The 144,179-nt window shown below is 41.3% G+C and overlaps 1 protein-coding gene and 1 pseudogene across 2 annotated transcripts; both read left to right on the forward strand.

The window, feature by feature from the left end:
* The first annotated feature begins 17,929 nt into the window (after positions 1-17,929).
* On the forward strand, positions 17,930-113,469 carry CDH17 (cadherin 17). 2 transcript variants are annotated; one of them, XM_003268315.4, is made up of 18 exons: positions 17,930-18,035; positions 40,890-40,960; positions 46,323-46,421; positions 61,021-61,155; positions 62,063-62,201; positions 64,846-65,004; positions 65,110-65,309; positions 68,104-68,235; positions 68,538-68,688; positions 73,169-73,384; positions 76,976-77,052; positions 78,982-79,173; positions 86,891-87,135; positions 90,137-90,267; positions 92,759-92,998; positions 108,569-108,685; positions 108,822-108,935; positions 112,301-113,469. In XM_003268315.4, the coding sequence occupies exons 2-18, from the start codon at positions 40,910-40,912 to the stop codon at positions 112,399-112,401; spliced, it is 2,499 nt and encodes an 832-aa protein (XP_003268363.1). In that variant the 5' UTR covers positions 17,930-18,035; positions 40,890-40,909; the 3' UTR covers positions 112,402-113,469. The 2 variants fall into 2 exon arrangements, with proteins under 2 accessions (XP_003268363.1, XP_003268361.1); XM_003268313.4 differs by lacking the exon at positions 17,930-18,035 and adding an exon at positions 27,082-27,153.
* LOC100599937 lies at positions 32,603-33,762 on the forward strand (annotated as a pseudogene).
* Positions 113,470-144,179: the final 30,710 nt, after the last annotated feature.

The raw sequence follows: 144,179 nt of genomic DNA on the forward strand, positions 1-144,179 counted from the left end.
ATGGGTGGATGGAGCTCACGCCTACTCTCTGTGGCCCCCTTATCTCATCACAACCCCGCGAGGCAAGCAGTAGAGTCTCCCTTCTACCAAGAGGCTGGGAGAGGTTCAATAACTTAGCCCAGGACACTCAGTGAAAGGACAGGATTCTAACTCCACCCCTTCTGGATTCCAAGCCAGGGATTCCCAACTACACCCCCCGGGCCCCTCTCCCTCCCCTCCTGTGATTTTCCAGACTTGGAGGGCTGGAAGTAGGGCTGGCAGTTCACTGGATGTGAGGGAACCCAGGCGGTCCCTTAAGGTAGGTGGGTGGCTGTAAGTGGGGTCCTCATTGCCTGCTGAAAGCTGGCCCCGCAGGCCCTGGTCTTTATCCTGCAAGCAGCCGTGCTAAGCTCAGCCTCAGCTATTAGCAACAGGAAGTGTGTGGGAAGCGCAGAAGCTCCGAGGCGACCTTTTAAGGTAGCCGGCAGCTCAGGCACAGGCCTGGGAGGAGTAAAAGAGCGCCCCGAGATGAAGCTGGAAGCGCCGGGTTGCGGGGGTGACCCCAGTCCTGAGCCCCAGGAGAGGTGGCTCTGACAACTGCGAGGTCACCCCCCAGTGACAGACAGCAGTGAATGAAGGTCACGGCCTCCACAGAGATGGTGCGAGATGGTGTGAGGCAGCATCTCTGAGTCACCGCGGGAGACGCTCACAGTCATGCCCCGGAACCCAGGGACTCGGCCCGCGCTGTCTCCACATCGCCCTCCCATAAAACACAGGATTCATTGTCATAAAAGCTCCTCACCCACGGGAGGCTGCACACTGGCTTTGCCCTCCGCGCGAGGGAAAGGCGCTTCACTTTCCACTAATTCTCATCTGACCTGCCCGAGTCCTCGGGGATGGGCTCCCCCCTGCTGGGAGGGGAAATTCTCTGCCAGGGATGTAGGGAGAGGGAGGCGCAGCTCGGGATTCCTCCAGACTCTGAAGCGCCAGAGGGCGGATGGGGGAGCTGTGCGAAATACTCAAGACAAAGCCCGAGCAGATGGGGAAGAAATGGGCTTAAGTGTCCGCTTTCCCACCTGCGGGCGACCTGGGGAGGTATAATGAAGCCTGTTCTCTTGGAATTTGAAAGAGAAATCAAGCGGCAGTTGTTTTTGTTTTTGTCTTTTCTCCTCAAGAAACACAATTTTTATTTTATTTTATTTTTATTTTTTTGGACACAGAGTCTTGTTCTGTCGCCCAGGTTGGAGTGCAATGGCGCGATCTCGGCTTACTATACCGTTCGCCTCCCGGGTTCAAGCAATTCTCCTGCCTCAGCCTCCCAAATAGCTGGGATGACAGACATGGGACATCACGCCTGGCCAATTTTTTTTTTTAATTTTTATATTTATTTATTTATTTATTTATTTATTTTAGTAGAGACGGGTGTTTCACCATGTTGGTCAGGCTGGTCTTGAACTCCTGACCTCAGGTGATCCACCCGCCTCCACCTCCCAAAGTGTTGGGATTACAGGCGTGAGCCACCTCGCCCGGCCACAATTTTTTTAGGGGGGAAATTCCCAGGGTACACACATGACTTTGACTCTGTGTCCGCAGAGAGAGAGGGGTGGAAACAGGAGCTGTGGTGCAGGCTCTTCTAGGTTCAGATGCTCCCTGTGACCCCGAGCGTGTCTTGGTTTTCCCTACTGTACCACGTGAGGGGCAGCAAACACGTGTGTGTGTGTGTGTGTATGTGTGTATGAGTGTTTGTATGTGTGTGTGTGAGCGTGTGGTGTGTGTGTATGAGTGTGTGGTATGTATGTGAGTGTGTGGTGTGTGTGGAAGTGTGTGGTGAGTGTATGTGTGTGGTGTGTGTATGTTAGAGTGTGTGTGTACGTGCGTGTGTGTGTGTGTGGCTTGCTCTGCGCTTTGGAGCAGAGCACAAACTCTGGGGAGGAGGAATTGGGCGACTGCAGTAAGTCATTCGACCCCAGGCTGCTTCTCAGCTCCTGATGGAGGACCATTCCCGCCAGGTGGGGGAAGGACGTTGTGAGCACAGGAGCTGACACACTGGCTTCTGTGGAAAACAGTGGAGGGGAAATTAAGGAAGCCAATAGGAGTGCTCATTGGAGTGAAAAGTCTCAGGCGGCTGATTGGGATGGGAGAATCTGGATCTGAGGATTTGGGATCACTTTATTCACGCTTCAGATACGAATTTGGAAGGCTCCACATTCATGTACAACATTTATTTTTCTTTGTTGACAATTTCTTCCTTTATTTTTCCTGTTATTCCCTGCCCCGCCCCTCCGCGCTATTAACTAGTGCAGTGAGGGCCTGGGAGTTTGGAGTTTCGGGAAAAAACATTCAGAACTCTGATGAGCTCATTAGATCTACTCAGAGAGCTTGAGTCAGGCACACCTGGTTCCACCACTTCCCGGGTGAGTCATCCCGGGGAGGTTACTTAACCTCTCCAATCCTTGGATTTCTCACTTATAAAATGAGGGTGATAAATCTCTCCCTGTCAGGGTGGGCATGAGGATTGGATGCAAGGGTCTGCTGCAGGTGTGTTTCTAGCCCTCCAGCCTGACAGTGTCACAGTTTTCTTTAATATCCCAACAGACTCACCCAAGGCCCATCCACATGCTCTGGCTTGTTCAATCTCCCCTCCCTCACTGCTCTGGGAATTCTGTGGGGGATTTGCTTTCCTTCCTGATGACCTCCCACTCTGGTTTCCTGCCTCTGTGGAGCTATGAAGCCCCCTCTGCATCTTTCCTGCCACAACTTCCCTCCTGTATTCCCTCCTCCTCCCCTCCCACTATGCACCAGGAAAGGCGTCATTCACCAGGGTTGTGTGTTTATGGAAGATTTGGGCCTCGTTGGGGTGGTTTAAGGGGATTTACAGCCCAGATCAGATAACAACTTAAAACTGAGTGCTAGACATTACCCTCTCATGTCTCTCCACCTTCTCACTGGCCATTTAGCTAATTCGACATAACTATCCTCAAATCATCCCTAAACTCAGTGATCACAATCCTTTGTATTTGCAATTTAGGATCAGCTGGGCGGCTCTTCCAATTTCTGCTGGATTTTCATATGGGTCTTCAATGAACTGTGGGTCCATTTGCTAATCTTGCTGGGACCCTCTCACATGTCCGGAGGCTTGGCTGGGACACTTGGGCTCTGGTTCATGTGGTCTGTCAACTTGAAGCAGATGAGCTTTAGGCTTGTTTGTGGACATGGTGAGTGAGTGTGATGTAAGGTTTCCAAGACCTGGGCTTGAACTGGGACTCCACTGCATTCTGCTGGTCAAAGCAAGTCACAGGGTCAGCCCATATTCAAGGGGAGGGGAAATAGACACCACGTTTGAATGGGAGAAGCTCCAAAGCCGTATTGCAAAGGGCACGGACACAGAAGGAGTGAAGTATTGTATTGACTTTTTGCAACCTTCCATGGCGTCTTCCCCCTCAGGGTCTCACCTATTGTCCTGTTGTTGGATCTTCAGTGTCTCCACCTGGACTAGATCTCTTTCCCAATATTATCTTCTCCCTATTCTATGGGCCCCAACTCTTCTTTCTTTTTGAAGAAGTCTCCAAATTATTGTATAATATTTATTTTTCTTTGTTGACAATTTTTTTCTTTCCAATCATGTTCACAACTGAAAAATATCCTAAGTGTGTTTGAATGAAGTAAACCAGTGGTTCTCAACATGCTGGGCACAAGAGTGATCTGCAAAGTTTAAAAAATTTACTGATATCTGGCTTCCACACCCAGGTCTGGGGTAGGTTTTAGATATTGCTATTGCTTAGAAGGTCCCCAGGTTGTTCTAAAGTGTAGCTAGGGTTGAAAACTACTGGAATACATTAAACACCGTGTACCTCTGAGATGAATTTCTCACCTAAAATATGGACATCTACAAGCTGTTTTTATTTTTTGTTTTTCTTTACACAAACAGTTTCCTTTTTCCTGTTCCATTGATAAAGCATCCAGTGCATTGCAGGTGCTCACTACATATAAGCTATCATCATTGTTACTCTTGCTATCATAGGCAGTATAATGTGGTGAAGAAGGATTCTGAAGATGGGTCACCTCACATCTCTCTGCCTCAGTTCCCTCATCTGAAAATGAGGATAATTAAAATTCCTACTTCATAAATAGCTACCTACATCATAGGATTGTTGTGAGGATTAAATGTCTACATGGTTGTACTTAGATGCACAGTAAGTGTTCGGTAAGCAGTGGCTAGTGTGTAATTACTGTTTTATTCATTCAGCATCCCATGGTTTACTAAGCTTATCCTCGGTTTGCTTTACTCTCTGGTCCAGTTTCCAAGCAAATGTGATGACAATGGGTAGAGAGGTGGTGCTGCCATTATTCTGCGCTGGGGCATGCTAGTGTTGGAAGAATGCAAAAGAGACACTTCCACTGCTTGGGGGAATGCTTAGCTCAGCCAACTGTAGATTATTAAGAACATTAAGAAATTCTTTGTCAAACTCGTGTTTCCCCTTTCTTTTCCAAGTTGAGTTTTCTTCAGCCCAGCGTTCGTTTTGTGTGCCTCACACTTGTGCAAGTGCTTGAGTAGTGTGTAATGGGTATACTTAGCTCAGTGCAGATGTCTTGGAGATAGTAGATGTGGGCAAAGATGTGAAAATCTGCTAATAGGAGCCTGGGCCAGGTCTGAGTGCCAGCCCAGGGCGGGGAGTCAGCAGCACACTGGGTAGGGGCAGGGAGACAGAGGACATCATGGAATTACAGGGAGTCTGAGTCAGCAGGACCCTTTGACATTTAAATACACATACAAGGAAACTGAATCTAGAAGAGTTAAGCACATTCGAAGTCAGGGAGCTGGTGATTGGTAGAGCTCTGACTAGTGAAATCGTGGAAATTGCAGCTGTTATTCTTTGCATCCTTGTGTCAGGGGTTGTGTTAGGTCTTTTTTGTTTGTGATAAGGTCTCACTCTGGCACCCAGGCTGGAGTGCAATGGCGTGATCATGGCTCACTGCAGCCTCAACCTCCTGGGCTCAGGTGATCCTCCCACCTCAGCCTCCCAAGTAGCCAGGACTGCAGGTGCATGCCACCACGCCTGTCTTACATTTTTTTGTATTTTTTATAGAGATAGAGTTTGACCATGTTGCCCAGCTGGTCTTGAACTCCTGGACTCAAGTGATCTACCTGACTTGACCTCCCAGCGTGCTGGTATTACAGGCATGAGCCGCCGTGCCTGGCCGTCTTTAGTATTTTAGTAACATCGTACTAAACCCAAGAAGTAGATATTACTGGCTCAATTTTGTAGTTGAGAAAACTGAGGCTTAAAGATGTTATGACAGGCTGGGCGCAGTGGCTCATGCCTGTAATCCCAGCATTTGGGAGGCCGAGGCAGGTGGTTCACCTGAGGTCAGGAGTTCGAGACCAGCCTGACCAACATGGTGAAATCCTGTCTTTACTAAAAATACAAAAATTATTCCGGTGTGGTGGCAGGCGCCTGTAATCCCAGCTACTCGGGAGGCTGAGGCAGGACAATCGCTTGAACCCAGGAGGCGGAGGTTTCAGTGAGCCGAGATTGTGCCGTTGCACTTCAGCCTGGGGGACAAGAGTAAGACTTCATCTCAAAAAAAAAAAAAGTTATGTCACAGCAACCGTGTGAAGAGTCAGGTCACAGTACTGCCTATAACACTATGAGGACTGTTTAAGGCATTGGAATGACATCTTTTAAAACCCTATACAATTTCTTTTCATCTTGAAACAGATTGCTCACCTACCTATAGACCCTGAATGAGATTATCTCCATGGTATGACTTCAGGAAGACCCCGTGTTAAAAAAAAATCTCTCCCCAAAAGTGAAAACCAGAAAACCCAAATCTCACTTCAGTTTCCTTTCATCTCATTCACTGAGATGTGAAAATGAATTAGTACTTAATTTCAGGTCTTAATTTCCAACAAAATAGAAACAGTCTTGAAAGAAACTAAACCTTAATGTGACCTAAAAGAAGCAACATGGTGTAAGGGAAGGAGTACCCACATCCCTTGTGAGTATGTGATCTCATATTTTCAGCAGCCTCCTTGGCCCAGTAAAAGCCATGTATGGGAAAATTATGGAGAAATGGCACAGATAAGATCTTATTTAGTGGGAAAAATATTTAAATTATAAAATATTTGGAAAACATTCTTTTTTTTTTTTTTTTAATAAATGGGGTCTTTCTCTGTTGCCCAGGCTGGAGTATAGTGGCACCATCCTAGCTCCCTGCAGCCTCAAACTCCTGGGCTCCAGCAATCTTCCCACCTCAGCCTCCCAAGTAGCTGGGACTACAGGTGTGCACCACCGTGCCCAGCTTTTTAAAAATTTTTTTAGTAGAGACAGGGTCTTGGTTTGTTGCCTGGGCTGGACTACAGGTGCACACCACTGTGCCCAGCTATTTTTTTCTTTTTTAATTTTTAGTAGAGATGGGTCTCGCCTTGTTGCCCAGGCTGGACTTGAACTCCTTGCTTCAAGCGATTCTCCTACCTCAGCCTCCCAAAGCACTGAGATTACAGGAGTGAGCCACTATGCCTGGCCAGAAGACATACAATTTTATTATAGTCTTTATTATAAACCAATGGATGTGATACTATTATGCAAAATAAGATGGAGGAATTAAAAAATTGATAAATCCCAACAGACAACAGGCCTGACAATGCCTCATAAGCACAAAAACATTATACAATCAGAATGTAGTATAATAGAGTGGTTACATTTTTAGACTTGGGAATCAGACTTCCTGGCTTCAAATCCTGGTGGTACCAATTCACTAGCTGAGTTACTTTGTGGAAGTTTACTTAAGCTCCCTGGGTCAGAGTTTCCTCACTAGAAAATAGTGATAATAATAGTAAGTACATCATAGCTAATGCTTTCAGATCGGAATGAGTTAATGTTATCTTTTTCCTGGTGCAGGACCCTCTGTACAGGAATCTTGTCATGGTTATCACCTTGTTGCTAGTAATGTGGTTTTTGAATTAAAGCAACCGTTTTCCTGGTTTCTGATCATTATCTTTGTACTAAACAGCGTGGGATTACCCCTCTGCAACTATAATTTAGGACGTGCACATAGCTGCCTTGACTTAGATGGACTGATCTTGCATTGGTTTTCAGCTTGGCTCTGCCATTCAGAACTTTGGCAAATGTGCACCAGCCAAGCGTTTGCAGCGAGAGGCACTGCAGAGGGGAAGGCAGGCCCTCCTGTGTCACTTTCACTAGGAGGTGGCCGTGGCAGAACTAGCTTCCTCTGAAGTCCCAGGTGGGTGACATGCCATGGACTGGGGTGCAATTCTTAATCATGTCTGCATCTAGAATACCTGTGGTACTACCACACACTTGGCCTCTTCCCCATTTCCCAGGCCTCTGCTCCTACTGAAGTTCAGATAATGAACTAAGGCAGGAATAGAATTCTTTTTGCCATTTGATGTACAAAGTTGTGGGGAGGGCCGGAAGAGGGCACAGGAGAAAGAAAGAAGGGAGACCATGTTCCCAGAACTAATCCCAACTCAAACTTTAAAAGCACACAGCACAAGTGCTTCTATAACAACCACCTTCCCCATGTTTCCACCCTCTGAACATCCAGCCATGAATAAGGGCAGTTCTTTTTTTTCCTTTTTTTTGAGATGGAGTCTTGCTCTGTCACCCAGGCTGGAGTGCAGTGGTGTGATATCGGCTCACTGCAACCTCCGCCTCCCGGGTTCAAGTGATTCTCCTGCCTCAGCCTCCTGAGTAGCTGGAATTACAGTCACACGCCACCACGCCTGGCTAGAACAAGGGCAGTGCTAAGCATGATCCAAGGACATGGTTTCCCAAGGGGAGCCCTGGAGTGGGTCGCTCAGGCTGCTGTGCGGGGCCAGCTAGAGACAAAAGAGCAGCCTTGTCATCAGCTGCCTGCATCTCAGTAGTTCTTTGGAATAGCTCTGCCACCAGCTACAAGCAACCGTTAGCCTAAGCTTGGCAGTTGGCCGACATCAGAGGCCTGGCAGATGGCCCATGCGGGAGCCTTTCCAGGGCCTCAGCTGGAATCTCCAACAGATGATGTTTGCCTAGAGAGTGTGGTAGGTTGGGCAATTCTTGCTCCCATAAGCATCTACAAATCTCTTTAGAAGGAGAGGTTCTGGTTTGCAGGCCATGGGCTTGGATGTATATCTATCTGTGAGTGCTGCTTCCCACACATCCCCTAACCAGAGATGGAATCCTGGAACAAAGTGTACTACTCCACACTTAACATCGCAGGTTTCTTCTGTTAGAGACATTTGCTGACATTCTTGTTTTCCTTACCTGTGGGGCAGCATGGAGAGAAATCACAAGAGATATTTGAGGACCCGTGTTGAAATTTAGATTCTTCCATCTTTTAGCAATGGATGCTGGGGCGAGTCACTTAACCGAAAAGAGTTTCTTTGTCCGTGAGGTGGGGATAGAACAATATTTACCTGAGAAGTTTTAAAAATGGCATCGTAGGTAGATAATGAATGCTGTTTTTCAGAATCAATGAATTATTTTTTTCATGAAAGAAGAGATGAAGTCCTACTTGGAATTGACACAATTATGCTCAGTGCTCCTCTCCTCAGGTATGGCTTTCTCGGAGGGTCCCAAGATAGCCTTGCTGGTTGGCATCACACCTTGATGCTTCCTTCCTCACTTTGTTTGTTTTTTGAGATGGAGTCTCACTCTGTTGCCCAGGCTGGAGTGCAATGGTGTGATCTCAGCTCACTGCAATCTCCGCCTCCCGGGTTCAAGCGATTCTCCTGCCTCAGCTCCCGAGTAGCTGAGACTACAGGCATGTGCCACCACGCCCGGCTAATTTTTGTATTTTTAGTAGAGATGGGGTTTTGCTATGTTGGCCAGGCTGGTCTCAAACTCCTGACCTCAGGTGATCCGCCCACCTTGGCCTCCTACAGTGCTGGGATTACAGGCGTGAGCCACTGCACCCAGCATTTCTTCCTTACTTTGTGATAAACTTTTCTCGTGTGTGTGTGTGTGTGTGTGTGTGAGAGAGAGAGAGAGAGAGAGAGAGATGGAGACAGAGACAGAGGGAAAGAGGGAGAGATTAGAGATTATGATGGTTAATTTTCTGTATCAACTTGGCTGGGCCATGGTGTCCAGGTATGCAGTCAAACACGTTACTGGATATTTCTGTGAGGGTGTTTTGGATGAAATTACCTTTCTAATCTGTGCACCGTGAGTAAAGCAGGTTGCCCTCCATAGTACCGGTGGGCCTCATCTGATCTGTCAAAGGCCTGAAAAGAACAAAAGACTGACCTCCCCCAACAAAACGGAATTCTGCAGCAGACAGCTGGCCTTCGGACTCCAGCCACAACGTTGGCTTTTCCTGGGTCTTCGGCCATCAGCCAACCAGCCCACCCTGCGGATTTTAGATTTGCCAGCCTGTAACTGCATGGGCCAATTTCTTAAAAGAAATCTTTCTGTATAGAGATACATATCCTATTGGCTCTGTTTCTCTGGAGAGTACTGACTCAGAGAGAGACGGAGAGACAATGAGAACATTGGCATTCTGTCTCCCTCTCTTTTTTTCCCTGAGACAGGGTCTCACTCTGTCACCCAGGCTGGCATGCAGTGGCACGATCTTGACTCCATTTCCCAGGCTCAAACGATTCTCCAATCTCAGCCTCCCGAGTAGCTGGGACTACAGGCACATGGTGGCCACACCCCGCTAATTTTTGTAATTTTTGTAGGGATGCAGTTTTGCCATGTTGCCCAAACTGGTCTCAAACTCCTGAGCTCAAAGCAATTTGCCTGCCTTGGCCTCCCAAGCTGGAATGACAGGCGTGAGCCACTGCACCCCACCGACATTGGCATTCTCTGCTGCCTTCTCTGGACTGAGGAACTTCACTCAACAACTGGGCTCACAGCCCTTTTTCCACAGAGATTTTGTGGAAAATAGCCTTTTTGTCTCATGCCTGCTTTTCATTTATTTGCTTGTTTGAGATAAATTAAAAGCAGAAAATGAAGGAATAGTTTGGTGATTATTAGATTGCACTATGTTTAAGTGAACCTTAACTCAAAGCAAGACCAAAGACACATGCCTATTCCTCTTTTGAAGATAAAAGACAACACAAGCCAGTTTCTACCATCCTGGTTCTATTATAAGTACCTATAACACAAGCATCATGATTTAATAATTATAATATGATAATAATAACAATAGCTGCCACTTAGGAGCCCTTGCCAGTTATTGGGCATACACAGGCCCTTTACATATGTTATTTCTTAAACATAATTGACGCCAGAGACCTCACTCAATGCACCGAGGCATCACTGCAGGCTCGCAAATTATAGTGCTTAATTTCTTCTTAGAAATGATCTATTATGAAATAACTGTCTCCACACATTTTTCTGTCATATACTTTCCAGTTCAGCTCTAAGTCTGTCCTCTCCACAATCTTCAAGTGATGCAGTAAATATGTATGCTGCAGAGGGTCATGTTTGTCTAGACCCAATGGTAGAAAAGCCAGCGTGGTCTGAGAATGTGTTCTTCTGGCTAATCAGGTATTCTGGTTCTATGGATTTCACATGACCATTTGTGGCTGAACAGTGTCAGATTAACTTAATTCAATAAAATACATTTAGTGCTTGGCCTCTTTGGAATATAATTGTGTCTTGATGATGAGTCATAAACTTCTTTAGGATATCTGGCCGCGTTTGAGTCATGTTTGTGGTCATCAGTTCTCATTGTATTGTATCACTGCTTTCTAATCAATAGGATGCTAAATAAATTAGCTTTTATTGCATTACTTGCCACAGGGGAAAAGGGGCTGCATTTGTCTAAAATATCCTTCATGAGCTATTTAAAACTGATATAAGATAATGGGAAAAGGAGCTGGGAAATACACGTTCTTATTTTTTGTTTTTCACCAGCACCTGCCAGGCTTTCTGAACACTTTTACATTTGCTGCCAAGATAAATGACTGAGGCATGATCTGTCTTCAGAACTCACTGGCTTTCCCGAATGTGCTGTTGTCTTTCTTGCAAGGATTAGAATTTTTACCCAGGAAATGCTCTGTGTATGACCCCTGCAGCGACACCAACCACTGGTGTCCATAAAGTGCTGCTCCACGGCAAGCGAAACGCAGACAGTGGGGAAAGAGTTTTGCAGGCAGACTGCCTAGGTTAGAGGACAAGCTATACCACTCACCAGCTGTGTGACCTTGAATAAGTTACTCAATTTCCCTGGACCTTCTTCTTTTCTGTCAAAATGCGGTGATAATATCTATGTCATGGTGGTTGGGGCAAGAGAGTTATAAAGGTTCAACGAGGCAATTAATGTAAACTGCTTAGTACATCGTCTGGAATGATAATTTACGAATGGCACGTAGTATAATTGTTTATAACCTTGTCATCAGCTCAGATTTCCCTGGCCACTGGAGATTCAGACAAAACTCTCTAGAACTTTAAATTATGCTGCAATGATCCTCACAATTCCTGCAGATTCCGGAGGCTTAGTCTCAAGTGGACAATCTTCCCATTTTCCCTCCATCCCCCCTCACTCCCAGGCCACTGGCTTTGTGCCTGCATGTGCTATTTCTGTTTCACTTTGCACCCACCTGGACGTGAATCCCAGCTCAGGGGAGAGATTTTACACTATTCAGATGCTGACAAGGTAGAACAGTTCTCATGTTTCAATACTCATTTTAGTACTTCGACTTCCAAATTTTTCCTTCTAATTCAGAAATGTTCACTCAAATCTTCTGTAAGGCCAGATCAAGAATGTGAAATTAAGAGAATTCAGCACATGGTACTATGATTGAGTAGTCTCTTCTTGGGCAGCTTTCCAATGAGTACATATTCCTTATTATCCTTAAGGAGGTAAATGCCTTGATTATTTTATAAAAATCACCATTCACCCAATTATTGACCCAGACCATCTGTTCAAAAACAAGAGCAGGATGTGTGTGTGTGTGTGTGTGTGTGTGTGTGGTTTTTCTCATTTTGATAGTTTTTAATAGAAAATTTAAAACATAAGCAAAAGTAGAGAGAATAATGTAATGAGTTAATGAACCCCTGTATGCCATCGCCCAGCATGGGGAGGAATCAGCTCATGCCCTATCTTGTTTCATCTCTGCTTCCCAGCACCACACTAGCCACCCCGCTCTACCCAAATGGATTCTTTTGAGGCAGATCCAAGGCAGCAAACCATTTCATCCATAATGATGTCCATATGTATTGGTAAATGATAATAACTCTTTTTAAAAACTAGAACCACATAACCATTATCATACTTGAAAATAGACGACATTCAAATTTCTCTAATTGTATTATTTTTTCCTTTTTTATTTTTTAAGAGTTGGTTTGTTTCAACATTCTTTTAATTTTTTTTAATGTATAGGTTTCATCTCTCCTTTTTTTTCAGCTTATATATGGAAGAAACAGAGGCATTGTCCTGCAGTTTCTCACATTTTGTATTTTGCTGATTGCAACCCTGAAGTGCATTTCATCTGCAACCATTTTTTCTGACCAGCGTTTCCTATAAATACTAGACTCTAGAGTTGGAAGTTTGATCTGATTCAATTCCAACTTATTTGCCAAGAATCCTCCATTAGAAGTATTGCATACTTCTTTTAGGAGACGCATACGGACCAGTTGTCTCTGTGATGCAGCAGCTGCTGATGATCTTTGTTTACATCCATTATTTCAGTAGCGGTTGCAAAATGGTAATATTTTAATTCCATCATTCCTTCATTTATTAGTTGAAAGACTTACATAAAGAGAAACTTTACCTTGAAAAATTACCCTGATATACTGTTTATACAGCAAGGACAGGCAAAACCCTTGATTCCTGCCCTGTATTTTCATGTTTATAATGTGGTTCCCTGGCATCCACTAAAGGTGGTCAGTGAGTATTTGCTGTCAAGTGTAATTATGATCTCATGGATTTTAACACATTTGATTTGTTTAAATTCATCAAAGTCATTGTTCTTACTTGTTCTCAATTTTTTCCATACTTTCCTAGTGATAGCCACTTCTTTTGGCTTCTAAATGCTTCGAAACAATCACAGTTTTTAGTAAATTCCTTGCTGTCTGGTATGACAAATGTGCTAGGCACATGTACTTTTCCTGTCCCAGAACTGTGGTCAGCAATTTCTCCAAGGAGGCTTGATTCCTTTAAATATCATTTTCCAATGATTTTTAAAATTATAGGGCCAGGCCCACCATTTTGGGAGGCTGAGGCAGGCGGATCATGAGGTCAGGAGTTTGAGGCTAGCCTCACCAACATGGTGAAACCCCTTCTTTACTAAAAATACAAAAATTAGCTGGGTGTGGTGGCGCATGCCTGTAATCCCAGCTACTTGGGAGGCTGAGGCAGGAGAATCACTTGAACCTGGGAGGCAGAGGTTGTGGTGAGCTGAGATTGTGCCACTGCACCCCAGCCTGGGCAACAAGAGTGAAACTCTGTCTCAAGAAAAAAAAAAAAAAATTATCAGCTGGCTTTCAGGCTGCCCATTGCTTAAGAGTTGGTCGTTGTTCCCAGCCTTTTTCAGTGGACAGAATTGAAAACACTACTTTAAAGAAAATGCATCATGAGTTCATACTAATATTTTGAACTTGAATTTAGTATCACAGGGTTTTTTAAAATTTAGCTCCTTTGATTTTATATTTATATATCTTCTGTCTTCTACCTAAAATCTTGGTTGCAGACAAATATTAACATAATTACTTACTTGCCTTACTATATATATTTTAGAATAATTGATATCATTGCTAAAAGTATGATTTCTGAAAACAGTGTAAGATTTCTTTTTGTTTTTGTTTCTGTTTTTTGAGACAAAGTCTCACTGTGTGGTCAGACTGGAGTGCAGTGGCACAATCTCGGCTCACTGCAACCTCCGCCTCCCAGGTTCAAGCCGTCATCCTGCCTCAGCCTCCCAAGTAGCTAGGACTATAGGCGCGCACCACCACGCCCAGCTAATTTTTTATATTATTAGTAGAGACAAGGTTTCACCATGTTGGCCAGGATGGTCTCAATCTCTTGACTTCGTAATCTGCCCGCCTCAGCCTCCCAAACTGCTGGGATTACAGGCATGAGCCACCACGCTTGGACAACAGTCTAAGATTTTTCAAGGTAAATTTTGGTATCTGACTATGTGTACTCTTCTAGGTCTCTTAGGCTATTCTGGAATCAAATTGATTACCGGAAAGCTATGTCCTGGATGGACCTCATTAACTAACACTGCTATGGAAAGTCTTTACTGAGTTGCCCTTTAATGTTCCATCCTTTGCTTTCATCAAGGGTGGACATAGACAAATGCCAATACAGAGAATGTCTCCATATCTTCTACACAATCACAGCAAAGAGATTTCCTCTTATATTGTCAACCTGAATGACAGAGAAATGCTTTCTAAAAGAAAATATTTATTTGGGTATAGATCATTGCAATGGGAATAGGCCTGCCATAGTAGACTATGCATGGATTCAGGGAGGTAAAGAAAGACAAAGGTTTTTAAGGGAAAAACTGAGGAGGATTACATAATTATTTTGAAATGATTATTCTTGGCCATAAAGATTAATAACAAGGGTGATCCCAATGCAGTTGAACAGGCAGTTGCTGGGCAGATGTCCTTGTAGAAGTATTTTTTTGTGTAAGGTTGCAGTGGCCGTTGTGCAAGATTGTGGTTTTTGAGGCTTTTGTGATAGTTTCGTTGTTAGGCATACAAGCATGAGAACCTGTCTTCATGGTCTTCCACAGGTCTATTTGTCAGGGTTTGTTTTGATTTTTAACATTGGCAACTCCATTTTGATTCTGGCAATTTCACAATTGTTAGGTGAATCTAGAATTGGTTTGATCTGATCCAGATACAATGCTTTAGGAAAGAATCCTTCCTAAGTAGCATTTCATATCTAGGAGGAGGCACACAATGACCAGCTGTCTCTCTTTCTGTGAGGTAGCAGCCATGGATGACCCTTGCCTAGACTTACTTCCATAGAGGTTTGTGAAATGATAATATTCTAATTCTATTGCCCTCTCTTCGTTTATTAGCTGGAGGATTTCTAGAAGAGAAACTTTTCCTCATGATCCACAGCCCATGGCAAACATGATTGAAGCCTGGAAAAGCTAAGGAAAGTGATCACCAGTTGCCTTCCCCAATCTCAGGAGAAACTTAGTGACTCCAGGCAGCGTCTGAAATGGAGACCAATGTATTTAGACAGTGCCGTCTGCGGGAATTTATGTAAATATATCGCAGAGGGATAAGAGCATAAGAGTTAATAGGGCTGGTTTAACATTGCCTACTTGAACATTAGAGTTTGCCCAAAGCAATGATTTTAGTTTTGGCATAAATTCTTCCAATTCTTTTTTAGACTATTGTAAAACAGAGTCAGTTACCTACGAAGGCCTCTTCTGGTTGGTAGCAGTAAAGCCACCACAAGGGCAAGTGATGAGAGAAGGGCATGGCCAGGGTGTTGGGGTAGAGGTGGTGACTAGGACATCACATAGATTAGGAACAGCCTTCACAGTGGCAACGGTTGTGAGTCAGCATGCCTGATTCAAATCCTGGCTTTGTCATCTGCCAGCTATGTGAACTTGAGCAAGATATTTGACTTCCCTGAGCCTCAGATTCCTCAACTGTAAATGGGGATTGGCGACTTGACTTGCCTTTCAGATTTGTGCACATTAGAGATAACATAAGCCAAGCACTTTGCCCAGTGCCTGGCACAGAACAGACGTTAGCTAACTAGAGGTCAGCAAAGTAACTGTTTAATTAAATAGTTAAGTGAAAATTGAGCCCACCCCTAAATCCAATACCTGAACATTTCTGGTGGCAAAATAACCTGTGAGTCTTTAAACTAACTTTAGATAGACTCTATGCAATTTGGCTATAAGTGTGCAAGTTTCCCACTGCGAAGAGTTCTAGACTTCACAAAATATGAAGACATTGCTGCAGGATTATAAAGTCAGGGCAATGATTTAGTGGTTACCTACAGGAGTCAGGGTTCCCACCATGCTTCCCAAAGCCATTTGCTGAGAAATATTAATAGTAAGACAAAATCGTGTTCACTGTGCTGTCTAGTGACCCATCTTAAGGTCTCTCACTGAAGCTTGCTATATTTTATTTTTTAAAATAGAAACTTGTAAGAGGATCTGAATTTGACTTTCTGTGGCTTTCTCTGTATTTGGTCTGGTATGTTAATGACACCAGGTTTTAATTTTAGCTTCCTAACGGCCTAGGTAATAGCACGAGATAGGGTGATCGGCCACCGGTTGCTTAGGCTTGTGACAGATAAGGCTAACTGCTATCAGTTTCTGGTCTGAGTGTGGCTGGAAGATGAATGAAAAATACTTTTAAGTCAGGGCAAGTAGAGCTGAAAGGCTCTTTAGAAAAGTGATTTTTAGAAAATGTTGGGATCTCCTCTTTACACCTTCAACATGTACTGAAATAACTTGGTACAATTTTTAGACAAACAAGGTTCAGATCTCCCTAACAAAGACCTGTAATCCACCTTAGTTTTTACTTCCTTGGTTGGGCCATTATATTTATGAGCCCAAACAGACAGAGGAGGGGTGTGATATCGAGGGTCCGCGTTAGAATTCCCAAACCCATATTGGTGAAGAATATCAAGGCAAAAGAATAGCCTTGGAATTGGGATTCAGTCCCAATTTGCCAGTCTCTAAATTTTTGGTCTTAAATAGCATTATGCCCAACCCCTATTAACTCTTAACAGGGATTCAGGGTTCGAAAACCTCTGGCACAAGATTCAAGAGGCTGAAGAAGAGCCTCAGAGCCAGCAAATGAGACATGGGATTTTACTGGGGGCTCACATGCAGGGGGACAGGGTCCAGCAGCAGTGGGCTGTACAGGAGAAGTGCAACTACTTGCAAAAAGCATCAGTTTATACAGCATTTTCACTTAACACCCTCCCCCTAACAACCTCCATCTGGCAACCTTCATTAAACCCAAAACAAGGAGCCTCCATCCCCAGTATGGCCCATATTCCATGGGATGGGGGCGGAGGGTGGAAGGTGCAGTGGGAGATGCTCAGATGTTCCTCATAGACAAGGAACCAATCTCCACGTTGACCACTCCTGGATTCCCGAGCTCAGAACACACATTCAGGTGCATCTGCCCTACAGGAGCATGCTCAGATTATGCTTAAGTTATTGCTGTCAGGTGTGTCTACCATAAAACCAATATGCCTTAAAGAATACCAGTCTAATTATTAGGGAGCTGAATCAAGATTGGGAGAAATAAGTTCTCATTGCCCATGTCAAGCTCAGGAAATATGCCATTGACACATTGACACTGAGTCCCATGGGACTGGGTCCCTGGTAATTCTTTGTTTTTATTTTTATTTTGATTTTTTTTACTTTTACTTTTGGTAATTCTTTCTGTACTTCTTTGCTTTTGTGACCAAAAAAGAAAAGGAACCTGCGATATAAAAAAATGATTTCAAAAAGTCCAAAGTCCTTACAGACCATGTTAAATTCCAGAACAAAGTTCAGCAGGTCAGCCTTGCTGTATTGGGAGCCACTTTCTACCCTGTTCCTGAAGAGGATTTTCAATATTGAGGAAGGGTACATTTTAGAAAGTCCACTGAATCAAGATAATTCAGTTATTGCTGGGGGCAAGGTGCTCCTGGCATTATGCACAACTCTGAATAGTACCGGTTGGCTATGCCTGGCTTGTCTGAGTTGAGCTGAGCTACACTGAAGTTAACCACTTCCTCATTAGCTGTGGGAGAGGATGCCTGCCTCCTGGCCAGCTGAAAGAGAGCAGCTGCACTCGAGGGGGTCAGGTGATGCTATTGCTCTGTAACAAGGGAGATGGGGAGGAAATATAAGGGGACATCAGTTGGAGCAGAGGTGTGGAGGGAAACGCTCTAGGGGATAAAGTGGTGGGTATTACTGGTTCATGAAAATGCTACCTAAGCAGGGTTTTCAGCTAAGGCAGGATTCCCAACGATATAATGCTCAGAAAGATCAAGTGGGAGGGGCGACTGGGGAGCATGTAATCAGGGTGGAAGTATGATATTTCGGCTGTGGATCTGAGTTGATCAATCTGCTTAGTGGACTTGAGTCCCCCCACCGCCCCTTGTCTGATTGCGGCTCCTGGGAGGTAAGTAGAGCTGGGCAGGAGGCTCACTCAGCCGCTGCTACGGGAGCTTCGCCGAGTGTAGCACCTCAGGCTTTATTATTATTATTTTTTGAATCAGATCTGGATTCAAATCTGAGAGAATCGATTTGTATCTTCTTTGCTCCTTTATTTATTTATTTGTAAAGTAGTAAAAATACCTTCCAGTGTTGCTGTGAAGTTTAAATGAGATTTAGAGCAAAATCGCTTGGTAGAGGGTAGACACCAAGCCAGCAGTTCTCAACCTTGGCTGCACGTTGGAACCAAGGGAAACTTTAAGAATGACCGCTGCCAGGCTTCACCAAAGACGAATCAAGTCACAATCCCCTTGGCTCCATGCGGCCAGGGTTGAGAACCCCTGTACTAAAAACTTATTTGTACTGAGAAAAACCTCTCTTTAGAGATAAAGAAGAGGAGTGGAGTTTGGATAACTTCAAGTATTGTGTAGTTAACTACCATTGATTTTCTTTTGTATAAAGTGGTAACTTAGAAAAAGTACAGCTACCTCTGTCTTGTAAATCCCTTTAGATATAGTCCTGGTTCTAGGCAATTCCCTTTGTTTCTCATACTTAGGAGAGCAGACTTGGGAAGTTCTGGGAATTAAAAAAAAAAAAAAACCCTCTGGAGCCCTCCATTTTTTGAGAAGCTGGTCTAGCTAATCAGGTTTAAAGCAGGAGCATGTGGGCTAAGTGGACTCCAGCAAGGAAGTGAGGGTCCTCCGCCGGCCTCCTCCCAGGCCTCATTAGAAGGGATCTGACGCTGGCTGAGGCTCACTGATAGAGCCAGATGGTCTCTCCCAAGCAGGGCTTCTGTTCTCCCCTCGTCCTCCCCTGCACTGTGGGCTGCTCCTGTGGACCACCCGAGGCAAGGGAATTACACAGATTGCAGATGTGAGCTTTCATTTCCTGTGTTTCCTCCTGTAGCTATTGGAAAATTCTAGTTTGAAGATAACATGGCTTTTCCAGAAACTCCTGGATTGTTCCTGAGACCAGGCCCAATGTAATCCTGAGTGGGAAAACCAAAGGGAGGAGAATTTGGCCTCCTTGTCTCCTGAGTTACTAGGTTTAGTCATGTAGAAAGAAAATAGTCTTCGTTCAGGCAGGCAGTCGAGTCAAGTTTATCTAGGGCTGAACTGCCTGAGCTGAGACACTATTAGAGGGGCTGAAGGGCCATTGTGCCCACATTGTCATTTTCTACTTTATCCAGGGCAAAGATAATCTTTGTGTACTGAAATGTTCTTATTCACATTTTAAAAACATAAAAAACAAAAGAGGTCAAATAATAGGTAAAATTAGTTAGAAAAAAAAACAAACCTCATATACTTAAAGGAAAATAAATGATTTTGAAAACCGTAAGACATTTCCAATAATAGAACAAAATGATCTGAAGTGCCTAGACCGAGGTGACTGAAAATGTTTAGCCTATGTTTTGTATATTTATGTCAGTTCAATTTCATTATTTTGCAGTGAATATGCATTAGTTGCAGGGAATATTTCTTTTTTTAAGAACAGCTTTATCGAGATATAATTGACATACCATACAGCTTACCAACTTAAAGTGCACAATTCAGTAGTTTTTAGTGTATTCTCAGAGTTGTGCAACCACCACCATAATAAATCTTAGAAAATGTTCATCACTCTCAAAAGAAGCCCCATATCTTTTAGCTCTCAGCTCCAAATTCCCCCTCTGACCCCCAACTGCAGGCAACTCCGAAATCTTCTTTCTGTGTCTATGGACTTGCCTATTCCAGACATTTCATGTGAATGGAATCATATAATATTAGGCTTTTTTTGTCTGACTTTTTTCACTAAGCATAATGTTTTCAAGGTTTAGTCTTGTAGTATCAGTATTTCATATCTTTTCATGGCTGACAAATAGTCTATCATATGGATACCACATTTTATCCATCAGCTGATGAATATTTGGGTTTCTATCTCTTGGCTATTATGAATAATGCTGCTGTATTTGTGTACAAGTTTTTGTGTGATGTTTTTATTTCTCTTGGCTATATACCTAGGAGTGAAATTGCTGAGTCAAATGGTAACTCTATATTTAAGTTTTTGTTAAAACTCCCAGACTGTTTTCCAAAGTGGTTGTGTTATTTTACATTCCCACCAGAAGCATATGAGGATTCTAATTTCTCCACATCATCTTCAACACTTGGTATTATCTCTTTTTTATTATAACTGTCCTGGTGTGTATGAAACACCCTGGTGGATATGAAATGCCATCTTATTGTGGTTTTGATTTGCATTTTGCTTATGCCTAAGGATGAGCATCTTTTCATGTGCTTTTTAGCTATTTGTATATCTTTTTAAAAATTTCTATTCAGATCCTTTGTCTATTTTATTTTTTTTTTGAGACAGAATCTCGCCCAGGCCGGAGTGCAGTGGTGCTATCTCGGCTCACGGCAAGCTCCGCCTCCCGGGTTCATGCCATTTTCCTGCCTCAGCCTCCTGAGTAGCTGGGACTACAGGTGCCCGCCACCGCGCCTGGCTAATTTTTTGTATCTTTTTAGTAGAGACGGGGTTTCACCATGTTAGCCAGGATGGTCTCGATCTCCTGACCTCGTGATCCGCCCACCTCGGCCTCCCAAAGTGCTGGGATTACAGGCGTGAGCCACCACGCCCGGTCCCTTTGTCTATTTTTTGATTGGGTTGTTGAGTTGTAAGAGTTGTTTATATCTTCTAGATACAGTTCATTTGCCAGATACGTGATTTACAAATATTTTCTTTCCTTCTATGAATTGTCTTTCACTTTCTTAACAGTGTTTTTTGAATCGCAAAAGTTCTTAATTTTGATTAAGTCCAGTCCAATTTTTTTTCTACTGTTATTTGTGCTTTTGGTGTCATAGCTAAGACATCATTTCCAAATCCAAGGCCATAAAGATTTACCTCTGCTTTCTTCTTAGAATTTTATAGTTTCAGCCCTTATAATTTGTCTTTGATATATTTTAATTTTTCTGAATGGTGTGAGGTCAGGGTCCAGTTTCATTATTTTGCATGTGAAGATCAATTTCACCATTTACTAAAAAGAGTATTCTTTCCCAGGAAATACTTCTCTTAAGGGCAGAATTTCAGAGGCAATCTTGTTTTGGTGTCTAATGAGAGACCCACAGGCAGAGAAGGGGGACCATTTAATAAGCCTTAGTGTCCAAGTCTGAGTCCTTCCAAGCAAAGCTCACGTGCACGCTGGTCTCCTACTTGACCCCATGACAGGACTTCCTAGGCTGTCACTGCACACTGGCTAAGTGGTGATGACCACCAGGGCTAACATGAAGGGGTAGTGTTCTAGGAGGTGTATGTTTTGGAGAATTAAAACAGTACAGTTCACTATGGCTGTGTGGAGTTTGTTGTGCACATGGGACACCTTGGGGAAGTTGTGGAATAGTCAGTTGGATATAGAAAATCAGAGCTTTGACCAGAGGAGAGATCTGGTCTAGAGAGAGACTTGAGATGTTGGCAAGTAGATGGGAGCAGAGTTGACCTCCACAGAGTGAGTGACAGGACAAGATAACCTGGGATTGGGCCCAAGGAGTTGGATGAGTCACAAGTAGGACTGCAAGGGACTGGCTCAAGAGGTGGAAGGAAAATCAGAGTATTGGCAAGGAAGCCGGGGTAAAGGGAAATTTGAGGAGAGCTCGCCATGGTGTTGAAAGTTGTGAGAGGTCAGGTGAGGTGCAGACTGAAGAGCGTTCATCTGATTATCATGAGTAGGTTGTTGGCAACCTTGGTGAGGGTGGTTTCAGTGGAGCAGTGAAGATGGAAGCCAGACGCTGTGATCTGAGCATGAGCTGGATGGGAGCAAAAGCTTGTTAGCTGAAATCTGATAAGAGACAGAGATAGGTCTCAGAAAACCAATAAGATGATGGTCATTTCTTGGAATTTAAAGAAAATCCAAGATCAAATAAAAAGCTTAGCTGTCTGAGAAAAAAATGTCTGAGGGAAGATGAGCATGCTCATGTTTACCAGATCCAGCTTGCATGTTCAACATCAGACCGACTGCATCATTATCTCAGACATTCCTGCAGAAATGGGTTCTACATGGTGGGGTAATTAATCTCAATTCAGAATAGGCTTTGCTAAAGAATATTTACTGGAGGATAAAGCAATGACTCCTTAAGCTAGTGTTTCTCAGAAGTGTTTATGTAATCACCTGCATCAGAAATCCAGAGTGCCAGCCAGGCACGGTGGCTCACATCTGTAATACCAGCACTTTGGGAGACCGAGGCAGGAGAATCACTTGAGCTCAGGAGTTCAAGACCAGCCTGAGCAACATAGAACCTACCTCTACAAAAAAATTTAAAATTAGCTGGTGTGGTGGCACTTGCCTGTAGTCCTAGCTACTTTGGAGGCTGAGGCAGGAGGATTACTTATGTCCAGGAAGTGGAGGCTGCAGTGAGCCATGATTGCATGCTACAGTCTAGCTTGGGCAACAGAGCAAGGGACCCAGGGACATACCCTGAACCAGGATTTCATAGTATAAGCCCCAGTTTTAGTGAACTCTAGTTTGGAAAGACCTGGAAGGCATTTGTCCAATGTACGACTGATGATGTGAATACTTATTAGCCATCCCATTCACGAGATTCTCCAGCAATTTCATGGCACGGGTAGCTGGAGCGAGATTAAGGGCCCTGACTACTGGGCAGTTGCTTGGAGCCAGCATCTATAGATGAAGTTAAAAATCTTCCTGGAATAAACAAAGTACAAAGTGGGTCCACTTCTGTCAGAGTAGATAGTGGGGAAGAAAATCTTTACTAGCCTCAAACTATCTTCCTTAAATATTTTTCAGAATATCGCGAGGTGGCTGTCAGCTAAGATTTTTAAACAACATTATGTATGATTAAGTGTTTCTTACTTCGAACTAGTGATTCATTTTGTTATCTAAGTTTTAAATCTTGTAATAATTCTCTCAAGTTTTCTGGTTTGGAAAACTGCCAAAAACAAAACTCAACAACAGAGAAGCCTCCAAACAAAAACCCCAAACCCAAACTCAGAAGTAAGTATAGGCCGGGCGCAGTGCCTTATGCTTGTATTTCCAGCACTTTAAGAGGCTGAGGTGGGCAGATCTTAGACCCCAGGAGTTGGAGTCCAGCCTGGATGGATGAAACCCCATCTCTACAAAAAAAATGGGATATGGTGGTGTGTGCCTGTAGTCCCAGCTGCTTGGGAGGCTTAAGTGGGAGGATGGCTTGAGCCTGAGGGGCCAAGGCTGCGGTGAGCCAAGATCGCATCACGGCACACCAGCCTGTCAGCCTGTGACAGGGCGAGACCCTGTCTCCAAAAAAGAGCTACATGAAAGTAAGACCTGTTTTGCTTAAATTTATCAGAAAATGGACTCTGTCCTGGCCAGCAAAAGTAGTTAAGAAAGATTCTGCTTCAGCCTAAAACAATGACTAGCAGAAAATTAGTTTCACTTCATTCCACTAACTAAATGTGGAACAAAAACTGTGAACTCTAGGTTTCAGGGGGTTCAAAATTATTTGCTTTTCTGGGTTCCTATTGGCCTTTGTTGAGCCTGCAGGCAATCATGACTATTTAGAATTATTGAATTAAATAACTGAATGGAGTTGAGTCCTAAGAAGTACTTATTGAGTACTAATTGAAGACAAAGTTTCTGCCATCATCAAGTTAACAGAGCAAGACAGATATTAAGTAATTAAAATATTATTTTACACTTCTATTAGGTGAGGGTTGTGAGTTGATGGACTCATGATAAAATATTCTGAATGTGTAGTGTGTAACACATAAAGAACATGAAATGCAAGTACCTGAAAAATTGAGAAATTTAGCACTTATAGATTTCATTTTGAGTTTTAAAGAATAAAAATAGGCCAAGTGCAGTGGCTCATGCCTGTAATCCCAGCACTTTGGGAGGCCAAGGCAGGCGGATCACCTGAGGTCAGGAGTTCAAGACCAGACTGGCCAATGTGGTGAAACCCCGTCTCTACTAAAAGTACAAAAAATTAGCTGGGGGTGGTGGTGGGCACCTGTAATCCCAGCTACTTGGGAGGCTGAGGCAGGCAGATTACCTGAGGTCAGGAGTTTGAGACCAGCCTGTCCAACATGGTGAAACCTCATCTCTACTAAAAATGCAAAAATTAGCCAGGTGTGGTGGCAGGTACCTGTAATCCCAGCTACTCAGGAGACTGACTCAGGAGAATCATTTGAACCTGGGAGGTGGAGGTTGCAGTGAGCAGAGATTGTGCCATTGCACTCCAGCCTTGGGGACATCAAGACTCCATCTCAAAAAATAAAATAAAATAAAAAAGAATATAAGTATTAGAAGTGTAACATGCTTTGACTTTTAGGAATAATTCCAAGTTTTCATAGCTTTTTTGTCTGGGAGGCTATCTAGACTTTCTTACTAATAAATGTCCGTAAATTAATTACTTATGTATTTTCTAGGGATAATATTGGAGGAATGCTTAAAACATTATAGACAAAAGTGTTGAAAAATTTTCACCATCATGAAGTTGTGAGTTGAAAGCATTAGCCGAAGTCCTTTCACTTGTTCAGTTTTGTTTTCTTTTTCTTTTTTTTTTTTTTTTTTTTTCTTTTTGAGATGCAGTCTTGCTCTGTCACCTAGGCTGGAGTGCAGTGGCACAATCTCTGCTCACTGCAACCTCCACCTCCCAGGTTCAGATGATTCTCCTGAGTCAGCCTCCTGAGTAGCTGGGATTACAGGTACCTGCCACCACACCTGGCTAATTTTTGCATTTTTAGTAGAGATGAGGTTTCACCATGTTGGACAGGCTGGTCTCAAACTCCTGACCTCAGGTAATCTGCCTGCCTCAGCCTCCCAAATTGCTGGGATTACAGGTGTGAGCCATTGTGCCTGGCCTTCGGTTGTTTTCATCCTATAAATCATACCTCCTTTGCTTTGGAAAATTAAATCACTAATATTTATCAATTACATTTTCCTTATTCCTATTATTAGCAAGTCTATTGAACCAGCAATGTCTCACTTTTCATGAAAATGGGTTCCTAAAATGCAGTGGTGGCTATCCTGAAACATTCACGTTCTTAACATTTGGATTTAATCTGGAAGGATGTACAAACCATGTAAGGAATATATGAACAGCTGTCAGAATCTTGTTAACCTGGTATCCCAGAGTACAGAAATAGCCTCTGTAATTCAGAGATGCAATCACCTGTTAATTTCTCTGATGGGTGGTTTAGGCGTTTTCAGTGTTTAATCAACCTAATTCTTTGATCTGGAAGCTGGGGGCTAGAGATAGCATATGATGTACAGGGGAACCCCATGTTGGAACTTGGCCATCTTCTAACAGGAATGGGCTCATACAGGGATTTCTGCCCTTGGACTTTTTTTTTTTTTTTAATTACTCGCATAAAGCTGGAAGGAAAAAAATCCGGCAGAGTCTATAGCTGTAGTGAATAGGATGGGATTTGAATCAGACAGACCAGGGTTGGAGTCCTGATTCTGTAGTCAAAGGCTGTGTGACTTAGACAAGAAATAAAACCTCTCTGTGTCTCCATTTTCTGTCTATAAACTGGAATCTACTTTTACATGCTAAATGAGGAAACAATTTTAACTGATATACCAACATGTCATGAACATTGTTATTGTTGCTGAAAAACAATGACTATAAATGATACATATGCACTTTATTTTTGAAAAAAAACTCATAAATTTAAAAGCCCTTTATTATTTTAATATTTTCAAAGAAGACTCAAACTTCTTTCTGAACAATGCTGTGTGATGAGATGCTTGCCCTTGATTCCAGGAACTGAAACATGTGGTGAGTGGAAGCGATTTGATTTTGTAGAACAAGCACACTTTATTCAGCTAATGGGAGGGCAGAGGTGTGAAGAATGTGGGAAGTGCTTAGCCTCAATAACCTCATTCTTCTAAATGAGTGATGCTGGCTGTGGAACAAAGCAAGAAGGGCCCTTGCTGAACCCACTGGTCCACCAAGGATGTTAACAGCTGGCATGCAACTAGATGGTTTCACTTGCAGGGTCCTGGGGATAAATGAGGTCTATTCCCACAGGGGCTTAGAGCAGTGGCTTAGAGCACTCATGAAACCTTCTCATGAAATCTGGAAAGGTGGGAGCCCTTCTAGAGAGTGGGCTGGGCTCTCGTGCTTTCCCTGTGTCAGATACACACCTGGAGAGGAATGGAAAACACAACCCCAGCTCAGGAGAAGCCAAGAAATGAACATGAGAAGGTCCACAGAAACAGGGCCAAGTGTGACACACCGGACACAGACATGACATTGATACTCACCTTCAGTGTGGATTCCCAGAGTGAGCAAAGTGTGGAAATCAGGAATTGGTCTAAAAGAAGCCTTGACTTGAGAAATCTGGGGGCATTGGCTTTTATTGGTTAATCAAAAACCTCATTTTGATTGGGGAAAAATAAGTTGTTCCTAGGTAAATCCATTCCCTGAATCGTGGAGGGGGGAAAAAAGGACTTGGTTTGTGTTTGGGGGAAAATTTGCTATTGGTTGTTTCTTGCAGACTTTGGAAGGGACCCTTGGATTTCAAAAGCAGGCACAGCCAGATTGTGTCTTTCCTCATGTCTTCTAAGTCATTTACAATGTCTCATGTGGCTGGTTATCAATGAACTGTGTCATTGCTTAGACATGGCGCCCCTGCTCCGCCTTTTGTGTTTGAGATGGAATCTACATAAATATTTGCTGATCAAGTCTCCTGTGCTAAGTGTTGGGGGTATAAATTATGAACAAAAGTCTTTGATGTCATGAACCTCACACTCTAGAGATAGTTGGATACACAAAAACTTTTCCACTCTAACTTCTTGTCTTTTTATTGACTCATCTACATCGAAAAATGTAGCAACCTGTTTTGAGATGGATTAGATGTAAATTAAACTTCTTTTGGTACAAAGTCATGTCTTTCCTGGAGTAAATGTAATGACACTTTTTATGATACCCAGTGGCTCTCGAAGAGCAATAAACAATGTTAATGGTTAATGTTTGACTGAAGCTGAAGGGAGAGGCTGGGAGGCAAAGCAGGGAAGAGGGAGTGTTCCCGGGGGAGATACTCCTGTTGTAGCAGGAGTCTCAACCACTGAATGGAAGAAAAGGACTTTTAACCACCATTTTGTGACTTACAGAAAGGTAAGGGCTGACATGTCTCAACTGTGTCAGTAACATATTTATTCCATAAGGACAAAGTAGATGGAGGGGGAGGGCACTTAAAAAGTTGCTTGACAAATTTGTTCCTTGAGGCGGGCTATGTAGATGTGGAGAAGGGAAATTTGTTGCTGGCGTGACAAGTTTTGCTTGTGGAGCACAATTTTTTTTTTTTTTTTTGTAGTTTCTTTTCATTGGTCTATATTTTCTAAATTCATTTGATGAAGTGGCTGCAGTGAAATCAAGCTTGGCAGTGGAATTAAAGGGGAAATTGAGTTCTCTGATGTTTAAACAAGTATCACACCCATTCTTTGTGATGAGCGTATAAAAGTCCCTGGTCTTAAGATGCTCTAGGGCTCTTGTATTCTAGAAATTGGTGTTGGAATCGCATTCTCAAAAAGCATGTCATTCTATCTACTTCTCAGAGAATGAGATTCAATTTGGGATTCTTAGAATTGTCTAGGACACAGCAAGGGAGGGAACATGCAGAGAAGAAGAAAAGCCTTTTTGTAAAAGTACTAGAATAAGAATTGAAGACAGACAGACAGATCTGCCTTCACAAGCGAGAGAAGAGGCTGATGTGCGTGTTACTCAGCTTCCTGGGCTGCTTTTGGCCTTGGTGGTGGAGGTACCGCCTGCTAATATGCGGTTATTTTTATGTTAAGTCACGCACAGCTTATTGGTATCTTCAATGGTCTGATCTTTGCCTCTGTCTTGGTCTTTTCTTTATGACAGGTGACTTTATGGGGACAGATGCCCTCTGTGGTAGGGGATGCTGAGCAGCAGATTGTAAGGACAGTGCCTTCTCTAATGTTTTCTTGTCTTTATTTTTCTTCAAAAACTTAAATAGCAAATGAGGCATTATTTGAAAGAAGAAGAAAAACACATGTTTAGAGGAAAGGAAGATGGATGCTATTCAGCTCTCACCAGGAAACAAAGCGAGTCCTTTACTGAGAGAGGGTTTCTAGTGAGTTACAGGGCCATATGAGTCTTCAGGGTTGGCCAGATGGGTTAGGCCAGCTTTATCATTTTCCAACCTGTGGGCACAGAACAGAGAGCTGCCACTGGAGACTTGCCTAACCAGGTAGTTGTGAGAAGTAAATTAGATAAGTAGGTAAAGAGCTTACTATGTTGCTTGGTGCATGGTACGCATCCAGTGAATGTTAGCTCTCTGTTCCATGAGAAAGTTCAAGTAGGTGACTCAGGACGAATTGAGAAATTGCTGTTTCATTCTTTAGAAAAATAAGAAAAAAAATCAGTAATGCCATAAAAATAGCATCTACCATTATGCAAGAGAAGAGCTAATTCTATGTTCAGGAAGTGGGATTCAAAAATATGAGAATAATAATCTCATGGTTCCCATATAAGTCTTTGGGTGAGGTGCAGGTGTGGCATCCTTTGAAACTCACCCAGATGACTCCTGAAAAAAGTCATCACTGTTCAAGGTGAAGGTTACATTTCCGGTACCTCCTCCTTTCTCATACAAAAGGCAAAATATGGCTGGGTGTGGTGGGTCATTCCTGTAATTCCAGTACTTTGAGAAGCTGAGGAGGGAGAATCACTTGTGCTGGAGTTCAAGACCAGCCTGGGGGGTCTGAACATAGGGAGACCTTGCCTGTACAAGAAAATTAAAAATTAGCCAGGCATGATGGCACTTAACCTGTAGTCCTAGCGACTTGGGAGGCTGAGGTGAGAGGATTCCTTAAGCCCAGGAGTTTGAGACTGCAGTGAGCCATGATTGTGCCACTGCACTCCAGCCTGGGTGACAGAGTGAGAAACTGTCTCAAAAAAAAAAAGCTGGATGGTGTGCAAAATATATCCTGGCCGAAACTCTACTTCTCGTTCCATTGTCAAAAAAAAATGTCTAGAAGGATGTGTCCCTCATTTTTCTTCCACATTAACAGCAACAACTCTGAGGAGGAAAGCTGGGCATTGTCATGCTCCTTGCTCTGGAGGCCGACAAACAGTGCTTGAACAGAAGCTGGTTCACATGGGTAGAGATGTATAGATTTGACATAAAATTGCATTGATTCAGAAATCCCTGGTGTCAGATTTAGAATGGGGCTAGTTGTTCTGTAACTGCTCGTTGATTATCCAAAGAAAGACATGCTGAATTTTAAGGGAATATCTATCTACTTATTTGTTACTTGTGAGAACAGACAGGAAGAAGAAGGAATGTTTACTTAGGTACAAGAATGTTTACTTAGGTACAAGAAATATTAACTTAATAAAAGCACATATTCCACTAGTGGCTGAGGTATTAACTACACTAAAGTTGAATTTTGTTTTTTTTTCACTTAAGCAATACGTAACAAGCTAAGCTGTACTTGATTGTTGTGTATGTGGTACAAAGAAAATTTCTCTTCAAATATTCTGTAAGACTGACATGGAATTCTCTCATTCATATTTCTGAGTTATTCGTTTTTGACCATATACTTATTACTTAAAAATATTAGGACTTGTTCTTAAGTGAGGGACAAAGAGAATGGAAATGGTAGATTTATTCCCTTAACATCTAAGCTAAAGATGAGCTCTCTTCCTCACCGAGAGGCCATCTAGCAGAGTGGCTTGGTGCTTGGCCCCTGCATTCACACCACTTCCTCAAGCGCTCTAAGCTCAGTTTCCTGCTCTGTGGGATAACAACAGGACCCACATTATATGATTGTGTTGTTCAAGTAAGTTATCCAAAGTGTTTAACTTAGCTTGCATTTGTTGAGCATTTGCTATTTTTTAAAACAGTTCCAATGATTTTAAAAAAAACAATTCAAGAATGAGATTTCATTGTGGTCTGGCATCTTTTATTAAGCAGAATTAAATTTATTTTCCCTTCCTCTCCTACCCATCCCAGTTGTCAGTTATGATTTAATTACAGAAATCGGAAAGTGAACCTGCCATACTTAAGCATGACTGCACATTCTTGGCATTAAAATTCCTGCCTTGGGTCACCTTGCAAATGAACTGGTATTAGAGTAAGTATTTTTCTTTCTTTTCTCTTCTCTCTTCTCTTCTCTTCTCTTTTCTTTCTTTCTTTCGATCCCTCACTGTCTAAATCCTATGGGATGGAACCTAATTTAGATTTACTTCCTACTGAATTTCTAAGGCCAGGATGTGTTGCTTTATTATCTTGACAAAATGCTCATCCATAAACTTTATATTACATAAAGAAATGTTGTGTAATACATAAAGAAACACTTTGTCAAAAAAAAAAAGTCAAGCCACCTTTTATGAGAAATAGTGATTCCAGTCTTCCTCCTTAGTCCAGGGAAGATGCTTGTGATATTGTTCTGCTAGATATGGGGGAGAAGGGGTCTCCTCCTGCCACCTTCTAGGGTTTTTGCGGGTATGTAGCTGCACACATGAGGGAAGTCAATGCCAAAATTCTTCCTGGCTACCTGCTTAAAACCCATTTATGCCTAGTGTTCCATTATTGGAACACTAAGCATGTGGGAGTTATTTATATCCTACTGCACAAGGTCATCGTCAAGGTCTGATTGCAAAAATTCAAAAAATTGCAACCTCAGGTATAAATGGGTTACGACATCAGGCAAGTGCCCTGGTGGGACAGTCACTGTTGTCCCTAGGTCAATGGCTCCCTTTCCTGTGACTACTCTGGCCCCCCTTCCATTCAATGCTGGGATGTTTTTGGAGACTTGGAGGAGAGGCCTCTTCTCCCCAGCTGACCCTTCCCTTGCTCTGTCTTGGGGAGCAGTGGGGGAACAAAAGCCAACCAAGAACAAGCATGATATCTCTCTCAAATATTTCTTGGAACTTGTTATTCTTTTCTTTAATAATTATGCTAGTAATTCCATTACTGGGTGTATACCCAAAGGATTATAAATCATTCTACTATAAAGACACATGTACACGTATGTTTATTGCAGCAGTATTTACAATAGCAAAGACTTGGAGCCCACCCAAATGCCCATCAATGATAGACTGGATTAAGAAAATGTGGCACATATATACCATGGAATACTATGCAGTCATAAAAAAGAATGATTTCATGTCCTTTGCAGGGACATGGATGAAGCTGAGAACCATCATTCTCAGCAAACTAACACAGGAACAGAAAACCAAACACTGCATGTTCTCGCTCATAAGGGGGAGTTAACAATGAGGACATGTGACACAGGGGAACATCACATATCGGGGCCTGTCCTGGGGTGGGAGGCAAGGGGAGGGAGAGTATTAGGACAAATCCCTAATGCATGCGGGGCTAAAACCTAAATGCCGGGTTGATGGGTGCTGCAAACCACCATGGCATGTGTATACCTACGTAACAAACCTGCACGTTCTGCACATGTATCCCAGAACTTAAATTTTTTGAAAAAGACAAACATTTTTTTAAAAAAGAATAATTATGCTAGTAATGTGTATTATAATTGATTGTATGAATCTAAACCATTTTAAGTTCTCCAGGGGACCATTTAGCCTCCCGTGAGCCCATCTTCCCTATCATGAACCTATTGGTAGAACAAATCATCACCTCCAATTTTGCATGTGTGTAAATCCAGATTGTCATATACTGAAAGATTGGCATATCTATATTATAGAGTTTAGTGACAGAAAGCTGGGCTTATGTTTATGCATGTATGTTCATCCCTCCCCCTTTCCTTTCCTTCCTTCTTCCCTGTCTTCCTTTCTGCTCTAAAAACAAATCATCCAGCTGCCCATTCCCTCCCCATGTGGAGTAATCTGTTTGAAGTGTGAGGCAGGAGCCCAGATTTATACCTGTCTTCTTGTTTCTAGCTTATTAATGGCCACTTTAATTGGGTCCTTAATTTGTCAAAAGTGCAAATTGGTCAGATGCTTCTGCAGTTCTCTAAACCTTGAGTGATGCAAGAGCTGTTGCACCACTCGAGGTTCTCTAAACCTTGAGAGATCTGTGAGCCAGACCAAAAAGATGGGCCTGACAGATCTGAACATTAATCGATGAATAATGGTTTGAGCGAGATTTTCATCTAGTTTTTATATCTATCTGGACTTGCCTTATAATTTATGCCGCTCTTAGCAATATACAGTGAGGAGGAAAAATAAATGGCTCACAGGATATTTGGCACTGTTTGGTCCTGGTGGTGTTATGAATTCCAGTCACATCCCTTCTTGCCCACACTACCTTAAGATATTTGAAAACAAATTCTGTAGCTCTCTCCTTCTGCAACTTCTTTGTTCTTTGAAGCTTCATGGCTCAGCCTTAGTGCTAGGTGAATTATTTTAATTCAAAGCCCTTCATGCTTTTTTAAAAAAAATAAATAAGAGATGACTGACTCTAAGATTTGTCTATCACTTAGTTTTTTTCATGGGGGGGACAAAAATCAATGCTTATGTGTTGACTTGTAAATTTGGAGATCTGGGACATAGAAACTCCCTGTCCTTACTCAAATAAATGGGTAAACGACAAGAGTGTCTAAACATCACCTTCCCATCTTGCAAGATGGTGGGTGAAAAAGTTGAGAAGCCAGATACTAAGGAGAAGAAACCTGAAGCTAACAAGGCTTTACCAGTGGCAAGGTGAAAAAGGGGAACCTCAGAGCTAAAAAGCCCAAGAAGGGGAAGCCTTGCAGCAGCCCAAATCCTGTCCTCACTGGAAGAATTGGCAGACATTCCCGAACTGCTATGTATTCCAGAAAGGCCATGTACGAGAGGAAGTACTTAGCTGCTAAACCCAAGATTGAAAAGAAGAATCTCGCAACTGTTACAAACCCAGTTGAGGTGACAAGAATGGTGATGCCTGGGTGGTTAAACTTCACAGGATGCCTTGATATTATCCTACTAGAGATGTGCCTCAAAAGCTGTCCAGCCATGACAAGAAACTCTGCAGTCAGCATGTGAGAAAACTTCAAGCCAGCCCGGCCCTCGAGACCATTCTGCTTATCCTCCCTGGGTGCCACCAAGTCAGGAGGGTGGTTTTCCTGGAGCAGCTGGGCAGTAGCTTGTTACTTGTGGCTGGACCTCTGGTCTTCCATGGAGTTCCTCTATGAAGGACACACCAGAAATTTGTCATCACCACCTCCATAAAAATTGATATCAAGACTGGGCGCGGTGGCTCAAACCTATAATCCCAGCACTTTGGGAGGCCAAGGTGGGTGGATCACCTGAGGCCAGGAGTTCGAGACCAGCCTGGCCAACATGGCGAAACCCCTGTCTCCATTAAAAATACAAAAATTAGCCGGGTATGGTGGCGCACACCTGTAATCCCAGCTACTTGAGAAGCTAAGGCATGAGAATCGCTTGAACCTGGGAGGTGGAGATTTCAGTGAGCTGAGATAGCGTCATTGCACTCCAGCCTGGGCATCAGAGCAAGACTGTCTCAAAAAAAAAAAAAAAAAAATCGATATCAGCAATGTGAGAACCCCAAAACATCTTACTGATGCCTACTTTAAGAAGCAGTTGCGGAAGTCTAGTCAGTAGGAGGGTGAGATCTTCGACACAGAAAAAGAGAAATATAAGACTACAAAGCAGCACAAGGCTGATCAGAAAGCCATGGACTGGCAAATTTTACCAGGACTCCAAGCTATTCCTCAGCTCCAGGGCTATCTGCAATCTGTGTGTGCCCTGCCGAATGGAATTTATCCTCACAAATTGGTGTTCTAAATTTCTTCAGAAGAACCTAATCGTGTAACTGAAAAAAAAATACATGAATGCCATTAATCCTCTTGGGAGCTTGGAGCCCGGTGGGAGAATCAATGAAGATTTGGGTGGGCTGGCGGGATACGGGGGAGCAGGGGGGGCCCTGGGTGTCTAATTACTGAGCAGAGCCCCCTGTGAGGCCACCTCTGTCCTGGGACGGCAGCACAGGCTAAATGAAAGTTCCATGGGGTCTTCATTTGTTAGGGCTGCCTTAACAAAATACCACAGAACGGGAGGCTTAAACAGCAGATATTTATTGTCTCAGTTCTGGTGACCAGAAGTCCAAAATCAAAATGGCAGTAGGGTTCGTTCCTCCTGAGAGCTGTGAAGGAAGGATCTTCTCCGCACCTCTCTCCTTGGCTTGTAGGTGGCTGTCTGTACATTCATACGGTGTTCTTTCTTTGTGGATGAACCTGTCTCCAAATCTCTTCTTAGAAAGACATCAGTCATTGTGGATTAGAGCCCACTCTAACAACCTCATTTTAACTTTATTACCTCTGTAAAGACTCCAAATAAAGTCACATTCTGAGGTGCTTGGAAGTTAGGACTCCAACATATGCTTTTTGAGGGGGAGGGAAACACAATTCTACCCACAGCATTTGCATTGATTTTAAAAAGGGAAGATTCCTAAGGTGAAGCACAGAAATGAGGAGAAATAGTGAGACACAGAAATAGATTTGCAGTAGAAACAAAACTTCCCAGACCAAGGCAGCCTTTCCCTCCAGGCAGGTCGGGGCGGGTCATGTCAGTGTCCGAAAAAAAGAGCAGCTACAGAGTAGGGGGAAAAAACCTTTTCAACGTTTTGGAAAGATCTGTAATGGATTAAATGATACTTGGTGTCTCATCATCAGGATATTTGTGTTTCAGAGGGAGTGAAAATTAGCCTGGCAGTGTGACCTTGGGCAAATCTCTTAATTTCTGTGGTTTTCACCATTTGATTTTCCATCTTTAAGAGGTAGATTATAGTAGCATCTGCTCCATAGAGTTGTTCTGAGAAATCAGCAAGATAATTATTCACCACCAAGTCTTATTGGTGCATTCAGCAAATTGTTTTCAGTCAATGTTTGCTGCCTTTGTCGTTATCCGGGCTGGATGCAGATTCAGGCTGCGGCTGGATTCCCATGTCTTCTATTGTGTGGTGGATTAAATGAGGCACTGTTCTGCAGAGCAAGCCCAGCAGCCCTGGTTCCCATCTGCAAGCAGATGCCCTGGTCTACTGTTGAGCAAGTGGTGGTGGTGGTGGTGCCCACTGGGTGAGGGGCAGCCACAGTTTGGGAACCAAGGCCTTCTTTTCAAAACTCCTTTTTTTGTAAAAAAAAAAAAAAAAAAAAAATAATAATAATAATAACCCTCTGATCTATGTTGCAAAGGGTGTGCTTGGTCTCTCAAATAATTGCCATAGAAACTGTCTGAATTTAGCCCTTGTATCTGAGGGAAATCCTGACAAATGGCAAAAATTCCACGCAGGTGGTTGGACCAACTATTACAGATAGTTCAGATAAAATGCCACAGAATCCTCTGGAAATCTATTTCAATTCTTTTCCAAGTAGTGTTTGTGAGGAAACCTATGTGTCTGGCTTGGTGGTTTCAGGCAATTTCAGTGATGAAGGATGGCTTCCCATCAGCACCATTGCCACCCAGGGTACCCCATTCATGAATGGTATTGTGTCCATGGAAGGAGGAAGTGTAGGTGGGACCTGTTTGAGAGACCAAAGTCCTCTTTGACATAATCCTAGCATTAGTGTAGTTTGCCTTGAATCATTCGGGTAAAGGCTTTGCCTTGCTGCCTCATTTGGCCGTGCGGATGTTCCTGCGTAGGCTGTTTTTAGAATATTTTCATTAGCAGGCCACCAAAAGTTGGGAATTGTGAAGAGAAATGTCCTGTTGGACAATGTTTACAGTTTTGACTAAGCAAACGTGGGTGGCAAAATGAATTTTTGACCAACAGCGTTCCAAATATCAACTTGCTGAATCTCTTAACTCTCGAAGGTAGGTATTATTATTATTATTATCCCTGCTTTATAGATGAGTAGACAGGGCCATGAGTCAGCCGGTGGAGGAGTTAAGACTCAAGCCAGCCAGTCTAACTCCTGGGTCTGTGCTCCTAACAGCCGCATGGTGTGGTAGATTTGTCTTCAAATAAATCATGGCACCCTACGTGTGGCAATGGAAAGCAGTGACTTCTGCTTCCCACTGGAAACCCTTGGTGAGGGGCAGGCCTAAATGTAAATGACAAAATAAAGGATAAGTACACTTCTCCTTGTACTTCCTAGGTTCCATTCAAACATCCCAGACAGTGATCTCTTTGAGCATCTGACCAAAATAAGGCATTCCTTTTATTTTTATTTGCTTTTCTATCATTCAACTTGTGTTTTTCTGGAAGACTAAAAGTGTTAAAAAAAAAAAATCAGTTCAAAAAGAGATGATCTGGTTCGACCAGTTCTGGGTTATTTACTGAGCAGAAATCTGTTAGTGTATTCAAAGGGGGAAACGAATCTTTTCATCAACAATAAAAATGTATTACAAAATAAAGCTTTGCATGTTGAATGAGTTTCCTTTAATATATCATGTTTATTGAAAGCTCTTACAAGTGAGAACAAATTAATAAGATATCCATGTTAGGTAATCATAAATGTTTTAGAATTTACCCAACATCTGATGAGGGCTTGATATATGCAAGGGATAGTATGAAGAGCCCTGAGAAGTTAAAAATAACAATTTAAAAATAAGGCCTCTGCCCTTAAGGATTTTATTTAATAGTGGCAGTAATGCTAACAGATAAATGATACAAAAAGATATATATATATCAGAACTGGCTTTGAGAGGAAGAGACTGGATGGAAATCAAGGAAGATTTCATGAAGGAAGTAGGGTTTAGGTCCTAGCTCCATGAAGGTAGACCCTATACCCCTTTTTTTGGTACCCCAGTTCTTAGCACGGTATCTGGGACATACTAGAAGTGGTGTAGTTCATTGCTATTTAAATAATTAAGTGGAACTTAGATGGTAAGATATGAGAAGCAGAAATGAGGAAACATCTCCATCCAACCTCATTAAGCAAATATCCATTGTCCATTTTCTCCGGGCCAGGCCTTGTGCCAGGCGGGGAGAGCAGCAGGGGTGAGAGCTTGGCTGCCGGAGATCTCAGGGTACAAAGTCCATCTGGGTGGAGGCATTACTGGGTGTGGGAAGGGAGTGGCAGATAAGGCTGGAAGAGTTGGGAGCAGCATTTGAAAGATCTTGAATGCTAAGGAGTTTAAGGAGAAAGATTTCCCAATGTGTCATTATTGCCTGTATTTTTACTTGTATTAAGCAAATACAGGTTGATAGCTGACCATGTGCATTTTGCTAATATTACAGAAAAGTAGTTTGTTAGACTTAATGTCAATTTATTCATTTATGGTCGATAATATCATCTTGCAATATGCTAGAACCTAAGGTTGTTACTTGTTTCTATGTATTTTCAAACCAAATAAGTAGTCTAAAGCAGTAATGTCTCATTTAACTCTGAGTTAATTCTAAAATGATGTTTAGATATGTCAACCAAATTAATTATGTTGCAAAAGCTAATTTTTAAACATTCAAGGAATTTATGAATCTAGGAGTCCTGAAGGGTTTTAATCCTAGCTTTTCCTTAAAATAGTTGTGGAATTTCAGGGCAAGTTGTTTAATTTATATAGCATGTATAAATATATATATACATATATGATATTTGTATATCTCCACAGCTCTATCTCTGTCCATGCTCTATATCACACATCTACATCTAGGTAGCTATCAAACTATATAAAGCACAGTAGCAAGAGTTGAAATTCCAGAGTTTAAACTCTGGAATTGATAATCTGGTTGGAGGCAAGGTAATGTCACTTCCTAGCTGTATGTCTTTAGGCAAATTGCTTGACTTTTAACCTCAATTTTCTCACAAAATGAGAAGAACAATTCCCAGATCATTATATCTGAGAAAATCATAGGAGCACAAACTTTTTTTATTTTTATTTTTTTAGGCAGTCTTGTTTTGTCACCCAGGCTGGAGTACAATGGCCCAGTCTCAGCTCACTGCAACCTCTGTCTTCCAGGTTCAAGCAATTCTCCTGCCTCAGCCTCCCAAGTAGCTGGGACTACAGGTGCCCACCACCACGTCTGGCTAATTTTTGTATTTTTAGTAGAGACGGGGTTTCACTATGTTGGCCAGGCTTGTCTGGAACTGCTGACCTCGTGATCTGCCTGCCTCAGCCTCCCAAAATGCCGGGATTACAGGCCTGAGCCACCGTGCCTGGCCAAGAGGACAAACTGATTATTTGAGCAATGGCTATGTGTTTTCCATGTGAGGAGACTAAGGCACCGAAAGATGAAGTAGTATATCCATAGCCACATAGCTATAGAGGCCAGCTTTCTGACTCCAAGCCTACCTGCTATACCACTCTGTTACTGTTCTTATTTTTAATTTTTATTTATTATTTATTTTTATTTTTTGAGACAGGGTCTCGCTCTGTCACCCAGGCTGCAGTGCAGTGGCACAATCACGGCTGGCTGCAACCTCTGCCTCCTGGGCTCAAGTGATCCTCCCACCTCAGCCTCCCAAGTGAAGTGGCATCATTGTCTGGGGTAAATACCTGAGGTCATCAACTCAGGGCAGGGAAATAGAAAACTCGGACAAACAAGAAGTGAGTTTAAGAGCAGAGGTTTAATAAGCGAAAGAAAGAGAAAGGAGATTAGCTCCGTCTCCTGCAGAGAGAGGGGGGTGCCTGAGTGGGTCTTCTGGTTTCGTGGTGAAATGGCACGGGGTTTTATATATGAGCTTGAGGAGGCGGTATCTGATTTACACAGGGCTGGAGAGATTGGTTGGACCAGGTGTGATGTTTGCGTAGTGCGTGAAGAACCTGGCCTAATCTTTTATTATGCAGATGGGTTCTCTACCTGGCTAGCACCATATTGTCTGTCCCTTACTGTACACGTGGTTACAAAGAAAAGGGAAGATGGAGCCGCCATGTTGAACATGCCTGGCCCCCAGGTAGCCTTTTCCTATTGGCTGAGCTGCTGGCATTCACCTGTGCAAACTTCCAGCTTGCTTATCTATGTCTGCAGCTCGATTCTACAGGCTGCTTTTTGTTAAAAGGAAACCTTACTGAGGACTCTCTTACCCTTACTATCTGCCTAAATAATTTCTTTCCAGCTCCTGTATCACAAGTAGCTGGGACTACAGGTAATGAGTCACCACACCTGGCTAATTTTTGTGTTTTTAGTAGAGATGGGGCCAGGCTGGTCTCGCCATGTTGGCCGGGCTGGTCTCAAACTCGTGAGCTCAAGCGATCCACCTGCCTCGGCCTCCCAAAGTGCTGGGCTTCTAGGTGTGAACCACTGTTTCCAGCCTGTCACTGTTTTTAAAGACCTCTCCACAAATCTACATCCTGGGTGATGCTTAATAAAGGATTGTTTCTTTATCTCTCAGAACATTGGTGAGGCTAAAATGAAATAGCATTTTTACCCTTTAAAGTTCAAATATAAGTTATGCAAATGTAGGACATGTAAAATTTCAGGATCTAAATTTTTAGAGTGGTTAAAATGTTAGTGAATTTTTTTCCATGCTGGTGATATTAGTGATATGTGTTCAATGTAGAAAAACTTTAAAGAATAAGATGATGAAGTAAACCAAGATTATTCCTAATCTTTAGAGATAATAAAGTGATTGGAATTTTAGTGAAATAAATACACTGAAAAAATTTTCTTGACTCGGCCAGGCGTGGTGGCTCACGCCTGTAATACCAACACTTTGGGAGGCTGAGGTGGGCAGATCACGAGGTCAGGAGATTGAGACCATCGTGGCTAACACGGCGAAACCCCATCCCTACTAAAAATACAAAAAATTCGCCGGGCGTGGTGGCTGGCGCCTGCAGTCCCAGCTACTCGGGAGGCTGAGGCAGGAGAATGGTGTGAACCCGGGAGGCAGAGCTTGCAATAAGCTGAGATCGCGCCACTGCACTCCAGCCTGGGTGACAGAGCAAGACTCTGTCTCCAAAAAAAAAAAAAAAAAAAAAAAAATTTCCTTGACCGTCTTTTGGGGAGGGGGCAGACCAAACTTATGGCACGTAACAATACTGTTTTCCAGGCCATGTGGAAAATTTATCTCACATCTTAAAATCAATTAGTTATGACATGTCTCATAGTGAAAGTTATAATCTCTGTGAAATGGGAAGCCTTAAGGAGGAAGGCAAAATTAATATTGGACAGGGGAAAATAAGGACAGAGTTCAGATTTTTGTTTGATCTCTTTTGGAATAGTAAGAAGTAAATTGTTTCTTAGGTTTATTGTGTAGATAATGACAATATCTAGAAGACCAAAGAGGCAGCTGGTGACATCTTTGAATGAAGAATTGTGAGCATTCTTGAGTTCTTTCCACTTGCGGAATCTCATATGTTTGTGGCTTTGAATAAAAATGTTTAGTTATCCTGGCATTTGCCAAAATACATCTGTATAACAGGAGTGAAAGGAATACTCATTGCTTGCTGGGCACAGTGGCTCACACCTGTAATCCCAGCACTTTGGGAGGCCGACTCAGGCAGATCACCTGAAGTCAGGAGTTCGAAACTAGCCTGGTCACCATGGTGAAGTCCTGTCTCTACTAAAAATAAAAAAAATTAGCCAGGCACGGTGACAGACATTTGTAATCCCAGCTACTTGGGGGCTAAGATGGGAGAATTGCTTGAACCCAGGAGGTGGAGGTTGCAGTGAGATGAGATTGCACCACTGCACTCCAGCCTGGATGACAAAGTGAGACTGTGTTTCAAAAAACCCCAAAACAAACACTCATTGCCTATCATTTAAGATGCTGAAATGAAGAAGATCATAACAAAGCAAAGCAGTTAGATAAATGGAATTACCGTGAGCATGTTTTGCGATGTTGGCTTGCATATTACTATGGATGATGTGCATGAAGCTTCTGGAAGACTGGGCTGCTCCATATAGAGGAGAGGCTGGCCTTTTGGGATACCATTTTACTAGGTTTATAACTGGATATCATCCATTGATTCTTACTGATTGGAAAGACATGATTTTAACAGACTGGTAACCATTTTTATCTCTGTTTCCTTCACAGGAATTTGAATAAAGAAAACTATGATACTTCAGACCCATCTTCACTCCCTGTGTCTTCTTATGCTTTATTTGGTAAGAGAAGAGGCTGTTTTTCTCTATTTGTTTACTAGAATATTTTCTGCTATCTTTCTACCCCACACCAGGGAAAGAATGGCTATTATTACTTAAAAAAAGATGACCTATCAAAATTAAGTTGTTGTATAGAATGGAAACATAGCTTGTTCCACGGCGATATTTTCAATGAAATGGCTACAAATCACACGTCTGCCCTCAACTAGGGAATGTATTTTCTTTCCAGCTCTTAAAAGCCAACACCAGTTATGGGTAATGTTGAAAACAAATCTATCTATGTGTAGCTCAGGGAATCTGGAATGACATTGCACTGATACATGAATTAGTCTATGTCCCTTAATCTTGACTTTCTTTTTTAAACTTTGCATGTGAAACTTACCACCAAAACATCAAGAAAAGCATTTTCTCTATTTTCAGCCCTGCTCTGCTCTATACTTTTCTTCTCATCAACGGTTTGGAATTTTCTGGTTGTCTTTAACCATTTGTTGGGTTAACCCTATTGACTGACAGGCTTCTAGAGCTTGGAGCTGGATAGAAACTGGGGAGTCCTCACCCTTGACCTTGGGGTAAACAGTAGATGCCTTTTTTTAAAATCTATATGACTTCTGAGGTTCATAAAGGTTGCCCCCAAAATTGCTGTATTATGAAATGAGATTATAAGATTTAGAGGAAGCATTTGTTCTTTTTTTTTAAAGAAAGAAGCTTCTAGATCCTCATACCTCAAATCTTACCTTCTTTCTTCTGGGATCCATAAATAATACATCAAATTTCAAGTCCCAAAAAATACCCTAGAGCTCACATAGTGACAGCGTGAAATTGAATGAAACTTGAAAAACTATCAGAGCCTTCCTCCCAGGGGAAATCTGCAGTTCAAGCTTTATGAGAAGCCTGAGTCCTCACAGCCTGCAGGCTCAAAGCCTGTCCCCAGGATTGTTGAAGGGCTGGATCAAACATCCCCACTTGACCTCTCTCCTCATGCTACCCCCTCAAATGCCCTTTGTCACCTATGTTATCCCAGGGTAGTGACAAAGTCAGACATGGATTCAAATTCGGTGCCTCCACTACCAGTGATAAGAATTTGGTGAGTTACCTAAGCTTTGAACCTCAGTTTTCTGCCCTGTGAAATGGATCTAATAATAGTACTTGTCTTATGGGATTTTGTGGCAATTCAATGAGATACTGCATTTACAAAGCTCTTGGATCAGTGACTGGCAGTTAAACACACAATAAACATTAGCTACTATAATTACTACAGCATTTTAAGTATTCAGTGTCTACGTCCATATGGACCCTGACCTCCATGAAAAATGGACTGTGTTTTTATCATCTTTGCAGATTCAGCACTGAGCACACTGCTAAATTATTTAATAATAATATCAAATTATTAGGCCTCATTTGCTTCTTGTCTGAGAAGGGAACATGCATTTTTATTCCTGGATGAAAGGTGAAAATAAGGTTTCCTTCTCTCTACTCTCAGCCCAGTGGGATTTCTATCTAGAGTGAAAATACTGCCCAACCACTGCTGGCAGCAGTGCCTTGCCCAGGTGAGAGCCACAAGCACAGCTGTCTCTGGGTGAAGTCAGGGAGTGGGATTTCAGGGGTATTGGGAGGGAGCCACTTCTCTCTCCTACCTCCTCCCAAGGCCTCTTCTATGAAGACAGGAAGTTTGCTTGAAGAATCTTGCCTTCTGCATAGGGCTTTATTCAACAGAGGCACTAATTTACTCCAGACTACGAATAGATCTTCTGTTCTCTTCCAAGAGATAGATTTATCAGAGGGTTAGAAAGACAAATACAGCATTGATGTACTTCAAGAGCACCAAAGAGAGAATAAATAAGTGATCCAGGGTTTCGGAAACGGTACTGAACAGGGAATCGGAGGAAACCAAGGCAAAGCCATCTGTTTTGGAGTTATGCCTGGGCCTTCCAGAAGGAAGATGAGTTTGGTACAAATACTACATAGTCACTGCACTGAGCTCTTGATAGAGCTACCAGGTAGGTGAACCTGGCAATTGCCATGTCCTTTGACCTGGAAGGCAGTAACAATGTGGTTAAGAGTTGGGGCTTGGTGGTCCAATGGCGCTGGGTCCGGTCTGGAGGTAGCTCTATCTCTGAATGCTTTGCTTCTACTGTGGGACTTCTCTGGAGATACTTTCTTGATAGCACTGGTCAGAAGAAATGATATCATGTGGTGATCTAGTCCCATTACTGCCACATAAAAGATGCTAAAAATGACTTTAAGATGGCAGTTCCATTCTCTTCCTTTCACCTCCTTGTGCAAGATGGAAAATGCTATTCCCTCCAACTCCTGCATAAAGCCACCCTCTTGTCCTTTCACAAGTTTCCACCACACCATCTTTCCCACTTCTAGGGAATGCGGCTTGATGATTCACAGTGTGCACATGCACTTTGAAATCTTTATAGCCCCAATAGTCATGTTTATTGGCAGGAAGAGAGATTTGTTGCCCCGATACGAGCACGCAATTTTGAACCCTGGAACCAAGACTTGATTCTCATTTTCTGATGGGTGAGCCAGCTCGTCCTTGTTGGAAAAGTGCAGGCTTGTTTGTGCGTGGCTAATGTAGTTTTCACTGGTGTGACTAACTGAAAGACTGCTTGCTGACATGAATGCAAAGCTGATAATGATAGTTGGCTGTTAAGCAGCAGCTCCACAGAAAGCACTGACCTCACTTAACCAGCCATGGTGGTACCTGGACATATATCCTGCACACCCCGTTCTTATGCCCTGCCTTCTAGAGGAGTTGATGGAACAGGAAAAGATGTGGAAAAGGAGTGAAAGGGAAGAAGAGCTCCCAAAGGAAGATAAACTTAGAAAGAAGGAGATGGGCTAGAGGTCCGGCAAAATTACTTTGTGAGTTAAGAATGCATTTTCTTGGCCGGGCGTGGCAGCTCATGCCTGTAATCCCAGCATTTGGGGAGGCTGAGGCGGGTGGATCACCTGAGGTCAGGAGTTCAAGACCAGCCTGGCCAACATGGTGAAACCCCATCTCTACTAAAAATATAAAAAATTAGCCAGGTGTGGTGGTGGGTGCCTGTAATGCCAGCTACTCAGGAGGCTGAGGCAGGAGAATCGCTTGAACCTGGGAGGCAGATGTTGCAGGGAGCCGAGATCATGCCACTGCACTCCAGCCTTGGCAACAAAAGCAAAACTCTGTCTCAAAAAAAAAAAAAAAAAGCATTTTCTTGCAAGTAACAGGAAATTTGACTTATTTGACTTTAGAGCATTTTAAATAAATAGGAGTTTATTTTCCTCAGATAGCAAGAAGTCTGAAGTAGACAATCCAGGGCAGGTTTAGCAATTCCATGATGTTGCAGAGACTTGGGCTACTTTCTCTTTGCTACACCATTTTTTGAGCTGGTTTGTCCTATCAGGGTTCATCACGGCTGCCCCAACTGCAGACACAAGGTCCATTGTCTCAGCAAGAGCCACAGGAAAGGGCAATGGCAGCCACAACTACTCTTTTTTTAAAATCAGGAAAATGGAAGCTTGACCACCCTCAGTAGACTTCCCCTCTCATTTCATGAACCAGAACTGGGCCACTTGGCCACCTTCCTAGCTGCAAGTGAGCCTGGGAAAGCGAACACTCGGTTTACCAGCCTCTGTGGTGGGAGGCAGCAAAGGAGAGGGTTTGGCAGTGGCCCAGGGGCAGCAAATCTAAGGCCCTACCACAAATCTGAGAACAGAAGACCAAACTTCAAAGCCCCTGTGTTCTCATTCATTATTGCTCTTTTGCCAGACATCCAGCATCCAACTTAGTCAAGATGCCCTAAACTGAGGGATCTAGCATAAGACCTTTCTCTGATCACTGGCATATTGATGGCTTTTGGGTATTCCCAGCAGGGAGCAGTTTCCATGGCAAGAGTGTGCTTGCTCTCCCTAAATAACTGGAAAATAAATGGTTTTCCCCCAACCTAGTGGCACCTGGACATCTGTCCTGCATACCCAGTTCAGGGAGTGAGAAGATTTTTTACTCTTTTATTTTTATTGTCTAGCTCCAAAAACCATTGGCTTGCCACATCATGCTTCTGATTTCAATCTCTTTCACCCCTGATTTCCACCACAAATGGGAGACTCAAAGACCTGCCCGGGAAGGAGAGAAGGCCAGCGTGGGGATGAGGCACTAAATCCCTGGTCCTAGCGGGTGCTCCAACGTGGGTGCATGACTGGCTGTCCCTTCCCGTGGGTGCCCACTCCATCTGCCTTCAGAGGTGCTGTTGTGGTGAGGGCTACAGTGATGCTCCCCATGTTTTGAGACTGGGAATGGTGGGAGTCACACGCTCGTGCACATCTTCAGTGCAGCCTGCCGGTTTTCCCTCCAGGTTGTCTTGGCTGTTTCACCTGCTCTGGTGGGTGCTGGTGCATAGAGGCTGAGAGGGCCGGTTCCAGAGTTGCAGGTTCAAATCTTGCTTCCAGCCACTACCTGGGCAAATAATTTAACCTCTTTGGGTCTTAGTGTCATCACCTGTTAAACAAGAGTAACAATAGTAACTTTCTCCCAGAGGGTTGTTGTCAGGATTAAATGTGCTTAGGACAGAGCTCCACATGTACTAACTTAGCAAGTGTGAGCCACTCTTCTTACCATCCCAGCCACATTCACTACTACTCCAGTTGAATTGGGTGTCTGCAGAGCCTGCTTAGCTTTCAGGTTTAGGGTCTTTGGATTTTAGAACCATTGTGGGGCTACTGCTTAAAGTAAACATTTTGTGCTTTTATTGTTTTTTTCTAAATGAATGTAAAGAGCTAATCAAATGTTAAAATAGTAAGCTTTGCTTAAAGTTATAGTTCAAATTCAGATTCAGATTTGGCTAAAACTTACCGTGTAACTGTGCCAAGCAAACTTTTTACTAAATACATCTATATTTTCTTTCTCCCCCTTATAAATTCAAAACTCTAGAGTGCTGGCAATCTGCTGTAAATGTCTTTATAAAATAAAAAGAGTGGAGGGAGGTGTTTTATGAAGCTGGAGTAAAAACATACAGAATTTAGAAGACAGTGTGGGATTGTGGAAGACCATGGGCTTTTGTTCAGTTAGGCCTGAGCACGTGTGCTGTGTTAACCTTTTTAAGCTTCATTGTAATTTGGGGATGTTAACATTCTTCTCATACATGATTCTTCTCATCTCACATTCTTCTCAGATGTTTAAGAAAAGCAATGTAAAGGTTTGTAACAAGCTACTTTGACATGGTAGAGCTTCAACAGCTATTAAACTCTTTCCTGTTTTGATCAGATTTCGGCCATAATAGAATCCTATGTTTCGTATATTGGTGCTGGAAGCCCTAATAAAATCAATGAGTGACACAGACACATTCATACAAGATGCTAATTTTCTCTTTTTTAACAGGCAACTGGATATGGCCAAGAGGGGAAGTTTAGTGGACCCCTGAAACCCATGACATTTTCTATTTATGAAGGCCAAGAACCGAGTCAAATTATATTCCAGGTAAAAGCTACCCTTGATCACTCTCCTCTTGATTTTGTATGTTCTCTTGGTGGACTTTTACTCCCTTATCTATTGTACAGCAGGAAATAAAATAAAGGCATGGCATTCTCATTATCAAGAATGATTTCAGAAGCTAAGTTAAACAGAGAGATGAGTGGCCTCAGTATCATAAGAATTGTACCTGACATTCTATTTGGACTTCCTCAATCATCTCTGGGGCGAGTGTTCCCAGCCCTCTGCAGGGAGCTTGGTGCCTGCAGGCTCTGCCTCTCCCCTAGAGTAGAAAGGGAACCTGTCTCTGGAGAGGGGAATGACCATCCACCCTCGAGGCTGTCTGATCAATGAGCTTGCTGCTTCAAATACTGGAAGACATGGCTTCTCTGGAGTCAGTGCTAGAATGAGCTTTTTGGCCAGAGGCCTGCCTTTTCCTTACCACCTTCTCTGAGCCCCCACCTGGGCCATTGTCAAGGTGCGCTGGGAGGTGAATGTTTTATTTAGGTAGATAACCATGAACAGTATCAGATGGATGAGGCAGTCTGCAGGTGGGAGTAAGGGAAGGGATCTAAGTCCCATCTTAAGTGCTATTAAAGACACAGAAATAATCCTAGAAATGTAGTGGAGAAGGTGAAAACACTACTGTATTTACCAGACATCCCCTGAGAAAGTCACTTGGCCCTGAAGTGATTGGAGGATGCTGATGAGCCTCTTGGGGGTGCCTGTGACCCCTCCCCATCCCATGAACCAGGGAAGTGGCAGAGGTTGCTGAGCTACCTTCTAAGGCAAGTGCCTTCCATTAACTGCCAAAAATTTACAGACGGCCCTCTGTATCTGTGGGTTCACGCATCAGCAAATTCAACCAACAGAGAATCAAATATATTTGGGAAAAACAACAAAAATAATACAAATTTAAAAATACAGTATAACAATCATTTACATAGCATTTACATTGTATCAGGTATTATAAATAATCTAGAGATGGGAGAATGCAAGTAGTTTCCATGACCATAATACACCACTTTATATAAGGGCCTTCAGCATCTGTGGATTTTGGTATCTGCGTGGGTCCAGGAATGAGCCCCCACCAATGCCAAGGAACAACTGTATTGTGCTGGACAGTTCCCCTCCACAGAGGAGAGGCTGAAAGCTGTCTCTCTTCCCCTTTCTTTCATTGGTACCAGCTTAGGGCAAAGGGCCCCAGAGTAACAGCTGGCAGGGTCATGCTTGCATGTCTATGCAGCCTGGTTAGGTAGGGTGTTATAAGGGGCCTCAACCTCTCCAGGCAGGGAAGTCAGGGCCTGAGGAAGCAGTGAATGTGTTGAGAGCTGGAGGTTGACAGGAATTAACTTGGTGAGGAAGGGAGAGAAGAGAGCTTAGAAAAGGCCCGGCAGGGATGGCTGCCCTCTGCCAGGAGAGGGCAGGAGACATATTGAGGACTGGCAGAAGGCCATGCAGGTAGGGAGGATGGAGCCAGGAGGAGCAGGTGGGAGAGGAGGCCACAGAGACAGGGAGGACCCTGACTCCTAAGGATCTTGAGTTTTTCTCAAAAGCAATGGGTCTGAATCAAGACTCTGTTGAGAAAAGGTCACTCTGGCTACAAACTAGAGGAGGAAAGAGAGGATTCAGGGAACTGGCTTAGGAGACTCTGGCAGGGGCTCACACAGAGTTGAATTACTTACTTTCTTTCACAGACTTTCTTTTATTAACCATGTATGGAGTGACTACTGCATATACCAGGTGCTCTGCTGGGTAATGTAGATATGAGATGACCCCGACTCCATCCCTGCCCCGGTGAGCTTACCAGCTAGTAAGAGAAAACTAACAAGGAAACAGACACATGCACTGAAGGTTCTCATGGGAGGCTGGTGGGATGTGGAGGGGGGGCAGAGGGTAAGCTAAGAAAGAGTGACTGATTTTTATTTGTTTATGTTTTTTAATGGACAAAATTGCACATATTGTGTACAATGTGTTTTGAAATATAGAGAGAAATGACAAAATCAAGCTAATTAACATATGCATTATCTCGCTTATCTCTTTTTTGTGGTGAGAACACTTAAAATCTAAGAATGATCAATTTCAAATAAAGATGGTAGTGAGTGAACAGAAGAGGTTTCATTGACTCCTAAACTGAGTACTCAAAAATGAGCAGGTGCTCACAGTCAGGAAGCAGGTACTGAGTACAGGATGGGAAAAAGCCTGGGGGTGTGCGCTTGTCAAGAAAGTGACAGTTGGCATGTGGGCCAGAGTCTAGAGTGGGAGACCGGATGCAGTCAAGGTCTGCATGCCTGCTGAGGTCAGCACGGGCTGGACTGGCCCTTCGTCCTATAGTAGGCTGCAGGGTGCTGCTGGAGGGTTTCAACGAGGAAAACCATAACTAGATTTGTGCTGTAGAAGCTTACTATGTGATCACTCAGAGCATGAGCTGAAAGGGGGTGAGCCTAGAGGTTAAACGGATTTTAGAAAACTATTTTCAATAGTTCAACTACTGAACTATTGAGGGAAGTGAGGGAGGCCTGGTTTGAGTAACTATAGAGGTCTGAATGTTGGTGTCCCCACAAAGTTCATATGTTGAAGCCTAATCTCCAATGTAATAATATCAAGAGTTAGGGTCTTTGGTGGGTGATTAGATCATGAGGGCTCTGCCTCTATGAATAGGATTAGTGCCCTTATAAAAGAGGCTTGGGGGTTCCTGTTTGCCTCTTCTGCTATGTAAGGACACATGGAAGGTGCAACCTGTGAGGAGTGGGCCCTCACCAGACACTGAATCTGCTGGTTGGATTTCTCAGCCTTCAGAACTATGAGCGATGAACTTCTGTTGTTTATAAGTTACTGAATGAGCACGGGGGTGAGGGAACAGAAAGAGGGATAACTCTTAGGTCTCTGGCTTGCTTGACTGGGTAGTTAGTGGTGTCACCGAGTGAGAGAGAGAGAGAGAGTACAGCAAAAGATTTAGAGAAAAGTGAATGAGTTTTAGGCTTATTGATTTTAAGGTTATCTGTGGGACAGCCAGGTGGAGAGGCCTAAGACAGTGTTAATAGGGGTCAGGAGATTCAGACTGGGGAGCCTTCCTCATATAGGTGCCAATAGAGTGCTTGGGTGTGACATAGATACCTGTCTGTGGTGAGTTATCTCAACTACCCTTAGGGGCTAGCTGAGTGATAAATGAAGCCATCTGGAAAAAAGAAAAACAACAGCCAAACAACAACAAAAAACAGATATGAGAAAAAATCCCAACTGCACAAATATGAAATCAAAAGCTTTCTCATACTTGTCTTTAGTATTTGGGACAAGAGGGAGTAGTGGGGACTGTGGCAAACTGAAAGTAAGTCAAAAGGGGATAGGCTTAATTTAGCTCCAGACAATTTTCACAAGTTAGAATTTGGGTACTACTGCACTAGATTTTATAATTTTCCTAGAAAAGCCATAAAATGTTATGTTTATATAAAATTCACGGATGTAAAAATATTGGCATAGTTTTAATTACAAGCTAAACAAAACATATTTGTGAAACAAAGTTTGTGGCTACTTCTGAGATTCCTGTATGAAAAGACTCAAGGTCAAAATAGAGTAGGTGTTCTGTGAGTACAGGTCCACACTCCATTGAAGAGAATCAGGATTGTACATAGATGCAATCTTCAACTTACAAGCTTTACAACTGACAAACATCCAGACCTAGAAACTGTTCAGTAGGATCATTCCAGAGTCTCTGGGGATACTAGCCAGTAAAAATCATTCCTTGGGCTGCTCCACGTTTTTGTTTGTTTGTTTTTGTTTTTCTGTTAGCCATGCTGCAAAGTTATCCCTTCTTGGCATGAAATGATAGCCTGGTTATCATGGTTCAATGTTTCTTCTTTATAGGGGTGTGCGTGTGTGTGCGTGTGTGTGTGTGTGTATGTATGTATGTTGGGGTAGGGTGTGGGGTTGGGATGACAGAGTAGTGAGAAGATGATGGAGGGGATTTTCTTTTTAGAATCACAGAAGTTTCATGCTAGAAAAGACACTGGGGAGTTTTGGTACAACTGCTTGTTTTAAAAATGGGGAAACTGAGGCTTAAGTTAGTTAATGGCAGAGCCAATAATAGAACACAGGTCTCCTGAATTCTAGTCAAGCACATTCTGCTCTCTCCGTCTTTGTATGTGGAAAGAATGCAGCAAACCCAGCCTTGGTAAGATGTGCTCGGAGCTCTTTGCTTCAGTGGTGGGGAGGAGGTAGGTGTACAGATCTTCTCATCCAGCACCTGGACCTACGGAGGCATGAAGAACACTCATTGCCCCATGAGGTTGGTTCTTGGGTTTTTAATATATCCTCAAAAATAAAATGAACTGAACCACCATACACTTCTTTCATTGTGGATTTTCAACTAGTGCCAGCTCTGTACTCACCAGGGGCTTCCAGATTATTAGACAGTGTGATATAAATCTGAGAGAGGTCTATTTTTCTCATTTTAAATGAGATGTAGCCCTAAAAATTCATGCCTCTAAAATTCAGTAGCTTTTAGTATCTAAAAAGACATGCAAATATCACTGCTATCTAATTCCAGAACATTTCCATCAGCCTCCAGAGAAATCCTATGCCTATTAATAGTCACTCTCCAGCCTCTACTCCCCTCAGCCTTGGGCAACCACTAATCTACTCTTGATCTCTATAGATTTGCCTGTTCTAGACATTTCATGTAAATGGAATCATACAACATGTGGCCTTTTATGTATGACTTCTTTTATGTACCATAGTGTTTTAAACATTCATCCATGTTGGTAACATGTACCAGAACTCCATTCCTTTTTATGACTGAGTGATACTCCATCATCTGGATATATCACATTTTGGATATCCATGTGTCAATTGATGGACATTTTTTTTTCATTTATGGCTATAATGAATAATGCTGCTATGGCTATTCATGTACAACTTTTTATGAGGACGTGTTTTCGATTCTCTTGGACACACACACACACACACACACATACACTCAGTAGCAGGACTGCTGGGTCAAAGTCAATTCTGTTTAAACTTTTGAGAAACCACAAACTGTTCTCCAAAGCAGCTGAACCATTTTACATTTTCACCAGCAATGTATGAGTTCCAATTTCTCCATATCCTTAGCACTTGTTATTATCTGTCTTTTTTTTTTATTATAGCTATCCTAGTGGTTGTGAAGTGGTATTTCTTTGTGGTTTTGGTTTATATTTCCTTAATGACTGATGTTGAGTATCTTTTCATGCGTCAATTGACTATTCATATATCTTCTTGGGAGAAATGTCTATTCAAATCCTTTGCCTACTTTTAATCAGGTTATTTGTCTTTTTATTGTTGTAAGAATTATTTACATATTCCGTATACAAGTTCTCTCCCTTATCAGATATGATTTGCAGCAAGTATTTTCTCACATTCTATAAGTTATCTTTTCACTTTCTTGGTAGTGTCCTTTGAAGCACAAATGCTTTGAATTTCGATGAAGTCCAATTTATAGTTATTGTTATTTGTACTTTTGATGTCATATCTAAGAAACCATTTCCTCATTCAGGGTCATAAAGATTTGTGTCTATGCTTTCTTCTCAGAGTTTTATAGTTTTAGTTTTTCTGTTTAGGTCTTTGATCCATTTTGAGATAATTTTGTGTATGGTATGGAGTAAGGGTCCAACTTCATTCTTTTGCATGTGGATATCCAGTTGTTCTAGCACCATTTATTGAAAACACGATTCTTTCCCCCACTGAATTTAGTATCCTCATCAGAAATCAGTTGAATTGTTTCTGGACTCCCACTTTGATTCCATTGATCTATGTATGTTTATGCCAGTACTGCATTATCTGGAACTACACCTTTGTAGTAAATTTTGAAATTAGAGAATGTTAAGTCTTCCCACTTTGTTGTTGGCTATTCTGAGTCCCCTGTATTTCCATATGAATTTTAGGATCAGCCTGTAAATTCTACAAACAAGGCAGCTGTAATTTTGATAGGGATTGTATTGAATCAGTAGATAAACTTGGGAAGTATTGCCATCTTAACAGCATTAGATTTTTAAATCTGTAAACACGAGGTGTCTTTCCATTTATTTAGAACTTGTTTAATTTCTTTCAACAGTGTTTTGTAGTTTCCATTTTATAAGCTTCATATTTCTTTGCTTAAGTTTATTCTGAGATATGTTATTCTTTTTGTTGTGGTTGTAAATGGAATTTTAAAATATCATTTTTGGGTTGCTCTTTGCTAATGGTTAGATTGATTTTTATTTATTGATCTTTTATCCTGAAACCTTATAATACTTGTTTATTAGCTGTAATAGTTTTTTTTAGGTTCCTTAGAATTTTCCCTATATAAAATCATGGCATCTGTGAATATAGTTTTACTTTTTTATTTCCAATCTTTATGCCTTTTATTTCTCGTTCTTGCCTAATTCCCCTTGCTAGAATCTCTAGTGCAATGTTAAATAGAAGTGGCAAGATTGAGTATCCTTGTCTTGTTTCTGATCTTATGGGAAAAGCTTTCAGTCTTTCACCATTAAGTACAATGTTAGCTGTGGGGCTTACTTTGGTGTCCTTATTAGCCTGAGAAGTCACCTTCTATTCCTGGTGTGTTGAGGGTTTTTATCATGAAAGGATGATGGATTTTGTCAAATGATTTTCTGCCTCTATTGAAATATGTGGTTTTTGTCCTTAATTCCATCAATGTGGGGTACTACCTTAATTGGCCTTCATAGATTGAACCAGCTTTGTATTCTGGGATAATTTCCACTTGGTAATGGTATATAATACTTTTCATATGTTGCTGGATTCAGTTTGCTAGTATTTCATTGAAAAATTTTGTGTCTATATTCAAAAGAGACATTAGTCTGAAGTTTTCTTGCATTGACTTTTTTTCTGGTTTGGGCATCAGGATACTGGCCTCATAGAATGAATTGAATAAGTGTTCCTTACCCTTCTAGTTTTGGAAGAATTTCTGAAGGTTTGATGTTAATTCTTCTTCACATGTTAGGTGCAATTCACTAGTGAAGCCATCTGGTTCTGGGCTTTTTTGTGTGTGGAAATTTTTTGACTACTAATACAATCCCTTGTTATAGTTCTATTCAGATTTTCTATGTGTTCTTGAATCAGTTTTAGTAGTTTTTGTCTGTCTAGAAATTTGTCCATTTGATCTAGGTTGTCTAATTTGTGGGAAAACAATTGCTCACAATATTCTCTTTAATACTTTTTGTTTCTATAAGGTTGGTAGTAGTCCTCTTATATTCCCAATTCTAGTTATTTGAATCTTACCTCATTTTTCTTGGTCAGTCCAGCCAAAAATTTGTCACTTTTGTGGATCTTTTCAAATAATCAGCTCTGATTTTGTTGACTTTTCTCCTGTGCTCTTATATTCTCCATTTCATTAATTTCCACTCTGATCTTTATTTTCTTCTGCTTGCTTTGCTATTCTTCTTTTTCTTGTTTTTCTTTTCTTTTCTTTTTAAGTAGAAGATTAGGTTATTTGGGATATTTCATCTTTTTAAAGTATAAACATTTACAGTGATAGATTTTCCTCTAAGTACTGCTTTATCTGCATACCATAAGATTTGGCATGCTGTGTTTCATTTTCATTTACATCAAAGTATTCTCTAATTTCCCTTTTGATTTCTTCTTTGACCTTTGGTTTTTAGAGTATATTGTTATTTTACATATTAGTGATTTTCCCCAATTTCCTTATATTGTTTTTAATTGTATTCAATTGTCGAATACTTTGTATAACTTCAATCCCTTTAAATTTATTGAGACTTGCTTATGGTCTAACATATAACCTGTCCTGGAGAATGTTCTATGTGACTGGCTTTTGTTGGATGGAGTGTTGGGTGTTAGCTTCTAATTGGTTTATAGTATTGTTCAAGTCTTCTGTTTCCTTATTGATTTTCTATTCTACTACTATTTAAAGTCTTGAAATCTTCAATTATTACTGTTGAATTATTTAATTTCCTTTCCATTCTGTCAGCTTTTCTTTCATGTGTTTTGAGGTCCATTGTTAGGTGCATATATGTTTATAATTGCTATGGTTTCTTAATGGATTGACCCTTATATCATTATAGAATATCCCTTTTTGTCTCTGAAAATTTTGTTTTAAAGTCTGTTTTGTCTGATAGTAGTATAGGTTAATTTTATTCTCATTTTTAAGGGTAGTTTTGTTGGATTTACAGTTCTTACTTGGCCACTCTTTTTCTTTCAGCACTGTTTTTTTGTTTTTGTTTTTGTTTGTTTGTTTGCTTGTTTTTGTTCGAGACAGAGTCTCACTCTGTCCTCCAGGCTGGAGTGCAGTGGCACCATCTCAGCTCACTGCAAGCTCCGCCTCCTGGGTTCACACTATTCTCCTGCCTCAGCCTCCCAAGTAGCTGGGACTACAGACGCCCACCACCATGCCCGGCTAATTTTTTGTATTTTTAGTAGAGATGGGGTTTCACCATGTTAGCCAGGATGGTCTTGATCTCCTGACCTTGTGACCACCCACCTCGGCCTCCCAAAGTGCTGGGATTACAGGCGTGAGCCACCGCGCCCAGCCTCTTTCAGCACTTTGAATGTGTCATTCCACTGCCTTCTGATCTCCATGGAAAATCAGCTGTTAATTTTATTGAGGATCCTTTACATGTGATGAGTCTATGCACTTTTAAGATTCTCTGTCTTTCAAATGTTTATGATGTGACTAGGTTTGGATTTCTTTGAGTTTATTCTATTTGGAGTTCATAGTGATTGTTGGATATATGGATACATGTCTTTCTTAAATTTGTGAAGTTTTGGGTCATTCTGTCTCCAAATAATCTTTTTTCCTCCTTTTTCCTTTCCTTCTGGAACTTTCGTTATGTATGTGTTTGTCTGCTTGATGGTGTTTCACTGGTCTCTGGGAATCTATTCATTTTTGTTCATTTTTTTTCTTTCAGTAATCTCTATTAATCTATTTTCAAGTTCACAAATTCTTTCTTCTGCTAGCTCAGATCTGCTTTTGAACACCCTCTTATGAATTTTTCCTTTCAGTTATTGTCCTTGTCAACTGTAGAATTTGTATGTTAAAAATTTCTATTTTTTTTTTATTATTATACTTTAGGTTTTAGGGTACATGTGCACAATGTGCAGGTTTGTTACATATGTATCCAGGTGCCACGTTGGTTTGCTGCACCCATTAACTCGTCATTTAGCATTAGGTATATCTCCTAATGCTGTCCCTCCCCCCTCCCCCACCCCACAACAGTCCCCGGAGTGTGATGTTCCCCTTCCTGTGTCCATGAGTTCTCATTGTTCAATTCCCACCTATGAGTGAGAACATGCAGTGTTTGGTTTTTTGTCCTTGCGATAGTTTACTGAGAATGATGTTTTCCAGTTTCATCCATGTCCCTACAAAGGACATGAACTCATCATTTTTTATGGCTGCATAGTATTCCATGGTGTATATGTGCCACATTTTCTTAATCCAGTCTATCGTTGTTGGACATTTGGGTTGGTTCCAAGTCTTTGCTATTGTGAATAGTGCCACAATAAACATACGTGTGCATGTGTCTTTATAGCAGCATGATTTATAGTCCTTTGGGTATATACCCAGTAATGGGATGGCTGGGTCAAATGGTATTTCTAGTTCTAGATCCCTGAGGAATGGCCACACTGACTTCCACAATGGTTGAACTAATTTACAGTCCCACCAACAGTGTAAAAGTGTTCCTATTTCTCCACATCCTCTCCAGCACCTGTTGTTGCCTGACTTTTTAATGATGGCCATTCTAACTGGTGTGAGATGGTATCTCATTGTGGTTTTGATTTGCATTTCTCTGATGGCCAGTGATGATGAGCATTTTTGCATGTGTTTTTTGGCTGCATAAATGTCTTCTTTTGAGAAGTGTCTGTTCGTGTCCTTTGCCCACTTTTTGATGGGGTTGTTTGTTTTTTTCTTGTAAATTTGTTTGAGTTCATTGTAGATTCTGGATATTAGCCCTTTGTCAGATGAGTAGGTTGCAAAAATTTTCTCCCATTCTGTAGGTTGCCTGTTCACTCTGATGGTGTTTCTTTTGCTGTGCAGAAGCTCTTTAGTTTAATTAGATCCCATTTGTCAATTTTGGCTTTCGCTGCCATTGCTTTTGGTGTTTTAGACATGAAGTCCTTGCCCATGCCTATGTCCTGAATGGTATTGCCTAGGTTTTCTTCTAGGGTTTTTATGGTTTTAGGTCTAACATGTAAGTCTTTAATCCATCTTGAATTAATTTTTGTATAAGGTGTAAGGAAGGGATCCAGTTTCAGCTTTCTACATATGGCTAGCCAGTTTTCCCAGCACCGTTTATTAAATAGGGAATCCTTTCCCCGTTCCTTGTTTTTGTCAGGTTTGTCAAAGATCAGATAGTTGTAGATATGCAGCATTATTTCTGAGGGCTCTGTTCTGTTCCATTGATCTATGTCTCTGTTGTGGTACCAGTACCATGCTGTTTTGGTTACTGTAGCCTTGTAGTATAGTTTGAAGTCAGGTAGCGTGATGCCTCCAGCTTTGTTCTTTTGGCTTAGGATTGACTTGGCGATGCAGGCTCGTTTTTGGTTCCATATGAACTTTAAAGTAGTTTTTTCCAATTCTGTGAAGAAAGTCATTGGTAGCTTGATGGGGATGGCATTGAATCTATAAATTACCTTGGGCAGTATGGCCATTTTCATGATATTGATTCTTCCAACCCATGAGCATGGAATGTTCTTCCATTTGTTTGTATCCTCTTTTATTTCATTGAGCAGTGGTTTGCAGTTCTCCTTGAAGAGGTCCCTCACATCCCTTGTAAGTTGGATTCCTAGGTATTTTATTCTCTTTGAAGCAATTGTGAATGGGAGTTCACTCGTGATTTGGCCCTCTGTTTGTCTGTGATTGGTGTACAAGAATGCTTGTGATTTTTGTACATTGATTTTGTATCCTGAGACTTTGCTGAAGTTGCTAATCAGCTTAAGGAGATTTTGGGCTGAGACAATGGGGTTTTCTAGATATACAGTCATGTCATCTGCGAACAGGGACAATTTGACTTCCTCTTTTCCTAATTGAATACCCTTTATTTCCTTCTCCTGCCTGACTGCCCTGGCCAGAACTTCCAGCACTATGTTGAATAGGAGTGGTGAGAGAGGGCATCCCTGTCTTGTGCCAGTTTTCAAAGGGAATGCTTCCAGTTTTTGCCCATTCAGTATGATATTGGCTGTGGGTTTGTCATAGATAGCTCTTATTATTTTGAGATACGTCCCATCAATACCTAATTTATTGAGAGTTTTTAGCATGAAGGGTTGTTGAATTTTGTCAAAGGCCTTTTCTGCATCTATTGAGATAATCATGTGGTTTTTGTCTTTGGTTCTGTTTATGTGCTGGATTACATTTATTGATTTGTGTATGTTGAACCAGCCTTGCATCCCAGGGATGAAACCCACTTGATCATGGTGTATAAGCTTTTTGATGTGCTGCTGGATTCGGTTTGCCAGTATTTTATTGAGGATTTTTGGAGAAATAAAATACAGACAAGCAAATGCTGAGTGATTTTGTCACCACCAGGCCTGCCCTAAAAGAGCTCCTGAAGGAAGCACTAAACATGGAGAGGAACAACCAGTACCAGCCACTGCAAAAACATGCCAAATTGTAAAGACCATTGAGGCTAGGAAGAAACTGCATCAACTAACGAGCAAAATAACCAACTAACATCATAATGACAAGATCAAATTCACACATAACAATATTAACTTTAAATGTAAATAGGCTAAATGCTCCAATTAAAAGACACAGACTGGCAAACTGGATAAGGAGTCAATACCCATCAGTGTGCTGTATTCAGGAAACCCATCTCACGTGCAGAGACACACATAGACTCAAAATAAAGGGATGGAGGAAGATCTATCAAGCAAATGGAAAACAAAAATAGGCAGGGGTTGCAATCCTAGTCTCTGATAAAATAGACTTTAAACCAACAAAGATCAAAAGAGACAAAGAAGGCCATTACATAATGGTAAAGGGATCAATTCAACAAGAAGAGCTAACTATCCTAAATATATATGCACCCAACACAGGAGCACTCAGATTCATAAAGCAAGTCCTGAGTGACCTACAAAGGGACTTAAACTCCCACACAATAATAATGGGAGATTTTAACACCCCACTGTCAACATTAGACAGATCAACGAGACAGAAAGTTAACAAGGATATCCAGGAATTGAACTCAGCTCTGCACAAAGTGGACCTAATAGACATCTACAAAAATTTCTATTTTTAATCAATATTCTATATCTGATGAGACATTGTTTTCAAACTTTAATTCTTTAGAGATGATTTCCTTTAGTTTTTGAATCTATCTAAAATAGATTTTTAAAAATCTTTAGTAAATCCGACATCTGGGCTTCCTCAGGGACAGTTTCTATTGACTTTTTAATATTTTTGTACATTTCATAATTTGTTGAAAACTGAACATTTTAAATAATGTGATGTGGCAACTCTAGAAATCATATATCTTTCTTTTCCTGGAGTTGGTTGTTGATGCTGTTTGTTTGCTTAGTGACTTTCCGTAATGAATTCTGTAAAGTCTGTATTCTTTGTCATGTCTGGCCACTGAAGTCTCTGCTCAGTTAGCTTAGTGTTCAGCTAATGACTAGATAGAGATTTCCTTAAATGCCTTAAGCCAGCAAGTCTCCTGGTGTTTACGAAGGGGCACTGTGTGTATTTTGGGACACAACCTTCAACTATGTGGCAGGCAGTTTACAACTCTGCCTTCACCTTCACTTTCTGCTTATGCAGAGACTCCAAGTCAGCCAGAGGTGAGGGATTAGGGCCTTCTCAGGTCTTTCCCAGGCACGCACACAGCCCTGCTCATGATAGTGGCCTTGTAGATTGCCAGGAATATATTAGAGATTTTCAAAGCCCCTTATGGGCATCTCACTTCCCAGCTTTCCCTTTTAAGTGTTTTGGTCAGCTACTTTGCTTCAACTGTTATCACAGCCTCAGGCAGCTGCAATGTCGAACAATTGCTAATGGTTGTTTTCAACAAATGCCCCAGGGGAAAAATCGTGTGTAGTGTGTGAATTCTGAGTCCGGTCAAATGAAGATAAGTGTTGTAAGTAGATGTTCCCAGGGAAATGCCAACAGGATAGATAATGATAGTTCTCTGGTGATGGAGCTTTTGGGAAGCTACAAATGCTTCTCACCCTCTCCATGGTACTGTGGTGTGAGGCTGTTGCTTTCAAGGCTACTTCAGATCTTAGGAAAGGACCATGGGATTAGGGTGCATTAAAACACCACAAAGCTTAGTTTTTTTTGTTTTTTTTTGTTTTTTTTTTTTAAATAAACATTCCTTGGATTGTGCAAGCATCTGGTTAATTTCCCATATTCTGAAAAAGAGGATATTTACAATTTTTGCCAGTGTTCTCATTGCTTTTATGGAGGAGCAGTTTTCTGCAGGCCCTTACTCCACCTTTCTCACTGATGTCCGGATCTTTTTCTTAAAACACAAAATAGCAACATGTTCATTTATTATATAAACAATATAATATCAACAAGCAAACATGCACAAAAACTTTTTAACTTATAATCTTACCCATTTAACACATCAACTGTTCTTGTATTTTAAATTCCATTTCTTACCTACTGACATGAATTCTTTTGGTACTATAACAGTCTAGATTTACTCTCAAATTTACTTCTGTTACTTTACATCATTGTTTCTTATGTTTCTTCATAATTTGTAGAATGAACATTTTAATGATTAATATTCTGTCAAGTTCACGTGCCATAATAATTTCACTGTCCTTTTTTTTTGACCATTTAGGAGTTTTCAACCTTACTGGTATTATAAATAAAGTTACTTTCACTACAAGCACGTACTTGTTTGAAAAAATATTTCCTTAGGGTAAATTCTGTTTAGTAATGTTTGCTATCAAAGGGTACAAACATTTTGTGCCTCAAGTTATTTCCAAAAGGATTATAGGAATTTATATTTCCATCAACAATGTTTCTTTATATCCATACTAACTTTGATATTGTTTTTAATTTAATAAAAATATATAAAATTATACAAAACTTAAGGTTGAACAACTTTTATGTTTTCTTAGTTATATGTGAATTTTCTGCTGTTGTGGTCTTAAAAGTGATATAGCCATATCTATGAATATGGTGGTCGGTATTTTCTTCACTTCTGAAAAAGTAATAGATTATCATATAGCATTTGCATTAAGTTAAAGCCACTTATAAATTGTTTTCCTTAACATTAACGTGTCTATTAATCTTTGTCACAATTTTTAGAAGTGCTAAATGACATATTTTATCCTAGCGAGAAATCTACCCTTTTAATGCTTCTTAGAAGCTAGTAATGTCATAGATTTCAGATATTACCAAAAAGTCTCTTTTAACCCCAGCTATAATTTAAAGCATCAATGACTTTTGTCAATGTATTGAATAATAGTATACAGTTTCTTGAGGAAAATGTATGTTAAATGTTACACAGTTATTGTGCAAACAAACTTTTAGAAGGTACCACTTTAAAAGTTGAGGATTTCTTATTTAGTAATTGAACCAACGAAAATTTTACCTGAAATTGGTGACTTTCTACAAATTCCATAACATTGTTTTTTCCCTTACAACCTAATCTGTTTTTTCCTTTTTCCCCAGTTTAAGGCCAATCCTCCTGCTGTGACTTTTGAACTAACTGGGGAGACAGACAACATATTTATGATAGAACGGGAGGGACTTCTGTATTACACCAGAGCCTTGGACAGGGAAACAAGATCTACTCACAATCTCCAGGTAAATTGATACCAGGTGAAGGGATCTAACTCCAGCCTCTCTGAGCACCCTTTGTTCTGGAAGTATGGCTGGCACCTTCCTTCCTTGCATAGAATCCAGTTACAGCTTTCCTTACATTAATGGCATGCTTTGCAATCCTCATATGTCCATTTCTTACCAATTACAGAGGGGCGTGGCAAACATATCCTTTTCCTTAGGCTTTTTAACCAGAGTAACCCCACTTACATTGCCAGGACCCTCTGATGGCATTACTTATCCAAGTAAGACCACGCTTAGGTACTTGGATCTAAAGTCAGCACATCTCTGATACTTCAATGGTATCTGCCTGTGGCTGTTGCACTGGCTTGGGACCCATGAAGAAGGCTGCATCGGTGCTGGGATGGAGCTCCTTTGGGCGTTGAAAGAAGCAGAGGGAACCATTAGCCAGAAGCTGACTAAAAAGACCCTTCTCCCTCTCTTTCTCCTTTAGTTTTCACCGTTGGTATCTGAATACCTAGGAAAGGCAGAGAGCTTACTATGGAAAAAAGAGTGAGATAAAAGCATTCTGTCTGGTACTTCTGCTGCAGGCCTTGCAGGCTGACCGCCATAATGGCTCTGGACGAGAACACAACACTTTCATATTCTCAGGGGTCACAGTGCTCTTGTTTCATGGACTCCAGCCATCCAGAACAGATGCATATTCAGTGTCCAGAACACCCTGCTGATAGAAAGTCACCATCATGATTAGCCAGGCTTAACTGATACAACCCCTATTTTAGCATTTCCCAATTTGGGCTTTTGTGAGTTCTTTCTCATCTACAGTCACCAGGCCATTGGTTCTTTGAGTTCTAATTTCCTTCAAGTGATTTTTGGGCATGTGACATGAAGTTCAGTCTCATCAATGTGGTTTCCTTTTCCTCAACATCAGGTTGCAGCCCTGGACGCTAATGGAACTATAGTGGAGGGTCCAGTCCCCATCACCATAGAAGTGAAGGACATCAACGACAATCGACCCACGTTTCTCCAGTCAAAGTACGAAGGCTCAGTAAGGCAGAACTCTCGCCCAGGTAACAGGCAGGGGCCGGAGATATTTATGGAAAGATGGAAGGGTGTCAGGTGGAAGGGGCAGACTTGTGTGGCTAATAGCTGCAGCTATCACGCAATAAGCACTATCTTACCTACATTTCACACTGATTTGGGAGTTGTTTCATTATCTCTATTGCTCCAGAGCATGGTCTCTCAACGCAGCACTACATATTGACATCTTGGGTCTGATAATTCTTTTTTTGGTCAGAGGCTATTCTGTGCCTTGTAGGATGATTGGCAGCATCCCCCTGACCTCTATCCACTATGTGCCCCCCCGCCAAGTTGTGACAATAAAAATGTCTCCAGGCATTGCCAAATATCCTCTGGTGGGTGGAGGGCACAAAATCCCAGCACTTTGGGAGGTTGAGGTGGGAGGATCACTTGAGCCAGGAGTTTGAGACCAGCCTGGGAGTTTGAGACCAGCCTGGGCAACAAAGTGAGATCCTGTCTCTACAAAAAATAATAAAGTTTGCTAGGTGTGGTGGTGCATGCCTGTAGTCCTAGCTACTTGGGAGGCTGAGGTGGCACAATCACTTGATCCCAGGAGATTGAGGCTGCAGTAAGTCATGATCACACTATTGCACTCGGTCTGGGCAACAGAGTGAGGTTCTGTCTCAAAAATTACCCCCAGTTGAAAAACACTTTTCTAGGGTGATCTTTAAGATACCTCAGAGCTCTAGAACACTGTAGAAAGGTGAGCTTACTCCCCTGTATCTTCTCAGGAACCTCCATTGATATTGTCACTGGTGGTTTCCAGCTCTTTTCTTCTCTTACATCCCATCTACGGCTCAGCCCTTCTCTATGCTGCATTGACCTTCTACCTTTCACTTCCACAAGAGCCCTTCATTAAGCCCTTCATTAAGGCCTTCATTAAGGCGTGAGTGTGTCCAGCAGGCACCTAGGAAGGAGCATCACCTCCTAACAGTTGTACACAACATAAATGAATGTTAGACTTCAGAGTTCTCAGAAATATGGTTATATCAACATTTACTGTATTAGAAATTTTAAAGATATTCATTTAAAATAATACTAATCAAGACTTGGGGCCATTTGCATCATCCCACCGTCAAGCTTCTTTCTTCTCTTTCTTCAATGCCTGCCTCCGAGAATTCCAGGAAAAGATTCACTTCACTTTATTATGTGGAGGGATGTCCCTGTCCCTGAAGCTGCATACCAAAGACTCACACAGACCCTGCTAAATGTGTAGCCTCCAGGCCGTACCTTTTCTCTCTTCACTAATAGAATCTGCTAGAGAAATGGCTTTCAAACTTTTTGGTTTCAGGACTTGTATATTCTCTTAAAATTTACTGAGGACTCCAGAGAACTTTTAGACATGTGGGTTATATCCAGTGGTATCCTGGTAAAGGCTTAACAGCTATTTTTCTAGGGGGACAAAGCTCTGATTTGTAGAATTTTCCAATTTCCATGTTACAAATACTCCTACCATGGCCTATTTCAAGTGACCATTCGTATTAATAATTGACACACAAAATTTCTGAAAATTCAACAGCTGAGTCTCATGAGCTGTTGCTAGTACATCACTGGTTATATCTATCAACATTTACTGTATTAGAAATTTTAGGAATACTATGCAGCCATAAAAAATGATGAGTTCATGTCCTTTGTAGGGACATGGATGAAACTGGAAATCATCATTCTCAGTAAACTATTGCAAGGACAAAAAACCAAACACCGCATGTTCTCACTCATAGGTGGGAATTGAACAATGAGAACTCATGGACACAGGAAGGGAAACATCACACTCTGGGGACTGTTGTGGGTTGGGGGGAGGGAGGAGGGACAGCATTAGGAGATATACCTAATGCTAAATGACAAGTTAATGGGTGCAGCAAACCAACATGGCACCTGGATGCATATGTAACAAACCTGCACATTGTGCACATGTACCCTAAAACCTAAAGTATAATAATAAAAAAAAGAAATTTTAAAAAATTATTAATTCATTTAAAATAACACTAATCAACATGTTTTAATGAAAAATAATTGATTTTAAAGACAAAAATAGTAAGAAAAATGGCATTGTGTTAATCTTTGCAAATCTCTTTAATGTCTGGATTAATAGAAAACACTTGGATTCTCATGTCTGCTTCTACATTCATTCTCTTGCCATGTGCTAGTTTGGATGAAGTATATGAAGGAAAATTAGCCTCACACAGATATGCAGTTGGACAAGAGAGGAATGTTTTAATAGTATTTTGAGATAACTGGATATTCTTTAGTACTATACCCAAACTCAATAAATTGTGGTTTCTTAAAGATTAGTTGCAAAGTGAAATCAATATCAATGCCATATTTTCCATTCTTTTACACTAAAATTCATTAAATTATCTTGTACTTTAAATGGGTCTTTTATACATACATGACCTTTAGCTTTACAGAGCACTTGAACAGTTTCAGGGACCCTTAGAGGTTCTTGGACCAGACTTTGAGAAACCTTATTTTAGGGAAGGGGAGTGGGATAAATATTTATTTCCCCACTGGTGTGAATTGTCATACCTTTCCCTATTATATCTCCACTTTTTAGGTGGAAAAAGTAGCTATGGTTGGTTTGGGTTTCCACTAATATCTTTTTTTTTTTTTTTCTGGGTACGTTTTCTTAAACAGGAAAGCCCTTCTTGTACGTCAATGCCACAGACCTGGATGATCCGGCCACTCCCAATGGGCAGCTTTATTACCAGATTGTCATCCAGCTTCCCATGATCAACAACGTCATGTACTTTCAGATCAACAACAAGACGGGAGCCATCTCTCTTACCCGAGAAGGTATGTTCAGGGGTGCCCTGGTAGGATTGTCTCGGTCAGAAAAAGGGAGTTTGGTCTGTCTCTTCCAGAGACGCTTCCTATTCCCTTCTCCCCTACTTCTCACAGGATCTCAGGAATTGAATCCTGCTAAGAATCCTTCCTATAATCTGGTGATCTCAGTGAAGGACATGGGAGGCCAGAGTGAGAATTCCTTCAGTGATACCACATCTGTGGATATCATAGTGACAGAGAATATTTGGAAAGCACCAGAACCTGTGGAGATGGTGGAAAACTCAACTGATCCTCACCCCATCAAAATCACTCAGGTAGTACCCAAGCCCAAGTAACACTGAGAGCCAACCAGATAAATGGCTTCACTTTGTAGAGACCCACCCTCACATTCTTCACTGATACACTTATCAGATACATTTTTGCATAGCATGATTATAAAGCAAATTATATAACCTCTGGCCCCGAGTCACTGGACTTGACCATGCATCATGGGCAGGAAACTTGGATGCAGATATTATGTTAGGCCGTTTTTGCATTGCTATAAAGAAATACCTGAGGTGGGTAATTCGTAAAGAAAAGTTTAATTGGCTCATGGTTTTGCAGGCTGTTCAAGCATGGCTCCAGCATCTGCTTCTGTTGAGGGCCTTGGGAAAATTACGATCATGGCAGAAGGCAAAGGGGGAGCAGGAGCATCACATGACGACAGTGGGAGCAAGAGAGTTAGGCGGGAGGTGCCACACACATTTAAGCACCAGGCCTCATGTGAACTCAGAGTGAGAACTCGCTTATCACCAAGGGCATGGCGCTAAGCCATTCACGAGGGATCTGCCCCCATGATCCCACCTCCCACTGGGCCTCACTTCCAATACTGGGGATTACATTTCAAAATGAGATTTGGAGGGGACAAACATCCAAACTACATCAGATATATACTTTTGCTTTCAGAGAGAGCCTCACTCACCCTCACCTTAAAAGTAGACAGCAGTGATGTTTGTTGTTCCCTGTTAGCAGTGTGGGATATGGCTGCCCTGCAGTGGATCATTTATGGTGCACACATTGTATGTATGGACATGGTTTGCTTTGGGGGTTGCAAATAGTTTTGAAAGGCTGCTGCTGCTTATTGTGGAAAAAATCTTGACCCAATAGACTTGCCCCATCAAAGGCTGAGGGACAGAGATAGGACTGGCTAGGGGTAAAAGGATCATAGCAGGGAACCTTTCCCCTTGGAAACTCCCTCACACCTGGCATTCTATCTCCTGTGTGTGCCTCTCCCCTCCATTCAGATGCTCCTACTTCCCCACCTCCGTGGCATGTGCTCTTACCTTAGGCCCCCTCCTACCTTAGCTCCTAGAAATTCACTCTGGACTCCACCCAGATTTGATATTTTCTGGAAGCCCTGGAAATTCCTCCACATGAAAGCTGTGGGTTAGTGGGAGATCCCTGGATTTGGAAGCAGATGAACAAAATCATATTCCTGTTCCATCACTTGAATGACTGATCATAAACAAGTCATTTAACTATTCTGAGCCCCAATGTCTCATCAATAAAATAGGGATAATACTTCAGTGTTTTGTGAAGATTAACTGAGACAGTATCTGTAAAAGTAGATAAAAATATTAGATATTAAAATATATTATTATCAAGAAGTACTAGTCTGTAGTTCCCCTAATATTTTTTTAATGCTACTATTGTTAAGGGGCCCTGGAATGGCCTATCCAGTCATATTTATTGGGATGGGCCCAGGGACATTTATTTATTGAATGTTGAATTAATGAACTTCGACTTCAGGAGGGGAAAAAAAAGGAAGAACAGCAGGAAGAATTCTGATTTCCCAGTTAGAAAGAAAGCATGTCAGCACTCATTACCATGAGACTTTCTGATTGGGGGCCTAGACTAAAGTCTTCATAGCTATTATTCAGGTTACTCCCATAGGGATTTGTGAATGCTGCAAAGAACTCATGCTTAGTTGCCTTGGGGCTGCCAAGGAAAAATTCTAGAGTGCCTACCCAATTTTCAGGCCTGGAAAAAATGCTCTGGGTATTCTGAAACCCAAAAGGAGAGAGGGAGAGAGGGAGAAAGGGAGAGGGGGAGAGGGGGAGGGGGAGGGGATACGGGGGAGTGGGGAGGGGGAGAGGGGAAGAGGAACTCAGACTGAATTTTTAGAACACAAGAGGAGCCCACTTTAGAACCAAGAAGGTAGTCTGCATGGACAGTGGGTGATGCTTAAATAATTAGCAAGGGACAAAGTTGCTGCTGTGATACCTTCCCAGGCTGCTCTGAGAATAGTTTATTGTGGAAATTTCAACTAGCAGTAGGACCTTGGGCAAATCGCTTAAATTTTTTGTGCCCTAGTTTCTTCATTATAAAATAGAGATAACAGTAGTCTATACTTCAGAGGACTGTTCGGAGATTAAATGAGATAACATAAATATGTTTAGAATTGTGTCTGGCATGTGGCAAACTCAGTAAACATTATTAATATATCAGACCAGGCTCTGTCTATATAACAAGTAGGTTGGTCTTACTTGTGTTATTTTTTATTTTTGCCAGGTTGTTTACAAACAACCCTAGGAGTTGGCAGTTATTCTCATCCCTGAAGTCTCTGAGGCTAAATATTTAGAAAAGGAATGTCCTTATTTTTGTATCATTTGTCTTACTTAATGGCATGGAGAAGACTTCAGAGTGGCCCCTATTGCCCCCGTTCATCTTCATCGGTGAGTGTTAGACGCTCACCATACATCGCGGCTTAGTCCTCAGACACTGCCAACTACAAAGTACATTTTGTTTCTTAAATCGATGGTTCATGGTTAGAAAGCTTTCACAGTCAGACTTCCAAAAGAAAGCAACCCAGAAACCCTGTAGAGGGTTTGTGAAGAATTGCTTTAGAGAAGAAACATTTCCTGGTGTGCTTTTCTCGAGCAACATAGCTTGGTGGGGGGAAACAGGCTTATTTTAGGTTAAAAGTGAAAAATGTAATTCAGTTGTTATAAGAAACCACAGACATACAAGGTTGTCAGAGATTTCAAATTGAGAACCAGAAAATTATTTCCTTTCCAGTTCTCTCAGTCCAAATGTAGCTTTCCTCACAACTGACTTTGGGCCTTGTAGGTGCGGTGGAATGATCCCGGTGCACAATATTCCTTAGTTGACAAAGAGAAGCTGCCAAGATTCCCATTTTCAATTGACCGGGAAGGAGATATTTATGTGACTCAGCCCTTGGACCGAGAAGAAAAGGATGCAGTGAGTAAAAGAGAAGAGTTTCACAGGCGACAAGACAAAGTCCTATGCCCATCTACAGTTGAGAGCAAAATGGATTTTATTTTAAAGAAAAAGAAAACACATTTCAGATTCCAGCATATTATTGGTTTTCAAAGACATGATAATTTTCACATAATTCTGACCCATCTCTTTTTTTTATTTTCCAATTCTAAGTGAATTAAAAATAAGGGAGTAAATGACATAGAAATGAAACAGCAATTTTCCCTGACTTTGGCAGAGGATGGTGGGTGAGTCTTGTCTTAACTCTGACTTTCCTGTTGTAGTATGTTTTTTATGCAGTTGCAAAGGATGAGTATGGAAAACCACTTTCATATCCGCTGGAAATTCATGTAAAAGTTAAAGACATTAATGATAATCCACCTACATGTCCATCACCAGTAACCGTATTTGAGGTCCAGGAGAATGAACGACTGGGTAAGAAATGAGAGCTGCCTAATGCTGTGTAACTGCCCTCCATTTCTCTCCTTTGCTGGGTAAAAGGTGAGCAGGAGCCCTTACTGGGAGTCAATAATCCATGTCTTCCACAGCATAGAGGTTGACTGTACCTTGGGAATCATGTAGGGATTCTATTTGTATATTATTATTATTAATTATCTGGATATTATTCTTAAGTATCTGGATATTAGGATACTGGATATTATTCTTAAATTGGGGCTTTTGTAACTACCACTACCGCTACTACCATTATCACTATTATTATCACCCTTACCACTACCATTAGTATCACAGCCACCTACACTAGTATCTTATATACATGTATATAGGGATATCTCATTTGCAGGATTTCCCCATACATTATTTGACCTCTAATAATCTCATTAAAGAGATAATCTCATCACATTTGCCAAAGAATTTAAACATTTACACCCAAAGTCAGACAGACACCCTGCAATAAGTAAGTAATACCAGTGGAAGTTGACTTTTGACCTTTGGGCCCCCCTCTCTAAGAAGCTGATAATATAATTCAAGAGGCTGCTAGATGAAGTCAAATCCCATCTATTTTTATCATTTTTGCTTCTTCTTGCTATGTTTTCTTTTACTGTGTCCTGTGATAGCTTTTTAGTTTTTGTATAGGAACAACTACTATAAGAACATTATAATTTCTGGGAGTTTTAATGGCTTCTCTGGGTTTGGGACAATGCTTGTCTATTTCCCCCTTGGCAGTGAACCCCTTGACTGAGCAGACTGGCATTTCTTGAAATGTTTTGTTCTGTTGTGCTGTGTACATTTCAGAGGCTTAGAAGTGTAGCAGCCTCACGACTATCATTTCTAGAGTTTTGCCGCCCTTGTGGACAGATCCTCCTATGCTTTGTGGATGGGCTCACATTTTCTTTTTGTCCCTCCATTCCTCACCAGACACAACTCTGACAGAGTGGGTGCCTTCCTGGAGGCTTGGTGGGTGCTGCTGGAGCGACTTGCTCACACTGCTCATTATTTTTCTTCTTGCTATCAGGTGTCGTGTGGGCTGCCTTTTGTCAGTGTGTTCTGTGTCACTGTGTTCTGTGCAGGTCCTCTCTGTTTCATTTTTTCAACTCTTGCCACAACAGGAAGAGTTAATGCCAGCTTGAAGGATTTCAGTTCATTATAAGGAAGAATCTTCTCACAGTCACAGTTGTGTAACAATAGCCAACAAACACGTGTGCCATCACCTTCTTGGGAAATCTGGGATGGTCTGTGACACTGAATAAAGGTGGAAAATCTTTGACAACCTTTCTCGACCTGGACATGACACTTCAAGCCTCTTTTACATTGGGCCAAACATATAGTCCATTTGTTACCTATTTCTGCAAAACAGATTGCCCTAAAGCTTGGCAGCTTAAAACAACAAGCATGTATTATGTCACAGTTTCTGTGAGTCGGGAATCTGGGTGAAGTTCAGCTGGGTACCTCTAATTCAGAGAGTTCTGAGAGAGAGGGAAAGAGTACGGCAGAGCAGGAAAGGACAGGCATCAGTCTTTCTATGACCTAATCTTGGAAGCGATCCCATCACTTTTGCCATTAGAAACAAGTCGCTAGGCCCAGCCTGCACTCAACAGGATGGAGTTATGAAAAAGCACAAATACCAGGAGATGGGGGTTGCTGGGAGCCCTTTTAGAGGCTCCTACCTCATCTGGGAAGAGTATAGTGCTGGTTTTCTGAGACTGAAGAAGTATTGTTGGTAGAATAAATTTTGAAGGGGCTCAGTTTGCTATTTGCCTCTCTAAAGGTGAGAATTTATTTTGTAAAAATATTTCAGAGTCTTTAGTGGACCAAGAATTCTTATAAATCAACTGAGTATATTCTATATATGTAACATGAAAGAGGTACAAGACAATGCTCCTGCCTTGTGGGGACTTACTGTCTAGCCTAGCTGATAGGACATGAGTAGGTGGAAATATACACAAATAAAACCTTGATAAAATACTGAATTAGGCCAGGTGCAGTGGCTCATGCCTGTAAATCCCACCCAGCACTTTGGGAGGCCGAGATGAGCAGATCACTTGAGGCCAGGAGTTCAAGACCAGCCTGGCCAACATGGTGAAACCCTGTCTCTACTAAAAAAAACAAAAACAAAAACAAAAAAACTACAAAAATTATCCAGGTGTGGTGGTGCATGCCTGTAATCCTAACTACTTGAGAGGCTTAGGCACGAGAATTGCTTGGACCTGGGAGGTAGAGATTGCAGTGAGCCGAGATCATGCCACTGCACTCCAGCACAACAGAGTGAGACTCCATCTCAAAAAAAAAAAAATTATATATATATATATATATATATATATATATATATATATATTCCCCAGTGTATTTACATTCTCCTGTTCGGTATCTTGTGGGACTCGTGTCTCCAAGTCTTAGCAACACTAACATTTATTCTTGAATTCCACTTGCCACCAAGTCTTATGTATTCATACAGAAAATTTAGACTCTCATAAAAGCCCCACCTGCCTAAATATTTCTGCATATTTCCAAGAGATGCTACGTATACTCCTGTATCAGTTTGAGCTCCACTTGTTCCTGGCCTCAGTCACTCAGAGATATGGTTTTCCTTTCACTTTCGACTGATCCACAAGGTCCTCTGCTCCCAGTAAGGGGTGTCCTCTGATGCCAGGAGTCCTCATGGTGCCTCTGGTAGCATGGAGGTTTCCTGTGAGTGAGAGGAGGACAGTGTCCTGGGTTTCTTGCTCACTTGCTGAGGGGATAGGGGTATAGCAGGGCTGCTGAGACACCAAATGACCACAGAATTTAGTAAGACGCTCTTTCATCCCAGCACACAGATTCTTTTCTTGAAAGGGCATATGCACGCTATATGCACTAGAAACATATTCTCTTCTGGCCTATTCCTTCTGATGGTCCCGGCATGCAGCCCATGAGACACATCTGCATGTGTCCAGCTCCACTGTAGACAAAACATAGGTACTTTCTTTTTCCTCCCCCAACCCAAAACCAGAAAACCTCTAAATTTCCATATGTGTCAGTGGATGCAAACTGTGTCAGCAGATGAGGGAGGGGGTGTAACTCCACAAATGGGATGAATTCAAGTTTGAGCTCCTACGTGGGATTCTTGCTGCATATAAAGAGACCCACAATTCCCACCTCCCAGAGTAGGATGGTCTGGAACCTGTTGGAACTTGCCCAGAGCTGGGTGCAGAACCGAGTCATAGCCACTGGCTTGTAGAACTCCCTGGACTGAAACCCTCACGGGAATAAAATACTTAGGACCACAAACTACTGCACGGTGGAGAGGATCCTGCCTGGTCCCTGCCCTGTGTTATCTTTGGAGTAGAGTCGGTTTCTGCAATTGTTCCATGAAGTTGCTTAGAGGCAATCTAGGGTTGGCTTCTCTTTGTTTAGTGATACCATTTGCCATGTGTATTAGTATCCTAGGGCTACAGCAACAAATCACCACCAACTTGGTGACTTAAAACAACAGAAATCTGTTCTCTCCTAGTCCTGGAGGCTGGAAGTCTGAAATCGAGGTGCTTGCAGGGCCGCATTCCCTCCAGAGTCTCAAGGGGAGAATGTTTCCTTGCCTCTTCTGGCTTCTGTTGGCATCTAGTGTTCCCTGGCTACTTGTGGCAGCCTATCTCCAACTTCTAGCTTCCTCCTCCAGATCATTTCCTCCTCTGTGTGCATCTCGGTGTTTCCCTTCTTAGAGGTGCACCTGTCACTGAATTTAGGGCTGCCTTTAAATCCAGGATGATTTCATCTCCAGAGCCTTAACTAGTGACATCTGTGAAGGCCCTATTTGCAAATGAGTCCCATGCTCAGGTTCTGGTAGACATGAAGTTTTGGGAGGGAGCATTAGGTGTTGCAGCCTGAATGTGTCCCCCGTGCCCCCCAAATTGTATGTTGAGGTCATAACCTTCTGTTCTAGGCTACATCTTCCCCTTCCCCCAGATTCATAGGGTGAAGTTCTAACCCCTAGTACCTCAGAATGTGTCTATATTTGGAGATAAGGTTTTTAAAGAGGTAATGAAGGTAAAATGTCCTTACAGCGGGCCCTAATCCAGTTTGACTGGTATCCTTATAAGAGGAAATGTGGACATAGGGAGGTTCAGAAGGAAGGTGCTGTGAAGGCACCGGAAGGAAAAGACAGCTACCCACAAGCCTAGGAGAAGCCTCGGAAGAAACCAACCCCAGCAACACCTTGATCACAGACTTCTGGCCTCCAGAACTGTGAGAAAATAAGTCTCTGTTGTTTAATCCATGATACTTAATGACAGCCCTGGCTGACAAATACACTATTCAACAATTACATGGTAGGATGAGAAGAACCAAAATAAATCTAAGAACATTTGTCTGCTATCCAAAGTTATTCATGGTGTTTTCTAGGAATGTGCTTATTTAGTGAAACTATTTTAATAGATTACGTGGAGCCTGTAATGGTGGGTTTTTCTTCTTTCCTTCCTCATAGGTAACAGTATTGGGACACTTACTGCACATGACAGGGATGAAGAAAATACTGTCAACAGTTTTTTAAACTACATCATTGTGGAGCAAACTCCCAAACTTCCCATGGATGGACTCTTCCTAATCCAAACTTATGCTGGAATGTTACAGTTAGCTAAACAGTCCTTGAAGAAGCAAGATACTCCTCAGTACAACTTAACGATAGAGGTATCTGACAAAGGTTAGTATCACATCCACCATCTTGAGTACAAATCATTGTTTTCCTTCTAGCTATGACTTATTTGCCTGCTCTAATGTCCGGTATGTCATAGAATGATGCCATTTAAACATTCTTTGCTTCCTTTGTGAAACACACATAACAGAGAGATAGCTGGTTGAACATTGTAAAGGCCAGAGCTGCAGCTCAGGCACCATTGTTGTGTTGGTCTGGGTCCTATGAGAAGCAGATGCCAAAAGGAGATTGAATGTACAAGGATTTTACTGGGGGGGAGCCTGTGAGAAAAAACTGTGGAAGGGCACAAAGAAGGCTGGGAGAGTCATCAGACCGAAATATAAGCCTGATGCCTGATGCTGAGTGAAGGGGAGATGGAGAAGGAAGGCTGGTGGGAATGTCCTAGATTAGAACAGTCTGAGGAAAGCTCAGCACAGCTGTTGGGGAGTCTAAAGGTGGCTGTCAAAGGAATTCATTGTCTTTGAAAATGAGCTTTACAATTGCTGCTTCTCTCGGTCACTGGCTGTGGATAGTCCAGGGGAGGTGAGGTCCCAGTGTGAATGTGGTAATAGATTCCAGAGCACAGCAGTGGGGCTGTTGTCAATTAACATCCCTGTTGTTGGAGGTCTGCCAGGCATATTCTGCAGACCGTGATTACAAACAGCAAAACTAATTGTATCTCCCAATTCTTGCTTTCAGACTGAAAGGGCTCTACCGTAGGGAAGTGGAGGAGAAGCGTATCTTTCGGGAAGTTCTGTCTTATCATCAGCTTCTAGTTGGCTGTTTGACAGTATCAGGAGACATTCTTCCCTATACTCCTTATACAATTGCAAAGCAGGTGGTTCTTAATCTCCGTTGGGTCACAGGAGCCTTTGAGAATCTGATAAAAACTATGCATTCTCAGTCAACTGCACACATTGTTAAACAAATATGCACAGACACACAAAATACCTGGATTCAAAGAGAGACTCATTTCAAGGGCACTCAGACTCCTAGAAGTTCCTTTGAGTTAACTCGTACTGAATCTTCAATTACCATATAATTCAGTAATTGTTCTGCTGGCAGGCACGGATGACACAGGTATGGAGAACAAACAAGAAACGTTTCACATTGTGCTTCATGTTTCTCTCCTTTACAGGGACATTGAGATACTAGGCAGAAGCCAGGTTTAGTAGGGCCCTAATGTGGAATGTTCGAAACCCAGTAATTTGACAAATATTAAGGCCCTAATATTTGTCTAGCATTATTGTAAGAGATAGAACAGATGTACATATAATAAATCTTCTCTATCCATGACGAGCTAACAATTTCACACTATCAGCAGTCCATTCTTTCAGCGGTTATTCCGCATTTACCTATTTGAGGCACCATGCAAGGTATTGGGGAGACATAGATGATTCTGTCCTCAGGGAGCACTCATTCTGGTAGAGGAGATGGACACGTGAGTCAGTAAATTGCAAGGAACCGCACAAGGTAGCCCATGAAGGAAATAAGTGACTCAGTGGAGGGAGAGAACAGGTACAGCTTTCTGGAAGAGGTGTCTCTGAGCTGGGCTTCAAAGGATGAATATGACAAGTTACAAAATCATGTAGGGCTTATGGGAGAGTGGGAATCCATGTGGAAATGCATGAGCACCTGGAGCAATTTCAAGATAGAGTTTAAAGTGGGAATCAGATTACAAATTGTTTATTTGCATGAGTACATCTATAGAAAATATGGACCAGATTATAAAATATGTTCAAATACATGTGTGTGTTGATATAACTAAACATTCAACTGTGCACTACAGAAAGCTAGAGACTAGGCTATAATTAACACAGTTTTAAGTAAAACCAGGGAAGGCCTTTTACCCAGAAAGGCCCACTGCTGGCCAAACGAGGTGTGTGCAGAGCAGCGAGCCAGTGGGTTCCAGGTCTGGGACCACTCCAGTCTTCAGTCATTCTTGTTGTCTACAAACGTTCTGAGGACCAGCCTTAACTTCAATCAATATCCACTTGGTTGTAATTGGAGTGTTAATGGATTCTGTCCCTGGGATCACATCCAGTGCATTGAGCACCAGCTCTAGAGTTAAACTACCTGGGAGTATTAGTCAGGATCCCAGCAGGAAGTGGAGGCTTCCCTTAAAGAGTTTAAAGAAGGGATTGTTTGCAAAGGTTGTGGGCAGGGTTAAGGGAAACCAACAGGAGGTGTGAAGCACAGTGAGCAGCATTTTCTGCCCTAAAACCTGAAGGAGCCAGGGAAGGGAGCATCCCCCAAAGGAGCAAGGCCTGTGCCTGTCACTAGAAGAGGGCTGTTGACAACGGGGGTGTGACACCCCCAGCCACGCTCTTCCTGTCTTCCCTCCAGTCTCTTGCCAGGCCTCCCATTGGCAGAACCTAACTGTTACCCTCAGGGTGAGGATGTACATTGATGCAGTTCATAAGGTCAGCCCCTTGGGCTACAGAGCACAGACGAATGGATGGTGGCTGCAGAGGGCAAAGGAGCCTCTGGGTTTGAATCCTGGCTCCATCACTAGTTAGTTGTGTGACCCTGGTCAGGTTACCTGAACTTCTCTATTCCCTGGCTTCCTCATCTGTTAATTAAATGGGAATGACAGTAGCACCTACATCATGAAGTTATCATGAAGACAAACGAGTAACTCGGGTAAACAATACAGTTGCTGATATATAGAGGCCACTAACAATTGTACTGTGATGAAAACATCGGTTCTGTTATTCACATTTTACAGATAAACTGAGTGAGGCACCCAAGCTCTCACATATATGCTAAGTGGCAGAGCCAGAGTCCAAACAGTGAATTCCAAGCCCAGAGTCTTAACCATTATACAGTGCAGTGCACCATGGTTAGATCAACGGCAACCCAACAAAGAACCTGTCATTTTATTTCTTGTTCTCTCTCCCCGAGGCATCCTGCCCCACCTGCACCCCACACACATCTGGAATCTAGCTGAAGCTGCTGTGTGCCTAGGTCTTGGAATTGTGAAACCCATCCCTGAAAGCCTGGGTGATTTCTCCAGGGTTCCAGGAGCTACCTCTGTCCCCACCTTGCTTCCTGCAGGCTGGGTAGCCAGACTCTTGTGAACAGGCCAATTGTGCCAGTTCCTCCCTTACTTAGAGAGAAGAGAGCAGGCCCTTGAACCGCCCCATCATAGTAGTCAGAGCAGATGTAGGTTGGATGTATTGAGAGAAGGAGACAGCCACTGGGATGCTCAGAGAAGGCTTTCTGGAAGGACAGTTTTGCTCTGGACTTTGAAGATTACATAAGTTTCACTAGTCAGAAAAAGACTGCTTCACAAAAAAGAAGCCATCCTGCTCAGGAACAAACCTTACCTCACTTTACTTAGGAGGACAGCAGGTGGACAGCAATGAAAAACCTAGAAAAATCTCTCTTAGATCTGTCTTTAGCTACCCTGCCCCACACTTGGTGACCACTTTGGTACAGGTGGGAAGCAGAGAACCCACTCTCTGCACAAATTGCATGTCAATTGCAAAATTGTGGCTATGGCTGTCACTTCACTTGCCAAGTATTTTCTTGCGGATTTCTGATATTAATGCATAATTTTCAATGAAAATTTCTATGACATATGACTTTGGTTTTCAGATTTCAAGACCCTTTGTTTTGTGCAAATCAACGTTATTGATATCAATGATCAGATCCCCATCTTTGAAAAATCAGATGTGAGTAGTTTTCGTTATTTGTTTTTTCTTTACTTTGTTCGTTTTACTTGACCCTTTCTTTTGGGATAAAGACACAGACAGTAGCTAGGAAAAGTGCCAGACTTAGCAGATAATCTTGGTCAGTGCACCAATAACCCAGATGCCATCTTCAGTGGAAATCTTTGGGGAACAATAACATTTACTATTATAGGTGTCTGGGAACATTCGTTTATAAACTCCTGCCAATAGCTCATTTATTCCAAGGGCTGCTTAAAAGCAACCACCACAATCTTTGTCAAATTGAAAAAAGTTGAATGGCGGCTTGCAGTTTGTCATTATATATTTTTGTGTATTAGGACAATAAATAGATTTACTGTTAGGTCTCAAGCATTTTTAGCCAAAAATTTAATATTTGGAATATTGGCAATTTAATTTGTAATAATTGGGTAAGAGAAAGGGAGAAGAAAAAATTAATCTCTAACTTAAGCTAAAGAAAAGTGTGCCCAAGACATTTGAGAGAATTAGAACTGGACAGAAAGAAAAAAGTCAATTTAGAACCTCAAGAAAAATGCAAATTACTATTTTCTTGTCATTGATAGGGCGTTCAGACTTGGTGATGACTTTATCATTGTTTCCCTTAGGAGGGAAGTCCCTATTTATTTTGAAGGAACAAGACGCCTATTTGACTAGACTGTTATGTCATTTTTAAAGTCAGTTATGAGGCAGCCCAGAGCCCTGTGATGATGTTCATAAATCAAAATAGGGACAAGGCTGCAACAAAGAAGGGAATTGATTTATGAGGGGGGATAGGGGTGGGAAGAGGTGTGAGTGGATATGTCTTGTATAACAGGCACTGAGGTTCAGCAGGCATCAAATAACCCGTTTCTTCTTAGCCTCCATTCTCTTGGGCATTTGATCCTTTCCTAACTTTGTGACCTCCTTACCTTTTATCGAGACAGTGTTTTTTAGATTGAGGGTAAGAATCCTGCATTTGAAGTCTCAGAGCTTAAATACTTATCTGGCTACAGAGAGAGTGAACCTGCTTCTTTCAATGCTGTGGTCCTCTCTTCTGAGCCCTACTTATAACCTTCTTTAGGATCACGATGCCAAGAGAGATAGATGATCTGGGGGATTTTTAGCAGAGTGGGAGATGGTCTAGGCCAGTGTTCAAGAGCACAGGCTTTGGAGTTGCACAAACATGGCTTTGAATCCCAATCCTTTTGACCCACTAGCTGTGTGACCCTTGGTGGGTTTTACTTCTCCAAGCCTTTGCTCCTCGTAAGTGGAGATGGTAACCTAACTACTCTGTAAGATGTTTTGTTGCTTTTCTTTATTGAGCACTTACTATGTGCCAAGAATTTAGGAGCTTTACATGCATTGTCCCCCTTAATGCCCACAGCAAACATGAAGTAGGTTCTATTACTATTGTCTCCATTGGACAGATGATGAAACTGACACTTAAAGAAGTGAAGTAACTTGCTTCAAGCCACTCAACTAATAAGAAGCAAGCCTACAATTCATATTCAGCCTGTTTAACTCTAAAGTTCAAGCTTTTAATCAACCTCTATTCATTGGTTGATTGAAGAATTAATTAAATAAGGTATATAAAGTGCCTACCACCTGATACTCAATACATGGTGGCTATTTATATCATTACTACTACAATAATTAAGTTACTAAACAAATTGGATATGGGAGGGGGAATTTGTTTTAGAATCCTACCAGTAGCTCTCTGAGATATTGCGTTCTTTGGTACAATGGATATCAGCTCATGAGTATGACTGATGTTAAAATCAACTGCAATATATTCATCAATAGGAAAAAGCATGCCCCAGGAAGATTGATGCAAACTATGACTTGTGTCTATTCTGAAACCAGAGAGATAAGTTTGTCCTTTGGCTTTGATGACAGCAGACCTACTCATTGTTTCCTTCTCCATTTTCTCCTTAGTATGGAAACCTGACTCTTGCTGAAGACACAAGCGTTGGGTCCACCATCTTAACCATCCAGGCCACTGATGCTGATGAGCCATTTACTGGGAGTTCTAAAATTCTGTATCATATCATAAAGGGAGACAGTGAGGGACGCCTGGGGGTTGACACAGATCCCCATACCAACACCGGATATGTCATAATTAAAAAGGTAAATAGCCCATTTATTTAATATAATTTGTCTTTGTCTGTGGGTTAATTTACTAATGACAGTGTGAGGATCTATAAGCAGAGGTGATGTATTAGCAGCCACCTCTCAGGCATGGTGATGGGTTCCTGGATTCCTGGATTGCTCTTAGTCGTTCCTGTCTTCCTGACGGACGGAAAGTCAGGATTCTAGACCTGGCTCTGCCGCTAGCTAGCCAAGTAACTTTTGCAGGGAGGTAATGTCACATAAAATATATAAAATGCAGGATGAACAATTTTTTAGTATAAGTGTGTTCCATGCAATATTTGGGACACACTTATACTAAAAACATGTTTGTTATTTATCTGAACTTCAAATCAAACTTGGTGTTCTGTGCTTTTATTTGCTATTTGCTAAATCTCGCAAGATTGTTAGGGTCCAGGAGTGGCACTCAGGGCCTCGCTTTCACTTCCCCCTTTGCAAATGTGAGGAGTTGGGTTGGATGACCCCATTGGTCTTTTAGGCTGTAAACCCTTTATTCTAATGTGCCAGGCAGAGATACCTCTTGAATAGTGAAACTGCTGGGTCTCCTCCCAAGCAGTTTAATAGACAAGTTTCTTTTCAATCCCCCTCCCCGCTGCTTTACTTTCACCTTTTACTGTATTGCTAAGCCCATGGGCTCTCATTCTGTCTCTCCCTCTGTAAGGACTGGATAATCTGGAGTCAAAGTCTTAATTACCTTGGTTCCTGTCTCTTTGTACAAGATTCTCCCAACCCTCCCTCAATCTACTCCTGTCCCCTGCCGTGTATACCTGAATCTTGACTATTTTCTCTGTGGCTGCCTCATCTGTGTTTGGAGCATGTCATGAGTTTACCAAATGACTCAATTGGAAGTAGCACTCAATGCCATCCAATGTACTTACAGTTAAGATACTTTCCTAGGAAAGAGAGTGAAACCTCACTGTTAAAAAGGGCCAGAGAGAATCTGCAAGGGTGGCTAATTGTTTAAGATTTGCAGTGCAGTGTGCTGGAGGCTGCAAAAGAAAGCTCTGGAGTACAGTTTTGAGCCAGAATAAAAGAAAACTGAAAGGCTAAAAATGAAGACAAAATAGAATAATTTCACAGAAAATGGACAGAAGCACAGAGAAAAAAGCACTAGTGCTGAAGCAAGCCCTGGGACAGAGCCTTGGAATTCTGATCCCATTGTTACCAAACATTCCAGCTTGAACCAAGGGCCCTGCTGCATTTCAGCAGAGAGGTTGCTGTGGACCAGCTCAAAGCCTTAGCCTTGTGTGTGAGTCTGACATTTGGAAAAGGTACCATGACAACCTCCCCTTGTGCTCACAGCAGTCTACATGGAGAGAGAATACCCCAGAAAGAAAGGATAAAGGAAAGGGCAGTTTTTAGAGCTTGCAGTGGGTTGGTGTATTCCTTTCCAGGTGATGGGGGCAGCTTTCTTTTATCCTTTTGCAGGACCAGAGCTTTCTAGGAATCTAAGGGAAGATAGAGGCCTATCCATCCCAGTATGAACAAGGCCCATATGTCACCTTTTTTTGAACAGCAGTTTAACTTGGCAATTTGTGGTAAATAGGCCCTTTTAGGGAGATGTTGGCACCTATCTCAATGATTAGCTGTGGGTGAGAGCTGTAAGTGTCCTCCTTCACAACCTGACACAAGAGGTATGCTACAGTAGAGTAGGCCTCTGATCAAACTATTTGTCACATCCTTACTTTATATGTGGTTCTATTTCAAGTGTCTATTTTGTCTCCTGGCATATATTAGAGGTTCAATAAATATTGCTTGACTTAATGAATAAATGAATTCTGTCCCATATACAATTATGAACAAGCAGACACATAAGTGATCATCCAACCTGTGCTTTAGGCCTGTGACATCCCAGCTCTCTGTCCCTTGGGCACTGTGATAACTATCCTTGAGCAAGTGGATTTGTTCAACCATCCAGAGGCAGGTGATAACTGGCAGAACAGAACTGAGCCCTGGAATTCTGCAGGGTATGATCTGCTGGCCAGGCCAGATATCTATACTCCTGTTCACAATGACTAAGGGATACACTATACTTTTAACCAAACACCACATCTTTTTTTTGAAACAGGTGCCGCAGTCATAGCTCATTGCAGCCTCAACCTCCTGGGCTTGAGCAATCCTCCCACCTCAGCCTCCTGAGTAGCTGGGACCACAGGCGTGTGCCACCACACCCAGCTAATTTTTTATTTTTGTAGAGATGGGGTCTCCTTATGTTGCCCAGGCTGGTCTTGAACTCCTGGGCTCAAGTGATCCACCTGCCTCAGCCTCCCAAAGTGCTGGGATTACAGGTGTTTGAGCCACTGTGCTTGGCCCCAAGTGTATATCTTGGACACCACTCATATCACCAAGAAAATTTATGTGTAAGATCACTTTGCTAATTATAACAAACCTTCTAGTTCTGATTGAGATAGTGTTGGCTGAAGGACTATCATAGCTACCTCTGGGATATAGATCTCAGATTAGGTTCTTTCAGATGCTAAGCAACAACCAACCCTGGGCTGTGGATTCTTGATTAGGATACACCAAATGTTAGCCAATTCCCCACTAGGATATAGAATAAAAATATAACAAATGTATGTAGCCATACTATTTGTTATTGAAGTGTTTTATAGACTATATAATTTGGTTTTTTATGTATGGCTTTGTCTTCTAAGTCCTTGATCACTGTTCTGAACCACTGTGTTAATAATTTTTAAAAGTTTCAGTTTGTTAATCACAATTATATCATTAACAGTTCATCTGAATTACAAATGTGCTAATCACAGGTAAAATTCAGCGAGGGACTCATACGTGGCAACTACAGTTTGTTTGCATAAACTCTCTTGCTTCTCCCACTGATTCTGAGGGAGGCAGAAATTCAGGCCCACAGCAAGGTACAGTCAGGCCTTCTGGTGATGGCAGAGCCGGGAACTTGACCCCAGGCCTCCAGCTCCTCTCAGGAAATAATTTCTGTGAGTCCTGGTGTTGCCACTTACTAGCTTGTGGCCTTGACCAGATGATGTAACCTCTCAGGCCCCAGTTTTCCAATCTGTAAAAATGGGTAAAATGGTAGCACCTTTCTAGAAGGATGTTGAAGAATTAAATGCAAAAGTATGTATATAGTTCTTAACACAGCATCCAGCAGGTTGCAAACTTAAACTTGTGGCATCGCTTGATTCTAATTAATTAGAGCTAGGATTCTACCTGTGGACAGGTATGCTTTCCCCTGTTGCCTAAGGGGGCCAATCTTGCCTAATTCAAGAGTCAAATTGTGCATACGGAGGACTGCTGCCTCAGCCTCTCAAGGGGAAAGTCTGGAAATGAGTAATTTTGGCAAGTGCCCAAAGCAATCCTTCAGATTAAACAACTGTCAGAAATGCTCCCTGCTCTGTATTTACTGCTGCCCAAGCTCCAGCCTCTCGTGTGGTTGGTTATCATGCTCTTGGGGCCAAACATGTGTCATGAGCAGGAAAGCTATTTCTTTGAGCCCTGCCTGGCTCAACAATAACTCTCCTGAGATCCTGTTTCTTGAAATTCAGGGTTCTCCCTTATTTTAACTTGCAAATTTTGTCACTTCTCTACTATGGCTGATCCTTTTGAATTCTCAGTTCATTAGCTATTTTTAACCTGACCAAATGTCATCTGGAAAAGAAATGTGCACACTTTGATATCATCAGTGATCACTAGTGAAAATGGTAAATATCCCAGTCTCAACCCCTCTCCTTCAGCATTTTCTTTGCCTCCAGGTTGAATCTAAATCACTAGGTTTGACCTTTCAGGCAGTTGTGTGCACAAAAGGAATCGTGGTATGAGCAGGTTTTTTCAGTTAACTGGAATATGTCTTGCCATATGGGACTGAGGCCATTCCAAGAGGCAGTGACAGGTCTCTTGACTTGGCCTCTCAGTCATGGCCCCATGTCATGAAACACAATGCACATGGCCGGACAAGGCTTGTTCTTGGCTCAGCTCTGCTGATTACCATTTGCTAATTTAGCATCTTCCATTTATAATGATTTCCCCAGAAGATTTGGTTTGATGTTTTTCCAGGTGTGGAAGTTATGTGGATAGAATCCTCAATGGCGGGCTGCTGCTTTTCATTCATTCTTCCATCCAGTGTTTAGGGAACACTGACACTGCCTTATAGCTAGTCTTCCTGCCCCAGTGTGGATCACCTCGAATCCATCCCCCAGGCAGCTGCTCCTGGAGTTATCTTTCTAAGACACAGATCTGACCTTGTTAGTCAAGGAAGAAATTCCAACTCCTCAGCTCGCCATACAGTCTTCTCTTTCCACTCTCAGCCTTGCACGTTCTCCTCTGGTAATATGGGCTGCTTCTCATTTGCACACACACTGTCTCATTTCTTTAAACCATTGTCTCTGGGGCCACAGTGATAGCATGAGGAAAAGCCAGGGAGGGTGCTTAGGACCTGCTTGGTGGTGAGGATGGATGCACGTGCTCTGTCTGAGCATATGGACAACTGTGCTGCCTGCCTGGGCCCGGACTTTGCTGGACTGGATAGGAACAGAGACCTGTGTCCTTTGTCCCCATCACAGGCTCATTCTGGGGGCTGCTGCCTTCCTACTTGGTCTACTAGGCTTTTATCTCAACTGGACAGTTCTGTCATCCCCTGAGACTGGGAGTGGGTCCTGTGAGTCAGAAACTCCAGCTTGTTCTCCCCGCCTCCACTTCAGGGGGAGAAGCCCTAATTGAACCGTGCACCACGTGACGTGTATCAGACCACGTCACGAGGTCAACGAGGGCCAGGCCCTGCAGACAGTGGGTGCTTATCACTACGAACAACCTCTTTTTTCACACTTAGCTGGCTTACATGATTTTATCTCTTATGTATTTGAACAAATTTCAATTGATTCTTCTATCTCAACTCTGAGTCTTCACACACAGTTCCCACCCTTCCACGTGAAAAATTGTCCCACAGCACTTATGAACTAGAGAGTGAGTCATGATGGTGTGTGTTGGTGCATGCATGGGGGAAAGGGGGTTCTGGAAGGTGGGGATGTTCTCCAGAATCTCCTCTCCATGGAGGCCCTCAAGAACCAGGCCTTTCTGGTCTTTGTATTTCCTGACCAGCCCACTGTGGGCACTGTGTGTCAAGGAAGAGATGAGAAGCAAAGATGAATATGACGCAGTTCTTCCTCTCATGGAGCTTCGGGTCAGTGAAGATCTAAAATACATCAACACTTAGATGTATTAGGTGCTATGAGACTGCAGAGGATGTGCAACTTGTCAGTTTGAGGATGGAATGTAGGGACCAGGAAGCTGACACGGAGAAGACAGCAGTAAGCCCACTCCTGAAGAGGGGGAGTACTCTTGGGTAGCCCTGTTAAATTCTGCCTCATATGAAACCAAAATTGGTTGCTTGATGTTCATTCCTGGTTCCATCTGGCAGGTCCTCAGCAGATCATCTGTCATCTCTGTTTCCCTCTCCCATCCTCCATGAGTTTAAAATTTTTGATTTGGGGGCTTGAGTTTTGAGGCCCTTGGAAAATCATTTCCCATAAAAAATGGAAATCTCTATGTAAGCATTTCCCAAGCTGTCACCTGAGAACTGTCTTGGGAGAATCAATACATTTCTGTTGAATAAATGAAGCATCCCACAGTTACATAAATTTGAGGAGTTCCATGTTCCCGTTCCTCTTCTAAGACATATTAGTGTAGTGCAAGCTTTGGTAAGTACTGCAGAAAAGACTCTTTCATGGCTCTGTTATCCTTCTGAGAAGGTTTTTGCTGGCACTCGACTGAGAACCACTGCTATGAAAGTTTGTCTTGTTTATAATTGACAAAAATTGTATAGGAGGACAACATGTTTTGAAATATGCATACATTGTAGAATGACTAATTAGAGCTAACTAGCATCTGCATTACCTCACAGACTTATCATCTTTTGTGATGACAACACTTAAGATCTACTCTCTGTGATTTTAAAGTATACACTATATTGTTGTAACTATAGTACCAGGTTGTATAATAGATCCTTTAAACTTATTCCTTCTAACTGAAATTTTGCCTGCTTTTACCAGCACCTCCCCAATCTCCTCACACCCCAGCTCCTGGTAACCAACATTCTACTCTCTGAGTTCAACACCTTTAGATTCCACATACAAGTGAGAACACGTGGTATTTGTCTTTTCATGCCTGGCTTATTTCACTTACCGTAATATCTTCTAGGTTCATCCATGTTATCACAAATAATGGAACTTCCTTCCTTTTTAAAGCTGAACAGTATTTCATTGTGTGTGTGTATATATATGTGTGTGGGTGTGTGTGTGTATATATATATATGAATACACACCGCATTTTGTTTATCCAGTTTTTGTTGTTCGACACTTAGGCTGATTCCATGTCTTGGCTATTGTGAATGATGCTGCAGTGAACATGGGAGTGCAGATATCTCTTTGACATACTGACTTTATATAGCCAGTAGTGGGATTTCTGGATCATATGGTAGTTCTATTTTTAATTGTTTGAGTTTCCTCCATACTGTTTTCCACAATGGCTATTGTAATTTACATTCTTACCAACAGTGTACAGGGTTCCCTTTTCTCCACATCCTCACCAATGTTTGTTTTTTGTCTTTTTGATAAGTCATTCTAACAGGTGTGAGGTGACATCTCACTGGGGCTTTAATTTGCGTTTCTCCGACGAGTAGTAATGAGCATTTTTTTCCATGTACCTGTTGGCTATTTGTATGTCTTCTTTTGAGAAATGACTATTCAGGTCCTTTGCCTATGCTTTAAACAGGTTGCTTTCTTGCTACTGAGTTGTTTGAATTCCTTATAAATTTTTTATATTAATCCTTTTTCTAATGTGTATTTGCAAATATTTTCTCCTGATCTGTAAGTTGCCGCTTCACTGTTTCCTTTGCTATGTGGAAGCTTCTTAGTTTGATGAAATCCCATTTGTCTATTTTTGCTTTTGTAGTCTGTGCTTTTGGGGTCACGCCTAAAAGATCATTGCTAGGCTGGGCATAGTGGCTCACGCCTATAATCCCAGCATTTTGGGAGGCTGAGGTGGGCGGGTCACTTGAGGTCAGGAATTTGAGACCAGCCTGGCCAACATGGCAAAACCCCCATCTCTACTAAAAATAAAAGGGTGAGGTTCCTCTCTCTATCTCGTGGGATGGTTTGCCCTTCTGTCATAGGATAACACAGCACAAAGTCTTCAACAGAGGCCGAGGCGGGCGGATCACCTGAGGTCAGGAATTTGAGACCAGCCTGGCCAACATGGTGAAACCCTGTCTCTATTAAAAATACAAAAATTAGCCGGGTGTGGTGGTAGGTGCCTGTAATCCCAGCCACTTGGGAGACTGAGGCAGGAGAATCACTTGAACAAACCTGGGAGGCGGAGCTTGCAGTGAGCCAAGATCGCGCCACTGCACTCAAGGCTCAAGGCTGGGTGACAGAGCATGAGGCTCCATCTCAAAAATAAAAAATAATAAAAAAAAGATCATTGCCAAGACCAATATCAGAGTTTTCTTCTAGTGTTGTTATAGTTTTAGGTCTTATGTTTTGTCTGTAATCTATTTTGAACTGATTTTCATATATGGTATGAGATAGTCTAATTTCATTCTCCTACATGTGGATATCCAGTTTTCCCAATATCATATATTGAATATATGAGAGTTTAAGAAGCATAGGGAATGAATCTTTTAAGGGAGCTAATCACCCCAAAATTAATTTTCTCTCTTTCTCCTACACAGCCTCTTGATTTTGAAACAGCAGCTGTTTCCAATATTGTGTTCCAAGCAGAAAATCCTGAGCCTCTAGTGTTTGGTGTGATGTACAATACAAGTTCTTTTGCCAAGTTCACGCTTATTGTGACAGATGTGAATGAAGCACCTCAATTTTCCCAGCACGTATTCCAAGCGAAAGTCAGTGAGGATGTAGCTATAGGCACTAAAGTGGGCAATGTGACTGCCAAGGATCCAGAAGGTCTGGACATAAGGTAAAGGGCAACAGTGCTGGGCAGGCCTGGCTGCATGGTCACCAAAGCCAATGGTGGGGGAGGAGGAGCTGGCCTGCACTGACTCCAGGGCTGACCCTCACAGCATACCCAGCAATGATGAACTTGGCCTTGGTTTAGGAAGGTGTCAACACCCTGGGGGCATTCCAAGGGATGGTGGTTCATCAATAACCATCTAGGCTCAGACAAGTGGGAAGCAGGGTGAGGTTCCATTCCAGCCCATGAGCTTCAGGTCCCAGCTGAGAGCTGGATGGTTCAGGAGGTGAGGTTCACCTCTGAGACACTAGAAGAACCAGGCCCTGTGTCTAACTAAGCCAGTTACCTAGGCTGGGGTTTAGGAAAGGGTTCCAGCCTTAAAGGTGTATTAGGAGTTCTAGACAGAGACCAAAGCCCAATCGGACAGACCATGCCAACTTACAGGGCTGAGGGAATCTTCTGCATGTAGGACACATAGGTTCCTTGGCTCCAAAGAACTGATCTAGGGCACCCCTGGAGAAGCTGGTGCTCTGGCTGAAGTGGCTAAACAAAATGTGTAACTATTTCCATCTTAGCAATTCCTTTTTTTCAGTTCAATAAGACCCACACAGATTTGCCTTAAAAAGTACAATGATGATTAATTTGCCTAAGAAATATGTTTGTATATATCTGTATAATATCTATAAAATCTTTAAGATCATGTAGTTAATAAGACTTAAACTCAGATCTTTCACTGCTGTTGTACATTACACCTCCTGTCTATGGCATAAGAAATATTTCAGCATGACTTAAATCATGTATGTGGCTATGAATGACAGACAGTTCCTTAAGTTTCTCTAAACATCTGGAGGGAATCGTGCCTCCCATTGAGCTGTCCTTCAGGCACTTGGATTCACTTCTAAGACCTTTATCTGATCATTGAGAAGCAAAGTTACCACCTACAGTTTTACTCTAACTAATTCTGTAGTTTTATAGAGAAGAAAGAACAGCAGGGGATATACTCTATGGTTTAGTGTAGATACTACTGAGTCAAAAATTATGAGGAGACACAAAATGTTTTTAATCTTTATACCATTTAACAAAAGTTCCTACCTTCTTCATGAAAATGCTATAAAAATCATTGGTCAAATATGTGAATAAAAAGTTTATCATTGGGAAAAATAAAGGCATGTAAGAAAATTACTGTGATGAAACAAGGAAAGGATACATACACCATTAAGTTGAGGTCAGGAAGAGGAGGTTAGCAAGGGAGACTGAGAAGAGGTGTTCTGTAAAGTACAATTCCAGAAGACAAATGAAGAAAGTGTTTCAGGAGTAAGGAATAATCAATAGTTCAGACATGAGTAATAAGCCTGTTAAGAATTAAGGATGACTCCAGTGTTGGTCTGAGTAATTTAATTCTCCAGCTCCACAAACTTAAAATCCATTAGCACCCAATGGATTTGAATCCAATCCGTCAGCAAATATTATAGATTCTTTTATTGAAATGTATTCAGAATCCACCTGCTTCTCCCTGCTTCCAGCCTACTGCAAGGCACCACCATGTCTGTTCTGGATTCATCCTTGCCCCTGCCATCCCCCACCCCACCCTGAATCTACTCACTGAATTGCAGTCAGTGACCTTTTAAAAAAGTAAATCAGATCATCTGACTCCTCTTTCAAAACCCTCCAAAGCATTCCATCTCTTTCAGGATGAAATCCCAAGTATAAAGGGTTTCATATTCATTACCCATATATATAACCTAACCCAGTGTTTGGCATATGGAATATACTAAAAAAAATACATTGTGGGAAATTAACACATCATAATTTTTTAATGATTCTCTTATCCTTTGATATGTAGGTTGCTTTCAGTATTTATTATAGAAAATGTTTTAAATAGATGTATGCATGTAATTCTTTTTAAACTTTGATTAAATTGGGTTTTTTTAGGTAGCATTTCCAGGAGTGGAATTATTTAGTCTAAAGATATGGACATCCTCATAACTATGATGTGTTGCTTTTTAAAGGACTACCATTGGTTTTCCTGTGGTTCTAGTCTTGTCTGTCTCAACTTCATCTTCCATACACCTACCAATGAACTCTGTTGAAAACACAAATATGGCCAGGTCACCCTCTTGCTTAAATCATTGACTGGCTGCCCATTGCTTCTTATGATCTGGCTCTTCAAATCTCTGTGGCTTCACCTTCTGCCACCTTCTGCTTCCCATGTATACCCCAGCACTGCTGAAATGCCTGACCCCACACTCGCCATGCTGTTGCTTGGCCCTTGGTGCTTTATCTCACACTCTTCCTTCTGCTTGAAGCGTCTTCTTCTTGCCTTTAACATCTACTCCTTCAGAAAGACTGTGCTGATTCCTGTAAACTGCTCTTGGATTCCATAGGGCCCCCTCTGTTGTGTTTACCACATTTTATTGGAATTATCTGTTCATCTGTCTATCTCACTTGCCTAAGAGCCCCTTTTTGTGACCTCCTCCCTTGGCCCACTGCCTGATCTTCCTCAGAACTCAATAGATGTTTGTTGGATGAGGAATTCACTGTGTTACCAGGGTCTACGAGTATCCACCCATCTCGTCCAACATTTGCACCACTGGGTGTTCAAATTTTCTAGATGGGTTGTTTGCTAAGAGGTTTTAAAAGATACTTCCGGGTTACTTTAATTTGAATTATTTGATTGCCAGAAAAGTTTAACTACTTTCCCCAGAAGTTGTGAACTATACCCTTCCTAATACAAGCACAAACACCACATTGTAAGGATGAACAAATCCTTTTGAAGACAGATGAAATGCAAATAAAGCATTAATAATATAATAGATCCTTTAAATATGTTGTAAATAATACACAAATAATGCTGATAATGATAATCTCATTTGTATTATCATTTGTATATTATTTACGACATATTTAAAGGATGCACAAACATATTTAGTTGATGCACGAACTAGCTTCACATTTTCATGCAAAGTAATGCAGGCTTTCTTTTGCTGTTTGTTTTCATTTGATGAAGCTATTCACTGAGGGGAGACATAAGAGGTTGGCTTAAAATTGACCACGTGACTGGTGAGATCTTTAGTGTGGCTCCATTGGACAGAGAAGCCGGAAGTCCATATCGGGTACAAGTGGTGGCCACAGAAGTAGGTAAGCAAAAAAAAAAAAAAAAAAAACAAAACATAGATTATCAGAAGATACATGGGTTTAACATCACAACCTTGAAGTGGAAGGATGAGAAGGGTACAAAATATAAGGGAGTGCTCATATCTTCCTTTATTTTTGAGATGGAGTCTCTGTTGCCCAGGCTGGAGTGCAGTGGTGCGATCTCTACTCACTGCAACCTCCACCTTGTGGGTTCCAGCAATTCTCCTGCCTCAGCCTTCCGAGTAGCTGGGATTACAGGTGCCCGCCACCATGCCTGGCTAATTTTTTATATTTTTAGTAGAGACAGGGTTTCACCATGTTGGCCAGCCTGGTCTCAAACTTCCGACCTCAGGTGATCTGCCTGCCTCTGCCTCCCAAAGTGCTGGGATTACAGGCGTGAGCCACCATGCCCAGCCCCTTTGTGGTTTTGTTAAAGGTGAAAAACACCTGTGCCCCCAGCAGGGCTGCTGCTCACTCTGTGGTTTCCTGTAGGGGCTATGGCCTCTTCTAGAGAGAGTTCTGTGTCCCTGGCTGAACTATCTCCCTTCTTCCAGCGTGGTTGTGGGTTTCTCTCAGGAGCTCTGAGTGGAGTCAAACCACCTACCTGTTCACGTAGACCACCTTCAGCCTTAAATTGTCACTCTCATCCCTTTTGAAGCAGAAAATGTTTTATGAAATATTCTTTACTTTGATGTGTGTCAGAATCCCCGGGGAGCGTGTTGAATACAGACACTAGGAGTCCACCCCTGGAGATTCTGATTCCATAGGTTTGGGTGAACCAGGGTATCTGTGTTTTGACAAAATCAGGTGAACTTTTGAAAGGAAAGACAGAAAAGCCCAGGATGTTCGAGCCATTCCTGTGTAATCTTTGTATCCTATTTATTTCAGTTGTGATGATATATATTGCCTGCTGGCTGCAAGTGTGGAGTTCCAGAGAACTTTTTTAAATAAAAATAAACTCATAGGAAGAGTATGTTTACCCAATAATGAGCCTGGCAACTAACACAGAGTTTCTTTGCATTTTCATGGAATTTTAAGACATACAAGTAGGAAATCTGTTGATCCAATGTTGATCAGGCTCTAATTAGCTAGTAAATGTATCTGCCAGGTTTACCAAAAAAGAGAATTAAACAAATTAATAAATATGTTTTTAGACGCTCCCCACCTACCACAGCTCTGAAAAAAAACTTTCAAAATGTGAGGCCCAGGGTTGAGAGCTGAAACGGAGAAGAGAGACAGGAATCATAAAAATGGCCCCGGCATATGGAAAGATTAAGAAAAACAAAATTACTTCAGTCAAGTCAAACCAAAAAGGGTAGAATGCAGAACCGCGTGCCAGCTTGGGAAGGGTGTGTGTGAGTGGACAGGCCCTCTGTTTCTGTCTCTTGCTTGAGTGAAGCACATTCCACTATCGCATTGTATACATTTAACTCTTGATTTAAAAGCTCCCAGTGAAGCAGCAGGCAGGTTCTGGCTGAGCCTTTATGCTGTGCACAACCCTTTCTCATACCATGGGGATCAGAACTTCACTCTGGATGTGTCCCAAGAGTTTCTCACGTTCTAGAAGTTTCAGAAATCAAAACCAGGGTCCAAAACCCTGTTCTATTTTTAGTTTTTGGCACTGACATGATATAAATAGATACAATGACTTCAAGAACACGGTGGCCTTTTCTTCTTTGGTTAAGTATAGCCATGGACATAGACGATGTTGAGAAGAAAAGCAAGAAAACAGGGTTTACTGGAAATGAGCAAGAAAACATTACTGGAATCAAACAAGGTCAGAGTCAGAAGTTGTAGAAACAATGTCTGTTGTCTGTGATTGGTGTTGGGGAGGACATAATAACAGTCAGTGTTTACGTTGCACTGACAGCCCCATACTGAGCACTTAGTGTAATAACTTACTCCTCATACAACACTATAAGGTACCACATACTATGAACGAGGAAACCAAAGCACTGAGAAATTAAGTAACTTGCCCAAGATTACATAGCTACCAACCGGTTATGCTGCAGCTCCAAGTTTTTCACTCCTATCATATAGTAAATAATGTCTGTGGAGCCTTTTACTATTTTCCAGAACATTCACTCATATGCAGGATTCTTGCAAAGCCACACAGCTGAAGAAAATAAGCTTAGAAAACTCGACTAACATGCCTAAGGCCTGCTAAGGAGCAAGTGAAGGTGTGAGTGCTAGAGTTAGACCTCTTGGATTGAAAGCCTCTCTGCCTTGGGCAAGTTAAACTTCTGAGCTCAGTTTTCACAATTATTTTGAAGTAATATATGTAAAATATTAGCACATATATCTTAGTTATTATTATGATGATCAGTAAGACTTTTTTAACCAGTAATGAAACTAGGTCTTTGATTCTAAAAGCTTGTCATCTTTCTAGCATCTCAGTGTACCTAACTCCTTGAATTTTAAAGAAAGGGAAATCTTTCTTATTAAGAGGAAAATGAGTGAGCTGATCCCATGTTTCAATCATTCAATTCCTTAGGAGGGTCTTCCTTGAGCTCTGTGTCAGAGTTCCACCTGATCCTTACGGATGTGAATGACAACCCTCCCAGGCTGGCCAAGGACTACACGGGCTTGTTCTTCTGCCATCCCCTCAGTGCACCTGGAAGTCTCATTTTCGAGGCTACTGATGACGATCAGCACTTATTTCGGGGTCCCCATTTTACATTTTCCCTCGGCAGTGGAAGCTTACAAAGTGACTGGGAAGTTTCCAAAATCAATGGTGAGTTGTCAGAAATACATGGAAAAAAACACAGATGGATGGTGAAAGTAGGTTTTATTTAACTTGGTGAGTTGGCAGTACTCAGCACAGAGCTTTCTCTCATGCTCCAGGAAGGAAGTTCATGCTTTGGAAGCTTGCACAGGGAGGGACTCTGGAGGGGACAAAGCCCCAGGTTTTCAAGGGAGGAAAGATTATGACCACATAGCATTCCTTTGGTGTAGACGAACAGTTGGATGACCTAAGCATCATTTGCAAAATTTTCAATGACAGAGGGAAAGCAGATTTTATAGAAATTTTTAAAAACTTTGAGAGAGAGATATATATATAAAGTATACAATTTTATGAGAATTGATTATATGTAAATACCACTGAAGCCATCAGCACAATCAAGACAATGAACATTTCCACCACCTCCAGAAGATACTTCATGCCCTATTATAATCTCTGTTTCCCAACCATCCCCCCTCTCGCCAGGCAACCATTGATGTGCTTTCCATTACTATAGTTTTCATTTTCAATAATTTCATCTAAATAGAATAGTATAGTATGTATACTTTTTTTGGTCTGGCTTCTTTCATCTCATTATTTTGAGATGTACTGGTGTTGTTACATGCATCAATACTTCATTCCTGATTATTGAGGGGTAGTATTCCATTGAATGACTATACCTCTTCACCTGTTGATTGTAACTCCAACTTTTGCTGTTACAAAGCTGCTGTGAGGATTTGTGAACAAATATTTTGTAGGGACATACATTTGCAGTTTTCTTGGTTAAATACTGAGGAGTGGAATGGCTGGGTCATATGGCAGGCATATGATTAAATTGTTAAGGAAAGGTTGAACTGCTTTCCAAATTGTTCTTAACATTTTACATTCCCACCAGTGTGTGAGAGGTCCAGTTGCTCAGCATTCTCCCAGAACTTGCTGTGCTTGGCCTGTTTAATTTTAGCCATTCCAGTGGGCGTGGAGTAGTATCTCATAATCGTTTTATTTGTATTTCTCTAATGACTAGTGGTGTTGAGCATCTTTTCATATGCAATTTGCCATCCATCTTCATTGGTGAAGTGTCTGGTTAGATATTGTATTCATTTTTTAAAAATTAGGCTGTTTGGATTCTATTTTTGACTTGCAAGCATTTTTAATATATTTAGATGATGTGCTTTGTTAGATATGTATCTTTTGTAAATATTTTCTCCTAGGCCATGGCTTGTCTTTTCATTTTGCAAGTATATTTTGAAGAGCAAATTTAAAAATTTTGGTATCTACTTTTTTCATGTTTTGTTCATGATTTGTACGTTGTGATGCTTAAATTTTTGCCAAACTTAGGGTCCCTAAAGTTTTCTGTTTTTTTCATTTCCTAAATTTTATAGTTTTAACTTTTGCATTTAGCTCTATGCCTTTTTAAGGTAATTTTTGTATAGGCATACCTCATTTTATTGCACTTTGCTTTATTATGCCCAGTGGATGTTCCATTTTTTATAAAATGAAGGTTTGTGGCAACAAAGTCTCTTGGTGCAATTTTTCCAACAGCATGTGCTCACTTTGTATTTCTGTCACATTTAGGTAATTCTTAAACTTTTTCATTATTATATCTGTTATGCTGATCAGTGATCTTTGATGTTATTATTGTAATTATTTTGGGACACCAGGAGCCACACTCATATAAGACAACAAACTTAATCTGTCAATGCGACGTCGATGAATGTTCTGACGCTCCACAGACTGGCTATTTCCCCATGTCTCTCCCTCTCCTTGGGCCTCCCTATTGCCTGAGACACAATATTGAAATTAGGCCAATTGATAACCTCACAATGGCATGTAAGTGTTCAGGTGAAAGGAAGAGTCACACATCTCTCACTTTAAAACAAAAGTTAGACGTGATTTGGCTTAGTGAGGAAGTTGTGTTGATAGCCAAGACTGGCCAAAAACCAGGCCTCTTGCATGAAATGCTTAGCCAAGTTGTGAAGGCGAAAGAAAAGTTATTGAGGGAAATTAAAAGTGAAACTACAGTGAACACAAATAATAATAAAAAAGCAAAACAGCCTTATTGCCATTACGGGAGAAAGTTTGAGTGGTCTGGATAGAAGATTAAAACAGCAACAATATTCCCTTAAACCAAAATCTAACCCAGAGCAAGGCCTTAACTCCCCAGTTCCGTAAAGGCTGACAGAAGTGAGGAAACTGCAGAGTAAAAGTTTGAAGCTAGCAGAGGTTGATTTATGATGTTTAAGGATAGAAGCTATTTCCATAACAAAGTGCAAAGTGATGCAGCAAATTGACACGGAAGCAAGTAATCCAGAAGATCTGAGATCATTAATGAAAGTGGCTACACTAAACAAGCTTTTCAATGTAGATGAAACAGCCTTCTTTTGGAAGACAATGCCATCTTAGACATCCATAGCTAGAGAAGTAAATGCCTGGCTTCAAAGCCTCAAAGGACAGGCTGGCTCTTGTTAGGGCTAATGCAGCTGGTGACTTTAAGTTAAAGCCAACCCTAATTTAGCATTCCTAAAATACTAGGGCCCTTAAGAATTATGCTAAATCTACTTTGTCTGTGCTCTGTCAATGGAACAACAAAGCCCAGATGACAGCACATCTGTTTACAGCATAGTTTACTGAATATTGTAAGCCCACAGTTGAGACCTACTGTCCCCCCAAAAAGATTCCTCTCAACATATTACTGCTCATTGACAATGCATCTGGTTACTCAAGAGCTCTGGTGGAGATGTACAAGGAAATAAATGTTGTTTTCATGCCTGCTAACACAGCATCCATTCTGCAGGCCCCAGATCAAGGAGTAATTCTGACTTTCAAATTGTTTAAGATATACATTTCATAACGTTATAGCTGCTATTAGATAGTAATTCCTTTGATGGATCTGGGCAAAGTAAATTGAAAACCTTCTGGAAAAGATTCGCCAGTTTAGATGTCATCAAGAACATTTGTGATTCATGGGAAGAGGTTGAAATATACACATTAGTAGGAGTTTGGAAGAAATTGATTCCAACCCTTATGGATGACTTTGAGGGGTTCAAGACTTCAGTGGAGGAATCACTGAAAATGTGGTGAAAATAATAATAGAGCTAGAATTAGAAGTAGAGCCTTGATGATGTAACTGAATTGCTGCAATCTCATGATCAAACTGGAATGAATGAGAGTTGCTTCTTACATCTGAACAATGTGTTTTGTTTGTTTGTTTTTGAACAATGGAATCCTCTTCTGGTGAAGATGCCATGAACACTGTTGAAATAACAAACAAGGATTTAGAGTATTCCATAAACATAGTTGATAAAACAGTGGCAGTGTTTGAGAAGATTTACTCCAATTTTTGAGAGATGTTGTCTTGTTGGTAAAATGCCATCAACCAGCATCACATGCTACAGAGAACTCTCTCATGAAAGGAAGAGTCAATAAGTGCAACAAACTTCATTGGTTGTCTTATTTTCGGAAATTGCCACAGCCACCCCAGCCTTCAGCAACCACCAACACTGAGACAGGAAATGATTCGAAGCAAAAAGATTATGACTCATTGAAGGATCAGATAATCATTAGCATTTTTTGGCAACAAAGTACCTTTAAATTAAGGTATGGACATTAGGGTTGTTTTTTTTTTTTTTTTTTTTTTTTAAGGTATAATGCCATTAACAGTCTAGAGTATAGCATAAGCTGTTATTTCAGTAGAAAAACAAAAAATTTGTGTGACTTGCTTCACAGAGCTATTTGCTTTATTGCAGTGGTCTGGAACCAAACCCATAATATCGCTGAGATATGCTTGCATAGGGGGTGTGGTAAAGACCAAAGTTTATTGTTTTTGACATAGCTATCTAACTGTTCTGACACCATTTGTTTAAAACATCCTTTTTTACATTGAATTATCTTAACAACTTTGGCAAAAATCAAGTGACCACCTATATATAAGTCTACTTCTGAATTTTTCTGTTTCATCAATCTGTTTCTATTTTTTTTTTTTTTTTTTTTTTTTTTGAGACGGAGTCTCGCTCTGTCGCCCAGGCTGGAGTTCAGTGGCGCAATCTCGGCTCACTGCGAGCTCCGCCTCCCAGGTTCATGCCATTCTCCTGCCTCAGCCTCTCCGAGTAGCTGAGACTACAGGCGCCTGCCACCACGCCCAGCTAAGTTTTTTGTATTTTTAGTAGAGACGGGGTTTCACCGTGGTCTCGATCTCCTGACCTCGTGATCCGCCCGCCTCGGCCTCCCAAAGTGCTGGGATTACAAGCGTGAGCCACCGCGCCTGGCCAATCTGTTTCTATTTTTATACCAATAACACATTGTCTTGATTGCTGTAGCTGTATAAGGCTTGAAATCAGGTAGATTAATTTTTCCGACTTTGTTCTTTTTCAAAATTCCTTCATTCTATGTCTTTTTCATTTCTGTATAAAGTTTAGAATGTAGCCAGTTCCTTTCTACCAAAAAAATCCTGTTGAGATTGTGTTGAATCTATGGGGGAATCTGGAGGAGAATTGATATAGTAAGTCTTCCAATTCATGAACATGGTATATGTCTCCATTTATTTAGAAATGTGTTTTAGTTTTCAGTGTATAGTTCTTGCAAAATTTTCCCTAAGCATTTCATATTGTCGATATTTTAAATATTTCAATTTCTAAATATTTCTAGATATAGGAATATAATTTCTGTATACCGATTTGTATTCTACAGGCTTGTTGACCTTATTTAGATTTCATAGATTTTCTACATAGACAATCATGTTGTCGGTGAATAATGACTTCTTCCTTTTCAGTCTGTATGCCTTTTGTTTATGACTGGCCGAAACCTTCAGTGAAATGTCAAATAGGTAGTAAGAGCGGAAATACTTGACTTGTTCATGATCTTAGGAAGAAAGCATTTAGCCTTTCACCATTAAGTATGATGTTAGCTGTAGGTTTTTTTTTGTAGGTAATCTTTATTAGATTTGGGACTTTGCCTTTTATTCCTAATTTGTGAGGGTTTTTTTTTTTCTAAATTGGAAATGGATATTAAATTTTTCAAGTGCTTTTTCTCTATGTATTGACTATGTGGCTGATTTGATTTTTTGGGCCTATTAATTGATGCATTATTACCAACTTTTGAATCTAAAATCACCTTATTCCTGGGATAAAGCCTACTTAGTGATGAAATGTTACCATGTTTATGTATTGTTGGATTTGCTAAAACTTAATTTTTGCATCTATATTCATGAGGGATGTTGGTCTCTCTACATATTTTGCCTTGTATAATGAGGAAGCATTCCACCTCTTTATCTTCAATTATCTGGACAAGTTTGCATAAAATTGGTATTATTTCTTCTTAAAGTTTGAAAGAATTTGCCAGTAAAGCAATCTGGGCCTGGTGTATTTTTTTTTTAAGAAGTTTTAACTACAAATTCAATTTTATTTTACAGATATAGAACAATTCAATTTACATATTTCTTTTTGGTTGAGCTTGTACCTTTCAAATAATTCATCTATTTCATTAATCTAATTTATTGATATAGTTCATATTTTATTAATATCTGTAGAATATGTAGTGATATCACCTCATTCTGATTTTGGCTAATTATCTTTTTTCCTGATAATCTGGCTAGAAGTTTTATTGATATTTTCAAAGAACCAACTTTTGGTTTCATTGATTTTTTTCTGTTTTTGTTTCATATTTCACTGGCCAGATCTTTATTATTTCCTTTATTCTTCCTACATTGTGTTTTTGTTTGTGTTCTGTTTTCATTAAGGTGGAAGCTGATGCCATTAATTTGAGATCTTTTTGTTAAACAGGCATTTAGTGCTATAAATTTATCTTAGGTGTCACATTAGCTGCATTTTTTTTTTTAATAGACAGGGCCTCAGTCACCCAGGCTGCAGTGCAGTGGTGTGATCATGGCTCGCTGCAGCCTTGAATTCCTGGGCTCAGACGATCCTGCTGCTTCAGCCTCTCAAGTAGCTGGGACTACAAGTATGAGCCACCACACTTGGCTAATTTTTTATTTTTAAATTTTTTGTAGAGATGGGGGTCACGCTATGTTGCTCAGGCTTGTATCAAACTCCTGGGTTCAAGTGAGCCTCCCATCTCAGCCTCCCAAAATGCTGGGATTACAGGTGTGAACCACTATGCCAGGCCCACAAAATTTGATACATTGTGTTTTCCCTTTAGATTTCTTTTGTGATCATGTGTTATTTAGTTTCCAAATATTCTGGGAATATTTCCTCTACCTTATAACTTTCTAACTTCTAATTACATCATAACCAGAAAACATGACTAGAATACTTTTAAATTTATTTAGACATTTTTTTCTTTCAGTACTTCAAAAGTATTTCATCACTTTTTTTTTTTTTTTTTTTTTTTTTGAGACAGTCTCAGTCTTATTCTGTCGCCCAGGCTGGAGTGCAGTGGCACAATCTCAGCCTCCCAGGTTCAAGCGATTCTCGTACCTCAGTATCCCTAGTAGCTGGGATTACAGGTGCACATCATGATGCCCAGCTACTTTTTGTATTTTTAGTAGAGACAGGGTTTTTCCATGTTGACCAGACTGGTCTCAAACTCCCGGCTTCAAGTAATCTGCCTGCCCTGGCCTCCCAAAGTGCTGGGATTCTAGGCATGAGCCACCAGGGGTGCCCTGCCCACTACGATTCTTCCTTGTTCCATTGAATGTTTGTATTCTTTTTCCTCTGGGTGCTTTTAAGATATTCTCTTATTACTTTTAAGTAATTTGATGCTCATATTGCCTTGGTGGTGTTTTATCCATTTTTCTTGTTCCTGAAGTTTGATGATCATCTTGGATCTGAGGATTTGGAGTTTTCATCAAACATGAAAAAAATATTAGCCATTGTCTCATCAAAAATGTTTTTCTCTCCACTATTTTTCTTGGCTTTCAGGAATTCAATTACACATGTATTAGGCCACTTGAAGTTGTCTCAAAGCTTATTTTTTTTTTCTGTTTCTTTTTGGATAGCTTTATTTCTATATCTTCAAGTTACTGTTTTTTTTCTGCTGTATTCAATGGCTATATTATAGCCATTAATCCAACCTAGTCTATTTTTATATCAAACTTTGTAGTTTTCTTCTATAAATTAACTTGGGTTTTTAAAATATTCTGTATCTATCTACACTTCTCAGTCTTGTAGCTTCTTGAACATATAGAATATAATTATAACTGTTTTCATGTCTTTTCCCACTATTTATATAACATGTATAACTTCTGGGTAGGCTTCAATTGATCTTTTCTCTCATAGGTCATATTTTTCTCTTTTATTGAATGTCTGGCAATTTTTTATTAAGTGCCAGACATTTAGATGCTGAATATTTTGTATTCCCATAAATATTCACGAACTTTATAATGAAATACAGTTAGATTATTTGGAAAAAGTTTGATGCTTTCACGTGTTGCTTTTAAGTTTTATTAGGTAGGGCCAGGGCAGCATTTATTCTAGGGCTAATGTTTTCAAACTTGTGAGGTGAGGCCTTCTACGTATTCTACCTGGTAGCACATGAATTATGAGATTTTCAGCTCTAGGGACCAGGAATGATTCCTGGCTCTTTGTGAGCGCTGTGTTCTCTAATCTTTTCAGGTGGTTCTTTCCCCAGCCTTGAGTAGTTCCTTCATATACATACACTGATCAGTACTCAGCTAAAGCCTTAAGAGACCCCTCTATAAATCTCTTTGGTGCGCATTCTCTTTGCAGCTCTCTCTGGGACTCTGCTCTGTAAACTCTAGTTTCCTTGACTTCCCCTTACTCCTGTGCTCTATCACCTCAACTCAGGGACATCACTGGGCTCTGTCTGAGCTCCTGCTCCCTGCAACTGATACCTGGATATTTGCTTTGGGTGGTAAGCTGAGGCAATTATAAAATTTACCTCATTTGCTTTCCTTCTTTCAGAAATCACTGTCCATTGCCTAATATATAAATCTTTAAAACCATGGTTTCACATATTTTTTGTTCTTTTAGTTGTTTTTGGTGGAACGGTAAATCTGGTCCCTGTTACTGTATCTTATCTAGGTGGGCCGTAATAGTTTTTAAATATGCATATTTAAATCTTCCCAAATTTGGGAAATGTCTTGGCAGATATGAATGGGGAGGGCATAAGTGTGAATTGTAGCAAAATCAAATTTTTTTTTAGAAATTTGAAGTTTAGTGTTTTTGTACTCTCAATTTTCTATTTTAAAAAAGGTGGTAAATACCCTGAAAACCAGGTATAATATCATGCATACCCTTATTTCTGGACTCAGAGGGATGTTGGGGGCTGTAAATGTTATGACTTACCCAATTATATAGCTAACAAGCAGCAGATTTGAAACCCAGAATCAGGTCTACAGATGCTCAGTCCCAGGTACTCTCCAATCTTCTGACATATACAGTTGATCCCCATTATTTGCAGATTCTGTTTATAAAGTAATCTACATGATAAAATTTGTAACCCAAAAGTCAGTACTTACAGGAGCTTTTGCTTTTGCTTTCATGGACACTGGCAGAGTGGTGAAAAATTTGAGTTACTGGACACACATATTCCCAGCTCTCATACTGTTAGGTTTTTTTTTCTTTTTGCAGTTTATGTAGTGCCTTGTTTTTCACGTTTCTGTGCTTTTCATTGGTGAGTTCATTGTTTAAAATGGCTCTGAACTGGGTGGGGCATCGCCTCACCCAGGAAGCACAGGGGTGGGGGGATTTCCCTTTCCTAGCCAAGGGAAGCCATGACAGAATGTACCTGGAAAAACAGGACACTCCTGCCCAAATACTGCACTTTTTCCAAGGTCTTAGCAACCGGCAGACAAGGAGATTCTCTCCCGTGCCTGGCTCGGCAGGTCCCACGCCCACAGAGCCTTGCTCACTGCTAGCACAGCAGTCTGAGATCAAATTGCAAGGTGGCAGCCTGGCTAGGAGAGGGACATCCACCATTGCTGAGGCTTCAGTAGGTAAAGTGGCTGGGAAGCTCAAATCGGGCAGAGGCCACCACAGCTCAACAAGGCCTACTGCCTCTATAGACTCCATTTCTATGGACAGGGCATAGCCGAACAAAAGGTAGCAGATAACTTCTGCAGACTTAAACATTCCTGTCTGACAGCTCTGAAGAGAGCAGTGGTTCTCCCAGCATGGCGTTTCAGCTCTGAGAACAGACAGACTGCCTCAAGTGGGTCCCTGACTCCCATGTGGCCTAACTGGGAGACACCTCCCAGTAGAGGCCGGCTGATACTTCATATAGGTGGGTACCACTCTGGGATGAAGCTCCCAGAGGAAGGATCAGGGAGCAATATTTGCTGTTCTGCAATATTTGCTGTTCTTTAGCCTCTGCTTGTGATACCCAGGCAAACAGGGTCTGGAGTGGACCTCCAACTCCAACAGACCTGCAGCTGAGAGACCTGTTAGAAGGAAAACTAACAAAACAGAAAGGAATAGCATCAACATCAGCAAAAAGGACATCTGCACCAAAACCCCAAGTGTAGGTCACCAACATCAAAGACCAAAGCTAGATAAAACCAAAAAGATGGGGAGAAACCAGAGCAGAAAAGCTGAAAATTCTAAAAACCAGAGTGCCTCCTCTCCTCCAAAGGATCGCAACTCCTCGCCAGCAATGGAACAAAGCTGGATGGAGAATGACTTTGATGAGTTGACAGAAGCAGGCTTCAGAAGGTAGGTAATAACAAACTTCTCTGAGCTAATGGAACACATTCAAACCCAACACAAGGAAGCTAAAGACCTGGAAAAAAGGTTAGATGAATGGCTAACTAGAATAAATAGTGTAGAGAAGACCTTAAATGACCTGATGGAGCTGAAAACCATGGCAGGAGAACTTCGTGATGCATGCACAAGCTTCAGTAGCTGATTCAATCAAGTGGAAGAAAGTGTATCAGTGATTGAAGATCCAATTAATGAAATAAAACAAGAAGAAAAAAGAGTAAAAAGAAACAAACAAAGCCTCCAAGAAATATGGGACTATGTGAAAAGACCAAATCTACATTTGATTGGTGTACCTGAAAGTGACGGGGACAATGGAACCAAGTTGGAAAACACTCCTCAGGATATTATCCAGGAGAACTCCCCCAATCTAGCAAGGCAGGCCAACATTCAATTCAGGAAATACAGAGACCACCACAAAGATACTCCTCAAGAAGACCAACCCCAAGACACATAATTGTCAGATTCACCAAGGTTGAAATGAAGGAAAAAATCTTAAGGGCAGCCAGAGAGAAAGGTCAGGTTACCTACAAAGGGAAGCCCATCAGACTAACAGTGGATCTCTCGGCAGAAACTCCACAAGCCAGAAGAGAGTGGGGGCCAATATTCAACGTTCTTAAAGAAAATAATTTTCAACCCAGAATTTCATATCCAGCCAAACTAAGCTTCATGAGTGAGAAATAAAATCCTTTCCAGACAAGCAAATGCTGAGAGATTTTGTCACCACCAGGCCTGCCTTACAAGAGCTCTTGAAGGGGCCGGGCACAGTGGCTCACGCTTGTAATCCCAGCACTTTGGGAGGCTGAGGCGGGTGGATCACGAGGTCAGGAGATCGAGACCATGGTGAACCCCGTCTCTACTAAAAATACAAAAAAATTAGCTGGGCGTGGTGGCGGGTGCCTGTAGTCCTAGCTACTCAGAGAGGCTGAGGCAGGAGAATGGCGTGAACCCGGGAGGCGGAGCTTGCAGTGAGCCAAGATTGCGCCACTGCACTCCAGCCTGGGCAACAGAGCAAGACTCCGTCTCAAAAAAAAATAAAAAAAAAAAGAGCTCTTGAAGGAAGCACTAAACATGGGAAGGAACAACCAGTACCAGCCACTGCAAAAACATGCCAAATTGTAAAGACCATGGATGCTAGGAAGAAACTATATCAATTAACAGGCAAAATAACCAGCTAACATCATAATGACAGGACCAAATTCATACATAACAATATTAACCTTAAATGTAAATGGGCTAAATGCCCCAATTAAAAGACACAAACTGGCAAATTGGATAAAGAGTCAAGACTCATCAGTGTGCTGTTGGGAGACCCATCTCACGTGCAGAGAAACACATAGGCTCAAAATAAAAGAATTGAGGAAGACCTACCAAGCAAATGGAAAGCAAAAAAAGCAGGGATCACAATCCAAGTCTCTGATAAAACAGACTTTAAATCAACAAAGATGTAAAGAGACAAAGAAGGCCATTACATAATGGTAAAGCGATCAATTCAACAAGAAGAGCTAACTATCCTAAATATACATGCACCCAATACAGGAGCACCCAGATTCATAAAGCAAGTCCTTAGACACCTACAAAGACTTAGACTCCCACACAATAATAATGGGAGACTTTAACACCCCACTGTCAATATTAGACAGATCAATGAGACAGAAGGTTAACAAGGATATCCAGGACTTGAATTCAGCTCTGCAACAATCATACCTAATAGACATCTACAGAACTCGCCACCCCAAATGAAGAGAATATACATTATCCTCAGGGCCACATAGCACTTACTGCAAAATTGACCACATAATTGGAAGTAAAGCACTCATCAGCAAATGTAAAAGAATAGAAATTTAACAAACTGTCTCTCAGACCACAGTGCAATCAAATTAGAACTCAGGACAAAAACTCACTCAAAACTGCACAACTACATGGAAACTGAACAACCTGCTCCTGAATGACTACTGGATAAATAACGAAATGAAGGCAGAAATAAAGATGTTCTTTGAAACCAATGAGAACAAACACACAACGTACCAGAATCTCTGGGACACATTTAAAGCAGTGTGTAGAGGGAAATTTATAGCACTAAATGCCCACAAGAGAAAGCAGGAAGGATCTAAAATTGACACCCTAACATCACAATTAAAAGAACTAGAGAAGAAAGAGCAAACACATTCAAAAGCTAGCAGAAGGCAAGAAATAACTAAGATCAGAAGAGAACTGAAGGAGATAGAGACACAAAAAACCCTTCAAAAAAACAATGAATCCAGGAGCTGGTTTTTTGAAAAGATCAACAAAATTTATAGACCGCTAGCAAGACTAATAAGAAAAGAGAGAAGAATCAAATAGACACAATAAAAACTGATAAAGGGGATATCACCACTGATCCCACAGGAATACAAACTACAATCAGAGAATACTATAAACACCTCTACACAAATAAACTAGAAAATCTAGAAGAAATGGATAAATTCCTAGATACATACACCCTCCCAAGACTGAACCAGGAAGAAGTTGAATCTCTGAATAGACCAAGAACAGGCTCTGAAATTGAGGCAATAATTAATAGCCTACCAACAAAAATAGTCCAGGATCAGATGGATTCACAGCTGAATTCTACCAGAGGTACAAGAAGAGCTGGTATCATTCCTTCTGAAACTATTTCAATCAATAGAAAAAGAGGGAATCCTCCCTAACTCATTTTATGAGGCCAGCATCATCCTGATACCAAAGCCTGGCAGAGACACAACAAAAACAGAGAATTTTAGACCAATATCCTTGATGAACATCGATGTGAAAATCTTCAATAAAATACTGGCAAACTGAATCCAGCGGCACATCAAAAAGCTTATCCAACACAATCAAGTTGGCTTCATCCCTGGGATGCAAGGCTGGTTCAACATATGCAAATCAATAAACATAATCCATCACATAAACAGACCCAATGACAAAAATCACATGATTATCTCAATAGATGCAGAAAAGGCCTTTGACCAAATTCAGCCCTTCAGGCTAAAAACTTTCAATAAACTAGGTATTGATGGAACATATCTCAAAATAAGAGGTATTTATGATAAACCCACAGCCAATATCATACTGAATGGGCAAAAACTGCAAGTATTCTCTTTGAAAACTGGCAGAAGACAGGGATGCCCTCTCTCACCACTCCTATTCACCATAGTGTTGGAAGTTCTGGCCAGGGCAATTAGGCAAGAGAAAGAAATAAAGGGTTTTCAGTTAGGAAAAGAGGAAGTCAAATTGTCCCTGTTTGCAGATGACATGATTGCATATTTAGAAAACCCCATTGTCTCAGCCCAAAATCTCCTTAAGCTGATAAGCAACTTCAGCAAAGTCTCAGGATACAAAATCAATGTGCAAAAACCAAAAGCATTCCTATACACCAATAACAGAAAGAGAGCCAAAACATGAGTGAAGTCCCATTCACAATTGCTACAAAGAGAATAAAATACCGAGGAATCCAGCTTACAAGGGATGTGAAGGACCTCTTCAAGGAGAACTACAAACCACTGCTCAATGAAATAAAGGAGGACACAAACAAATGGAAGAACATTCCATGCTCATGGATAGGAAGAATCAATATCGTGAAAATGGCCATAGTGCCCAAGGTAATTTATAGATTCAATGCCATCCCCTTCAAGCTACCAATGACTTTCTTCATAGAATTAGAAAAAACTACTGTAAAGTTCATATGGAACCAAAAAAGAGCCCACATTGCCAAGACCATCCTAAGCAAAAAGAACTATGCTGGAGGCATCACACTACCTGACTTCAAACTATACTACAAGGCTACAATAACCAAAACAGCATGGTACTGGTACCAAAACAGATATATAGACCAATGGAACAGAACAGAGGCCTCAGAAATAACACCACACATCTAAAACCATCTGATCTTTCACAAACCTGACAAAAACAAGCAATGGGGAAAGGATTCCCTATTTAATAAATGGTGCTGGGAAAATTGGCTAGGCATATGTAGAAAGCTGAAACTGGATCCCTTCCTTACACTTTATACAAAAATTAACTCAAGATGAAGTAAAGACTTAAATGTTAGACCTAAAACCATAAAATCCCTAGAAGAAAACCTAGGCAATACCATTCAGAACAAAGGCATGGGCAAGGACTTCATGACTAAAACACCAAAAGCAATGTCAACAAAAGTCAAATTTGACAAATGGGATCTAATTAAACTAAAGAGCTTCTGCACAGCAAAAGAAACTACCATCAGAGTGAACAGGCAACCTACAGAATGGGAGAAAATTTTTGCAATCTACACATCTGACAAAGGGCTAATATCCAGAATCTACAAAGAACTCAAACAAATTTACAAGAAAAAAACAACCCCATCAAAAAGTGGGCAAAGGATATGAACAGACACTTCTCAAAAGACATTTATGCAGCCAACAAACACATCAACATGATCATCACTGGTCATCAGAGAAATGCAAGATGGTCATCAGAGAAATGCAAATCAAAACCACAATGAGATAGCATCTCACACCGGTTAGAATGGTGATCATTAAAAAGTCAGGAAACAACAGTTGCAGGAGAGGATGTGGAGAAATAGGAACACTTTTACACTGTTGGTGGGACTGTAAACTAGTTCAACCATTGTGGAAGACAGTGTGGTGATTCCTCAAGGATACAGAACCTGAAAGACCATTTGACCCAGCAATTCCATTACGGGGCATATACCCAATGGATTATAAACCATGCTACTATAAAGACACATGCACACATATGTTTATTGTGGCACTATTCACAATAGCAAAGACTTGGAACCAACCCAAATGTCCATCAATGATAGACTGGATTAAGAAAATGTGGCACATATACACGATGGAATATTATGCAGCCATAAAAAAGGATGAGTTCATGTCCCCTGCAGGGACAGGGATGAAGCTGGAAACCATCATTCTCAGCAAACTATCACAAGGACAGAAAACCAAACACTGCATGTTCTCACTCATAGGTGGGAATTGAACAATGAGAACACTGGTCACAGGGTGGGGAACATCACACACCAGAGCCTGTCAGGGGGTGGGGGGCTGGGGGAGGATAGCATTAGGAGAAATACCTAATGTAAATGACGAGTTGATGAGTACAGCAAATCAACATGACACATGTATACCTATGTATCAAATCTGCACATTGTGCACATATACCCTAGAACTTAAAGTATTCAAAAAAAAAAAAAAAAACCACACAAGGTCAAAGCTAAAAGATGACCCATGATAAGAAAAAAATGGCTTTGAACTATAGTGCTGAAGTGCTATCTAGAGTTCCTAAGCACAGGAAGGCTGTGATGTGTGCCTTACAGAGAAAAATTATGGTTTGGGACACAAACGTAATGTTCAAAACTGCATTTATTTTCCACCAACCTAAATATGTGTGTTTGATAAGCTTTGTTCAGGAAGTTCTAGTGCTGTTAGATGTGAGTTAAATGTTAGAATGAACAATATATGTTAAATAAGGTATGTTTAAACAGAAACACACAAAAAATCAAGGTTATATATTGATCAGTTAGGGAAAATATGACTAGAAGCTCACAGGAAACTAACCCTGTCTTTCCTCTAGGAGCAATGGTTCAGCATTCATTAATTCAGTGTTTGGGGCAACTTTATAGAGCATAAGTGCTACAAATGATAATTGACTGTATTTAGTATAAATTTCTACAGAGAAATCATGAATTAAGAACTTAAAGGAGGCTTTAGCCCTTTCTTACCTTATGGGAAGATATATGTGGAATGATGTGGATGATACTTTGGGCAGTTTAACTCATGTCCAGCCATGTTCCAGTCAACCTTAGTATGTGATACAAAATGAGCTTTATTCTGAAGTTGTAAAATGAGCTTTATTCTGAAGTTGTACTTTTTTTTTTTTCCTGTCCTGGCAGGTACTCATGCCCGACTGTCTACCAGGCACACAGACTTTGAGGAGAGGGAGTATGTCGTCTTGATCCGCATCAATGATGGGGGTCGGCCACCCTTGGAAGGCATTGTTTCTTTACCAGGTAGATATTCTGCTATAGGCAACTCAGGCTAGTACCTGTCACCATGGGCCGTTTGAGGAGATTCTTGTCTTTGATATGGGATTCTGCAACTATTCACTTGAGAATTTATCCTACCAAATACTGTCCTGCTTTTCAGTTACGTTCTGCAGTTGTGTGGAAGGAAGTTGTTTCCGGCCAGCAGGTCACCAGACTGGGATACCCACTGTGGGCATGGCAGTTGGTATGCTGCTGACCACTCTTCTGGTGATCGGTGAGTGTAATTTCTTAATTCAAAGAGTCTTATCCTGGGCCTCAGAAATGTGAGCTCATCTCAGGGCCTGTCTTCCTGGACTGGTCTGGTGGCTGCTCAAATGGCAACCCAGGCAATAGCCCAGAAGGTAGATCACCAGCAAATTACATCAGACTTTCTTGGTTGGAGTTACAGCTTTAGTACCATCCGCTGTTTCTATTGCCTTATTAGTTTAGAAATATAAGGGGCTTTACGGTCATCAATTGTTATATATTATGCCTAGTTACAAAGCTTTTGTGATAAAGAGGGAAGAAATGCAGTAGCTGTGCCATGTGTCAGGGACTGTGCTTGATATGGGGGAAACAGTGACACACAGAGATCCTACACCCGAGTTTATGGTCTCACCTGCCATTGTTGTTACAGGCAGAAGTTAGCCTTCCAGTCACGATGCTGAGATACCTGAAATGTATAGTGCAGAATTTCCCTATGCATAGAACCCTGATTCTTTATTACCCAGAATAACCCATTGCGTCATGACCACAGCCTCTGCCATAGCCCCTGGCTTGGCTAGACAGTAGAGTCCCCTGAATCTAGCTGTCTTTTTCTTTTTTTGCAAACAACTCAGTGCCCATTCCAAGTGTTTCCTTACCCAAAATGCTTGAGAGCAGAAGTGTTTCAGATTTTGGATTTTTTCCCGATTTTTGAACCTTTGCAAATACATGATGAGATATCTTGAGGATGGGACCCAAGTCTCAACACAAAATTCACATGATTCATAAACATTTTATGCACATAGTCTGAAGGTATTTCATACAATATTTTAAATAATATTGTGTATGAAACAAAGTTTTGCCTGCAACCTGTCACATGAGGTCAGGTGTAGAATTTTCTGCTTGTGGCATCAAGTTGGTACCCCAAAAGTTTCAGATTTGAGATTTTCAGATTAGGGATACTCAACCTATATAGTAATTGTCCTTTCAACTGTTGTCCCCACCACAAGTTAAACATTAGAAATAGATACTTCATTATTTCATGTGTACCTGAGTGAAGGGGTTTATGGTTTCATATCCTTTTTCTTTTAAAAGAAGGACTAGTATTATTCTAAGTATTATTGATTGTCCTCTCAGCATCTGATCTTTTCTCCCATGATCCAGTGTGTCACACTGGACTCTGATTCATGCATCTAAAGGGGGTCTCACTTCTTTATACTCTTCAGTCCGGACTCCCTGTGGCATGAGAGGGCCTTCATGTCATGGCCACTGCCCACCCTAATGTGTGCATGGTGATCATCATTCCCCTCTGAGAACCACTATCTACTGCACACTTTTCATGATAATTGAACTAGCTTTTTGAGGTCCCACTCACTTACATAGGTCCCTTCTGCCTCTGTGCCTTTTCTTATTCTATTTGCCCTCCCACCTTGAAAGGGTTTTTGAATTTACAAATCAGATAGCAATTTTCTTAACATATCAATTTAATTCCATAATCATACCACAGGTTAAAGACTGCTTGAGTTTGGGAACATCCAGAAATAGAAGTAATAGGACTTTACAGTTTCATGCCCTTATTCTTTTCAAGATAGGGTTGGAATTATAAGTTTTTGAACATCCAGTCTTTTCTGCCATGATTCCTCCTATAAACTTACAGGCAGGTTAATTTCCTTAAAACAACTCCCTCCTTCATAGTGAACTCTGACAGTACACAATCAGTGCTGAGCTGCACAGTGTAATTTTGATGTATCAGGTGGGAGAAACCAAGAAGGTTAAGTAGTCTACCCAGGGTCCCACAACAACGTAGGCAGGATCCAAGAGGAAGGCGCCCAGGGAAATGCGATAGTTGGTATGGACACGATGAAAATCAGCTTCAGGGAGGTGAGCAGGTCAGAGAACAACTTTCTGGTTATGCTAATTGGATTGTTTTCTCTAGGAAAGGGGAAGAATAAAATCAATATTAAGTATATATACAGTTCAGGAACTTTGTCAGATGCTTATACACTCCATAGTGTGGGACATTAGGTCCTATATTCTTATGGCGAGATCCAGTGACAGCCACCAAGTCAGCTGTGATTTGGGACTTGATACATACATACAACAGGATAAGATAAGCTTATTTCTCGAAGAAGGCCAATGACTAGAGTCCCTTATTCACTAGGACAGTGAAACTTTGTTGAACCACATACAAAAATGAAGTTGAGTCACTGTTTTCCTACCACAATACTATTTTTTTTTTTTATACTTTAGGTTTTAGGGTACATGTGCACAATGTGCAGGTTTGTTACATATGTATCCAGGTGCCATGTTGATTTCCTGCACCCATTAACTCGTCATTTAGCATTAGGTATATCTCCTAATGCTGTCCCTCCCCCCTCCCCCCACCCCACAACAGTCCCCGGAGTGTGATGTTCCCCTTCCTGTGTCCATGAGTTCTCATTGTTCAATTCCCACCTATGAGTGAGAACATGTGGTGTTTGGTTTTTTGTCCTTGCGATAGTTTACTGAGAATGATGTTTTCCAGTTTCATCCATGTCCCTACAAAGGACACGAACTCATCATTTTTTATGGCTGCATAGTATTCCATGGTGTATATGTGCCACATTTTCTTAATCCAGTCTATCGTTGTTGGACTTTTGGGTTGGTTCCAACTCTTTGCTATTGTGAATAGTGCCGCAATAAACATACGTGTGCATGTGTCTTTATAGCAGCATGATTTACAGTCCTTTGGGTATATACCCAGTAATGGGATGGCTGGGTCAAATGGTATTTCTAGTTCTAGATCCCTGAGGAATCGCCACACTGACTTCCACAATGGTTGAATTAGTTTACAGTCCCACCAACAGTGTAAAAGTGTTCCTATTTCTCCACATCCTCTCCAGCACCTGTTGTTTCCTGCTTTTTTAATGATGGCCATTCTAACTGGTGTGAGATGGTATCTCACTGTGGTTTTGATTTGCATTTCTCTGATGGCCAGTGATGATGAGCATTTCTTCATGTGTTTTTTGGCTGCATAAATGTCTTCTTTTGAGAAGTGTCTGTTCATGTCCTTTGCCCACTTTTTGATGGGGTTGTTTTTTTCTTGTAAATTTGTTTGAGTTCATTGTAGATTCTGGATATTAGCCCTTTGTCAGATGAGTAGGTTGCAAAAATTTTCTCCCATTCTGTAGGTTGCCTGTTCACTCTGATGGTAGTTTCTTTTGCTGTGCAGAAGCTCTTTAGTTTAAGAAAACCTAGGCAATACTATTCAGGACATAGGCGTGGGCAAGGACTTCATGTCTAAAACACTAAAAGCAATGGCAACAAAAGCCAAAATTCACAATACTACTTTATAACTGAATGTGACAGTACATTTTAAAAGATCCCACTAATTTGACCCTGGGTTTTTTCTTTTAGGTATAATTTTAGCAGTTGTGTTTATCCGCATAAAGAAGGATAAAGGTAAAGATAATGTTGAAAGTGCTCAAGCATCTGAAGTCAAACCTCTGAGAAGCTGAATTTGAAAAGGAATGCTTGAATTTAATAGCAAGTGCCGTTTCAGCAACAACCGTCTCATCCTATTACTTTTCATCTAACGTGCATTATAATTTTTTAAACAGATATTCCCTCTTGTCCTTTAATATTTACTAAATATTTCTTTTTTGAGATGGAGTCTTGCTCTGTGGCCCAGGCTGGAGTACAGTGGTGCAATCCCGGCTCACTGCAACCTCTGCCTCCTGGGTTCAAGGGATTCTCCTGCCTCAGCTTCCTAAGTAACTGGGCTTACAGGCACCTGCCACCATGCCCAGCTAATTTTTGTAGTTTTAGTAGAGACGGGGTTTCACCATTTGGCCAGGCTGGTCTTGAACTCCTGACCTCAAGTGATCTGCCTGCCTTGGTCTCCCAATACAGGCATGAACCACTGCACCCGCCTTAGATATTTCATGTGCTATAGACATTAGAGATATTTTTCATTTTCCCATGACATTTTTCCTCTGCAAATGGCTTAGCTACTTGTGTTTTTCCCTTTTGGGGCAAGACAGACTCATTAAATATTCTGTACATTTTTTCTTTATCAAGGAGATATATCAGTTGTCTCCCATAGAGCTGCCTGGATTCCATTTATGTTTTTTCTGATTCCATCCTGTGTCCCCTTCATCCTTGACTCCTTTGGTATTTCACTGAATTTCAAACATTTGACAGAGAAGAAAAAAGTGAGGACTCAGGAAAAATAAATAAAAGAACAGCCTTTTCCCTTAGTATTAACAGAAATGCTTCTGTGTCATTAACCGTCTTTAACCAATGTGACATGTTGCTCTTTGGCTGAAATTCTTCAACTTGGAAATGACACAGACCCACAGAAGGTGTTCAAACACAACCTACTCTGCAAACCTTGGTGCAGGAACCAGTCAGCTGGCCAGATTTCCTCACCACCTGCCATACATACATGCTGCGCATGTTTTCTTTATTTGTATGTTAATAAAGTTTTGGTTATTATATATTTAACATGTAGAGGAAAACAAGACATGAAAAGAGTGGTGACAAATTAAGAATAAACATTGGTTGCGGTGAGTTTTGTTTGTTGATCCGCTCTGCCTCTGTTTTCTTTTTATTTGTGCAGGGGAAGGACAGAATAACAATTGTTATTTTTTGTGCATAAAAACTGCCTCCCCAGCAGCCCCAGTCAGGGGCTTATCGATAAAACTCCCATCTCCCTGGACAGAGCACTTGGGGGAAGGGGCGGCTGTGGGCGCAACTTCAGCAGACTTAAATGTTCCTGCTTGCTGGCTCTGAAGAGAGCAGCTAATCCTGACAAGGAGGATTCTCCCAGCACAGCACTCAAGCTCTGCTAAGAGACAGACTGCCTACTCAAGTAGGTCCCTGACCCCCCCATGCCTCCAGCCTGGGAGACACCTCATACAGGAGAGCTCCAGCTGGCATCAGGCCAGTGCCCCTCTGGGACAAAGCTTCCAGAGAAAGGAGCTGCAGCGATCTCTGCTGTTCTGCAGCCTCTGCTGGTGGTACCCAGGCAAACAGGGTCTGGAGTGGACCTCCAGCAAAGTCCAGCAGACCTGCAGAAGACAGTCCTGACTGTTAGAAGAAAAACTAAAAAATAGAAAGCAATAACATCAACAAAAAGTACCCCCACATAAAAACTCCATCCAAAAGGTCATCAGCCTCAAAGATCAAAGGTAGATAAATCTATGAAGATGAGGAAAAACCAGTGCAAAAATGTTGAAAATTCCCAAAACCAGAATGCCTCTTCTCCTCCAAATGATCACAACTCCTCCTCAGCAAGGGAACAAAACTGGATGGAGAATGAGTTTGACAAATTGACAGAAGTCAGCTTCAGAAGGTGGGTAATAACAAACTCCTGTGACCTAAAGGAACATGTTCTAACCCAATGCAGGGAAGCTAAGAACCTTAATAAAAGGTTACGGAAACTGCTAACTAGAATAACCAGTTTAGAGAAGAACATAAATGACCTGATGCAGCTGAAAAACACAGCACGAAAACTTCATGAAGCATACACAAGTATCAATAGCCGAATCGATCAAGTGGAAGAAAGGGTATCAGAGATTGAAGATCAACTTACTGAAATAAGGTGAGAAGACAAGATTACAGAAAAATGAATGAAAAGGAACAAAGCCTCCAAGATATATGGGACAATGTGAAAAGACTAAACCTGATTGATTGGTGTACCTGCAAGTGACAGGGAGAATGGAACCAAGTTAGAAAACACACTTCGGGATATTATCACGGAGAACTTCCCCAACCTAGCAAGACCTATCTGAAAGACAACATTCAAATTCAGGAAATACAGAGAACACTACTAAGATACTACTCAAGAAGAGCAATCTCAAGACACATAATCGTCAGATTCTCCAAGGTTGAAACAAAGGAAAAAATGTTAAGGGCATCCAGGGAGAAAGGTCAGGTTACCTACAAAGGGAAGCCCATCAGACTAACAGTGGATCTCTCTGCAGAAACCCTACAACCTAGAAGAAAGTGGGGCCAATATTCAACATTCTTAAAGAATTTTCAATCCAGAATTTCATATCCAGCCAAACTAAGCTTAATAAGCAAAGGACAAATAAAATCCTTTACAGATAAGCAAATGCTTAGGGATTTTGTTACCACCAGGCTTGCCTTACAAGAGCTCCTGAAAGAAGCACTAAATATGGGAAGGAAAAACTGACACCAGCCACTGCAAAAACGCACCGAAATATAAAGACCAATGACACTATGAAGAAACTGCATCAACTAATGTGCAAAATAACCAGCTAGCATCATGGTGACAGGATCAAATTCACACATAACAATATTAAGCTTAAATGTAAATGGGCTAAATGCTCCATTAAAAGACACAGCCTGGCAAATAGGATAAAGAGTCAAGACCCATCAGTGTACTGTATTCAGGAGACCCATCTCAAATGCAAAGACACAAATAGGCTCAAAAAAAAAAAAAAAAAAAAAGGGATAGAGCAATATTTACCAAGCAAATGGAAAGAAAATAAAGCAGGGGTTGCAATCTTAGTCTCTGATAAAACAGACTTTAACAAAGATAAAAAAAGACAAAGAAGGGCATTACCTAATGGTAAAGGGATTAATGCAACGAGAAGAGCTAACTATCCTAAATATACATACATCCAATACAGGAGCACCAGATTCATAAAACAAGTTCTTAGAGACCTACAAAGAGACAGTGGGAGACTTTAACACCTCACTGTCAATATTAGATCAATGAGACAGAAAATTAACAAGGATATTCAAGACTTGAACTCGGCTCTGGACCAAGAGGACCTAATAGACATCTACAGAACTCTCCATCTCAAATCAACTTTAACTTAACCCCACATCAATATTAAGACAGATCAACAAGAGAGAAAATTAACAAGGATATTCAAGACTTGAATTCAGCTCTGGAACAAGCAGACGTAAGAGACAACTACAGAACTCTCCACAACTACAGAACTCCCCACCCCAAATAAACAAAATACACATTCTTCTCAGCACCACATAGCACTTATTCTAAAATTGACCACAAAATTGGAAGTAAAACACTCCTCAGCAAATGCAAAAGAACAGAAATCACAACAAACTGTCTCTGAGACCACAGTGCAATCAAATTAGAACTCAGGATTAAGAAACTCACTCAAAACCTCACAACTACATGGAAACTGAACAACCTGCTCCTGAATGACTGACTACTGGGTAAATAACGAAATGAAGGCATAAATAAAGATGTTCTTTGAAACCAATAAGAACAAAGACACAACGTACCAGGATCTCTGGGACACATTTAAAGCAATGTGTAGAGGGAAATTTATAGCACTAAATGCCCGCATAAGAAAGCAGGAAAGATCTAAAATTGATACCCTCACATCATGATTAAAAGAACTAGAGAAGCAAGAGCAAACAAATTCAAAAGCTAGGAGAAGACGAGAAATAACTAAGATCAGAGCAGAACTGAAGGAGACAGAGACATGAAAAACCCTTCAACAAAAAATCAGTGAATCCAGGAGCTGGTTTTTTGAAGAGATTAACAAAATAGATAGACTGCTAGGAGACTAATAAAGAAGAAAAGAGAGAAGAATCAACTGAACAATAAAAAACGATAAAGGGGATATCACCACTGATCCCACAGAAATACAAACTACCATCAGAGAATACTATAAACACCTCTACACAAATAAACTAGAATATCTAGAAGAAATGGATAAATTCCTGGACACGTAACACCCTCCCATGACTAAACCAGGAAGAAGTTGAATCCCTGAATAGACCAATAACAAGTTCTGAAATTGAGGCAGTAATTAATAGCCTACCAACCAAAAAAAGCCCAGGATCAGACTGACTCACAGCCGAATTCTACCAGAGGTACAAAGAGGAGCTGGTACCATTCCTTCTGAAACTATTCCAAACAACAGAAAAAGACGGAATCCTCCCTAACTCATTTTATGAGGCAAGCATCATCCTGCTACCAAAACCTGGAAGAGACACAACAAAAAATTTCAGGCCAATATCCCTGATGAACTTTGATGTGAAAATCCTCAATAAAATACTGGCAAACCAAATCCAGCAGCACATCAAAAAGCTTATCCATCACAATCAAGTCAGCTTCATCTGTGGAATGCAAGTCTGGTTCAAAGTACATAAATCAATAAACATAATCCATCACATAAGCAAAACCAATGACAACAACCACATGATTATCTCAATAGATGCAGAAAAGGCCTTCGATAAAATTCAACATCCCTTCATGCTAAAAACTTTCAATAAACTAGGGATGGTGAAACATCTCAAAATAATAAGAGCTATTTGTTGATAAACCCATAGCCAATATTATACTGAATGGGCAAAAACTGAAAGCATTCCCTTTGAAAACTGGCACAAGTCAAGGCTGCCCTCTCTCACCACTCCAATTCAACATAGTATTGGAAGTTCTCTGGCCAGGGCAATCAGGCAAGAGAAAGAAATAAAGGGTATTCAAATAGGAAGAGAGGAAGTCAAATTGTCTCTGTTTACATATGACATGATTGTGTATTGAGAAAACCCATTGACTCAGCCCAAAAACTCCTTAAGCTGATAAGCAACTTCAGCAAAGTCTCAGGATACAAAATAAGTGGGCAAAAATCACAAGCATTCCTGTACACCAATTATAGGCAAGCAGAGAGCCAAAACATGAGTGAAGTCCCATTCACAATTGCTACAAAGAATAAAATACCTAGGAATACAACTTACAAGGGACATGAAGGACCTCTTCAAGGAGAACTACAAACCACTGCTCAAGGAAATAAGAGGACACAAACAAATGGAAAAATATTCCATGCTCATGGATAGGAAGAATCAATATTGTGAAAATGGCCATACTGCCCAAAGTAATTTACAGATTCAATGCTATTCCCATCAAGCTACCATTGACTTTCTTCACAGAATTAGAAAAAACTACTTTAAATTTCATATGGAACCAAAAAAGAGCCCGTATAGCCAAGACAATCTTAACCAAAAAGAACAAAGCTGGAGGCCTCATGCTATCTGACTGCATACTATACTACAAGGCTACAGTAACCAAAACAGCATGGTACTGGTACTAAAACAGATATATAGACCAATGGAACAGAACAGAGGCCTCAGAAATAACACCACACATCTACAACCATCTGATCTTTGACAAACCTGACAAAAACAAGCCATGGGGAAAGGATTCCCTATTTAATAAATGGTGCTGGGAAAACTAGCCATATGCAGAAAATAGAAACTGGACCCCTTCCTTACACCTTATACAAAAATTAACTCAAGGTGGATTAAAGACTTAAATGTATAACCTAAAACCATAAAATCTCTAGAAGAAAACTTATGCAATACCATTTAGGACATAGGCATGGGCAAAGACTTCATGACTAAAACACCAAAAGCAATTGCAACAAAAGCCAAAATTGACAAATGGGATCTAATTAAACTAAAGAGCTTCTGCACAGAAAAAAAAACAAACAAAAACAACAAAAACTGTCAGAGTAAGCAGGCAATCTACAGAATGGGAGAAAATTTTTGCAAGCTACCCGTCTGACAAAGGTCTAATATCCAGAATCTACAAGGAACTTATATTTATATGAAAAAACCAACTCCATCAAAAAGTGGGCAAAGGATATGAAGAGACACTTCTCAGAAGACATTTATGCAGCCAACAAACATATGAAAAAAAGCTCATCATTACTGGTCATTAGAGAAATGCAAATCAAAACCACAATGAGATACCATCTAATGGCAGTTAGAATGGCAATCATTAAAAAGTCAGGAAACAACAGATGCTGGAGAGGATGTGGAGAAATAGGAAGACTTTTACACTGTTGGTGGGAGTGTAAATTAGTTCAACCATTATGGAAGACAGTGTGGTGATTCCTCAAGGTTCTAGAACCAGAAATACCATTTGACCCAGCAATCCCATTACTAGGTACATACCCAAAGGATTATAAATCATTCTACTACAAAGACACATGCACACATATATTTATTGCAGCACTATTTACAATAGCGAAGACTTGGAAGCAACCCAAATGCCCATCAATGATAGACTGGATAAAGAAAATGTGGCACATATACACCATGGAATACTATGCAGCCATAAAAAAGGATGAGTTCATGTCCTTTGCAGGGACATGGATGAAGCTGGAAGACATCATTCTCAGCAAACTAGCACAGGAACAGGAAACCAAACACTGCATGTTCTCATAAGTGGGAGTTGAACAATGAGAACACATGGACAAGCAGGGGGAACATCACACACCGGGGCATGTTGGGGTGGGAGGCAAGAGGAGGGAAAGCATTAGGACCAATACTTAATGCATGTGGGGTTTAAAACCTAGATAACGGGTTGATGGGTGCAGCCAACCATGATGGCACATGTATGCCTATGTAACAAACCCGCACTTTCTGCATGTGTATCCCCGATCTTAAAGTAAATAAAAAAATTAATTTAAAAATTGCCTCCATGGAGAATTAGCCCAAGAGGAGGAGTCTATGAAAAAATAAATTTACCCTTCACATGATCATGGCTTGAACTGTGTCAGGTAGGCATATCAGGAATTTTTAAATTTTAAATAAGAAGCTTGGTGATTTGAAAGCATTTCTAGGCGTGGAACTGTTGTCTGGCTCCTGATTTGAGCCTTGGGAGCATTCAACATTACATGACCTCTCAAATTTTAACCAGGAAGAATTCAACTGTGGAAGGTTGCTCATAGAATGGCTGTTGAAGCAGGCCATGGGGTTGGGTTTTTCATACATAATCTTTGTGATCATCTATTATTTTTAAAAGCAAAAAGACAAAATACCCAAACTGTTTTTAAGACCTCAGTATTGCTTTCTTGTATAAGATCATAGGATCCTTAGGGTGTCGCTTCACCAGCCGGAAACCTCTGTGGCTGGCGGCACCTCTGCTTGGGTTTTGCTTGCACCTTTGGGCTTGTTCCAACCACTCGGCCCAGCAGGCTGCGCTTGGCTTGTGCTATGGGCCCAGATCCCACACCTGCCAAGAACGAGCCAGGCAGAGAGAGGCGAGGGGTGTGTGAGTGGTCTGGCCACTGTGCAAGACCAGGCGCATCGGCACAGACACCGGCTCTATGCAAGGCTGCAGCTGGACCAGATGTACCACAAGTGGCTTCAGCGGTGGACATCAGCGTCTGACAAGGGGAATGCGATGGTGCCTGAAAGCTCGGAGATGCCAGGAACTGCAGAGCCCCAAAGAGGGTGTTACTGTGTGCCACAGCCCTGGCTCAGCCCAGAAGTCTGGCCTCCCAGAAGGGCCGCAGCTCTTCTCTCCTCGTCGTCACCCACAAAATGGCCAACGGGGGCGTGTTTCAGCCCTGTTTGTGTTACAGCTTTTTCAGTCCTGCCATTTGGTGGGTCCCGAGTTCTTGTCCTGCAACCAGGAGGAATGAGGTATGCAGACAACTAGAGGCTGAGCAAGGCAAGAGAGGAGCTTCACTGAGTGACAGAACAGCTCTCAAGAGACCTGAAGTGCGTAGCTACCCTCTCCAGCAGGTCTTCCTGGTGAGGGTGTCACTCTGACTGAGTGTGGGGGTTTTCATGTACGCAGAATGGAAGAAGTGCATGCTGATTGGTCCATGGGTAGCCATGGGCGGGCCTGGAAGAAGCACCATCCGATTGGTCAAACTGTCATCAATGAAGCTCTCATTCCAGGCCGTGGACTTCACCTGGAACTGACAGCTTCAGGCTGTCCCCTACCTGAAGGTGGGGGTTTCACTGAGGACCTGCCCTACCTCGCCTAGGAACCCCTCTGCCTTTAACATGTCCACTCTCCTAAGCTGTCTGCACTAAGAGGCGCCTGCTGGCCTGTGCCAAGCCTTCCTCAGCGCCCTCCCCGTTCGGCAGCCTCCTTCTGGCGCTTGTTGGTGCCTCAAGTCCGGAGGGGACCGAGGCAGCAGGGGGCTGGTATGTCAGCACTCCCCTGAGCACATGCACACCCGGCTGGGTTGCAACAGTGCCCAGGCTTGGCCACAACTTTTCTCCACCCTGGGGCAGGCATTGGGAGTGGGGAGAGGTCAGGGAGCAGGAGCAGGCACTTTCAAACCTGTGGAGGCAGAGGGCTTTTTGGGCCCCCAGGAACGTGCAGGGACCACAGCAGCTGTGCCCAGGAGCTAAGGGTTTCCACCCAGCCAACTCGGTAGGGGGGCGGGACTCCCGCCTGTGCAGCCCTGGCTGTGCCTCCCCAACTGCAGCTGGCCTCCCTGCAGTGGCTGCTCCAGAAGGACCGCCACCGCCGTCAATACTATACTGTGTTTCAAACGATTTAACCTCTTTCCACCTGGAAATGGGTAAGGTTCCCTCCTGACCTCAAAAGACAAAACCAAAACAACAAAAAACAAAACAAAACAAAACAAAACAAAAACACAAGAGCACCAAAAACAAATTCACTTCACAATTATACTCCAAGCACTGAGGAATAGTACAACTTTTTAAGCAGCTCTAGGTATTTTACTTGTAAGTTTTTAGCTGATGAGTGATGTGATGTTCAGGTCACTTAAAATTGCATTATTGCTTGCCCTGCTTATTTTCAGGAAATCATATCATTACTAAAAGATACCATTACTCTCCCGCTTCAACACCATATTATTCTCTGGATCAACTGGTGTCATGCAATAATAGACTGATCACACAGAACTTTTTCATCAAATCATTGATTCGTATTCATATTGCATGTGCTATTTCTTTCATGGGTGGGTCCTTTCCCTCAACCCTCTCATCCTTCCATGACCAGCTCCCATGCATTCTTTTTTTTTAATTTTTATTATTATTATACTTTAAGTTTTAGGGTACATGTGCACAATGTGCAGGTTTGTTACATATGTATCCATGTGCCATGTTGGTGTGCTGCACCCATTAACTCGTCATTTAGCATTAGGTATATCTCCTAATGCTATCCCTCCCCCTTCCCTCCCACCCATTCTTAAAGACCAGTTTAAATACCGGTCCCTCTGGGAAGCCTTCTGACTTCTTACAGGACACCAGGCCACATCTAAACTTCCACATTTTAGTGAGGCAAATGGTTTCCCTGGCCAGGCTCTATTCTCTATTCCCTCTTCTAGTAAGAATAGTTGGATCTCACAATGGGAAATGGCTCCCCCAGTTCCCATCCAGTCTATATCGTTTGAATAGAGCCAACTCCCCCTTTTTCTCTATTCCCTCAGCTCTAGAGTTGGGCACTTTATCTTAGCAAGATTCACTTCGAGAATTTTAGTTGGAACTCTTAGAAGATTAAAGTATTCCAGTTACCATAAGAGGTGAGTCTTCCCCAGAATGAGGACTACGGAAAATCAAGAAAGAAGAAAATCTTAAAGCTGTTGAATACCTGGATCCAGCTGTGTCTGAAGCACGGCCTTGCCCTAGACTTCTCCATCCCATGAGCAAAACATTCCTTTTTTTTTTTAAACATGATTTTTTGCCCCTTGCAATCAAAAAGGTGGAGATCTACACTTTGCATATGGCCCTTCTCATAGTCTACCATTAGTGCCTGTTTGCTTTCCCCACATAGGCTGGGACTTCTTAGAATCTCTCTCAATGCCACTGTGTGAGCCCAAGTCCTGGCTCATAGTGAGTGCTTCCTCCATAATTTTTTGAAGAAGGAATAAATGAAATAGCTGATTTGCTTTGGCCACTTAAATGACAACAGCTTAAGTGCCACCCATTTGACAAAGTCTGAACTAGAGAAAACAACTGTCATCCTTTGTGTTCACCTACAGTATACTCAAAGACCCCTTCATCCCCCACCTCACCACATTCCTTTCCTCTACCTGCAAACCCTGATGCTCCATTCAAATATCCTCAGAGCAGGCCGTAGCGGTGAATGAGGCCTGTGAATGACAAAGCTCTTGATAATTTCTAGATGATTAAGCAATGATTGTGAGACCGAGAGGGTCTCACGGGTAGGTGGGGATAGAGTTGGAGGGTCTTGTGAGCAGTTATGTAGAAAGCCTTGGGGGCTTCTATGGAGCAGTAAATATGAGTGGAGATATCAAGGTATTGATCCATGGTATAGCTAATTCACAAGCAGAAAGCAGAGATTACCTCAAGTATCTCATGCACACAGGGATTGATTCACTTCCAGGATTCTCTACAATGCCATATTCATCATGAGAGCTTGGTAAACATGGAAAAAATACAATAGCTTACAGTATCAACTTTAAAAACCATTGTAACCATTTCAAGTGTACAGTTGAATGGCATTAAGTAAGTTCACGGTGTTATGCAACCATCACCACTATCCCGCTCCAGAACTTCTTCAACCTTCCAAATGAAACTCTGTACCCATTAAAAAATAACTCCACCCAGTAACACTACTCTAACTTTCTGTCTCTATAAATTTGACTATTCTAAGTATCTCATATAAATGGAATCATATTTGTCCACAGTGGCAACATTTGAAAACAAGTTTTAAAACAGTAATTAAGAGAGAAAGAGAAAGTAGCCTTCAAACCTAGAAAAAGTTGCCTCATGAGACTGTCTCAAGATTAATGCTATTTTTTATTTTTTATGCATTCGTATGTGTCACTCATATTGTATACACATAAATGCACATTTTGTACCTGTGAAGATATATCCACATAATATAGACACAATACACTTGTCCTCCCCAAACACCACACACACATTCAGTGTTGCCAGGTTTCTCCTTACAGAAGTCTGTCTTGTTGGGGCTAAGCCCCAAGGAGCAGTCAGCTGTTGGATGACCAGTTGTCTAGTGCAGGGGTTCTTGATGAATGTATGTTAGAATCACCTGGAGGAGCTTTTAAAAAATATGCATTCCAGGGCTCCACCCTCAAATCAACATCTCCAGGCATGGGGCCTTAGCCTTAGTATTTTTTAAAACTCCCCTGGTAGTTGCACTATGCAACCATGGCTGAGAACCCTTGTTCCAGACAATTCTTGGAGACCAAGTTAGTACCAGGCTGGTGTGGATTATGATTCTTTTTAGTGTGTAAGGACTGAATTATATCCCCTGCAAAATTCATATGTTGAAGCCCTAACCCCCAAGGTGACTGTATTCGGAAATAGGGCTTTAGGAGGTAAGGTTAAATGAGGTCTTCAGGGTGGGGCCCTAATCTGAGAGGACTTGTGTCCTTAGAAGTAAAGACAGGCCGGGTGCTGTGGTTCACACCTCTAATCCTAGCATTTTGGGAGGCTAAGGTAGGCAGATTGGTTAGTTCAAGACCAGGCTGGGCAACATTGCAAAACCCAATCTCTGGAAAAAAAATACAAAAATTAGCTGGGATCGTGGTGCATGCCTGTGGTCCCAGCTACTCGGGAGGCTGAGGTGGGAGGATCGCCTGAGCCTGGGAAGTTGAGGCTGCAGTGAGCTGTGATCTCGCCACTCTACTGCAGCCTGGGCAACAGAGTTAGACCCTGCCTCAACAAAAAAAGTAGATCGACATGAGTGCTTACTTGCTCTCTTTCCACACATGCACAGAGAAGCAGCCACACAGGTACACAGTGAAGAAACCATCTGCAAGCCAGGAAGAGAGGCCTTCCTGAAAGGCCTTTTCGGATCAAGGCTGGACGGACCTTGATCTAGGACTTCTAGCCTTAGAATTGAGATAATTAAACATCTTGTTTAAGCTGCCCAGTCTATGGTATTTTGTTATGGTGGCCTGAGCTGACTGATACAGATTCTGAATTATGATCCTTCTTCAGAACAACATTGGCTTCCCAATGCCCTCAACCTCTTGGGCACTTTTAACCCTAACCAGTCCTGCCCAGGCCTTTCTGATGCCCATTCAGACTGCGACCTGGAACTCAGGGAAGATTCCTCAGCCCATAGAGATCCTTCAATTAAGAGCAGCCTGGGTCACTCTGTCACCACGGCAGAACCTGCGAACCCCACCCATAAAGCATGAAGAAGCTGGTTCTCTCCTGCAGGAGAGCAGCCTTTGCAGACCAGAGCTGAGCAATGAGCAGCAATGCTTCACTTTCACCACAGATGCAGCTCTCAAAAATACACGTTAGTGTCAAGTGATTCTTTTGAGTATGTGCTTGGAAAGATGACTTAGATAACATTGACAATGAAAAAACAATATTTTTATAATACAATTAACTCTAATTTTATTGACTTTTTTCTTTTTTTTTTTTTGGTCTGCCCTGAATGTCAACCATTTTACTGACTTTCCATGTTTGTATGTTTACTTACCAGCATGATGCAATCTCCATTCAACATCTCAAAAGATTTCCTGTATCTGCTATGTATGAGTCATTTACAAGCCATCTGGGCCCATAAAACAAGGAGGATGGGCTACTGAGATGGTAGGCAATTCTAAAGGGCAAGGGGCTGCCCTGGAATCCAGGGATAATTATGTTGACGGCAAAAGCAAAGTCATGCTTGAGGCTTCCATGTGTGGTCTCCAAATCGTCCTTGGTTTCTTTGGACAGAAATCAAAGCATCTTTTTTCACATGTTCCTCATCCTGGGCAGGGAGGCAGGAAGGTTGAAGAAAGGAGGAGTGGGCTACAGAAGCAAAAGTTCATCTGACTGAGGGAAAGCACATCCATTTTTTCCATTGCAACATTTGGGCAGATGTGCAAGTCTGGGATTTGAAGGCTACATTAGGAAGAGGAGGAGGGTGTGCAAGTGGGAGGTGGGAATAAAAATAGCACGTGTTTATCCAGCAATTCTAGTTCCTCTTTTGAATTAAACACAGGACTGAAAGGAAATAGAATATATTTTTGGTAGCAGAAGACAAATTGGACCTCTCTCTGGCTCCTGGCCAAGGAAAAATCCCAAAGGCAGAATTTCCCAGGGCTCTGTTCAGTCACAACCAAAGTCAGTCATGGCCTTGGGTCATGGAGGACACAAAACTAGGGAAAGGGTCTTGACATGGATGGGTCAACTGTGGGGCATGGGGGGAAAGGCCCCAGCTGAGGGTTTCCCACTGAGGCCTCTCTCAGTGGTATCTCAGGCAGCCTTCCTGGGGGCAAGGATTTCTTTATTGATAATATTATCTATTATCAATAATAATAGATAATATGCAGCATTAACAATGTGCCAGGCACTATTCTAAATGCTTTACAATGTATTTTGTCACCAAATCCTTGCAACTATGAGACAATTATTGTGTCTATTGTTCACATGAGAAGCTGCCACAGAGAAAGGTTATGTAACTTGCTCAAGGCCACATGCCAAATAAGTGGCCCCAGAAATCTGACTCTAAAGCCCATGCCCAAAGTTAATGGCATTTCACCTAACCTAAGGTGTCATCTATTGTAAGATGTATTGTTACTTTATGTGATACCAGGACAAAAAAGAACACTGTCAATTAACTTCAACATGCCATTATTGGTAAGACCATCCTCAATTTCAGAGAGATTAAATTGTAAAAAAAAAAAAAAAAAGTGAATTGATAGTTATTACAAAAAGGTACCATGCCTGTTCTCAAAGACTTGGCAGTTGAGTAGGAGAGACAGGCCTATGGCATTGCCATGTTATGTGGTAAGCATCAAGTGTCTCCTAAGAGAAGTGTACAAATTGCTGCAGGGGCAGAGAGAGGAGCAAATCACTACTGCCTGAGGTTACCTTGGAACCCTCACGGAGGAAGTGGCACCCAGCTGAGCCTTACAGTTCCTCCAAAGAGAGAAGGGAGTGGTGGAATTGGGACATTTTGAGTATCTTAGGGGCCTTGGTTGATTACGCTAATGTTAATAATATAACAGTAGCTAACAACTTATTGAGTGTTAACCACATGCTGGGCACTGTGTTAAGGGGCTTTTTGTGTATCACCCCATTTAATCCTCATAGAAACCCTGAGAAGACCCCCCTATGAGATCCATTTTACAGGAGAGAGGCTTGAGGCTCAGAAGATTAGCTGATTTACCCCAGCACACAGCTGGCGGATGATGGAGCCAGGATGAGAATCTCCAGTGACATGGCTCTCCAGTCTCAGCTGTCAACCATGTGGCTGGGCCACCTCTCAGAATGGAGGTTGGGGACAAGTCATGTTCTCCAAAGTCATTCTTGTCCACTGAGCACTTCGTTTTCTGGGAGAAGGCTGAGAGAGGATATATATGGCCAAACACAAGGACTGAGAGACCTTTGGGAGTCCCAACTCATGCTGAAGTCAGGTTGGGGAGGACTGATGGGCAGGGAGGTTCTGGAAGTGTTGGTGCAAGACTGGGTCCTCTGACTCATTTCACCTGCAAGTATTTGCTGAAAATTCACTCTGAGCGAAGGTCCATGCTGGGCACCAAGGTGGCTATTGATGGGAGTTGTGCGCTAGGCACCAAGTGCTGAATGAAGTATAACACTGGCAGGCCTGATGGATCTGGCCCCCTCTCTTCCTGCTGGGCCTCATCTCCTGCCTCCTCCCCTGACAAGCTCTTGGCCTGGCCATCTGCTGCTTCCTTGAGAAGGTCAACCTCCTTCCACTTCTGTTCCTTTACCTGTGCCTCTGCTTGGAATGTTCTCCTACCCTCAGCTCCTTTTGCATGGCTGGCTTCTTCTCTTGCTTTGGGTCTCAGTGTAACTGTTGCCTCCTCTGAGAAGTTCTGCCTGCTATTTTCCATCATAGCACCACGTTCATTTCCTCCCTAGAAATTTTCATAATGTGTAGTTATGTGTTTTATTGGTTTGCATCTTCAGGGCAGGGACTTTGAAGATGCACCCTGACAGTGGGATTGCTACATCCCAGCAGTGAGCATGCTGCCTGCCATGTCATAGGTGCTTCATATTTGAGTGAACAAACAGCTTTGCTTAGCATTAAAGAGTCAAGATGCACATCTGACACAGAAAATAATCAACTACCGAACTGCTCAAAGAATGGAGAGGTTGATGTGTGCTGAAACTGTCAAACAGATGTAAGAGTTGAACAGGCAGGTGGAAATCACAGTTAGGGGTGGCTAGAGAGTAAAAAAAACAGCTGGGGGAGAAAAAGTAGCCTGTGTGGGGACAAAAAGTTCTCTATGTGCTGCAGGTTTGAAGCACCTTCATTTTCAGTGTCTGGAATGACCTCAGCTTTCTTCCCTCCTGGGTCCCTCCTCCTACTTATTGAAACATGGGGCTGAGACCACCAGGAACATTTGTCCAGCTTCTCCTCAGTGTGTTTTGGTGGGCTCCCTCAGGAGACCCAACATGACATTGAGACTGAATTCTCATAAGGCTTCTCAGTCTAGGAATGAGGCTATTTGGGGGAAAATCACGATGAATTCTGTCTTCATTTTTAGATCATGGTCAGAATGACCCCCAGTAACCAGGAAGGCTCTCAGATGGCTGTATTTTAGAATCCCTTCAAGGTTTTTAGAAGTGGAGTGAGATGGGTACAATGTGTGTTATTTAGGTGATGGATAACCTAAAAGCCCCAACTTCACCACTACACAATATATCCATGTAACAAGATTACACTTGTACCTCATAAATTTATGCAAATTGTAAGAAGTACAGCTAGACCTCACCAATTACAGTGGGTTCTATCAGCTATTCCTGTTTTGTTTTGTTTCTCACATAGGGAGATAATAGAACACAACATCTAAATCACTGAATTATGTACTTGTTTTGCTCTCAACTCATGGATTTCCATACATTTTGAAAGTAACCAAAGGTCAAGACTTGTTACCATTTTATACATGTCCTGATTGATGTTCAATAGGCATTTTAAAAAATCTTGTCTAGAGACACATCTGTTTACAGAGTATCAAGTCTTATTTTTGTTCTGTATTCATGAGTTTTCCTCCCCCTACCCCACCTCCTGCAAGAACACACTCCGAGCTCATTGAGGCAGGAGATCATGCCTTAATATTGAACTCCAATGCCTGCAAAGAATCTTCAATAAAACAGCTGCTTGGTAAATATTGAATTAAACTGAAGTGCTCCAAGACCTTCTAGAAGGTCAGTTCTCTGCTCACGTTAGTACAGCAAGTTGTCTCAATTCATCTGAGCCCAAAGTTGTTGCCTGTTAAACATATAGATCACACTCTGTATCCTACTTGTCAGAAACTATTAAAGAGCAGGAATCTCATTTTAGCTTTAACTGATCTGTGACTTAATTTGGAAGTCTCTCCTTACCCCAAATTATACATGATTGAATAAGAGTAAGAACAAACTAAAAATAACTTTTTGCTATATAGTGAAACAACAATTTAAAAATTTAAAAAAAATCCTTTGCTGCAAACCCAAATCTTTTAGGAAACTTCTAGCTATTTCAGAGTTTGAAGAGAATATTAATCGCCACATTTCAGCCAAGGACAACACCATGTGATGGAGGAAGAAATGAAGTCATCTGGGTACGTGTTTTCTGGAACCCTGCCCTAAATGGCTTTCTCTTTGACATATGTTCAGCTCTTTCATACAGCTTAACATTAGTAACGCTTATAACTTTTTTTATAAAACCATGTTTAAAATATAAAGGAAGCATGGAAAAATGCTCAGGGTGAAGGAAAGGAGAGAGAAAAGAAAGGAAGAAAGCATTCATTGAGGGTAAGTGAGCATTCACCATGGTAGTGAATGTGAAGTTTGCTCTGTCAATGAGAGCCTTGTCCAAAGAGTCATCTCAATGGTTGGCATGATACTTGCTCCCTGAATTAGGGTTGTCTGAATTTAGCTAAGAATCATCATCTTCAGATTCAGGCACTATTCACTTAATCCACAACTTTCTATTACTTTTTTAATCCCTAAAAGGCAGACAGAAAGTAATAGCAGCAGTCACTACAGCCTTTGTTCTTGTAGTTTCCTACCCGTTAATCTTCTTGCTCAACAGAACCCTATCAAGTCTTGGCTAGGTGTGGTGGCTCACACCTGTATTCCCAGCATTCTGGGAGGCTGAGGTGGATCACTTGAGGTCAGGAGTTTGAGACCAGCCTGGCCAACATGATGAAACTCTCGTCTCTACTAAAAATACAAAAATTGGCTGGATGTGGTGGTGGGTGCCTGTAGTCCCAACTACTGGGAAGGCTGAGGCAGAAGAATCACTTAAACCCGGGAGGTGGAGGTTGCAGCTGAGATTGCACCACTGCCCTCTAGCATGGATGACAAAGTGAGACTCTGTCTCAAAAGACAAACAAACAAACAAACAAACAAACAAACAGAACCCTATAACCCTATCAAGTCTTCAGAAGGAATTTTCGATGTTCCTAGACTCCAGGCTCAAGGACTGTTCCACCAAATGATTAGTAAAGAAATGCTTACAGTAATGTTTGCTACCTTCAACTATTTTTGTCTCTGGTATTTTCCCACAATCAGAGCCTGATCCTAATATCAATGGGAAAATATTTAAAGGAAACAAAATGCATGAAAATCTCGCTCTGTGAGGCCAGATCTCTGGAGTTACAGAAGGACTCAGCAAAGACTCCCAAGCAGCTGGGAACAGTCAGAGTGCTGCAGAATTCCTAAACCATGCTAAGAGTTTTGGTGTCCTGGAAAAAGCTCCAAAATGTTCCAATCATTAAATTGCTCAACTTAAATCACTTTCAGATGAGCAAATTCAGGACAAACATTACCAACTTTTTAAACTACATCATATGTTCCAAAAGCAAAATGGGAAACAAAGCTGAATGGTGTGTTCTTTCCCCATTTGCCTTTGCAGGTGATTTCAAATTTAGTAGATGCAAAGTAGAGTCAAAAGAAGTTTTCAGCGTGTCTGTCCTAACAGCGAATAATGTGAATATATATAAACCTTGGACCACTGATTCAAAGGAATTTAATCTTTAAATAGTTCTGCCAATAAGAGTGCTTAATGTCAGGGCAACTAATTCATGTTAGATGCTCAATAAATGTTCATTTAATTCATACTAAATACATGAATAAACAACATCTAATAAGCAGAATGAAGATGAAGAATAAAGTACTTTGAAAATTCTACTCAAAAAGTTTGTCAGAGTATGATGGCCCCATGAAACAGAATAAAAACAGCGGTCAAAAAAACTAAGACCAAAACTTGCAGACTGAAGTGCTGACAAAAAATCAGAGAAGAAAATTATAAGAAAGAACAAGTGGTTGACAAGGTACAATGCAGTAAGAGACCTCAAAATCAGGACCAATCGGCGTCAAGTGGATTTCACAACAAAGTGGTAATCTGGGCGGCGATTTAAATACATGATTAATTCAGTAGGCAGCCTCTAAGATTGCCCCCAACTCCTGGCATTCATGCAGTTCTGCAATCTCATACCCTGAGTATGGACTGCATTTAGTGACATAATCCTAGTGAATAGAATCTGGCAGAAGTAATGGGATGTCACTTTTGATATTAGGAAACAAAGATTGTCTCTCACTTGCTTGTTCTCGGGGAGGCCAGCTGCTATGTTGTGAGCTACCCTAAGAGAAGCTCACATTAAAAAAAGAAAAAACCCTGATGTTCTGATGTTTTTGGTTAATAGCCAGTGAGGACCTGAGGCCTGCCAACAGCCACGTGTATCCAAGTACATTCCTGCAATCATTTACTATGTTAGGAATCTGTATTAATAGACATGGATTCCTTTATCTCAAGAAGTATTGCTATGTTATTGCTAAAAAGCCCATTGTAGCCATTATCTCACCTAATAGCAATGAGCTGCGGCTCTGTGGACTTAAGAATGAACACAGCAGACATCTTTGCCTACGTGACGAAGCCGAGAAGACAAATGTCTTCTCAGACTCAGTTTACTCTTTGGTCTGCTCATTCAGGGCTTTAACATCTGCTTAGAAAATTCCAACCCAATTTGACTGAAGAGACAAAGTAGGCAACTAATGGTCACCAGAACAAAATATTCCCCAAATTGCCATCTTTTAAAATGGGATTTGTCACTTTCTTTTTTAAAAAAGGAGAGATCTGAAGAAAAACATTTTAACAGGATTGACTTAACACAAATGTTTGGAGGTAGCTATTTTGATTTAGGGAATATTTTGATGTAACTGCTTTAACCTCAGTGTTTTGACGCTTCATCAAAATGAAAAATTACTGCTTTTTTTAAATTGCCAAGTAACATACCCAACAGATTTCTGGATCTCTCTATTCCTGATCCTCCCCCAGCCTAGAACACCCTGACCTTAACTTCCAGGTAGAAGTTGTCATGCGGTAAAATTTAGAAATGGGGTAAAGATGTTAACTTTGTAGGATTACAGAGTGATTTTTAAAATGTAAAATTCCAGTGGGGTAATTTTTTTTTTGCACATTAAGATAATCTGATTATCAACAGGGCCATTTCAAAATGTCAAGTACTTAGAGGCACATGTGCTAATATCTTTTGGCTTTTGGGATTTTTACTCAACATGAGCAGTCTCTACTAACTTAACTCCATACAAATGTGGTTTTCCAGCTTTGAATGTTGGTGGACTGCAGTTGTGTAATCTATGTGTCATTCAATAGGCTCCCTAGAATGTGTTATTGAAGTTAAAATCACAAGATCTGGTGTTAGCATGCCATTAACTAGCAGCATGACACAGGGAAAAACTATTTAATATCTTTGAACCTTGGGTTTTCCTTTTATAAAATGGATCTAATAATAGTATTTGTGTAGATTAAATGAAATGCTATAAATGAAGTCCTTAGTAGACTGCCTGTACCATATATTATAAACTATTAGTACTGTTTAGTACAGAAATGTTTATTTACCCAGGCACAGTGGCTCACACCTGTAATCCCAGCACTTTGGGAGGCTGAGGTGGGCAGATCACTTGAGGTCAGGAGTTTGGGACCAGCCTGACCAACATGGTGAAAGCCCTTCTCTACTAAATATACAAAAATTAGTCAGGCATGGTGGTGCATGCCTGTAATCCCAGCTACTCAGGAGGCTGAGGCAGGAGAATCACTTGAACCCAGGAGGCAGAGGCTGCAGTGAGCTGAAATCATGCTGTTGCACTCTAGCCTGGGTGACAGAGTGAGACTCAGTCTGAAAAAAAAAAAAAAAAAAAAGGAAATGTTTATTTAAATTGGACCTGGGAAGGTGATCTCATTAATAACATCATGCTGTTGATAAAATATAGATCAAACTAATGTCAATGTTGTTAATATCAGTGGTCCTCAAACATGATTGCATATAGAAAATTACGTGGAAAAACTTCACCTTTCTCACATGGAGCAAGGAGGTTTAGACTTAATTTTCTACTATAAACCACTAGAAAACTATACAAAATATGAGCAATTGTTTTCAGACATTGGACTATACACACCACATGACTGATTCTTGAAGGAAGATAAACAGACACGGTGAGCCTTGTGAATGCCCCAGCTTGCTGCCTGGAGGAAATTTATGGAGCACTGACACAGGGAGAAGGAACCCAAACAGAGTATGGCAGACTTGTATTAGTCTGTTCTCAAGCAGCTGATAAAAGACACACCTGAAACTGGGCAATTTTCAAAAGAAAGAGGTTGAATTGGACTTACAGTTCCATGTGGCTGGGGAAGCCTCACAATCGTGGCAGAAGGCAAGGAGGAGGAAGTCATGTCTTACATGGATGGCAGCAGGCTAAGAGAGAGCTTGTTCAGGGAGACTCCCGTTTTTCAAAACCATCAGATCTTGGGAGACTTACTCACTATCATGAGAACAGCATGGGAAAGACCTGCCCCTATGATTCAGTTACCTCCCACCTGGTCCCTCCCACAACATGTGGGAATTCAAGATGAGATTTGGGTGGGGACATAGCCAAACCATATCACTTGTTGAGTTGAAGAGATGGACAGAAGTATTAAGGAGACTGAGGTGGTGGAAACTGTGAGACAGAGCTCCAGAAAGAGAGAGAAATACAGGAAAAAGAACTACAAAAATTTGGATAGGGTTTCCCTTGAGTCTTTGCTGAGTACAGTGCTGCATGTGCATAAAATGGGAAATTCCAAAAATCTGGGTACAGAATGACCAGAGAGTTGTAAATTGAACAATTCCTAGAGCTCACACAGGGAGGAGAGAAGTTTCAGCTCTGATCAGTCATACTGATGAGTCCATTTTGATCACCCACAACATTCAGTGGAGAACCTAGAGGTGTCACATTATAGAAGATGTGAATGACCTTCTATGATGATCAGAGAAGATTATCTGATGAATGGCTGCACCATTCTTGGGGTAAGGAATACTCTAGACCCACTGGCTTCAAAGGGATAAAACAGATAAGCAAATAATTGGTTGCAAAATAAAATGCAAAACTCCTTAAAGGAATACAATAAAATCCAGCCACTCAACAAGGTAACATTCACAATTTCCAACACCCAATCAAAAATCACTATGCATGGCAAGGTAGAGAAAACTGTGACACATAAGTAGAAGCTGATAGAAACCACCCTGGAAATGACATATATAAAGAAACTTGTGGACAAAGATATTAAAACAGATATTATTATATTTAAGTAAAGAAAAAATACAGTAAGGAGAGCAAAAGAAGATGTAAATAGAACTCAAACAGGAATTACAAAATGTAAAAAACAGTATCTGAAATAAAAAATTCACTGGAAGTATTAATAGACAATTAGCCACCACAGAAGATTAATGAACTTGAAGACAGCGATAGAATATATCTAAACTGAAGCACTGAGAAAAAGGAATTTTAAAATTAAGCAGTTCAAGTGAATGAGATGACAAGCCACAGCCTGGGAGAAAATATTTGCAAAAGACACTTCTGCCAAAGCACTGTAATCCAAAATATATGAAGAACTGTTAATAAGAAAACAAGTTGATTTTTAAAATGTACAAAAGACCTGAACAGATACCTTACCAAAGAAGATGGCAAACAAGCATATGAAAAGATGCTCAGCATGGTATGCCATTAGGTTATGGCAAATTAAAATGAGATATCACTACACACTCACCTATCAGAATGGCCAAAATCCAACCACTGACAATACCAAATGCTGGTGAGGATGTGGAGCAACAGGAACTCTTATTCATTGCTGGTGAGAATGAAAACTGGTACAGCCATTTTGGAAGATGGTTTGGCAATTTCTTATAGAACTAAACATGGCTTGTACCATACAATTGAGCAATCACACTCTTTGGTATTTACACAAAATCCTGCAAACAGATGTTTATAACATCTTTATTCATAATTGCTGAAACTTCAAAGCAACCAAGATGTTCCTCAATAGGTGAATGAATAAACAAATTGCAGTACATTGAGAGAATGAAATAGTGTTCAGTGCTAAAAAGAAATGAACTCTAAAGCCATGGGAAGACATGGAGGAACCTTAAATGCATATTAATAAGTGAAAGATGTCAATCTGAAAAGGTTATATACTGTATGATCACAACTATATGGCACCTCAGAGAAGCCAAAACTATAGAGATAGTAAAAACATCAGTGGTTGCCAGGGGTTGAGGGGGAGGGAGGGATGAATAGGCAGAGCACCAAGGATTTTTAAGGCAGTGAAACTATTCTGGATGATACTATAATGGTAGATACATGTCATTATACATTTGTCAAAATTCTTAGAATGTACAATACCCAGAGTGAACTCTAAAGTAAACTATGGATTTGGCAGTGGGGGAAGGGAGATGACTCAAAGTAGGTTCACCAGTTGTAACAGTTGTATTATGGAGCATTATGTTGATAGCTGGGGAGGCTACACTTGTGTCAGGCAGGAGGTACATGGTAACTGTACTTTTCTGCTCAGTTTTGCTGTGAACTTAAAACTGCTTAAAACTGCCCTGAAAAGTCCTTTTTTAAAATAACAGAGCCTCAATGACCCATGGTACAATACCAAGCACTCTAATATTTGTGTAACTGGAGTACTAGAAAAAGGGGTGACAGAGAAAAAGTATTTGAATAATGGCTGTGAATTTTCTGAAATTGATAAATACTATAAACTCCCCCAACCCTTCCCTCTGCCCAGAATACACCGAGGTACATTATAATCAGATTCCTGAAGACCAGTAATGAACCTAAATCTTATGAGCAGCCAGAGAAAAAAGACACACCAAGTACAGAGAAACAAAGATAAGAACCACTGCAGACTTGACGGCAGAAACTATACTGGGTAGAAAACAATGACATGACTTTTTAAAAATGCTGAAATAAAACTTATGAATCTAGAATTCTATATCCAGGAAAAATATAGATAAAATACAGAAAATATTTTGAAAATATTTTCAAAAATACAGATAAAACAAAACTTTTGCATACAAACAAAAGCCAAGGAAATTTGTCATCAGCAAATATGATCTACAAGAAATGTTAAAATGCTTTGGGCAAGAAAAAAATGATACAAGATGGAAATTTGAATGTATGTAAATGAATGGTTAATTTTATGTGTTGACTGGGCTAAGGGATGTTCAGAAATTCAGTAAAACATTGTTTCTGGGTATGTCTCTGACAGTATTCTGGAAGAAATTAGCATTTCAATCAGACTGAGTAAATGCCCTCACCAATGTGTGGGGACATCATCCAACCCACTGAGGGCCTGAATAAAACAGTCAGAAAAAAGGCAAATTTGCTCATTCTGCTTGCGCTGAAACAGTCCCTCTTCTCTTGCCCCCAGATATCAGTGTTCCTGGTTCTTGGGCCTTTTGACTTGGACTGGGACTAACACCATTGGCTCCCTTGGTTCCCTGGACTTTTTTGAACTAGAACTACACCACCAGCTTTCCGGGGCCTCCAGCTTGCAGATGGCAGATCACAGGACTTCTCAGCCTCCATAACTGTGTAAGCCAAAGTCTTATAGTAAGTCTCTTTCTACAAATCTATATATATGTAAATATATATGTGTGTGTGTGTGTGTGTCTGTATGTCTGTCTGTGTGTCTGTGTATATATTATTGGTTCTGACTCTCTGGAGAACCCTAACATAACAAAAGTATAAAGATACTGGAAATGGTAAATATATGAGTAAATATTAGAGACTTTTACATTTTTATTTGAAACATAGTTGACTGTTTAAAATGAAAACAATGTATTGTGAAGTTTATAACATGTAGCAATAAAATGTGTGACAAAATAATACAAAGGAAGATATACAGGAAATGGAAATATACTGTTAGAGGATTTTATATTCTTCACAAAGTGGTATATTATTTGAAGACAGGCTATAAGTTGAAAATACATATTATAAACCTTAAACTTTTAAATGCAACAAAGAGATCTACAGAATATATAGTACAAATAGAATAGAATGCAAAAAATAATCCCAAAAAGCCAAGAAAAGAGGAAAAGGGTAATAAAGTATAGATGAAACAAATAGAAAACATTTAGTAAAATGGTATATTTAAATTCAACTACATTGATAAAATAAGTTATCTTATTAAAGCACAATTAAAATATTATCAGGCTGGATTAAAATTTAAGACCCAAATATATGCTGTTTACAAAAAATTTTTTTAAATGGTAAAAAGTAAAAGAATTAAAAACCATGTATCATGCAAACACTAAATGTAAGAAACCTGAAGTAGATATATTAATATCAAACAAAGTAGAATTCAGAACAAGAAACATTACCAGAGAAAGAGGGACATTTAATTATAATAAGAGTCAATTTATCATATAGAAATAACAATCTTAAGTGTGTATACACCTAAAAGCTTCAAAATATGTAAAATAAGAACAGAAAAATAGAAAAAAGTGTTAATTATATTTGGAGATAAACATTCCTCTCTCAGTAATTTATAGAAGTAGACCAAAAACCAGTAAAGAAATAAAAGATTTGATCATCTTTAGCAACCAACTTGACCTAGTTGACACTTATAGAATGCTGTACTCAACAGTAGAATACACATTATTTTCAAGGGTGCGTGAAGCATTCGCCAAGCTAGAACACATGCTGAGCTGTAAAACAAGACTCAACATTTTTAAAAGAATCAAAATAATGCAGAGTATGTTCTCTGACTGTAGTGAAATTAAGCTAGAAATCAGTAACAGAAAGATATATGGGAAATCGCTAAGTCAAAGCACATACTTAACTATACAATGTTTTCAAAAAAAGGAAATGAGAAAATTAGAAAGTGTTTTGAACTAAATGAAAAACACAACATTAAAAAACACACATTAAACACAGCATTAAAATGTGTGTGATGCAGCTAAAGTAGTTGTTAAAGGGAACTCTACACGCTTATATCTTAAGAAGAGGAGGGCCTAAAATCAATGATCTAAGCTTTCATCTTAAGAAACCAGAAAAAGGAGTAAATTAAACCTAAAGTAAGTTGAAGAAAGGAAATAAGAGCAGAAAGTAATAAATTAGAAAATGAAAAAACAATTTCGAAAAATTATGGAAAAGCTGGCTCTTCGAAGGGCTCAATAAACCTTAAGTGAGACTAACGGAGGTGGGAGAGGAGAGAGAGAATACAAATTACCAATATCAGGAATAAAAGAAGAGCTACCATTAGATCCTACAAACATTAAATAAGAGAATATTACGGACAAATTTATGCCAACAAATTTGAAAACTTAGACAAAATGGACAAATTCTTTGAAAGACTCAAATTACCAAAACTGATTCAAGAATACATAGGTAACTCTTATGAAGCTAATCTAGCACTGACTCACAGAATGCCACTGAAAACCATTGGTTTGGTTCAGATTTTATCTAAGCATATCAGTGAACCAAAGGCATAGAAGATTTGAGCGGGATTAGACTGTCCAAATAGAGCCTAACAACCTACTGAATAATAAAATATACAATTACAGTTGATGGCTACATCACCAAATAAATCTCTGAATATTTGTTCACTGACTTGACTGAAAATTTTGAGTCAGTTATTTAGGAGTTGTATAAATATAACCTTCAAGATTCAGATGTGAAGGCACTGTGGGTGGGCTTTCCCAACACCCATTCCCAATTCTCTTCTTCCTTGCTTACTTTCTGAGCCTCCTTTGCAGCTAGATAAGAGTGGCCATATGCCACCATTCTGGCAAATGAATGTAAGCAGATGTTTGCTAAGGGTGGGGGAACATATCTTGGTAAAAGGGGACAAATGTTCAGCAACCACCCTGCAAAGGAGAAACTGAGACAATCCTGACATCACTGAGCTGCTGAATCAGTAGTGACAATAATGGCCTCCCTCTTGATATTTTTTATTATTATATGAGAAAAATTCCCATTTCTTTAAATGCTTTTAAGTTGGGTTTTTATTTACTTGCAATCATACACAGTCTTAATAAAAGACTATGACATATTTATATTCCCACAGCTAAGGCAAAAAGGGAAATATCAGTTTAGTTCTTCCCCTGACTACAAATCTTAGAACCATCTCTTAGCATCAGTGCACGTGAGTTTTGTCATCAATAGATAATAATCATAATCATAATAACTATATAGTGAAGATGATACTGAGGGACAGAACAAACCAGAGGCTTCAGAATCTTTCAGCCACTGGAAAGACAGACAGTATGGCAATACAGGAAGTCCTTACACATCAGAATGTCCTTACACATCAGAAATCTAGGCTGTGATTCTCCTTGTAGCATAATAAAACATCAGTAAGCAGCAGTTTTAGCATGAGTATGAAGAGTCTTGAAATTTTTTTTAGAGGCACATACACTGAAAGCCAACTCCCAAAAGGATCACGAAAAATAAATTAAGCACGTCAATGTTTTTCCAACAGACGCCCATGACAATATTTCATATGGAGGAATCTTTGCCTCTGTGATTCATTTTGCAAATCCTATGACCCATGTTTCTTTTCACACGATAAAACACCAGGGTTCTGCAGAAGAACTCCCTGTTCAGCAGATATTTGTGGTCAAGGTTCCGAGAAGATTTTTGCCCATAAATGGCTCACACTCTATCCAGTTAGAAAGAAATGGGAGCTCACAGAATTTCACAGGACAGCTAATGCCCCAGCAAAACCATGCAAACCAGCTGGGCATGCAAATAAATGGAGCAAGACACAGTCACTTAGCACTTCCAGCTGCAAAGGAGTGGCAATGAGACTGAATCTACACAACCATGGCATCTTATCTTTCTTTCTTGAAGCATGGAGCCCTGTTAGCTCACCATTCTAACTGATGTCTTGTGTAAGAAGAAAGGACCTAGCATCACCCAGCTCTGTCACTCACTAGCTGGCTATGATGACTTTAGGGAGGTAGTTTAAACACGCAACCTCCTCATATGTAAAATACAGATAATGATGACTATGACCTCTTCCTATTAGAAATAAACATTTATTGAGAGCTTATTGAATACAGAACACTGTTTTAAGTATTTAAATGTGTTACGCTCATTTAGTCTTCACAATTCTGACATATTCTCTATCATTATTTTTATTGCATTTTAAATTGAAGAAATTGGAAGAAGAGTAAGAACTGTTCCTGAGGCTACACAACTGGTATGTGACAAAGATTGGATAGACGGTTGCTGTCAGGATTGAAAAAGAAAATGCAGGTAAAACTCTGCCTGGCATATAGTAGGTATGTGTCATGATATGTGCCAGTTATTGTCTCTCGGTTACCTTCTGCTTGTGATGTCACCTTAGAAACAGCTACAGAAAATCTATTGAGGGTTATGAGTGGGGAAAGTGGCACAGATTAAAGTACTGAAGTTTTCTATTGAAAATTGTTAGTAGGGTAGTGACATGCTAGGTAAAGCAGTTGTAGGTGTTTCTTAAGAACCCATTGAGGAAAAACAGCCAGCACAAGGCAGATACAGACCCAGTGTAAATGGAGAACTAAAGTTAAGCTCAGGGGAGGAACAAATGCTGAGCTCTCACCCGGGTAGGGGGAGTTATAAATTAATGTAAAGGGGATAGCCCTGTAACAGACACTTTCCCAACCCTCCCTAAAATAATCTACAGTGGTCTAATCCTTTTGTTTTTCTTTGCCATAGCTTGAGAGTCATTGGCTATCTTTCTGCCCCACAGATAACCCCACTCTATTAATATGGACTCTTAGAACATTTTTTCCATTCCCCAAGATATACTTAATGCTAATCCTGTTCTTGATTTCATCTTTAGCCAAGCTGAATTTTATGCGTCTTTATTTATATTGCCTCCAACCCTGTTTAAAACCTTTCACTGTTCTCATTTTCTTAAAGATGTTTCCTGCAATGAAAAAGATTTATTCTTTAAATGAACGTCCATGGAAATAGTTTTAAAGGCTTTCTTTTCAACAACTTTCCAGCATAGCTTTGTGATGTTTTTAGAATGGGATCATTTGGGACTGTCTTGTGATTTGCAGCGTCCTTGGAGAATGACTCCTTTCTTTCCCAGAGCCCCCCTGCCCCCCCGCCCCGGCACCAAGGTTACCTGTATCTTAGCTCCATTGTCTCCTTCTTCCCCCTTGATTCTGCTCCTGCTATTCTTTTCCTGCATCATCCATCTCCGCCTCTCCTAGGTCATCTTTTCCCACAACCCTGCAGACTCTCTCTCTTCTCTTGCTAGTCCCTCCAGCTTCCTACCATTTTATTTCCTACAGCGGTCAATTCTCTCCAATAGTGCCCTCATTTGGAGTTTTAGCTTTGTCACGACCTTAGCCCTATTACCCTCTAAGAATCCCCTCTCTAGGGTGACCTAGGACCTCGTATTTGTCAAAGTCTTAACCTTTCCCTGGTTTCATCCTCCTCAATCTGAGTAGCATTTGGTGCCATTGAGCTACCTCATCCTTCCTGAAATTCTTCTCCTCCTCCTGGAAGAGGTGCTTCCTCCAGGCAGCGATCCTTGATTTCCCAAAACGAGATGTGACCCCCTCCTCCCTGCAAATGCATGTGTCTATGTTGTACCTCTCCTCATAGATTATAACCTCCTTGAGGGCAGGAGCCTAGTTTTATGCCTCTCCCCCACCACGCATATACAGCCTGGAGCTAACACAGTGCCAAGTTCATAGCAAGGATTCAGCAAACATGGTGCCAGTACAGAAATAAACTTGGTCTCAGAATGTCAGGATGCAGCTGAACATGGCCCAAAGATGACTTTCATTTGGACTGCCTGGTGATTTTTAAATATCTGAGTTAGTTATCAGCATTTAAAAACTGTGGTATTTTATATGAAAAATTCAGATTTCTTGGTTGTTTTCTTTGACAAATCTGATTTAATCTCATCTGGGTCCCTATTCCTGCATGGCCACAGAAGGCAGGATCTGAGCATCTGCTGTCCCCTTGGGTGAGACTCCTGTCCTGTTTTCTGTTTCACTCATGGACATTTCCTTCATGGCCCCTCTAGGCACTTTAGTCTTGTGAACCCTTGAAAAATGAACCCGTGCAAAGGGTAAAGGCAGTTTACCTTTGGTTCATTGGTTCAGTTATCAATGTTCCTGCCAGCTCTGTCCTCTAGCTACCTGTCAAGAGTTCAGAAGGAATGGGAAGTTGACTGTCATCTCTGAGCTCCCTGTCACTGGCCTGGACCTGGAGAGAATGCTTCCTCAAGGAAACTTTCCATGGCTGCTCCTCTTGGAAAATGTCTCCCTCTTTTATGCCCCTACACAGCAGGATGTACAGGTAATACAGGATCCCCCACTGCTCAACATGCATGCACGTGCATGTGCGTGTGCACACATCAGCTCCTGCTGTATATATGGCTCGACTTTGGCTGCCTGCTGCCAGTGTTACCCCTACATAACACTCAATGAACATTGGGGTTGTTTGCCTTTATTCATAGGTCTGTGAGTGTTTGGGTGGTGAGCAGTGGAGGAGGAAGAACCTAGACAGGGGCATGGAGAAGAAGAAGAGGAAAAAGCAGCAGTGATTTAGAAAGACAGCAGCAATGATTTCGTATCTATTCTCTTAGGGATGGCCCTATGCATTGAGTGTGGCCTGTGTTGAAGAGAGAAGACCCAAAGCTGACACCAGCGTCCAGAGGGGCTTTGAGTAGAGCTGCTCTGATGGCCCAGAAGACACAGAGCAGCCAGAGGCCCAAGAGAGTCCTTTCTGGCCTTTGCAAAGAATGTCTGCACCTCCCTCCACTCAGAGGCCTGGAGGGTTTGGATGAGGGGAGATGGCACAGTTGGCCTGGGTGGTGGGCTTCTTGTGATGAGCCGTCACTGTGAGGAGACTTGCCGTGCTGAAGGCAGTGTGGATGGCAGGGAGCAGAAGAGGAAGAACAGAGCAAATGTGCACAGTAGCAAGCTGGTTGGAAGCACTTGTGAAGCACCGTTGGGGGCTCCCAGGAGTAAACTGGGGCTCTCTACTTAGGTCCCACCACTAGACAGATGGAAGCTACCATGTCATTAGACATTGATTTACAGGTATTGGTATTCACATCTCTATTCATTGGGATATAAAGTTGGCTTCTTTAACAAAGAGACCTAAGTTAAAGTCATTTACATTACAAGTTGCCTTCTCTCTCAGGTAGAAGTCCAGGGACATGGTCCATGCTTGCTATGTTTGCTTTATAATCATCAGAGCCCAGGTTTCCTCTATCTTGCTGCTCTGCCATCCTCAAAATGTGGCTTCTACCTCATGGTTCTTCAGGGCGTCTCCAGCTCCTGCCATCATATCTGCTTCCAAGTAACAGGAAGGAAAAGAAGGGGAAAGCATGGGGACATCGTTTCTTTTTAAGGCACAACTATATGTTACACAGATCACTTACATCCCATAATCCAGAACGTTGTTATAGGACCACCTCTAGCTGCAAGAGAGGCTGCAAGATAGTGTTTGGCTTGGTAATCATGTACCCAGTTAAAAATTCTATTACTTTAGAAGAACAGGAGAATGAATATATTCGATTTCAAATACAATTTTCTTCCAGAGCATCTGTCTCCACTAGACTAGAAGCTCATTGAAAACCTGGGCTTTAGTCAACCCTGATTCCACCAAGCACTAGCATAATTGTACACATAGTTGACAGACCATAAACCAGAACTGCCATGATGTCCTGTTCTTGCTACTCTGTCACTATAGGCTGGTCACAGTGGGTAGCACACGTACCTGCAATGAAAGCTGACCCTCGCAGAATTGATGCCTTCTCTGCCATTTACTTGCTATGTGTGTCTCAGCAAGTCAGCCTGGACCTAAGTTTCTTCATCAATTCAGGGGGAATAATAATACCTGCCATTATGGGGTTGTGAAGATTAAGGGTATGTTTAGTGCCTAGTACTCAGTTGGCATTCAATAAGTGGTTTTAAAAAATTAGACCATCCCATGGCAATGTCAGGGAGAGGCCACATGCAGAATTTCAGTCTCTCTGGGCAGTGCATACAGCTGTTGTTGAGGACAACAGAATAGATCCAGGTGGGCGTGTACTTGCTTGAGGCAATTATTTGTACAAATGACCAAGGAGTGAACTCAGCTAGTAACCTTAGGAAACCAATAGTCTGAATTTCTCTGCCTATTTGTGATAAGACTTTTTCTCAGGGTGGCCTTTTTGCCAGGAACCAAGAGAGATAGGTACTGGGAATCCTCTTCCCTTATGGCCTAAGGGAACTAGGGGGAAGCAAAGAGCAGTTCAATTAAAGGTTTCTCTGTGCTGTGGAATTCCAATCCTGCA

The sequence above is a fragment of the Nomascus leucogenys genome, chromosome 16 (assembly GCF_006542625.1).
Source record: "Nomascus leucogenys isolate Asia chromosome 16, Asia_NLE_v1, whole genome shotgun sequence".
In the NCBI taxonomy this organism is placed as follows: Eukaryota; Metazoa; Chordata; class Mammalia; order Primates; family Hylobatidae; genus Nomascus; species Nomascus leucogenys.

Coding starts and splice junctions, on each gene's coding strand:
- CDH17 (XM_003268315.4), top strand. CDS start 40,910: ATGATACTTCAGACCCATCTTCACTCCCTGTGTCTTCTTATGCTTTAT. Junction 40,961..46,322: donor GTCTTCTTATGCTTTATTTG/GTAAGAGAAGAG, acceptor CTTTTTTAACAG/GCAACTGGATATGGCCAAGA. Junction 65,310..68,103: donor ACCCCATCAAAATCACTCAG/GTAGTACCCAAG, acceptor TGGGCCTTGTAG/GTGCGGTGGAATGATCCCGG.